The 134,479-nt window shown below is 39.2% G+C and overlaps 1 protein-coding gene across 3 annotated transcripts; it reads left to right on the forward strand.

The window, feature by feature from the left end:
- Nucleotides 1-25,023: 25,023 nt before the first annotated feature.
- SEC22A (SEC22 homolog A, vesicle trafficking protein) lies at nt 25,024-106,797 on the forward strand. 3 transcript variants are annotated; one of them, XM_070788711.1, is made up of 9 exons: nt 25,024-25,121; nt 27,119-27,213; nt 39,663-39,747; nt 42,786-42,986; nt 55,677-55,840; nt 56,984-57,178; nt 82,539-82,654; nt 96,399-96,464; nt 106,174-106,797. In XM_070788711.1, exons 4-9 carry the CDS (start codon nt 42,805-42,807, stop codon nt 106,372-106,374), a joined length of 924 nt encoding a protein of 307 aa, XP_070644812.1. In that variant the 5' UTR covers nt 25,024-25,121; nt 27,119-27,213; nt 39,663-39,747; nt 42,786-42,804; the 3' UTR covers nt 106,375-106,797. The 3 variants fall into 3 exon arrangements, with proteins under 3 accessions (XP_070644812.1, XP_019812222.1, XP_019812229.1); XM_019956663.2 differs by lacking the exon at nt 39,663-39,747; XM_019956670.2 differs by lacking the exons at nt 27,119-27,213; nt 39,663-39,747 and having other exon boundaries at nt 25,060-25,121.
- The last annotated feature ends 27,682 nt before the right edge of the window (nt 106,798-134,479 follow it).

Genomic DNA, 134,479 nt, shown 5'->3' on the forward strand with positions numbered 1-134,479 from the left:
TTACAGCATCTGGTGCCCCCTCCCTTAGGCCTGCTTGGACTTCTTGCTCACTCTGTTTCTGGTACAGCTCTCTCTTCTGTCTCTTGCAGCCATAAGGACAAGTATCCTTATGAAGGCAGGCATTGTGTTGGTGGTTGAGCATATGGAAGGTGACACTCTCTCTGGTTCCCCTTGGCTGCCACAGTTCCTCTGACTGCCATCTCTAACTCTGGCACCCAGGCTCTTGATGCAGCCTCTGGAAGAACAGTTGACAGCCCTTTTGCACAAGACCCCTGAATCACAGCCAATCAGCAGCATCTTGGCACTGCACTGACCTCTTTCTACTCATCGTCTCTCTCCCTCTGAGTGCACCCTTACTCCACTGGGACACCTCTGGCCCTTGAAGCCTTCTTGATGGCTGCAGGATGTGGCATTTATCACTTTGTTCTGGGAAGAAGGAAATCCTGTGATCGTGAGAATGCCTTTTTTCAGAGTCTGCCAGGACCAGAATGCCACATCCTGCAGCCATCAAGAAGGCTTCAAGGGCCAGAGCTGTCCCAGCAACAGTAAGTAATAAGTCACCAGCAATAACACATATTGATATTACATATCAGTGTATGGTAGACTGAGAAAGACACAACATGACTTCTGGGATATTCTTGCCCCAAAAGCATTAGCTCAATCTGATCAAGAAAACACAAGTCAAACTCTAATTGAGGGGCATATTACAAAACAGCTTACCAGTACTTTTCAAGAATATCAAAGTCATAAAAATCAAGAAAAGATAGAGAAAATGTCACAGATGGAGGAGACTAAGTAGATATGGTTACTAAATGCAGTATATCACAACAAAATGTGGAAAATTCTTAAAGAGATGGGAATACCAGACCACCTGACCTGCCTCTTGAGAAATCTGTATGCAGGTCAGGAAGTAACAGTTAGAACTGGACATGGAACAACAGACTGGTTCCAAATAGGGAAAGGAGTACGTCAAGGCTGTATATTGTCACCCTGCTTATTTAACTTATATGTAGAGTACATCATGAGAAACACTGGGCTGCATGAAGCACAAGCTGGAATCAAAGTTGCCGGGAGAAATATCAATAACCTCAGATATGCAGATGAAAGTGATGAAAGTGAAAGAGGAGAGTGAAAAAGTTGGCTTAAAGCTCAACATTCAGAAAACGAAGATCATGGCAGCCAATCCCAACCTTCATGGGAAATAGATGGGGAAACAATGGAAACAGTGTCAGACTTTATTTTTGGGGGCTCCAAAATCACTGCAGATGGTGACTGCAGCCATGAAATTAAAAGACGCTTACTCCTTGGAAGAAAAGTTATGACCAACTTAGATAGCATATTGAAAAGCAGAGACATTACTTTGCCAACAAAGGTCTGTCTAGTCAAGGCTATGGTTTTTCCAGTGGACATGTAAGGATGTGAGAGTTGGACTGTGAAGAAAGCTGAGTGCTGAAGAATTGATGCTTTTGAACTGTGGTGTTGGAGAAGACTCTTGAGAGTCCCTTGGACTACAAGGAGATCTAACCAGTCCATCCTAAAGGAAATCAGTCCTGAATATTCACTGGAAGGACTGATGCTAAAGCTGAAACTCCAATACTTTGGCCATCTGAAGTGAAGAACTGATTCATTTGAAAAGACCCTGATGCTGGGAAAGACTGAAGACAGGAGGAGAAAGGGATGACAGAGGATGAGATGGTTGGATGGCATCACCAACTCATGAGTTTGAGTAAATTCTGGGAGTTGGTGATGGACAGGGAGGCCTGGCATGCTGCAGTCCATGGGGTTGCAAAGAGTTGAACATGACTGAATGACTGAACTGAACTGAACTGAAATGCAATATAGGCTACTAGATTGAATTCCAAGACAGAAAGATATTCCTGGGAAAACTAATAAAATTCTCCATAAGTCTATACCTTTTTAGGTATTGCACTAATGTTAAATTCTAGATTTTGATAATTATACTGTAGTGATGTAAATTGTTAGCAGTAGGGGAAGCTGAGTGAAGATTATGTAGGAACTGTGTCAATTTTTACAACTTTTCTGCAATCCATGATTATTTCAAAGTAAAAGTTAAAAGAAATCTAGGCCTCATGTCTTTAGAGGGGTCAATTTTTGATCACTGACACAATTTTAAAAATTTGTTATTAGTCTACTTAGGATTTATAATCTTTCTCTAGACATTTTTTTTGGGAAAAAATTTCCCTTTCAAGTGTATTTTCAGGATTATTGGCATGATACTCATTCATATTATTTCTCAATGTGTTTTGAAATCTACATTGGATTTATACTTAGGTCACCCTTTTCCAAGTGACTCAAATGGTAAAGAGTACACCTGCAATGCAGGAGACCTGGGTTTGATACCTGGGTCGGGAAGATCCCTTGGAAGAGGAAATGGTAACCCACTCCAGCATTCTTGTCTGGAGAATCCCATGGACAGAGAAGCCTGGTGAGCTACAGTCCTTGAGGTCACAAAGCATCAGACACACTGAGTGACTAAGCACGCACGCACGCATCCTTTTCATTAATTCATTTATGATATAATATTCATTTATGATGTAATATTCATTGATGATTTTTCTTGTTCTGTTTACTTCTTTGATTAAGACTGCAAGAGGTTTATCTTTTTATTAGCCTTTCAAAGAATCTCTTTTGGTTTTATGGGTCATTTTATTGTATGTTTTCTATTTTTAGTAATTTCTGATTTTGTTTTAATTTTTTTTCCTTCCCTTTTCTTGTGTTCATTCTATTACCCTTTTTCTATCTTCTTAAACACTTTGGTTATTTATTTATCACCTCTCTTTTTTCCCAATGTAAACCATCATATAGTACAGTATTTCTTCTAGTTCTGTTTGACTATATCACTCAAGTTTTTGTAAGCTTGCCTTTTATTTTGAAATATATGAAATTATTATTTTATTATTATTAATACTAATTTTACATTATTAAAACATGGGCATTCTTGTAGTCTAAATAATATCGCTGTCAAAAATCATATCACTGTTGTGAGATTCACAATATAATTTTAATAAATATTTTCCATATACTCTTCAGTCTTCCCTCCAAAACCGTTACTGGTTGACTGAAAATAATGTTTCAAAATAGAATATATATAACTGACTGATCTAAGATTTCAGATCAGTTCACCTTCCCCATATCTTTCCAACAGTTTTGTATACTTATGAGAGCTGAAGCACACCTTTAGGTTGATTTGTAATTCAGCTCATCATCTTCAGACAAATTACGGCCAATAAAAGTTTTCAAATTAGCATCTCCTCTCTGGCACTTGCAGGTATCAATGACATTTGTGTGTGGATAGAGGTTATGGAGATTTGCGATGGTGCTGAAGAATATGGGTCCAGAATCAGTACTTATTATTGCTGGTGTTAAAGTATGACAAGTAATATCCTGGAGAATTTATATATTCCCACTATTCGAAACACTGAGCTAAGCTGGAATCTGAAGACAAGGTCAGGAAAGTCACTCTTTAACATGGGACCTAATGAGGTTTAATATACAAGGCAAGGGCATTTTTGTAACATATCCTGTTTTGTGGTTTGGAGTGCTCTTTTCTGTAAGCCCAAAAATGGTAGAAGAAATGGCCGAACTCATACAGACTAAAAAGTGAATCTAAGCAGTAGATTCATCATTGCCATGGTAGTTATGTTGTGTGGACACATGTAACCAATAGGAGAATTAGATCGATATCTATATCTGTAGTTTAACTATGCTATGCTATGCTAAGTCACTTCAGTCGTGTCCAACTCTGTGCGACCCCACCAGGCTCCGCCATCCCTAGGATTCTCCAGGCAAGAACACTGGAGTGGGTTGCCATTTCCTTCTCCAATGCATGAAAGTGAAAAGTGAAAGTGAAGTCACTCAGTCGTGTCCAACTCTTAGCAATCCCATGGACTGCAGCCCACCAGGCTCCTCCATTCATGGGATTTTCCAGGCAAGAGTACTGGAGTGGGGTGCCATTGCCTTCTCCATAGTTTAACTATAGCTATGTATATACAGTTATATCTGCAGGATGGGCTGCCAAGCTGGAGACCCAGGAAAGAGCCAATGCTGTGGCTCAAGTGTGAAGGTTATCTGCTGGAAGAATTCCTTTTTTGCTCAGAGATCAGTCTTTATTCTATTTAAGCCTTCCACTAACTGGATAAGGCTTACCCACATCATGGAGGACAACCTGCTTTTCTTAAAGTCCACAGATTTAAATGCAAATCTCATGCAAAAACACCATCACAAAATAATGTTTGCTCAACCATCAAACACTGGTCCAGCTAAGCTGACACGTAACATTAGCCATCATCCTGCCTGAAGAGTCCAGGGCCGTCACGAGCGGCTAATAGTATTTTGGTCCCTGGAAGATAAGGTGCTCAAAAGGAAAAGTGTCCTGATTTTGATTCCCAGCTGAATTTCTTTTTAGCTTTTTGATCTTTGGGCAGTTTAGTTAACCTCCTGGAGCTTCAGATTCTTTCTATAACTAAATAATAGGATTGTGAGAATTAAATGATGTAATACTATGTAACAACTAACAGTCCCTTTGTAGGTGCTCAAAGATTGTTCATTTCTCTGTTTCCTGAGGAAGGAGCATTCTCCATCTGCTTCCTTAGCCTGAGCCAATGTGAGATGACCAACACCTTGGGCTCTGATACCCTGATCGCAAAGCCACATTCTGATTACTAAGTCCATTTTCCAAATATGTGGACAGAAGAATTCTTGTTGGAAAGGATTGTTCCATTGTTCATGAATACAATGGCACTCTTATTCAAAAATCAGTACCTGAGTCAGAAGTTGCTAGTAAGAAAGAAATCTACTTTAAGAAGCTCATAAAAAGTGGATTTGATATCAAAACTGAGAGGAATGTAATAGAGACTTAACTGCAAGATATAACCTATCCTCAATGGGAATCATAATATGAGTTACCTGCCCCATCTCTCTCTGAGGAGATAGAGCCATGTTCATTTCTTTTGGGCTTCCTTTGCTGTATTCTAAACATCTGCTCTCCTGTAAATTGGGGAAGTGACTTAGCAGCAGTAGCATGGCACTTATAGACTCTCTGACCCACCTGCTAAATAACCTTTCAGATAGTAACATGCATGTGGCATCTGACCAGCCCACTCTTTATGTTTCTTAGGTAAAATTCAGAGAGTCTGATTGATCGTTGGCCAGCTCCTTTTGTCACATGGTCCAATCATCTGTGGCCAAGTCTCTAGTACAGTTGCCTGGCTGGTCAGTCAATGCACCTCAAAGAGCTGTGCCTGCTTTCTGCTTCTGCATCCCCAGCTTAGCTTGCCTTTACCTCCCAGCTGTCCTCCAGACTTGCATAGGCTGTTTTCTCCCCAAGTGAGAGATGCCAACGCTCCTATAGGCCTTTCTGCCCCAGGCTGCCATCTGTCTGGCTACTGGAAAAGCTTATCCACTTCATTATATGGCTCTCAATAGACCACTAGAATCCCTGGCATTGACTGGACATCTCTTGTCCTGCTTTTATATCCCTGTCTCCAGTCTCAGTGACTTCCCGGGTCTTTGCCCCCTTCACAGACCTGCAGATTTTGTCTGTATGCACATTCCCCTCATGTGATCTTAGATTTCCTCCCTCGGTATGCATGAGGCCCAGCAGTTTACTTCATGCCAGGATGAGCCAACACATACATAACATTGGCTTTCTGAACTTGCAAAGTTGAGAGGCACACGCTGACATGGCTGGATCCCTAAGACATGTGGAGTGTCCTAAGATGAAAAGCCTAATGCAGTTGGTCTGTCTTCCTGGCCTCAGAGCTACCCGCTGCAAGTGGCAGCAAAGGATCACAGTGAAAAGAGCCAGTGTGGGAATTAGCAAGCTTGGATTTGAATCCTGGCTCTTACATCTGTGGGACCTTACATACTGTGGGACCTCGGCCAAGTTTCTGAGACTTAGTTCTATAAGATAATAATTATTATAATATTTAAGGCATAGAGTTGCTAGAAAAACCAGATGAGATAGGTGCAAAGTAATTAGCCCCAAATAAAGGAATGGGAATAGTTATTTTTAATCATATTTATCAGTGTTAATAAAACATTTCCTAGTCCCCAGGAAATGGTTAAAGAGGAGGGATTGTTACAGCCCACAGGCAACTCCTTATTCCTGAAATAGGCTTTTCTCTCCACTCCATCTCTCCTACAAGGTCACTGCCATATGGGGGTGGTGAAGAAATGATGGATGTATTTATAGCAGTTAGGGAAACCGTATTTTGGATTTCAAGAACTTCCTGTACCTAAACCCCTCTCCTGTAATAAAGGTTTAAAGTCCTTTCCTTGCAGCTTACCTTAATTTTTTTCTTAAACCTCAGCAGCAATGTCACATTGAGGTCTCTCTTTGAACAAGCACCACTGTACTAAACCATATTTCTTACTGAATTTTGGGTGGAGTGAAAATTATTTCTAAGTCATTTATTCCTTAAGCCAAGAAGTATGCAGTAATTAAAGCACTATATATAAACAGGAACAAGAAGTAGTTTATAGCTTATGCGTGATTGTTTCATTCTTTCATGAACTTACATATTTATGTATTTGAATAAAACCTATGAATACTAACTGGCTCTTTATTCCAACAAACGAGACTGATGGGGAGTGAATTGAAGAAGGAAAATGTGGAGCACATAATTGAAGAATAAGATGGAATGATGGACTTGAGATGCACGTCTGAATCATTTTGTAACTCTAAATACAACACTTCATGCTCTGATTCTCCACCTGGAAAATTATGATAATATAACTATCTGGAAAGTATGGCATAAGAGTCTATTTTTTAAAAAGAGAGAACATCAAAAATATTTTGGGGCTTTTGGATCCAAACAGGCAAACATTCAAAACAAGGGTCTGGGAAATTAGAATCCTTGTTTAGCCTGAAATATTTTATCCTTGGTGAACAGAGTTTGTAATATTTGAAGATGCTGCTTTAAATCTAGGGTATCAACAGAGTAATAGTACTCACACATTGTTTAGCCAAAGAAACAGATGAATGGGCAACTCTCCGAAGACAAAACGCATTTGAGCAAGAAACACATAAAACAATTAACATCTTCACTAATAATTGTGTAAGAATTGAAAGCTAAACAATAATGTAACTTTTTTTCACTTTTCAAAATTGGAAAGAAGTTGAACACTCTGCTGATACAAGTGCAGCTTTGTGGAGGATTGGGAAAATGCACACAATATTGGCGAGAGTATAACTGAGTACAGGAATTTTGAGAGCAATCTGATAGTAATTTTCAATCCGTGTGCCCTTTGGCCAGGAAATTCTACTTCAAGGAATCTGTCCTACCTAAATATTCATATATGACAGTCTTTACAACATCAATGGTTGTAATGGCCTGAAAAGGGAAGATAAACATCCATTAGTAGAAAGTGATTCAATCACTTACAGTAATCCATATTACCATATGCCACTGTGAAAAAGAATGACATAAATCCACAGATACTGACTGGGGTAGGAAGAGGGACTGTACATGAAATACTGTCATAAAAAACAAGTTGTAGAGCACTTCTTTGGTGGCTCCAAGGTAAAGAATCTACCTGCCAATGCAAGAGACACTGGTTTGACCCCTGATCTGGGAAGATCCCACATGCCACAGGGCAGCTGTGCCTGAGCGCCACAACTGCTGAGCCCATATCAGTGAGTGGTAATCCCACTCTCTAGAAATAAATGGTACACATATTTTTCTGTATTATATTGCAGTCTTTTAAAAATAAATCCTTAAAAAATTAGAATTATAGATGTGGTATCATACACTGATTTCTATTTATGTACTGATTTTAAAAAATTGTTTTTAAATTTATTTAAGTGCTCCGCGCCTTAGGTGCAGAACACATGATCTTCTATCTTTATTGTAGCATATGGGATCTAGTTCCTTGACCAAGGGTCCAGCCTGGGCCCCCTGCATTGAGACACGAAGTCTTAGCCACTGGACCACCAAGGAAATCCCTTATGTACTGATTTTTAACTTAATGTTTTATTATGAGCGCTTATCTATTTATTTGGCATAACTTTAATAGTTATAGAATATGCCACATTATGGATATACCAATAGTTATTTCATAATGAACATTTGATAGTTTCTATTTTTTGCTATTGTAAAGAATACGTATACATGCATATAAAATATGTTTCATTATATCTCTTGATTGCTTCTTCAGGATAAATTTCTAAAAGGAGGAGGAGTGCAATCTTGGCTCGACACATATTGCCAAGTTGGTTCCTGGAAATACTGAATTCATTTGCACTTTTACCAGAAGGAGATCAAAATGAATGAGCTTCGCAGGTAGCTCAGTGGTAAAGAATCTGTCTTCCAATGCAGGAGAGGCATGGGACGTGGGTTCGACCCCTCAGTTGGGAAGATCCCCTAGAGGAGGGTGGCAACCCACTCCAGTACTCTTGCTGGGAAAATCCCATGGACAGAGGAGCCTGGTGGCCTACAGTCCATGAGGTCACAAAGAGTCAAACTCGACTGAGCACTTGTGATAAAACTTCAACCATCCCATTGTGGCCAGTGGCTTAAATTCTCCTTTAAATAGAAAATAAAAAGAAACCAAAATAATAAGAAGGAATTGATTTAACAGGCAAAAATTTTTTCCTTTTAAAAATTTGTATTTACTTGATTGTTATTATAGTTGGAAAAATTAAAAAAAATTTTACTTCAGTTTGTAGTTTAAAAAAGAACATTTCCCTCCATAAAATTATAATTTTTTAATATTATATCAATATTGTTTAATAGTTAAATTGCACCATTTGTCTTAAAAATGTCTTTTCTGGTTTGTTTAAAACAAAATCCAACCCAAGACCAGACGTTGAACCTGAATATTACATCTCTTAAGATTCCTTTTTACTACAGTTCCTTTATTTCTCTTGCTTTTTCCCTCTTGTTTCCTTCCTTTCTCGCTCTCTCTTTTCATGTACTGACTTTTGAAGAGATTTGGTCAGTTGTCTGGAGGATGTTTTATTTTTCCATATTTGTCTTATTTCCCTGCAGTGCTGTTCACTTTGATCCTCTATTCCCTGTATTTTCTGTAAATGAGGAGCTGGATTTAAAGGCATGAGATTTGAGCTAAACATTTTTGGAAAGAATACATCACAAGTGTTGTGTATTTCTTATTGCATCATATTAGCAGTCTGACCAATAACATCTTGTGGTCAGTCATTAGGATTGTTAAGGTTGACCCCTGATAACAGTAGCAGCAACCTTCTCCTTCCATTTCCCTTTTGCAACTGCACAGTAATCTGTGTGGTGCCCTTGAGCACCGGAGGAATACTATTCTATTAAATAGAGTTTTCTCTCATCAATGGGGACCACTTGTTTATTCTGAAATGCAACCACTAGAAAGGTAAGATATTTCATTTTTTTCCTTTAATTATCCCTTAAATATTTGTTTGCCACTTACAATAGTTCTTTGGTGAATCATCTTTTCATTGCCTATTTGCAATGAAAATGTTCCTAATTCTCTTGGCATATACTTTCCTCAGTTTATTGTCTGGTTCTTAATTTTACTTGCTTTCAGGTACACATTTTATATTTTTATTTAATTTGGTCTCTTAATCTTTTTTCTTTGTGGTTTCCTCACGGTTTTCATGCTTAGAAATCCTTTTCTATCCCAAAGCCAGATCCACCTTTATCTTCATATAGCTGCTTTAATAGTTGATTTTTTTAAAGCTATAAAATATGCTTATTTTTTAAAGCATCATTTAAAAAAAATTTAGGATGCATTTGTTTTACTATTCCTCTGCTTAAAATCATTCAGTGCCTGCAGGATAAAAGTCAAACCTGGCAACTTGGCATATCAGCTCTTTGGAATCTGGCCTTTCCTTTGGCTTTATTTCCCATCTATATTCTAGCAACAGAAGGCCACTTGCAGTTCCCTGAATTGTTAATGCTCTTCCATGTGTCTGTGCCTTTACAAATATGGAGTCCCTTCTCCATGACCTCCCACAGCTTGTCTGATTAATTTCTCTTCTTCCTCTTTATCACCTCTTTCTGTGTTTCACTGCAGCTTACTTAGTCACCCCTTTGTGATCCTCCAGAGCCTCTTGGTCATATTTTTATTGACATTTATCTTGTTGAATTACCATTGTCTTTATACATATTTCTCTCCCCATCCTGACTGTGAGAGCCTTAAAGGGGAGGACTGTATCGTATTTACCATCGTGACTGCCAGCACACAGAGGGCACACAATTTGTTGAATGTGTGAAAGGCTAACGAAAATACAGTTTTGGACAATAAACCAGATAACAGTTTGCAAAAGTGATGGAAACCACCTTTGCAGAGTGGTGGAAAAGTCATTTCAGAATTTCCAAGATATAATATGCTTCCCCTCCTCCGTTTCTAAGAAATAGGGCTATCAAAGACTTCGCTAACCTAAAAGAAAAATAACTTCATATAACTATGACATGTATGTGTGTTAAGGATGGCTTTTGATGTGCAGTGTTAGTGACAAAGAAATGATGTCATAGTGGCAAAGCTTCTGACACAACTGCAATGCTGGGCAATCCTTGTCGTCTGGCTTCCCTAGCCCCTCTGTCCTGCAGCTCTTTATTCTTGGTTCTGCAGTGCTGCCACTCAAGACTCAGACACACTACCCCCAAATGCAAATCTGCACTTCCTTCCCCACCAGGTCTACCTGGAGCCTTGAGGTATAAGGGGCTCCCTTACGTGGCTGGCTGCGTAGAGGGTCAGCACTGTTTATCTGTCCCTCGTTAACAGTTTTTAAAAAACCCAGGCCTTCCATAGAACTGGCTCATAAAGCAACAGAGCAGTCTCAAACTAGGGCATGTAGAATGTTTAAAAAATATGGGATGATGACAGTACTAGAGATGATCTTGATTTCTATACTATGAAAAAGTAATGGAATCCAACAGTGCTATCCAATAGAAATAGAATGCAAGCCATGTAATTTTAAATATTTAGTAGCCATCTTTAAGAAAAAGAAATGTAAAATTAACTATGATAACATATTTTAACCCACATATTAGCATACTATGATTTCAGTGCATATAAATTTTAAAGTTCTACATTGCTTCAATGTTAAAATAAAAACTTAAATTTAACTGAAGTTAAGTAAAATAAAAAAGGTTAAAATTGGTACATTTAGTATTGATACAATGCTATTGATATTATCTATTTAGTATTGATACAGTACTATTGATACTATCTAATCCATTCTCCATATTCAAATATTATTGGTTGTTCAAATAATGTTCTTCATGGCTATTTCTTACAACAGTCCAGAATCTAATTTAGAATTATATATTACATTTAGTTGTTATGATTCTTTAGTTTCTTTAAAACTGGAAAATAATCTCAGCCTTTCCAGACATTGAGATCTTTGAAGTACATGGGCCAGTTGCTACGAAGAATGTTCTTAAATTTGGGTTTGATGTTTCCATATGATTATTTTCATGTGTTGCATTTTTGGTAAGCATCCCACAGAAAATCTGTGTGTTTGCTGTAGACACAGGGACTCCCTGCCAGAATCTGCCTCAAGGGAGGACTTGTTGAATTTATGGACTAAATGTTTGTCTCCCTTTGTTGAAGACCTACCCCACATGTAATGGTATTAGGAGATGATGTGTTTAGGTTTAGTTAAAGTCATGAGGGTGGTGCTCACATGGTGGGATTATTATCCTTTTAAGAAAAGAAATAGACACCAGAGCTCACTCTCTTACTCTACGAGGATATAGTAAGACAAGAGGACTCGTCATGTACCTGCAGGGAGAATGGTCAGAAGATAGGCTCTAGCCAATAGATGCTCTATCGTCAGCCTCAGTTTCAGAGAGAAATCTTGTGTGATGTCATGTCCATCTCGAGAAGTCCACGTATGGTGACTTGTGAGGCAAGGATATCAAAGCCTGGCCATCTGATCTGACACAGGACACTATAATAGGTGGTACTTGTTCCAGAACTCCTGCTAGACTCACTGAGCGCTCCTTTGTTAGATCTGCATCACAGTTCAACTTATTCCTCTGCCGATACTGTTTCTTTCTCTTCCCTTTGAGGGAGGAAACAGACAGAGCAGCCTCCATCTTGAAAGCAGGACTCCATCTTGGGCCAGACTGTGGACTTTGAGCTATATGCCCATATCCATGGAAATGACATACCAACTGGAAAACCAGGGCCCCCGGATGGAAGAGCCCCAGGGGTCGTACCTATACTCTCCATTGCCTAAAAGAATACCCTAATTATCTGTGTAAACAAATAGAATCATAAATTCTTTCATGGGGTACAACCACAGGCCTATTGATAATTGTCCACTGTTAACTACCTAGGCTTAAGGCCTATGAATCATGGGTTAACTTTGATTGTATCTTTCTCTTCCTTTGTTCAGACTAGTTTTAGGGAATTTGGGAAGGTGGGTTTGGGCACGTATACTTAGGGTATATAAGGTTTTCAGAAAAACTGGTTGGTGTCCTTGGCTAAGAGGAGACTCTGCCTTGGACCTGCTGGTGTAATAAACTGCACTCCACTATCTGCATTGTGCTTCTGAGTGAGTCTGTTTCCCGGAACGCATGGCTATAATACCTTCACAGGTGTTGGTCCTTAATAAACATTTCATACCCAAACTCTACTTAGTGCCTACTTTCAAAGAACCCAACCCATGATGATAACAGAAATGGGATAATGAAAAAAAGGCAATAATAAAGAGTATTTGAAATGGAATCATTTACCACCTGTCTGGGGATATTAATAGATGGAAAATTTGACAGTACCACTTGTTAAAGTCTTTAGCAGTGCTAAGTTGAGAGGCATATAGGTGGAAGGGAATATATACAAGCAGGTACAATGTATGAGACATTCAAGATATATGGAGAAAGAAAAGCTATGAGGGTAGTGCATTGGATGGCTCTTGCTGACTGCCATTGAGGTTCTACATAGAAATATAATATACAGCTAAAGTTGAATAACAGGCAATTGAAAACCAGGTGTGAAAGTTAGAGGACCACTTTGATTACATATATAAAAAGAGACAAATCTCATCTCTAGCAAGACTACAGAGAAAGCCCAGGAGAAAGCCAAGGATTTAAGAAGTTAAAAGCCAATAAAGGCAGGACTGCTTTGCCAAGGTCAGATTCCTGGTCAGGAAACGCAGGTTGGGAAACAGGACACAGGGAAAGGGGTCATACATGTAGAGGATCCCAAAGTTTTTGCAGCTCTATCCCACTCCTGTCTCTTCTGAACCTTCTGAGCCTGTGTAAGTGGCTGTGCACCACCCTCCACATTATGAGTTGGTACCTGACCCTCAAAGGCAATATGTGCTCCTGGGCCTAACCTATCAGTCACCAGGCCTATGATGAGGCTTCAGTGAAGGTATAGCCCAGCTGAGGACATGGTGAGCCTAGGAAGGAAGGAAAGGAGCTATACACCAAGGGAGCTGCAAGATCCAGCCAACATTTATCAGAAGGAGTGGGGTAGTCCATGTGTGACTGGGTTCTAAGGCTGCTTAGTCTAAGGGGTCAGAGTATAAAATTGGATAGAGAAGAGTTAGACTCGGGAGTACCTTCCTGAGATTCAGGATTTAACACACAGCAAGAACCCAGAATGCCAGGAGGTGAGCATTTAGCCCTTGGATGGCTCCTTCAAGTGTGGTTCACACAGTGCAGTTGAAACACCAGAATGGCAGGAGAGGATGGGATGGAAAGTGGAAGTGAGCATGCTGGAATGGTTACACTAGGTGTGACTGTAAGAATTGCCAGATGGTATGTTCTTGGAAAGGCCCAGAGGAATGAGCTGTGGGGCACTGTTCAGAGGTTCAGCAGGTCTCTCTCTGTCAGCCAGGGTTGATGGCAGCAGAAGTTATAATAGAATTTGGTTCCCTGATATTACAAGACCCTGAGCAAACAGAGACAAAGTGTTGATGTTTAATAGACAAATGCCAGGGTGAGACTATGATGACTATCAGTTCAGTTCAGTCGCTCAGTCGTGTCCGACTCTTTGCGACCCCATGAATTGCAGCACACCAGGCCTCCCTGTCCATTACCAACTCCTGGAGTTCACTTAAACTCACATCCATTGAGTCGGTGATGCCATCCAGCCATCTCATCCTCTGCCGTCCCCTTCTCCTCCTGCCCCCAATCCCTCCCAGCATCAGAGTCTTTTCCAATGAGTCAACTCTTCACATGAGGTGGCCAAAGTACTGGAGTTTCAGCTTTAGCATCATTCCTTCCAAAGTACACCCAGGACTGATCTCCTTTAGAATGGACTGGTTGGATCTCCTTGCAGTCCAAGGGACTCTCAAGAGTCTTCTCCAACACCACAGTTCAAAAGCATCAATTCTTTGGCGCTCAGCTTTCTTCACAGTCCAACTCTCACATCCATACATGACCACTGGAAAAACCATAGCCTTGACTAGACAGACCTTTGTTGGCAAATTAATGTCTCTTCTTTTCAATATGCTATCTAGGTTGGTCATAACTTTCCTTCCAAGGAGTAAGCGTCTTTTAATTACATGGCTGCAATCACCATCTGCAGTGATTTTGGAGCCCCCCAAAATAAAGTCTGACACTGTTTCCACTGTTTCCCCATCTATTTCCCATGAAGTGATGGGACCAGATGCCATGATCTTCGTTTTCTGAATGTTGAGCTTTAAGCCAACTTTTTCACTCTCCTCTTTCATTTTCATCAAGAGGCTTTTTAGTTCCTCTTCACTTTCTGCCATAAGGGTGGTGTCATCTGCATAGCTGAAGTTATTGATATGATGACTATAATCGTCTGCAAAGTTAGAGTGGCAGTATGCTGGCCTGATGGCAAAGAATTATAAAAAATGGTTAATAGAATGTGGCCTTCACTGGGGCAAAATAGATGGGCAGCAACTAAATACTACTCAGCTTTCACTAGTAGAAAACTGAGAGGCTGAGTGTACTCATCCCATAAAAAACTCATGATTCCTGATCATGAATATCATGATTCCTTGTATCCCTAGTAGGGAAAATACACAAGTCTGGTTACCAAGGGGTAGAAGCAGATTGGCATCTCTTATTATGACTCTTAATGACTCATCAAGGGACTTCATATTTCTTATCTCCATAACCCTGGGCTCTGAGAGGTTTGAGTTCTTGGTCTCCACATATTTAGCAGGTGATACAAGAGTCCTAGGGGATTATGAACTATGGCTGCTCCCTGAGCACTTTGAACTCCTGTGTCCAGGGACCAGGCAAGAAGAGGGTCACTGTCTTGTAAGGGATCACAGAGCATCAGGAGGAGGTTGGGCTGCTTTTTACACAACTGAGGCAGGGACGAATGTGTGTGGAATTAAGGCTTCCCACTTGGGAGCCTCAGAGTACTCCATTGCCCAACTGTGACTGTAAAACCACAGCTGGAGCAGGGCATGATGACCAGGGGATGAAAATCTGGGTTATGCTACTGGTAAGGCACTGAGGCCAGCAGAGTTGGAATGGAAGATGAGGACAATTAGAATGCAAAGCGGAGGGGGATGATGTGATATATCAGTTGTAGCTTGTCTCCCTCCCTTCCTTCCTCTAAGTTTGCCCTCTGAAAGAGATCCACCATGTTCCTGGAGAAGTGGGTTGGTTGACAACAAGGTGTTGACTGTGATAGACACAGAGCTAAGATGCCTAGACCTCCCCTCTCCCCACCCGACCAAAGAAGAAAACGCTGCCCATCTTTGGTGAGTGAAGACCCTTCAGTGTCCACATCAGCTACAAGAGTACGGCCTTGTCTGGGGTCACACCCTTCCCAGGGCAGCCTGCCTCTGGTCCCTGAACGAGGTGGGACTATAAAAGTGGTCATTTTGGCCCACATAGGGCACTCTGATAAGCAACACTCACTCCAGAGCTACCCATTGGATTGAGAGAGGCTTTCTTAGGTCTGAATTGTAGTGTAAACTCTTAATCCCGTCTCCACTCTGTTTTCCTTCGTAGGTGTTAATTGCTAATACACATCTTACACTTCAGACTCTGGCTCCAAAGAACCCACTTTCTGACAGTGTCCTTTTCAGTGCATTACATTAGGAAGCAAGCATATAAAGTCACTTGGTGATTTGGTGGCATCTGCCAGGTTTCTCCATTATAAAATACCTGGTTTTCCCTTTGTTTAGTAGGCAATTTGGGGATGTGTTTTAAGATATATAAATATCTTGTTCCTCATTATACTTCTGTCTACTTAGATTGGGATAGGCTTCCATTAATAATTTTCTAAGTCTCTCATTCTTTCTGTATTTGTTACTTGGCATTCTACTGTAAGGAAAAGCTTTCCCTCCTCATTTGTCTATCATATCAGATCAGATCAGATCAGTCACTCAGTCGTGTCCGACTCTTTGTGACCCCATGAATCGCAGCACGCCAGGCCTCCCTGTCCATCACCAACTCCTGGAGTTCACTCAGACTCACGTCCATCGAGTCAGTGATGCCATCCAGCCATCTCATCCTCTGTCGTCCCCTTCTCCTCTTGCCCCCAATCCCTCCCAGCATCAGAGTCTTTTCCAATGAGTCAACTCTTTGCATGAGGTGGCCAAAGTACTGGAGTTTCAGCTTTAGCATCATTCCCTCCAAAGAAATCCCAGGGCTGATCTCCTTCAGAATGGACTGGTTGGATCTCCTTGCAGTCCAAGGGACTCTCAAGAGTCTTCTCCAACACCACAGTTCAAAAGCATCAATTCTACAGCGCTCAGCCTTCTTCACAGTCCAACTCTCACATCCATACATGACCACAGGAAAAACCATAGCCTTGACTAGACGAACCTTTGTTGGCAAAGTAATGTCTCTGCTTTTGAATATGCTATCTAGGTTGGTCATAACTTTCCTTCCAAGGAGTAAGCGTCTTTTAATTTCATGGCTGCAGTCACCACCTGCAGTGATTTTGGAGCCCAGAAACATAAAGTCTGACACTGTTTCCCCATCTATTTCCCATGAAGTGATGGGACCGGATGCCATGATCTTCGTTTTCTGAATGTTGAGCTTTAAGCCAACTTTTTCACTCTCCACTTTCACCTTCATCAAGAGGCTTTTTAGTTCCTCTTCACTTTCTGCCATAAGTGTGGTGTCATCTGCATATCTGAGGTTATTGATATTTCTCCCAGCAATCTTGATTCCAGCTTGTGTTTCTTCCAGTCCAGCATTTCTCATGATGTACTCTGCATGTAAGTTAAATAAACAAGGTGACAATATACAGCCTTGACGAACTCCTTTTCCTATTTGGAACCAGTCTGTTGTTCCATGTCCAGTTCTAACTGTTGCTTCCTGACCTGCATACAAATTTCTCAAGAGGCAGATCAGGTGGTCTGGTATTTCCATCTCTTTCAGAATTTTCCACAGTTTGTTGTGATCCACACAGTCAAAGGCTTTGGCATTGTCAATAAAGCAGAAATAGATGTTTTTCTGGAACTCTCTTGCTTTTTCCATGATCCAGCGGATGTTAGTAATTTAATCTCTGGTTCCTCTGCCTTTTCTAAAACCAGTTATGGTTTAAATTTATATCAGTATGGACTCACGGATATCCCTGGTAGTTCAGCTGGTAAAGAATCTGCCTGCAATGCAGGAGACCCTGGTTTGACTCCTGGGTCAGGAAGATCCCTTGGAGGAGGGATAGGCTACCCACTCCAGTATTCTTGAGCTTCCCTGGTGGCTCAGTTGGTAAAGGCTCCATCTGCAGTGTTGGAGACCTGGTTCAATCCCTGGGTTGGGAAGATCCCCTGGAGGAGGGCATGGCAACCCACTACAGTATTCTTGTCTGGAGAATTCCTATGGACAGAGGAGCCTGGCGGGCTACAGTGTATGGGGTCGCTAAGAGTCAGACATGACTAAGCACATAGATTCACAGATTATTTGCTTCACTGATATTTATTCTACTCAAGGGGAATTATATAAAAATGAGAGCTATTGTTTAGCTTGAGACTATGATATTGTCCTAGATCGGATCAAAGGAAATCCTTCAAGCTGGCTCCTATATCTTGGATATGTCTCTGTCGTTCTTTGACACTTCTTTGTTTTCTGGCACAATATGATCCAGGCGCCTATTATTCTTTCTGTGCTGTAGGCCTGCGATCAACCTTTTCCCCAAAGACTTCTGATCTCTTTTAGTGGAAATGGCATTTTGTTCTCTTATTTTTAGGTAATTCCATTATTTTAAAATAACATTAGATAACTCCTTATTTTTAACTCCCTTTCTTGACTTGAGTAACCTGCTTTCCATCCTTCTCAGTGTATTGATTTCTTTGTTCAAGCCTAGAAAAGACAAAAATAATTTCAGATTGCTAGTTAGACTTCAATATTTATATGCCACTTTTTTCTTTTTAGGTAAATTTACATGCAATGAGATGCAAAAATCTTAAGTGTATCATTTAGTGAGTTCTGAATAATTCATATGCCTGTGAAAACCAAATCCCTATCAAGATAACAGAACCTTATCACCACCCTAAAATGTCCCTCCTATTGCTTTCTAGTCAACCCAACCACTAGAGGCAAGCATTTTTCTGATTTTCTTTTCACTATATATTATTTTTATTTGTTTAGATCCTCATTTAAATGGAAAGATACAGAATATACTTTTTAGTATTTGGTTTCTTTTGCTCCACTAATATTTTAAAACTTATTTTTATGCCCCAGAGTATGGTGTAGCTTAATGAATAGTACATGTGCACTCAAAAAAATGTATATCCTGCTGTTATTTGCCATTATTTCACCTTCATACTTTGAAAGAATTTTTGCTGGATATAAAGTTCTAGATGAACAGAGATTTTTCTTTCAGATTTTATTCCATTATATTCTGGCTTACACTACAGTCATCAAGACAGGGTGGTAGTGGCACAAAAACAGAAATATAGACCAATGTAACAAGTTAGAAAGACTAGCGATTAAACCCAAGCACCTATGGACATCTTACCTTTGATGAAGGAGGCAAGAATATATGAGGAAAAGTAGTCTGTTCAGTAAGCTGTGCTTGGAAAATTGGACAGTTATGTGTAAAAGAATGAAATTAGTACACATCCTAACACCATACACAAAGATAAACTCAAAATGGATTAAAGACCTAAATGTAAGACCAGAAATTCTAAAACTCTTAAAGGGAAATATAGGCAGAACATACTTAGACATAAATCACAGCAAGAGCCTCTATAACCCACCTCCTAGAATAATGGAAATAAAAACAAAGGGAATCTAATTAAACTTAAAGGTTTTTTCACAGCAAAGGAAACCATAAACAAGATGAAAAGACCACCCTCAAAATGGAAGAAAATAATTACAAATGAAACAACTGGTAAAGGATTAATCTCCAAAATTTATAAGCAGCTCAGGCAACTCAATATCAGAGAAACAAACAACCCAGTTAAAAAATGGGCAGAAGACCTGAACAGACATTTCTCCAAGAAGACATACAGATGGTTAATAAACATTACAAAGTGCTCAACATCACTTATTATGAATAGAGAAATGCAACTCAAAACTACAATGAGATACCACCTCACACCAGTCAGTATGTCCATCATCAAAAAATCTACAAACAATAAATTCTGGAGAGGATGTAGAAAAAAGGGAACCCTCTTGCACTGTTGGCGGGAGTGTAAATACAGCCACTATGGAGAACAGTACGGAGATTTCTTTAAAAGCTAAGAATAAACCTACCATATGACCCAGAAATCCTACTACTGGGCATAGACCCTGAGAAAACCACAATTCTAAAATACACATGCACCCCGGTGTTCATTGCAGCACTATTTACAATAGCCAGGACATGGAAGCAACCTAGATGTCCATCAACAGATGAATGGGTAAAGAAGATAGACACATACACATACACACATATATAATATATATACAATGGGATATTACTCAGCCATAAAAAGGAACAAATCTGAGTCAGTTCTAGTGAGGTGGATGAACCTAGAGCCTGTTATACAGAATGAAGGAAGTCAGAAAGAGAAAAACAAATATTGTATATTAACACATATGTATGGAATCTAGAAAAATGGTACTGATGAACCTATTTGTAGGGCGGCAATAGAGATGCAGACGACAGAGGACAGACGTGTGGACACAGTTGAGCAAGGAGAGAATGGGGTGAATTGAGAGCGTAGCACTGAAACATATACATCACCATATGTAAAAGAGATAGACAGTAGGAATTTGATGTATAACACAGGGAGCTCAATCTGGGGCTCTGTGGCAACCTACAGGGGTGGGATGACGGGGTAGGTGGGAGGGAGGTTCAAGAGGAAGGGGACATATGTATACCTGTGGCTGGTCCATGTTGATGTATGGCAGATATCAACACAACATTGTAAAGCAATTACCCTCCAATTAAAAATAAGTAAATTTTAAAAAATTGTGGCTTACAGTCTCTCTGATTCTTAGTAGTAATTCTTATCTTTTCCTCTGTATACAAGGTGGCTTTTTCTCTGGTTGTTTCTAATATTTTCTTTTAATTATTTATTTTCAGCAGTTTTGTGTAATGTGCATTGATAAGGATTCTCTGTGTTTATCCTCTTTAGGGTTGGTTTGATTTCTTGATACTGTGGATTTCTATTTTTCATTAAATTTAGAAAAGTTTTGGCTGTTATTTCTTCAAATATTTTAAAATCACCTCTCTTCTCTTTCTGGGTCTCTGATAATACATGTGCTAGGTAACTTGGTATTGTCCTGTAGGTCACTAAGTCTCTTTTCATTTTCTTTTCAACTTTTATTCTCTTTGTGCTCTGGTATAGATAATTCTTTTTGTACTATTTTCTCATTCACAGATCTTTTTTTCTGTATAACTAAGCTGTTTTTAAGGCCATCCAGTAAAGTTTTCATTTTGGATACTGTATTTTTCTGCCCTAAAAGTTCTATTTGGTTATTTTTATAGTTTTCATTTCTTGTGTTTTCCTTTAAATTCCTGGCTACATTTTTAACAGCTGTTTTAAGTCCTCTGATAAATTCATTATCATTGTTATTTCTGGGTCCATTGACTAATTTTTCTCCTGTTCATGACTCCCATTTTCTTGCTTCTTCATATAATTCAGTTCAGTTCAGTCATGTCCGACTGTTTGCGCCCCATGGACTGCAGCATGTCAGGCTTCCCTATGCATCACCAACTCTCGGAGTTTACCCAAACTGATGTCCATTGAGTGGATAATGCCATCCAACCATCTCATCCTCTGTCATCCCCTTCTCCTTATGCCTTCAATCTTTCCCAGCATCAGGGCCTTTTCAAATGAGTCAGTTCTTTGCATCAGGTGGCCAAAGTATCGGAGTTTCAGCTTCAACATCAGTCCTTCCAATGAACACCCAGGACTGATCTCCCTTAGGATGGACTGGTTGGATCTCCTTGCAGTCCAAGGGACTCTCAAGAGTCTTCTCCAACACCACAGTTCAAAAGCATCAATTCTTCGGTGCTCAGATTTTTTTATAGTCCAACTCTCACATCCATATATGACTACTGGAAAAACCATAACTTTGACGAGACGGACCTTTATTGGCAAAGTAATATCTCTGCTTTTTAATATGCTGTCTAGGTTGGTCATAGCTTTTCTTCCAAGGAGCAAGCATTTTTTAATTTCATGGCTGCAGTCACCATCTGCAGTGATTTTGGAGCCCAATAAAATAAAGTCAGCCACTGTTTCCCCATCTATTTGCCATGAAGTGATGGGACTGGATGCCATGATCTTAGTTTTCTGAATGTTGAGCTTTAAGCCAACTTTTTCACTCTCCTCTTTTACTTTCATCAAGAGGCTTTTTAGTTCTTCTTCACTTTCTGTCCTAAGGGTGATGTCATCTGCTTATCTTCTTCTGGCAATCTTGATTCCAGCTTCATTCAGCCTGGCGTTTCTCATAATGTACTCTGCATATAAGTTAAATAAGCAGGGTGACAATACACAGTCATGATGCACTCCTTTTCCTATTTGGAACCAGTCTGTTGTTCCATGTCTAGTTCTAACTATTGCTTCCTGAACTGCATACAGATTTCTAAAGAGGCAGGTCAGGTGGTCTGGTATTCCCATCTCTTGAAGAATTTTCCACAGTTTGTTGTGATCCACACAGTCAAAGGCTTTGGCATAGTCAATAAAGCAGAAATAGATGTTTTTCTGGAGCTCTCTTGCTTTTTCTATGATCCAGTGGATGTTGGCAATTTGATCTCTGGTTTCTCGGCCTTTTCTAAAACCAACTTGAACATCTAGAAGTTCACGGTTCATGTATTGCTGAAGCCTGGCTGGGAGAATTTTGAGCATTACTTTGCTAGCATGTGAGATGAGTGCAATTGTGCGGTAGTTTGAGCATTCTTTGGCATTGCCTTTCTTTGGGATTGGAATGAAAACTGACTTTTGGATACTGGACATTAGGGGTGCTACATTGTTTAGTGCCTGGATTTTGTTGTCCTTAAAGATTATTAAGTTTCATTCAATGAAGCACTTAATTTACTTGCATGTAAGTTTTCTGTTTTGTTTCAGTGAGTCTAGAATAGCCTTTACTTTTGGGCTAATTTAGCCTTATCTCTAAACTGTGACCTTTCTGAGGTTTTCTTACCAAATGCCCTATTTGTTTAATGAGGTTTTTCCATTCCAGTTAGTCAGAATGTCAATGTTTCCAAACCTTATTTAAGATCTAGTAGTTGTTCAGCTTGTAGTTCCCACAGTAGTTGTTATTTAACCAGCCTCCTGGAGTCTCATTAAAGCTATGCCAAAGATTCAAGGAGACTCACGTATATTTCTGAAACTCTTAATCTGGTTCTCTGGACTGCAAATTTCAGTTGCCTCCATCTCTCATAATTCAAATTTCACTCTCCTCAGTTAGAGAGAGTACTGTATTCTGCTTAGCTTTCTTCAATCCTATGCTTTGGAAAATACCACCAGAAAGAAAATCTGGGGATGTCTTTGGGCTCATCTTATTTGCTTTCCTTCTTTCTAAGATCACAGTTCTACTGTGCCTACTGCCCAATGTCTGAAGAGACACTTGTCTTATAGATTTGGTTCAGTTTTCTATTGTTTGTGGTAGGAAAGTTAGTTTAGTTTGGTACCAGTCACTTATTTATGGCTGGATCACCGTAACACTTTAAAAATATAAAATTTCTACTGAATACTAAGATGCGTACTAAAAATTGTATATCTTAAGTGTTCAATTTGATGAATTTTCTTTTCTTTTTTTTTGCCTGCTCCATGTAGCATGCAGGATCTTAGTTCCTTGATCAGGGATTGAACCTGTGCCCCCTGCAGTAGAAGCAGGGAGAGTTCCCACTGGATTGCCATGGAATTCCCAACCTCATGAATTTTCATTAATCAAACACACTAGTGTAATTAACATCCAGATCAAACATTACTAGAACCCCAGAAGCCCCCTAGGGGCACTTTCCAAAACTTAATGCCACCTAAGGGTAACCAACAATCTAACTTCTATTACCAAATATATTATTTTTGTCTCTGTTTGAATGTTATATAAGTAGAATCAAGTAGTATACAGTTTCTGTGTCTGGCTTATATCAGTCAGTTTTACAGTTGTGAGAATCATCCATGTTTTGTATGTAGTTGTTGATTGTTCATTCTCTTTCCTGTATACTGTTCTACTATGCGAATATTCTAAAGTTGATTTATCCTATGAGAATTCTTATATATGTGGTATATTCTTATATATGTTTATGGTAAACATATGAATACATTTCTGTTGCATATATATCTAGGAATGGAATTGCTTGGTCAACCCACTCCAACAACCAGCAAATTTATATAATTAGTCCAGACATTGCTTCTGGACTTCAGACTTACATCTCCAAATCTGTTTGACATCTCCATATACAAGCATGTCCAACTAAATATGTCCAAGATCATTTGCTCCTCCTTCTAGGTTCCCTGAGTCTGTAAATGGGTTCTTAATTCATCTAGTAAGTCATCCTTAATGCTCCACTTTTCTTTATCATCCTAGGCAAACCAATTCTTTATTACATCCTTTGGATTCCACCTCTAATTTATAAATAAGTATTTCAAAATTATCCAAATCTTTCTGTCTCTAGTGTCATTACCCTAGTTCAAGCCACCGTCATCTCTGGCCTTAATTAATGTAACTGCCTCCAAACTGGACTTCCAGTAAGCCCTTCTCTCCTCTTTCAAACTATTCCCCACAAACAACCTAAGTGAGAGTTTATTAATAAATACATAAATCTGACCCTACTTAACACTCTGTTAGCTGCCCATTGACCTTAAGATACATTCCAAAATACAGTCTAAAATTTATAATGTGGCCAGGAAGAGCCTGCATAGTCTGGCCTCTGATTCATTTCAACTCGTTTGCTCCTACACCTCAACCCCACTGACTTCCTTTCAGTGACATGTTCCTAGAACACATCAAATTCTTTCATGCCCCAACAATCTCAAACATAATATTCCCTATGCCTGCAACATTCTTAAAGCCTCTTTCATGTGCCTGGAGCTTCAAAGGCACTTCTTCAGAGAATTCTTCCCCCATAGTCCTGATTAATCTATCGTTGCACTCACTAATTTTCCTTCATAGAACTGATCACAATTTATAATTACGTAATGTTTATGCTTTAACATCTCTTGCTCCTATCACACATTATATCCACCGAAAGTTATATTCACTCCTATAACCCAATGCCTAACACTGTGCTTGGCACATAGTATGCAGTCAGTAAGTATTTGTTTAATAATGCATGACCGATGCAAAAGCTGGGATGGACTGCAGGAACAGCATCTGGCATTTCTTTGTCAAGGTTGGATGCCTTCCCGGGCGTGGTAATAATGGGACAGGTCCTTTTCTTGTTCACTCAGAGGGGGACTTTCATGTTCCTTCGATAAGTGTTTCCTGCAGGGCCGCTAAGAAACAAACTACGTGCAGGTACAGGCGGCAGACGGGAGATCAGCCTAATTTGCCAGGGACAGTATAATCAGTCAATCCAGGACTTGCCACTCTATTGGCGTAGAAGCGTGAAAAGCTGTCAATCTCCCCTGGAGCGGGGCCGGGGGTCGGGGGGAGGGGGGTAAGTGGGTCCTTCCCCCAGAACCTGATTGGCCTGAGCAAGGAACGGGGGCGGGGCTTGATCCCGCTGGGTGCCAGCCACGTTGCACGCGGGGCTGCCCCGCGGAGAGGCCACTCCCCGGCCCCACAGTGCACTGCGAAGCGCGTCACTCGGAGCGGCGGGTCTCGGCTCGACAGGTACGATCTGGCCCCTCCCAGTCCTCCTTCCTCCCTTCTTGGGGTCGCCCGAACTCTGATCTGCCGCTCCCCTCTCCCTCCTGGTCTCCTGCCACGGTCCTGACTCTCGCCGTTGGGACTACAGACCTACCTACCCCGGGCGGGAACTAAGTTCGTGGCGTGGGAGCGGGAGTCGTCGGAGTCGTGGAGATTTGGAGGGGTGGGATTGCTGGGACTTCGTTCCCTTCAACTTAAGGGATCACTGGGGCCGCGCGAACGGCAGTTGCCCTTCGGCTGACCTGCCGGGATATCGGGCAGCTCGGGCAGGGGGCCGAGGAGGGAGGGACAGTCGCTCTGAGCTGCCAGCGGTTAAGCGGCATTCCCTGGCGCCCAGGTGTCAGAAACACGGTGGCCCTCCTAGGCTGTTTAGATGGCCCAGAGAGCTTGACATGGCACTTCCTATTTTCTTTTAGGCAGGGTTATTTAGCTTTTTTGTGAGGTAATTCAACCTCAATGCTAATTCAACCATTGAACCCAGAGATTTGCCCGCGTTGGCTCACAGAAACCTAAGGTCCTATTAATGGCACTTAGGAAACGATGTGGCATAAGGGAGACCTAAGCAATTGGCTCGACAGGTAGATGAGGGTTCCGGAATAGGAGGCTGAGCCCCAGCTGCCTTTAATCTCTCTGACAGTGAAAACAGCAGCTTTGGCCCGCCCCCCACCCCGCCCCACCCCTTTTAGTTTTCCTGGATCATCTACCTGGGGCAGTGGGAAAGCTTGAGAATCAGTTCCTTCTAAGCTTTGCTTCAGCCAAGGCAAAGCCTAGGGGTGAAGTGTCAGCCACCAGGAGGGAGATGATGGGATCCCAGCTAACAGGTGGAAAAGCCACTTCTTAAAACTCTCTGAGTCCCTGTGCAGGTTACTGCATTTGTTCAGGTGCTAAGATAATGGTTTCCCTGGTGGCTCAGATGGTAACGAATCTGCCTGCAACGTGGGAGACTTCGGTTTGGTCCCTGGGTCAGGAAGATCCCCTGGAGAAGGGAATGGCAACCCACTCCAGTATTCTTGCCTGGAGAATTCCATAGGCAGAGGAGCCTGGCAGGCTGCAGTCCATGGAGTTACAAAGTCAGACAGGACTGAGCGACCAAGCACACAACACAACCCTAACTTAAGGGGCATCTAGGCATTTCCTGTATTGAGAACCATAATTAGTTTACTGCTTGTGTGTGTGTGTGTGTGTGTGTGTGTATAAAGTGATTATAAAGTGTTAGTCGTGTCTAGCTCTTTGTGATCCCACAGATTGTAGCCCACCAGGCTCTTCTCTCCATAGGATTCTCCAGGCAAGAATACTGGAGTGGGTTGCCAATTCCTCCTTCAGGGGATCTTCCCCACCCAAGGATCAAACTTGGGTCTCCTGTATTGCAGACAGATTATTTACCATCTGAGCCACTAGGAAAGCCCGTGTGTACGTAATTGACTCTTAAAAATCTTTAGTTTATTTTATACTGGGTGTATTAATGGAGCCTGCAGTTCAGTTCAGCCGCTTAGTTGTGTCCAGCTCTTTGCGACTCCATGGACTGCAGCACACCAGGCTTCCCTGTCCATCACCAACTCCCAGAGCTTGATCAAACTCATGTCCATTGAGTCAGTGATGCCATCCAACCATCTCATCCTCTGTTGTCCCTTTCTCCTCCTGCCTACAATCTTTCCCAGCATCAGGCTCTTTTCCAATGAGTCGAGGTCTTAACAAACAGGTACTTTTGACCTTCCTGTCCATGTAGTCGAGTTGCTGCTGCTGCTAAGTCGCTTCAGTTGTGTCCAACCCTGTGCGACCCCATAGACTGCAACCCATCAGGCTCCCCCGTCCCCGGGATTCTCCAGGCAAGAACACTGGAGTGGGTTGCCATTTCCTTCTCCAATGTAGTTGAGTAAGAAGCTTAAATATGTTGAGAGGCAACATTTCAGAGTGTGGTTAGAATTATGCTTGAGTTTAATTCTGTCACTTGCTTGTTTCAGGATTGAATAGATTACTTTTCTGGGCTTGAATTTCCTCAGAGATAAAATGGAACGGATAATAACTACCTCACAGGTTATTGGAAGGCTTAAATGAGGTAATGTGTATAAAGTGGTAAATAGAGGACAGTCAATAATAATAACAAGCACTTAATATTACACTTTCAGTCTGCAAGGTCCTTGACATGTTCTTATGTGGTAGATACTATTAGTATCTTTAAACAGTCCTATGAGATGGGTGCTGTTGGTAGTCAAAATTGATAGATGAGGATATTGAGCATAAAAAGACAAAGTTTGCCCAAGTTTACACAATTACTAAATGGTAGAGCCAGTTTTTGAATCCAGGCAATTTGGTTCCATAGTACACCCTGTTAACTATAATACTATAGTATATAGTATATAAGCGGTTTTAAAAAATTGTTATTTCAGAATGAGTAGCTAATTCCAGTATCACTGGCTTCTTGCCCCTTGTTGATTATAGGAGGAGCACAGTGATGTAGAGATATACAAGAGACTTAGGTTTAAATACTGCCATGCATTAGCAGTGTGACGCTGAGGAAGGTTTCCTCATCTGTAAAATGGAGGTTATACCTCCCTCACTCTTTGTTAACTGTGAGGTGTTACACAAATTACTGATGCAGTTGAGTATGTATTGAAGGCCTTCTTCCTAGATGTGTGTATGATCTATGCATACTATGTGTGTATGATCTATGCATACTATGCAGTACAAGTACCTATAATAAAAATACCAAAGGCTGTTGATAAGGTGGGGGGCACAGGTAAAGTTGCAGAATAAACTCTGGTTGTTTTTGGTACCCTTTCCACCTCTTTTCAGGCTCTATCTCCCAAGTGCCTTCCTGCTAACCTATGGCTGCATGAAGTCCTTCTCATTTCACTCAATCTTCCCCCAACTCAGTGCATCACAATTAGTATAGCTTTCTCCAAAGCTACAGCCCAGTTCCCAGATCTCAGCTAGTACTTTTTAAAAAATTTATTTATTTTAATTGGAGGCTAATTACTTTACAATATTGTAGTGGTTTTTTTCCAGACATCAACATGAATCAGCCACAGGCGCACATGTATTCCCCATCCTGAACCCCCTTCCCACCTCCCTCCCCATCCCATCCCCCAGGGTCATCCCAGTGCACCAGCCCTGAGCACCCTGTCTCATGCATTGAACCTGGACCGGTGATCCGCTTCACATATGATAATATACACATTTCAGCACTACCCTCTCAAATCATCCCACCCTTGCCTTCTCCCACAGAGTCCAAAAGACTGCTCTTTACATCTTTGTCTCTTTTGCTGTCTCGCATATAGGGTCATCGTTACCACCTTTCTAAATTCCATATATATACAGTAGTATACTGTATTGGTGTTTTTCTATCTGGCTTACTTCACTCTGTATGATAGGCTCCAGTTTCATCCATCTCATTAGAATGGATTCAAATGTATTCTTTTTAATGGCTGAGTAATATTCCATTGTGTATATGTACCACAGCTTTCTTATCTATTTGTCTGACGATGGACATCTAGATTGCTTCCATGTCCTGGCTATTGTAAACAGTGCTGTGATGAACAGTAGGGTACACGTGTCTCTTTCAATTCTGGTTTCCTTGGTGTGTATGCCCAGCAGTGGGATTGCTGGGTCGTATGGCAGTTCTATTTCCAGTTTTTTAAGGAATCTCCACACTGTTCTCCATAGTGACTGTACTAGTTTGCATTCCCACCAACAGTGTAAGAGGGTTCCCTTTTCTCCACACCCTCTCCAGCATTTATTGCTTGTAGACTTTTGGATCGCAGCCATTCTGACTGGCATGAGATGATACCTCATAGTGGATTTGATTTGCATTTCTCTGATAATGAGTGATATTGAGCATCTTTTCATGTATTTGTTAGCCATCTGTATGTCTTCTTTGGAGAAATGTCTGTTTAGTTCTTTGGCCCATTTTTTGATTGGGTCGTTTATTTTTCTGGAATTGAGCTGCAGGAACTGCTTGTATATTTTTGAGATTAATTCTTTGTCAGTTGTTTCATTTGCTATTATTTTCTCCCATTCTTAAGGCTGTCTTTTCACCTTGTTAATAGTTTCCTTCATTGTGCAAAAGCTTTTAAGTTTAATTAGGTCACATTTGTCTATTTTTGCTTTTATTTCCATTACTCTGGGAGGTGGGTCATAAAGGATCTGCTGTGATTTATGTCAGAGAGTGTTTTGCCCACGTCTTCCTCTTCAGTTCAGTTCAGTTCAGTCACTCAGTCGTGTCTGACTCTGCAACGCTATGTACCGCAGCACGCCATGCCTCGCTATCCATCACCAACTCCCGGAGTCTACCCAAAGCCATGTCCATTGAACCGATGATGCCATCCAACCATCTCATCCTCTGTCATCCCCTTCTCCTTCTGCCCTCAATCTTTCCCAGAATCAGGTTCTTTTCAAATGAGTCAGCTCTTCACATCAGGTGGCCAAGGTATTGGAATTTCAGCTTCAACATCAGTCCTTCCAATGAACACCCAGGACTGATCTCCTTTAGGATGGACTGGTTGGATCTCCTTGCAGTCCAAGGGACTCTCAAGAGTCTTCTCCAACACCACAGTTCAAAAGCATCAGTTCTTCGGTGCTCAGCTTTCTTTATAGTCCAACTCTCACATCCATACATGACTACTGGAGAAACCATAGCCTTGACTAGACGGACCTTTGTTGGCAAAGTAATATCTCTGCTTTTTAATATGCTGTCTAGGTTGGTCACAACTTTCCTTCCAAGGAGCAAGCGTCTTTTAATTTCATGGCTGCATTCACCATCTGCAGTGATTTTGGAGCCCCCCAAAATAAAGTCAGCCACTGTTTCCACTATTTCCCCAGCTATTTGCCATGAAGTGATGGGACTGGCTGCCATGGTCTTAGTTTTCTGAATGTTGAGCTTTAAACCAACTTTTTCACTCTTCTCAAGAGGGTCTTTAGTTCTTCTTCACTTTCTGCCATAAGGGTGGTGTTATCTGCATATCTGAGATTATTGATATTTCTCCTGGCAATCTGGATTCCAGCTTGTGCTCAGCACCACTTGTTAAAGAGATTGTCTTTTCTCCATTGTATATTCTTGTATGTTTTCATCTAGAAGTTTTATAGTTTCTGGTCTTACATTTAGCTCTTTAATCCATTTTGAGTTTATTTTTGTGTTTGGCGTTAGAAAGTGTTCTAGTTTCATTCTTTTACAAGTGGTTGACCAGTTTTCCCAGCACTACTTGTTAAAGAGATTGTCTTTTCTCCAGTGTATATTCTTGCCTCCTTTGTCAAAGATGAGGTGTCCATAGGTGCATGGATTTATCTCTGGGCTTTCTATTTTGTTCCATTTATCTATATTTCTGTCTTTGTGCCAGTACCATACTGTCTTGATGACTGTGGCTTTGTAGTAGAGCCTGAAGTCTACTTCCGCTGGAGGTTGATTCCTCCAGTTCCATTCTTCTTTCTCAAGATTGCTTTGGCTATTTGAGGGTTTTTGTATTTCCATACAAATTGTGAAATTATTTGTTCTAGCTCTGTGAAAAATACCGTTGGTAGCTTGATAGGTATTGCATTGCATCTATAGATTCCTTTGGGTAGTATACTCATTTTCACTATATTGATTCTTCTGATCCATGAACATGGTATATTTCTCCATCTATTTGTGTCACCTTTGATTTCTTTCATCAGTGTTTATAGTTTTCTATGCATAGGTCTTTTGTTTCTTTAGGTAGATTTATTCCTAAGTATTTTATTCTTTTCGTTACAATGGTGAATGGAATTGTTTCCTTAATTCCTCTTTCTGTTTTCTCATTGTTAGTGTATAGGAATGCAAGGGATTTCTCTGTGTTAATTTTATATCCTGAAACTTTACTGTAGTCATTGATTAGCTCTAGTAATTTTCTGATGGAGTCTTTAGGGTTTTCTATGTAGAGGATCATGTCATCTGCAAACAGTGAGAGTTTTACTTCTTCTTTTCCAATCTGGATTCCTTTTATTTCTTTTTCTTCTCTGATTGTTGTGGCTAAAACTTCCAAAACTGTGGTGAGAGTGGGCACCCTTGTCTTGTTCCTGACTTTAGGGGAAATGCTTTCAATTTTTCACCATTGAGGATAATGTTTGCTGTGGGTTTATCATATATGGCTTTTATTATCTTGAGCTATGTTCCTTCTATTCCTGCTTTCTAGAGAGTTTTTATCATAAATGGATGTTGAATTTTGTCAAAGGCTTTCTCTGCATCTATTGAGATAATCATATGGTTTTTATCTTTCAATTTGTTAATGTGGTGTATTACATTGATTGATTTGTGGATTTTAAAGAATCCTTGCATCCCTGGGATAAACCCCACTTGGTCATGATGTATGATCTTTTTAATATGTTGTTAAATTCTGTTTGCTAGAATTTTGTTAAGGATTTTTGCATCTATGTTCATCAGTGATATTGGCCTGTAGTTTCCTTTTTTTGTGGCATTCTTTGTCTGGTTTTGGTATTAGGGTGATGGTGGCCTCATAGAATGAGTTTGGAAGTTTACCTTCCTCTGCAATTTTCTGGAAGAGTTTGAGTAGGGTAGGTGTTAGCACTTCTTTAAATTTTTGTTAGAATTCAGCTGTGAAGCTGTCTGGTCCTGGGCTTTTGTTTGCTTGAAGATTTATGATTACACTTTTGATTTCCGTGCTTGAGATGGACCTGTTTAAAATTTTCTATTTCTTCCTGGTTCAGTTTTGGAAAGTTATACTTTTCTAAGAATTTTTCCATTTCTTCCAAGTTGTCCATTTTATTAGTATATAGTTGCTGATAATAGTCTCTTATGATCCTTTGTATTTCTGTGTTGTCTGTTGTGATTTCTCTATTTTCATTTCTAATTTTATTGATTTGATTCTTCTCCCTTTTTTTCTTGATGAATCTGGCTAATGGTTTGTCTATTTCATTTATCCTCTCAAATAACCAGCTTTTAGCTTTGTTGATTTTTGCTATGGTCGCCTTTGTTTCTTTTTCATTTATTTCTGCCCTAATTTTTATGATTTCTTTCCTTTTACTAACTCAGATCAGATCGGATCAGATCAGTCGCTCAGTCGTGTCCGACTCTTTGCAACCCCATGAATCGCAGCACACCAGGCCTCGCTGTCCATCACCAACTCCCGGAGTTCACTCAGACTCACGTCCATCAAGTCAGTGATGCCATCCAGCCATCTCATCCTCTGCCGTCCCCTTCTCCTCTTGCCCCCAATCCCTCCCAGCATCAGAGTCTTTTCCAATGAGTCAACTCTTCGCATGAGGTGGCCAAAGTACTGGAGTTTCAGCTTTAGCATCATTCCTTCCAAAGAAATCCCAGGGCTGATCTCCTTCAGAATGGACTGGTTGGATCTCCTTGCAGTCCAAGGGACTCTCAAGAGTCTTCTCCAACACCACAGTTCACAAGCATCAATTCTACAGCGCTCAGCCTTCTTCACAGTCCAACTCTCACATCCATACATGACCACAGGAAAAACCATAGCCTTGACTAGATGAACCTTTGTTGGCAAAGTAATGTCTCTGCTTTTCAATATGCTATCTAGGTTGGTCATAACTTTCCTCCCAAGGAGTAAGTGTCTTTTAATTTCATGGCTGCAGTCACCATCTGCAGTGATTTTGGAGCCCAGAAAACTAAAGTCTGACACTGTTTCCACTGTTTCCCCATCTATTTCCCATGAAGTGATGGGACCGGATGCCATGATCTTCGTTTCCTGAATGTTGAGCTTTAAGCCAACTTTTTCACTCTCCACTTTCACCTTCATCAAGAGGCTTTTTAGTTCCTCTTCACTTTCTGCCATAAGGGTGGTGTCATCTGCATATCTGAGGTTATTGATATTTCTCCCGGCAATCTTGATTCTAGCTTGTGTTTCTTCCAGTCCAGCGTTTCTCAGGATGTGCTCTGCATATAGGTTAAATAAACAGGGTGACAATATACAGTCTTGACGTACTCCTTTTCCTATTTGGAACTAATCTGTTGTTCCATGTCCAGTTCTAACTGTTGCTTCCTGACCTGCATACAGATTTCTCAAGAGGCAGATTTCCTCCTTTTCTAGTTGCTTTAGGTGTTCAGCTCAGCTCAGTCATGTCTGACTCTTTGCGACCCCATGAATCGCAGCACACCAGGCCTCCCTGTCCATCACCAACTCCTGGAGTTCACTCAAATTCATGTCCATCAAGTCAGTGATACCATCCAACCATCTCATCCTCTGTCATCCCCTTCTCCTCCTGCCCTCAATCTTTCCCAGCATCAGGGCCTTTTCAAATGAGTCAGCTGTTCGCATCAGATGGCCAAAGTATTGGAGTTTCAGCTTGAACATCAGTCCTTCCAATGAACACCCAAGACTGATCTCCTTTAGGATGGACTGGTTGGATCTCCTTGCAGTCCAAGGGACTCTCAAGAGTCTTCTCCAACACCACAGTTGAAAAACATAAGTTCTTTGGTGCTCAGCTTTCTTTATAGTCCAGCTCTCACATCCATATATGACTACCAGATAGAGTTAGGTTATTTTTTTGACTTTTCTCTTATTTCTTGTGGTAGGCTTGTATTGCTGTGAACCTTCCCCTTGGCACTGCTTTTACTGAGTTCCATAGGTTTTGGGTTGTTGTGTTTTCATTTTCATCGTTTCTATGCATATTTTGGTTTATTCTGTGATTTGTTGTTTTTTCAGAAGCGTGTTGTTTAGCCTCCATATGTTGTATTTTTAATAGTTTTTTTCCTGTAGTTGACATCTAATCTTACTGCATTGTGATCAGAAAAGATGCTTGGAATGATTTCCATTTTTTTTTTAATTTACCAAGGCTAGATTTATGGCCCAGGATGTGGTCTGTCCTGGAGAAGGTTTCATGTGCACTTGAGAAAAAGGTGAAATTCATTGATTTGGGGTGAAATGTCCTATAGATATCAATTAGGTCTAACTGGCCTATTATATCATTTAAAGTTTGTGTTTCCTTGCTAATTTTCTGTTTAGTTGATCTATCCGTAGGTGTGAGTGGGGTATTAAAGTCTCCCACTATTATTGTGTTGTTGTTAATTTCCCCTTTCATACCTGTTAGCATTTTCCTTACATAGTGCAGTGCTCCTATGTTGGGTGCATATATATTTATAATTGTTATATCTTCTTCTTGGATTGACCCTTTGATCATTATGTAGTGTCCTTTGTCTCTTTTCACAGCCTTTATTTCAAAGTCTATTTTATCTGAGTATTGCTACTCCTACTTTGAGTATTGCTACTCCTACTTTCTTTTGGTCTTGATTTGTGTGAAATATCTTTTTCCAGTCCTTCACTTTCAGTCTGTATGTGTCCCTTGTTTTGAGGTGGGTCTCTTGTATACAGCATATATAGGGGTCTTGTTTTTGTATCCATTCAGCCAGTCTTTGTCTTTTGGTTGGGGGATTCAACCCATTTACATTTAAGGTGATTCTTGATAAGTATGATCCCATTGCTATTTACTTTGTTGTTTGGGGTTTGAGTTTATAAACTTTTTCTGTGTTTCCTGTCTAGATAAGATCCTTTAGCATTTGTTGAAGAGCTTGTTTGGTGGTGCTGAATTCTCTCAGCTTTTGGTTGTCTGTAAAACTTCTGATTTTTCCTTCATATTTGAATGAGGTCCTTGCTGGGTACAGTAATCTGGGTTGTAGGTTATTTTCTTTCATCACTTTAAGTATGTCCTGCCATTCCCTTCTGGCCTGAAGAGTTTCTATTGAAAGATCAGCTGTTATCCTTATGGGAATCCCTTTGTGTGTTATTTGTTGTTTTTCCCTTGCCACTTTTAATATTTGTTCTTTGTGTTTGATTTTCATTAATTTGATTAATATGTGTCTTGGGGTGTTTCACCTTAGGTTTATCCTGTTTGGGACTCTCTGGGTTTCTTGGACTTGGGTGGCTATTTCCTTCCCCATTTTAGGGAAGTTTTCAACTATTATCTCCTCAACTACTTTCTCATGGCCTTTCTTTTTGTCTTCTTCTTCTGGGATTCCTATAATTCAAATGTTGGGGCATTTGACATTGTCCCAGAGGTCTCTGAAGTTGTCCTCATTTTTTAAAATTCTTTTTTCCTCTCTGCTTCATTTATTTCTACCATTCTATCTTCCACCTCACTTATCCTATCTTCTGCCTCAGTTATTCTACTGTTGGTTCTCTCCAGAGTGTTTTTGATCTCAGTTATTGCATTATTCATTATTGATTGACTCTTTTTTATTTCTTCTAGGTAACATTTCTTGCATCATCTGAATCCTTGTCTCCAGGCTATTTATCTGTAACTCCATTTTGTTTTCACGATTTGGATCATTTTTACTATCATTATTCTGAATTCTTTTTCAGGTAGACTCCCTATTTCCTCCTCTTTTGTTTGGTTTGGTGGGCATTTATCATGTTCCTTTACCTGCTGAATATTTCTCTGCCTTTTCGTCTTGTTTAGATTGCTGTGTTTGGGGTGGCCTTTCTGTATGCTGGAAGTTTGTGGTTCCTCCCTGTGGGTGGGGTTGGACGAGTGGCTTGTCAAGGTTTCCTGATTAGGAAAGCTTGGGTCGGTGTTCTGGTGGGTGGAGCCGGATTTCTTCTCTCTGGAGTGCAGTAAAGTGTCCAGTATTGAGTTTTGAGGTGTCTATGGGTTTGGTGTGACTTTGGGCAGCCTGTATATTAATGCTCAAGGCTATGTTCCTGCATTGCTGTAGAATTAGCATGGTATGTCTTGCTCTGAAGCTTGTTGGCTCTTGGGTGGAGCTTGGTTTCAGTGTAGGCATGGAGGCTTTTGGATGAGCTCTTGTCGATTAATGTTCCCTGGAGTCAGGAGTTTTCTGGTGTTCTCAAGTTTTGCATTCAAGCCTTCTGCCTCTGGTTTTTCAGTCTTATTCTTACAGTAGCCTCAAGACTTCTCCATCCATACCACCCTGATGGTAAAACATCTAGGTTAATGGAGAAAAGATTCTCCACAGTGAGGGACACCCAGAGAGGTTCGCAGAATTACATGGAGAAGAGAAGAGGGAGGAGGGAGCTAGAGGTGACCAGGAGGAGAAGAGGGGAAATCAAAAGGGGAGAGAGCAAGCTAGCCAGTAATCAGTTCCCTATGTGCTCTCCACAGCCTGGAACACCCAGAGAGGTTCACAGAGTTACATAGAGAAGAGAAGAGGGAGGAAGGAGATAGAGGTGACCAGGAGAAGAGGGGGAGTCAAAAGGAGAGAGACAGATCTTCAGCTAGTACTTTTAATAAAACAGTATGTACCAAATTAGTGTTTCCCAAACTTTGGTAAGTTAAGATAGGTAAGATAATTCGAATGATAAGCAGATAAACATAAAAGAAATTCTGTAAAAATTTTCCCACATATGTTTGATGAGACAAAAGTTCTTTATATATTTTAATTTAAATTAGGAGGAAAACCTAACACCTCAAAACTGATTTCATAGATGCTATTGCTAAGCATAGGGCAAAAAGTAAATCAATTGAAAGACCTGTATTAGGTAAAAAATAGTACAGGTGGGATGCAGATATGGTAATATGACTTCTGAAAATGGTACTTGGATGACAGAAGTTTGGGAAATAACAGACTAAAAGTATGAGTGATTAATCTATTATGAAATTTTTTTTTTTCCTTAAAAGTGGCATTTTGAAAGCATCTTGCTGGAAAGTAGATATAAAATGTACTTACGTGTTGGGTTTTGTTTATTACTTTTGAGAGATTGCCTTCCTGGAACCTTGGACCCACAGTCATTACCCTACAACATTCTAAAGAAGAGAGGCCAGTGTCTTGTTGTCTTGGGTCTAAAAGGCTGCTTGCTAACCACTGCTGTAGGAGTTTGGTATTGTGGAAATTTTTCCTCTAGCAGTTGCTATTGGGCAAAGAATATATAAGCCAGCACTCAGATTTCCTATCAGTTTTCTGATGCGGTGTAAAGGCATATGATACTTGTTTTTTTCCTGTTAAAGGTGAGGAAGAATGGACCAGTGTCCTAAAAATGTATCTATAACCCCAATTAAAATACTGCTCTTGAATCTTCCCATGCAAGTGTCTTAACCTCTCCCTTTTCTCAGTTCCCACTAGCTTTTCCATGTTTTCTCCAGTCACTACTTTGCTAGACTTTAAGGGTATCCTAACCCAAGCTTGGCCTTAATGTCAACAGATTCCTTTTTCTACTGCTATAGTCCAGATTAAGATTGGAGTGTGTGTATGTTTAAGGAACTGTATTAAGAATTCAAGGTAAAAAGAAAAAAGGTGGGGTGTATTTATTGAGGTAATAAAGGAAAGATTGCTAATCCAAAGAGTTGGACGTGACTGAACTGAACTGAAGGTGACTAAAGTCGCTACAAATTAGTCAAGCCTCGTATTGTTCACTGACAGTCATCCCAATTTCTTTTGTTAGTTTGCTGGTTTGAATGCTAGGTTAAATGACTCTGAAGTTCAGTTCAGTTCAGTTCAGTTGCTCAGTCGTGTCTGACTCTTTGCGACCCCATGAATCGCAGCACTCCAGGCCTCCCTGTCCATCACCATCTCCCAGAGTTCACTCAAACTCAACGTCCATCGAGTCAGTGATGCCATCCAGCCATCTCATCCTCTGTTGTCCCCTTTTCCTCCTGCCCTCAATCCCTCCCAGCATCAGACTCTTTTCCAATGAGTCAGCTCTTCACATGAGGTGGCCAACGTACGGGAGTTTCAGCTTTAGCATCATTCCTTCCAAAGAACACCCAGGGCTGATCTCCTTTAGAATGGACTGGTTGGATCTCCTTGCAGTCCAAGGGACTCTCAAGAGTCTTCTCCAACACCACAGTTCAAAAGCATCAATTCTTTGGCGCTCAGCTTTCTTCACAGTCCAACTCTCACATCCTTACATATCCACTGGAAAAACCATAGCCTTGACTAGACAGACCTTTGTTGGCAAAGTAATGTCTCTGCTTTTCAATATGCTATCTAGGTTGGTCATAACTTTTCTTCCAAGGAGTAAGCGTCTTTTAATTTCATGGCTGCAGTCACCATCTGCAGTGATTTTGGAGCCCAGAAAACTAAAGTCTGACACTGTTTCCTCTGTTTCCCCATCTATTTCCCATGAAGTGATGGGACCGGATGCCATGATCTTCGTTTTCTGAATGTTGAGCTTTAAGCCAACTTTTTCACTCTCCTCTTTCACTTTCATCAAGAGGCTTTTTAGTTCCTCTTCACTTTCTGCCATAAGGGTGGTGTCATCTGCATATCTGAGGTTATTGATATTTCTCCTGGCAATTTTGATTCCAGCTTGTGCTTCTTCCAGCCCAGCGTTTCTCATGATGTACTCTGCATAGAAGTTAAATAAGCAGGCTGACAATATTGACAAATACGTCAAGCGGTCTTGATGTACTCCTTTTCCTATTTGGAACCAGTCTGTTGTTTCATGTCCAGTTCTAACTGTTGCTTCCTGATCTGCATATAGTTTTCTCAAGAGGCAGCTCAGGTTGTCTGGTATTGCCATCTCTTGAAGAATTTAAGGAAGAGGTTTAATTTTTTCTCCTCAGAGAAATCTTATCAGTAGATCTATTGAAGTAGTTCTCTGAAAACCTTTCAAGAATTTAGAAAGGGAATGTCACTGCTGTTGTGCTTTTGGTTACAAGCCTAAAACTGTATATTAGGAATATCTGAAAGGCAAGTTTATGTAACTGTAGTTTTCCAGTTAGTAAGGCAGTTGGCAGTATAGCTTTTGTTATGTTTGCTCTTTCCATCTGAATTTCTTTAATTCTGGACTGCTGCTTTTCCATGGTAGGAACTATCTATTCCTAATGTCTAACATAGCCCCTGGCATAAATAATAAATGTTTGTTAAATGAATGGAACTTAACTAGGTTGGTATTCTTTTAGGAAGTATGAATCATACATTTTTGTCTTTTAAGTCATAAAAAAGAAAAGAGTAGCTTTGAAGATTATGTGAAAGTTGGCACTGTATGCTGCTGCTGCTAAGTCGCTTCAGTCATGTCCGACTCTGTGCGACCCCAGAGACGGCAGCCCACCAGGCTCCCCCATCCCTGGGATTCTCCAGGCAAGAACACTGGAGTGGGTTGCCATTTCCTTCTCCAGTGCATGAAAGTGAAAAGTGAAAGTGAAGTCGCTCAGTCGTGTCCGACTCTCAGCGACCCCATGGACTGCAGCCCATCAGGCTCCTCTGTCCATGGGATTTTCCAGGCAAGAGTACTGGGGTGGGGTGCTATTGCCTTCTCCTGGCACTGTATAGTAAAGCTTATTCCTAATATTTCTGTTGAGAATCTAGAAAGAGCAAACATAAAGAATGCAGTTTCTTTTAAACAGTACTAAGAATATGGATGTTTGGAAACTGTAAGTCACAATCCTGCCCTCATGTTAACTCCTAGAGTGGTCCTTGCGTTTCAGTATACTTCTGGAAAGATGAAATTTTCTGTTTAAATCATAAATTGTAAGGGTATAAAGTAAGCCATTTTCCTAATTTCTTACACTTAGGCTAAATGTTACAATTGTGGTTTAATAAATGTAACAACTTTAAAAAGAGATTGATAGTATAGACATTATCCCTTGATCCCAGCTTTCTTTTGCTACTGCCTTCAGGAGGAAAAAGGAGCTGGTTGAATAGGAAGACAAAAAATGATTTGGATATGTCATGTTGGAACTTTTGTTTGAAGATTCCATTATGGTAAAGACTAATTTAATTCCTGCTGGGTTTTTTTTTTTTTTTCCTTTCAAATAAATGGAAAAGAAAAATATTAAAGGATAATGACATATTAATACCTAGCTTTTCCTCTCATTCCCTCATGAATAGAGGTAAAGGGGGAAGTAAACTTAATGTATTAACTTTATTATTTGGGTTAAGTTTTGTTATCAATTATCATCATGATTGGGCACTCAGATTTCGACTTGACATAGCGACAAAAATTAGGGACCCCTGGTTTCCAAACTTGGTACCAATTGATTTTCTTTGTCATTGTTTGATATATTACTAACTCAGTTTTTCATTTTTGGAGCGAGATAATATTGAACTAAGTTGATTAGGTAAGGATTAATTTAGTCTCTGAGATATATTATCTTGAAAAAAGCCTATGACATTGTTACCAAATTTTTCAATTTTACTGCTGCTAGTGAAGGAGACATATTTAGTGGCATTATGCTCTATGACCTGGCAAGAAGGAGTTATCACTTAATTTTAGACTGCTAACAGACTGGTTCCAAATAGGAAAAGGAGTACGTCAAGGCTGTATATTGTCAGCCTGCTTATTTAACTTCTATGCAGAGTACACATGAGAAACGCTGGGCTGGAAGCACAAGCTGGAAACAAAATTGCCAGGAGAAATATCAATAACCTCAGATATGCAGATGACACCACCCTTATGACAGAAAGTGAAGAGGAACTAAAAAGCCTCTTGATGAAAGTGAAAGAGGAGAGTGAAAAAGTTGGCTTAAAGCTCAACATTCAGAAAACGAAGATCATGGCATCTGGTCCCATCACTTCATGGGAAATAGATGGGGAAACAGTGGAAACAGTGTCAGACTTTAGTTTTCTGGGCTCCAAAATCACTACAGATGGTGACTGCAGCCATGAAATTAAAAGACGCTTACTCCTTGGAAGGAAAGTTATGACCAACCTAGATAGCATATTGAAAAGCAGAGACATTACTTTGCCAACAAAGGTCTGTCTAGTCAAGGCTATGGTTTTTCCAGTGGATATGTAAGGATGTGAGAGTTGGACTGTGAAGAAAGCTGAGCGCCAAAGAATTGATGCTTTTGAACTGTGGTGTTGGAGAAGACTCTTGAGAGTCCCTTGGACTGCAAGGAGATCCAACCAGTCCATTCTAAAGGAGATCAGCCCTGGGTGTTCTTTGGAAGGAATGATGCTAAAGCTGAAACTCCCGTACTTTGGCCACCTCATGTGAAGAGTTGACTCATTGGAAAAGAGTCTGATGCTGGGAGGGATTGGGGACAGGAGGAGAAGGGGACGACAGAGGATGAGATGGTTGAATGGCATCACCGACTCGATGAACGTGAGTTTGAGTGAACTCTGGGAGTTGGTGATGGACAGGGAGGCCTATGTGCTGCAGATCATGGGGTCGCAAAGAGTCAGACACAACTGAGCGACTGAACTGAACATGTTGTAATTCAATTTTTTTCAAAGTATGGTCCTTAGATAAGCATAGTAATTACTTGGGAAATTTGCTTAAAATAGAAAATGCTCAAGCTCCACTCCTTAGTCAGTGGATTAGAATTTTTTGAGGGGAGGACCCAGAAATCTGCATTTCTAATAAAAATTCAAGTGGTTTTGATACAGGCTAAAATTTGAGAACCACTGTGTATGTGTGTATTTTATCAAAGTTTGACTGTTTACCTGATTTCTTTCAGACTTGTATAAACCTATGGTCTTTTATTTATTTTTGTAAAGCATGATTAGAATATAATAAAACAGGTCATTATGATTTAGTCAGTTCAGTCACTCAGTTGTGTCCGACTCTTTGTGACCCCATGGACTGCAGCACACCAGGCCTCCCTGTCCATCGCCAACTCCCGGAGTTTACTCAGACTCATGTCCATTGAGTTGGTGATGCCATCCAACCATCTCATCCTCTGTCGTCCCCTTCTCCCGCCTTCCATCTTTCCCAGCATCAGGGTCTTTTCAAATGAGTCAGTTCTTCGAATCAGATTGCGAAAATATTGGAGTTTCAGCTTCAGCATCAGTCCTTCCAATGAACACCCAGGACTGATCTCCTTTAGGATGGACTGGTTGGATCTCCTTGCAGTCCAAGGGACTCTCAAGAGTCTTCTCCAACACCACAGTTCAAAAGCATCAATTCTTCAGTGCTCAGCTTTCTTTATAGTCCACTCTCACATCCATACATCACTCTCACATCCATACATTGTGATTTGCTTTCTGGTAAAAAGATTGAGAACAGCATTGATTAGTATTCCTTTAGCTTTAAGACTTATTTTTATAAAACATTTATCTGATTATAAAAATAATATATTCCCATTGTGGAATATTGCAGAGAGTTAGGAAATTATAAAGTAACTGTTACCCATAATACTGTTTCTTGGAAATGAGCATTCTGATTTTGTCATGTTTCCTTCCAGTATCTGTTTGCCATTTATCCCTCCCTTCTTCCTTTTCTTTGTCTTTATGGAAAACAACATATATAGTTTTGATCCTGCTTTTTTAATACCTAACATATAAACATTTTACCATATCATTAAACTGTTCTTAACAAACATAACTTTTAGTTGCATTATATTCCATTATGGGGTGTACCAGTAATTTGTTTAACCATCCCCCTGTTGTTGAATGTCTAGGTTATTTTCAGTTCTTTCTATGAGAAAAATGTCTTTCTGTTAAAATTGTTTTCTAAATCTGATTATTTTCTTTAGGATAAGGAGATATATATATATATATATATATATATATATGTATATTTATTGTGGTCAAAGGGCATGTCTTTCTAAACTCTTGTTGAGCATCACCAAATTGTTTTCACAATGCTGTTTATTCCAATATTTATTTCCATGTATACTTACAGAAATTCCAGAAGGAAGCAAGTGGTTTTTTTTTAACAACTAATTTGTGAAAGAAAGTATGATATGTCATTGCTTTAATTAGTATGTCTTTGATTATTAGTGAGTTGCATATTTTTGCACTGTTTATCAGCCTTGGGCTTAATTTCTTACCTAACCCAAATTGTTAATTTGTTTCAGATCTTCTCTGCTGGTGGAAATGTCTATGATTTTATCTGCCTCAGTCATTCGTGTCAGAGATGGACTGCCACTTTCTGCTTCTACTGACTATGAACAAGGCACAGGCATGCAGGAGTGCAGAAAGTATTTTAAAATGCTCTCAAGAAAACTGGCTCAGCTTCCTGATAGATGTACACTGAAAACTGGACGTTATAACATTAAGTAAGACTTCAGCTTGCTCCCTTAGAATCATTTGCTTAGTGGTTGTCATTTTAATGAAATTTTAGTTGTTGAAATAGAAATTAGTGTTTGATTAGTTTAGGAAAGCTTTTCAAGTCAAAAATGATGTGATTCTGAACTTATACTAAATAATATTTATTATGTCATTACCGTTTTTGTAGTTTCTCTGTGTTTATGTCTGGCTTTAGTAAATTTTATATTTTTACAGATTGCAGATATTCTGTCTTGTAAACTGATCATTAGGTATTTATTGGTGTTCTTACATGTCCAGGAAAACTTTCATGGGAAATATAAAAAAATCATACCCAATAGCAGCCCTCAAAGAACTTACAAGATTTATATCCTAGTGATAGGAGATAGTGCTCATCATTATTATTTATTGATGTAGTGCCCAATAAATAATGAGCAGAGGGATAGTGACTTTTTGGTGGTCAAGGGCCTCTCTGAGAGGGTGACATTTGAACAGAGATCTAGAAGACATGAAAGACGACAGTCTTATGAATGCTTGGGATGAAGATCAAAGTGTGGTAGGTGCATTAACCTGGCCTGGAGTAGTGAATGGTGATTTAGGGATAGTTATGGGAAATGTGAGATAATTAGTATGGGGCCATATCCTAGATTTCCCTGAAAGTTCAGGTCTAGGGATGTCACTTTGATGATGTAATAAGTTTAGGAAACTTATTGCAAGTTTGAGGAAAATGGCTTTATAAAAAACAATGCTGAGACAGTGAAATATAGGGTGAAATGGAAAGTCTGAGCAGAGGAGAGAAGTCAGCTTGTAATTAGGGCCTGAACTAGTAACATAAAAGTGCAAATGAAAAAGAAAATGCCAACCAGAAAGATACTTCAGAAGAAGAAATGGTTAAGCCTGATAAGATAGAATATCAGAGAGGAAGAGAAGAAAGGGACGAAGTTGACTTGGAATAGGACAAAATGAGATCTTTGAAAAGGGTTGCTTATGTGGTGAGGAAGAAGAGGGAGACAGTGAAGCTCTATTTTGATCATTTTACTTGAGGTTATAACAAGGCATTCAGTTGAAGTGGTAGAGAGATTTTGTTGTTATTTACATAGAAACTGAAACTGTGAGGGTAGACATGCCCACTGAGTTTCAGAGAGGCCCAGAAGAGAACCTTAAAGAAGGTCCATATTTGCTTGGGTTACCTGGGATAATGAGCATTGTCTTTACTTGGTCTTTCTTAGAGTTTTAGCTAGAAAATGTGGTGGTCATGGTGGTTAAAATATATCTAAAATGATATCTTAGTCTACTTCTATATTTTGAAGAAAAAGCCTGAAACCTTACAATATTTCATAGGCTCTTTTAGTGCCCTGGGTTTATCATCCTGAGTTCCAGTTGTTGTATACTGCCAAGACAGATTGGTTTGAATATGTATTAATTCTGGCAGATATCCTGGACTCTAAAGAAACCAAATGCTTGTTTGCAAATGTTTTTTGTTCCTCTACCTTGTTGGCTTAAAAGGAGAGTAGAATGTGGTGAAATTTTAGCATTCTTCCAGTGCTCAATGCTGTTTAATTGTTGTGAATTCTAGATTTTGTATTATTTATTTGCACCCATGTTATTCCACAAAGGATGTGAGGCAATTAAAAAAAATTCAAGAGTACAGGTAAAAGAATCATATGAAAGAAAAAATAAAGATAGAGTAATAAAGTGAAGTAACATATCCTTCTAGAGATGCAAGCTACATAGTCCATTAATTTTTTTAGAAAAAGGCTACAAACATTGTTCTGAACTTCTTTGAGGCCAAAACAAAGGGGGATAATGGGTCATTTATGGGATTCACAGGTTCCATTGCGTAAAAACATTGCTTCTCATGTTATTGAAACCTGATGTACATAAAGAGAGACAGAATTTGGGTAGTATTCTTCCAGCAGCCATACTATGAGCTTTTTATGATTTTTCTTATAATATTGCTTAGTGTAAGCAAATAGCTTGATGCAAAAAGCAATTTATTAGCGAGTTTAGGAGTCAGGTGAATCAGCAGAGGTCTAATCAGCCTGATCTAAGAATATAATTTAGAAATGTCTAAAGGAATAAATATGTTACATGGCCCCCAGAACCACATATAGAAAAACCTCTTTGTGTATTTTTATAGCCAAGTTTTAAGAAAGGTTTTAATAACAGAGAATTTTTAGTTCTAGTTCCTAACAGCCTGGATTTCATATATTTTCTTTCACTGATTAGAAGTCTTGTTAGTTGGTTTCTAGTTCATTGAGGTTTTTATACAGTATGACAACAAATTTAGCCTGAAATACATAAAATTGGAAATTGCTGTGTTACCCGACATATTTAAAATTCTCACATGACACCTCTTTTTCTAACCACCATGAGTTTGCCAGGTAAAACCCAAAGATCTATAGTAGTAGTTGCAGCACAACGTGAAACTGGCAACACTCTGCACTTTCTTAGCCGTATTTCTAAATACTTCTCTTTCTTTCAAAGCTCCGCCTATAGCCTGTGTCTTTTGAGTCACCTGCCTCATTACTACCGTTTGATTTCTCTAGTAACCTCACTCCCTTCACAGATTGCCTGTAGAACTTGTTGACTGACCTTTTCAGCATTTTTTTTATTAACATTTTTTATAATTTCTATATCCACTCTCTAAAACTAGGTTGTAACTCACTGAGATAATTGACCTGCCCTGGCTTGTATTATTTTTGATTCCTCACCTTTAAGCATTGTGGTTTTTAGATTTGTACAGAAATTGAAGTGCTCTTTGCAGAATACCCCTGAGAAGCCAAACTAAGTGTCAAATAATGTGCTAAATCAGATGGTACCTCACCTTAGATTCTAGTTGAATAGGTAGAGGAAGTTCAAAGTTTTAAGAAAAAAAGTAGGTGAGTAACATTTAAAATAGAGAAAATTATTTTAATTTTCTCCCCCTATGTACTGGATAAAAGATAAATTTCAACAGATTGTAGTACCTGAATAATGCAGTTCAGCTAATGGTGCACGTTCTGTGGAGCCTGGCTTGTGGTGACACAGTGCCATGCACATATCATAGTAGCTGCTACATAAGGGGTGGTTGTGCAGTATGGCAGCAGTCAGAGTGCAGTGGAGTTAAGTCTTCATTTTCTTTTAATTCTTCAACTTGACTGATCAGGGTGGGGTGGGGAGTGTATAACCCAGTTTTGTGATTTCTTTTCCCATTGCATAGTGATAGTATAATTCTCTGTATAAAATTTTAAGGAATTCATCTGTTTTATTAATTGAAGGATACCTTCCTTAAATTATAGTGTTTAATAGATAAACATATTACTACTTAGGGAACAACAGTGACTCACACAATAATTATTAACCATATGGAAATTAAGTTGTATTTTATGAAATCTCGAAACTTTGAAATTGGCTTTAGGTGTTTAAAAAATATAGTTGTACATTTTGAAATCTCTTTAAACATTGAGACACTGATCTCATGAAAAGACAAACCTTTGGAAAGTCAGTCATACTCTGAGGTGAGTTTAGTGCAAGAAGTGAAATTCCTTAGTTCTTTCATAACAAATTCATTTGAAGTCTGATATTGGCTGTGAACTTCATAGGTTCTCTCCTTACCTGTGGAGTCACTTTCTTCATATTTGTCCCCAAACTGCTGCTACCAACCAGGAATGCTGTCTTAGACTTGTCTACCTTTTTGTTTTTATTTCCGGGATTCCTTTCATACTTTGGTTGTACTTTCTGATTATAGGAGTAACAACTTCATCAATGAACCAGTTAGTAAGTACCTGCAGTTGCCAGGCGCGTTAGTTACAGTAGCTCCCCTACACGTGAATGAGTTGCATTCTGAGAGCATGTTTGTAAGTCCAGTAAAGTTAGCCTAGGTACCCAGCTGACACAATCAGCTATATACCACTGCTTTTATGCTTGCTTCTGGACATCCTCAGCTTGAAGTAAAGATACTATAATACTGTATTCTAAACTACACAAAAGCCGACCCACTTGTAGAGGATGCATGCACGTGACATTGTGTGCCAGACGTGTGAACTAACTTACGTGATTAGACATGCAAACACGTTTGCATCTTTGAAAGTTTGCAACTTGAAGGTTTGTATGTAGGGCACTTACTGTGCTTTTCATTAAATTTTGCAGCTACTCTGTGAATGGCTATTAAATAGAACTTTTCCCCATTGTCAAGGGCAAAAACACAACTCACACTTGCTTAAGCAAAAAAGGGTATTCTGAAGGATAGGCCAGATTCCTAGTTGGGTGGAGCCAGGGACTTAGATGTTACCAGGAATTCTTCTCTCATTTCTTCAGTCTTTTCTTTTACAGATAGATGTTCTGCACATATTGGAAAACACTGTATGGTAGCTTCAGGCTTACTTCATTACAGCTGGGCAACCCTGCCCCCTCCATATTTCAAGAAAAGGACCTCAATTGGCCTTGTTGTGTCATGGCCCATTTCTGGACTAACTTTGTGCTTGGAGGTACTCTTAGTTGTCCTGACCTGGTACATACCCATCTAGTTGGTGGGGAGCTTTATCAAAGCCATATGGAATAGGTAGTGGGGCTGGAGGTAGTTCCCCAAAGGAAAGAGGTGAAGGGATGCTGGGCAGATAGCTGTTATAGTACTACCACTCCTATTGTACAGATGAGGGGACTGAGACTTAGGGGTGTAAAGAAACTTATTCAAAGACACAGAGCTAATAAATCGTATATCTGACGTACAGTCTGTAGGGTGGTTCAGAGGGTAAAGCATCTGCCTGCAATGCGGGAGACCCAGGTTTGATCCCTGGGTCAGGAAGATCCCCTGGAGAAGGAAATGGCAACCCACTCCAGTACTCTTGCCTGGAAAATCCCATGGACGGAGAAGCCTGGTAGGCTACAGTCCATGGAGTCACAAAGAGTTGGACACTACTGAGCGACTTCACTTTCTTTCTTTTTCTTTTTTTTATTCACGTTAATCTCTGGTAAAAGAGGGAGTTACCTCTCTTTACCCTTAGCCTCTTTGCTGACAAAGCACCTTCCTAATTCTTTTCATTTTATGAAATTAACTAGGGAAGAGTGTTAAGTGAAACTATCCCTCCTCCCTTTTTTTGGTTGAAAAACAATGAGGAATAGAGTATATATGAAGTCTAAAATTGATGAGAAAACACTGGAGACGAGGTGTTTGGTGGGGGCGGGGGATGTACCAGGGTAATGCAACCCACCAGTAGTTACCAGGCCACTTGGGGGAAGAAGATAACCTGTGTTTTGTCTCATTACTAGCATCGTATTACTTTTCTATTGTTTATTATGGTAAGATCCACAGCTTTTCAGCTCCATGTATGTTAAATAGGCTCTTATGAACTGATCTAGAAATCTAGTTATTCTTACAATGCAGTTTTTGTAGGTGTAGTAAACCTCTGAAATACAGCTAACAGGCAGATAAGAGGCTGTCAATGGTTGGTTATCTAAAAGAAGTTAGGATCTTTATTCCCTGGAATGTGAAGGTGTAAAGGAATAGGGTTAATGGGAACAGGTAAATCAGGAGATAGATTAACTTTGCAGAAAAAGAAAATGAAGGCTGTCAAAGGCAAAGTTTGTATCCAGGGTTCTGATGGTGTAATCATCTTCAGTCACTTAAAATCATCTGATTCTCCTTTTCTTTTTGTTTAGTTGCTAAGTCGTGTCCAACTCTTCTGTGACCCCATAGACTTGCAAGATGACCCCCTGGATCAGCAAGATCCAAGAAGGGAATAGCAACCCACTCCAGTATTTTTGCATGGGGAATTCCATGGATAGAGGAGCTTAGCAATTTACAGTCCATAGGATCACAAAGAGTCAGACACGACTGAGTGTCTAATGCTTTCACTTACTTTCTCCAGGGGATCTTCCTGACCCAGAGATTGAACCTGTCTCCTGCATTGTCAGGTGGATTCTTTACCACTGAGCCACCAGGAAAGCCCACTTCTTCTTTAGCTTACTGTTATAAGTTGCTATCACCTGACATATTACATATTAATACATATTTTCTTATATAATGAGGTTTAAGTTAGTAATGAAAATGGGTCTTTTATTTATGGGATAATGTATTTATGATTTAGCTCTTCACCATTGGAGGATAATTAAAGGTTGGCTACGTAAGAGAGGAATAAATGAGAAAATATGAAATTCCTGATAGAATGTGGAGCATGGCAGACGCTCATTGTTACTTAGTTCTCTTTCTGGTTCTTGTCATCGTACTGTCACTGTACGGTCCCTCTGGTGGTAAAGTCTTATTTTCACTTTGTTTCTTACCATATATATTTGGTGATAACAAATTCATAAGGTATACTCAATTTCATAACATCAAACCATTTTTTATGTTTAAAACTTTAAAATCATTATTTTAGGAAATGGAATGCAGTTTGAAGTTTTTTTTCTTAGGAGTAGATTAGAGATTTCATGTCCAACTGGAGAACTTTTCTTCACCCAGGAAAGCTGTTTACTTGGTGAACATGGCTACAAAGGATGAGCAGATTTTCTATGTGCAATGGTACAATTGCAGAATGAAAATTATCAGTTCAGTTCAGTTCTGTCGCTCAGTCCTGTATGACTCTTTGCGACCCCATGGCCGCAGCACGCCAGGCTTTCCTGTTCCTCACCAGCTCCTGGAGCTTTCTCAAACTCGTGTCCATCAAGTTGGTGATGCCATCCAACCATCTCATCCTCTGTCTTCCCCTTCTCCTCCTACCTTCAATCTTTCCCAGTGTTAGGGTCTTTTCCAGTGAGTCAGTTCTTCGTATCAGATAGCCAAATTATTGGAGTTTCAGCCTCAGCATCAGTCCTTCCAATGAATATTCAGGACTGATTTCCTTTAGGATGGACTGGTTGGATCTCCTTGCAGTCCAAGGGACTCTTGAGAGTCTTCTCCAACACCATAGTTCAAAAGCATCAATTCTTTGGCACTCAGCTTTCTTTATGGTCCAACTCTCACATCCATACGTGACTACTCAAAAAGCCATAGCTTTGACTAAACAAACCTTTGTTGGCAAAGTAATGTCTCTTCTTTTTAGTATGCTGTCTAGGTTGGTCATAGCTTTTCTTCCAAGGAGCAAGCGTCTTTTAATTTCATGGCTGCAGTCACCATCTGCAGTGATTTTGGAGCCCCTCAAAATAAAGTCTGTCACTGTTTCCACTGTTTCCCCATCTATTGACCATGAAGTAATTGGACCAGATGCTATGATCTTAGTTTTTTAAATGTTGAGTTTTAAGCCAACTTTTTCACTCTCCTCTTTCACTTTGATCAAGAGGCTCTTTAGTTCTTCTTTGCTTTCTGCCATTAGGGTAGTGTCATCTGCGTATTGAGGTTATTGATATTTCTCCTGGCAATCTTGATTCTAGCTTGTGCTTCATCCAGCCTGGTATTTCGCATGATATACTCTGCATGTAAGTTAAATAAGCAGGATGACAAAATACAGCCTTGATGTACTCCTTTCCCGATTTGGAACCAGTCTGTTGTTCCATGTCCTGTTCTAACTGTTGCTTCCTGATCTGCATACAGATTTCTCAAGAGGCAGGTCAGGTGGTCTGGTATTCCCATCTCTTTAAGAATTTTCCACAGTTTCTTGTGATCCACAGAGTCAAAGGCTTTAGTGTAGTCAATAAAGCAGAAGTAGATATTTTTCTGGAATTCTGTTGCTTTTTCTATGATCCAACAGATGTTGGCAGTTTGATCCTTTGCCTTTTCTAAATCCATGTTGAACATCTGGAAGTTCATGGTTCACGTACTGTTGAAGCCTGGCTTGGAGAATTTTGACCATTACTTTGCTAGCGTGTGAGATGAGTGCAATTGTGCAGTAGTTTGAACATTCTTTGGCATTGCCTTTCTTTAGGGTTGGAATGAAAACTGACCTTCTCCAGTCCTGTGGCTGAAAACTATATGTAATACAAATATTATTGCTATTTCAATTACTTTTTCATTTAGCATGCTAAAAAGTTCAGTTTTGTTTCTTTAATCTTGTTTTGTATATCATTTTAAGTATATTCCCAGTACCTAACTACAGGTTCCTGGTGGGCAGGCATTTGGTCTTTGACATTAAAGCTTGTAGAGTAGAATGCTGGATATGCACTGGGTGCTTTATTATTTGCTGTGAGAAAGATCATAGTCTTCACTTATCATTTTAGTTTGGTACAACAAGCCAGCAAGTCCTAATAATGTTGATGTTTAATTGGTGATGTCTAAAAAAATTTTTTTGGCATTTAATAAATAAAATTAGGTACTAGGAAAAGTTTAATGTCTAAAACCACTTATTCATTTTGTTGGACTTTAGGAATCACTTGAGGTGTGGCCTGCTTGGATACATGTTAAAATTAGCTTTTAAACAAAATGACTGAAAGTGGTAAAGGCTCCTTATCTGTAGTTGGAACTTCAGCCAGCCTTACTTGTCCCAGACACTCTTGACCTTGGATTCCCTAAAGAAGTTTCTAGTATATGTGCCATGGAGAGGAACCAAAGATGTAATGAGGTTAGATAAATTCCTGGGTCAGAAGGAAGGCAATAGCTATAGAGATCAAATCCCATGGATCCCAAAGTCCAGAAGTGGAAGGAAATAAAAAAGGAAAAGGAAATTAAAGTGAAGTAGGAAAAAAACAGTGGCAATTTAAGAATTGTGCTCAAGGTGGAGAAAAGAGGACTTTTTGTTGTTGTTGTGAGGATTAGTAATGACTGTGATATGAGGAAAGCCGACAAGCTTGTTAGCCCTTTATAACCATCTGGGGGTACTCAGGGCACAGGTGAGTAGTTCTACATGATCTCTGAGCACAGCTGTCTTTTAAATAGGGGGATGTTGAAGACTTAGTGATTTGAACTCAGGCCTTCTGGGAACAATGACCTGGGAGAGTATGTGAAGTTCTACTCCCTTCTGTCATTAGTCAGGTGTTTATTTAGCTTCTTGGTGTAGATGCCACTGAGCTGTGCAATTATCTGTGCATAGTATCTAAACCAACTAGGTATAAATGAATAAATGAATGATGCCATCTATGCACTTATTTATTTACAAATTTATTGAGCACTTATTGTGTACTGGACATAATATTCTAGATATTAAGAATACAGTGGTGAACTGTAAAGAATCATCTCTGCTCTCATGGAGCATAAATATTAGTGAGAGAGACATGAGAACAAACATACAAATAGGTAAGTATAAACTGGGTTAATTACGTGAAGATAGATAACATGTGCTTTATTTACATAAAGTAAGAATTAAATTAGATAAAATATGTAAAATACTTAGCAAAGGGCCTGGTTCATTCCAAGTGATCAGTAAACCGTACCTGCTATTACCATTACTATTATTAAACCGTACTATTACTGTTACTACTACTTCTCTTCTTCCTCCTCATCAAGGCAGAAGAACAACAGCCAGATTGTCTGTAACAAGTGAGCCAAATGAGCTTGATGGACAGGCTAAAGCCTGCACAGACTTGCTTGCCTCTAGTGGCTTTAGACTATTTCATTGCAAGTTGTCCTCAGTGCCATGGTAGGAGTCTCAGTTTGTCCCAGTGATATGAAAAAGTAGAACCTTTGATAACAGAGTTGTATCTAATTTTGGAAAACCAGCTTTGCATTTCAAAAAAATATAGCATTGTAAGGGTAAATTCACTATGAAAAGTCAATAGCATTTTTGGAGAATATCTAGCATTTATAATAAAATAAAGACTTTGTAATAAAGACTTGAAAACATTAATATACCATCTTAAAAACAGGACTTTTTTTATTTCACAAATAATTTGCCAGGTAAATTGAGTGCAAGCAAGAGAAACCATTTGGGATAAACACATGTAGGTGTCTATGGTTCACTCTGTTATTAATATGGAAGTATAGTAAAACCCTGTTATAGCACAAAAGCTGGAGTGTAAAAGCTTCCATCATATTATTGAAGGATAGTGAAGTAACGCCTCAGCAGCTACTTGAAAGTTCCAAGTGTTTAGAAGCTAATCACCAATTTTGTTCTATCGCAATTCAAGTTATTGTGAGATATATTTGAATGCTAACAACATGTTGAAGAATTTTGATAGTGACAGTGAAGATTTTTTTGGACAGGGAAAAGTATTTGGGAAAATCATACTTTGATTTTTCAATTTACTTGACAATTTTGTAGAAAAGTACAGTACATTATGGTTAAACTTTTTTGACTGTGACCCGTAAGAAGAGATACATTTTACTTTGTGACTGTCACTTAGCATACAAATAGGATAAACCAAAGTTTTATGAAACAATTGCATTCCAGCATTTTCTGTAATATTCTATTTCAGTTTTTAAGAAAATGCTGTGTGTAATTCATTAATTTTATGGTCTACTGGGGAGGGGTGCCAACTTGCAGCTTGAAAAACATTGCGTCAAATGGCTTTATGTTAAGTGGAACTTCAGAAAGGAATTTCAGGTTATTCCAGAAGCACAAGATCAGCACAGTTTCCCTAGTAGTATATCTCACACTGTTAATAATAGATGATGAATAGGTGCCAACCCCACATCATTTGGCTGCCTTGGGTGGTCTTTTAAAAAAGATAGATGTATATTTGTTTTCATATGCATAACTCTCACTGGAAGGATGCATATGAAATTAACAGTAACATGAGTTGCTTGAGGGACAGAGAACTGAGTATCTGAGAGCAGCGGTGGGGATAAAATACTTCAAGTATATATTTCCTTTCATTTTTCATTCTTTTAAAATTTGAGTCATGTGAATATTTTAAAAGTTAAATTTAAAATGATATTAATAAATAAATTCTGCTTCTATAATAGTAGAGAAAAAGGGAGAGAGAAGGACTCTGATGTGGATCAGGGTTCGGTAGTAAAAATTGCTGTGACAGATTAGCAGTGTCTGGCATGGGAGTGGCGAGGTTACAGCCTGTACGCTGTTTGCTTCCCTTGATCTAGACCAGAACTGTGTTGACAATACCATGCAAGAACGTTTAATGACTCATTAAAAACCATCAATTTCTGTCCCATCCTATGCATGTTATAGGGCAATGTATACTTTGTTTCAGAAATTTTTTTTCCAATAGAAGATGGTTAATTTAAACATTTTTGTTTTAAATTTTAACTTATTTAGAAATAATTTCAAACTTTCAGAAAAGTTGTACAAGTATGAAAATTACAAATAATACTTGAACCCAGAGTCACATTTTGTTAACATTTTACCCCATTTACTTTATTGTTTCATCTATCTGATTTATTTTTGTCCAAACCATTTGAGAGAAACAAAAATACCATACCCTTTTATTCCTAACTACTTCAGAGTGTATTTTCTAAGGTTAGAGATATTCCTAGACTTAATTGTAGTACAGTTATCAGATCTAGTATATTTAATACGGATACCATAGTTTTACCTAAACTACTGTACTGCCTGTTTTCTGTTTTTGTCAGTTGACCAAGGAGTGTCCTCTGTAGAACTTTTCCCCTTCTGTAACACAGGATCCAGACTAGGGTTCAGTTCAGTTCAGTTCAGTCGCTCAGTCGTGTCCGACTTCGCGACCCCATGAATAGCAGCACGCCAGGCCTCCCAGACTAGGGTTAGGTATTGCATTTAGTTGTGTCTCTTTAACCTCCTGTGATCAGAAACGTTTCCAAAGCCTTTCTTTCTTTCTTTTTTTTTTTTTTTTTTTTACAACATTGAGTTTTCTGAAGAATATAGCTCCCCACCCCACACCCTTTTAAAGGAAATAGAATGTTGATTATTCTGGTGTTCCTTCATGATTAGATTCAGATTATGCATTCTCAGCCAGAACTGATATGTCTGACTGAGGATCACATCTGGAGGCATGGCAAGGCCATATTAGAGTATTTGGTTAAGGTGTTGTCTAGTTTCTACTGTTTTATAAATACAATAGAATTCCCCTGCAGCCAATAAGCAATCCATGAGAAGACATTTTAAAGCCATGCACAATTTCCTGCTCCTTACCAAAGTACCTACCTAGATTTAGCATCCACTGTTTATAAATGGATTCAGTCTTTACTGTGTAGGCTGCAAAGTGCTAAGTTTTCCAGTTCTACCACTATCTCCACATGTACTAGGTGGTATTCAGCATTCTGCTGTGAACGAGAGTCTTCCTTTCTTCCTTTTTATTTGTTGTTATGAACTCATAAATTCTCTTTTTCCCCCACTGATACATAATTCATTTTGTGAAGTAGAGGATTTGATTTTGGAGTCAGTGGATAACTTTAGGAGGTCAGTTATCACCTTGAAACTGTCTGCCAAATTCTGTGTTGTTTCTGCAAAGAGTGTCCATAACTTTCATCAGAACCTCTAAAAAGTTCTTGATTCAAATAGTGTTAAATTCCTCTAGGTTGAACGATTGAAATGTTAAACTATCTGTGACCCTTATTTATCTGCAGTCTTTCCTGCTTTCTACCCCAAGTGATAAGTAACTGAAGTGTTTGAATCACAGTATATGTCCCTCTCCACTTTTTAAAAATGAATCTTAATTTGAGTATAGTTGATTTACAATGTTGTGTTAGTTTCTGCTATACAGCAAAGTGAATACATTCACTTTTTTGTCTATTGTTTTTAAACCGCAACTGAAACTAGCATTATATTTCAATTCCTTTAATTTTTTGCTAAAATATTTAATAAGTGTTAGTAACATCAATGCCTCTGTAGCAGCAGAGTATGGTATATAGAGCCAGTCTTGTGAAGTAACGAATTACCTTGATTTAATTTGAAATTTTAAATCCGATGTTTTTTACACTGTAGTTTTATTAGCTCTATGGGAGTGAGCTACATGATGTTGTGCACTGAAAATTACCCAAATGTTCTGGCCTTCTCTTTCCTGGATGAGCTTCAGAAGGAGTTCATTACTACTTATAACATGATGAAGACAAATACTGCTGTCAGACCGTACTGTTTCATTGAATTTGGTAAGGGCCTGATTTTTTTTTTCCCTTTTCATTATCCTGTCTCTATTCAGTCATAAATGATTTTTCATCTAATACTAAGGGACAGAGAGAAAACTCAGAAAATTCTACTAACTTGCTTTTGACAGAATAGTTTGACAGTCTATAAATTATGGCAACTTCTTCACTTGAATGCCAATTAGTAAAGGTTCTGTTTGAACCCTGTAGAGGATCATGATTATTGGTTCAAAGAATTAATCCCAGAAGATAATTTCTCAGTGAGAAATTTATAAGCTAGAGATTCAGAGCTTTGTGTTTATGTGATAGTATTTTTAGACTGCTTAATGTAGAACAGAAGTTGGCAAACATTTATTGTAAAGGACCAGATAGTACAAATTTAGGCTTTAAGGATTATTTTCTCAGTCTCAGCCCTTGCTATTATAGCTTGAAAACAGCCATAGGCAATGCATAAATGAATGAGTATACTTGTATTCCATTAACATTTTATTCACAAATAGAATCAACAGGCTAGATTTGGCCTGTGGACATTAGTTTGCTTGACTCCTGATGCAGAAGGGGCAAAAAGGGTAAATTCAAGATGCAAATAGTGGAAATAAAATTGGGAGAAATTTAGGAAATGTTTTTTATTGATTTCATTAAATGTGTTCTTTAAAGCATATGTTCTAATGGTATAAGCAATAAATAAGAAAACAGATTTATATGAACATGCAATTTACAGTGTATGTTTTAATGTAATTACAACTGGTAATACTTACAGGCAATACTTTATGAGATCTGAATCCCTGTACAAATTAAGGCTTTGGTTTAAATTTAAAGGGAGCTGTTTTCTTTTTTTTTTTTTTCAGAGGTTCAGAGTAATTCCTTGAAGTGGATATAATTGTAGAAGTATTCTCACAACCATGTGATATTAAATCCTTAGTTTATTTATAATTACTAGTTTCTAGAGTATAATTTCTAGTGAGAAAAACTGATGATGCCAGGATATATTAACCATTAAACACAAATAATATTAGGGCATTCCATGACAGGTTGGACATTTAGGATAACAAACTGTTTATCACCAAATTTACTGTCTGTAAACATCACACTTTCAAATGATTTAATTAACAAATGACTGCAAGGAAATTTATTTTTTATTTTACATAGATAACTTCATTCAGAGGACCAAGCAGCGATATAATAATCCCAGGTCTCTTTCAACAAAGATAAATCTGTCTGACATGCAGATGGAAATCAAGCTGAGGCCCCCTTATCAAATTTCCATGGGTGAGCTGGGGTCAGCCAATGGAGTCACATCTGCATTTTCTGTTGACTATAAAGGTGCTGGTAAGATTTCTTCTGGTGAGTTCTGGATCTCAATTACTTCATTAAAAAAGTATTTTCTAAGAACTGAGGGACTCTTAAAAAATGAATTAATTTATTCTAAAATTTTAAAGCAAGTACATGAGAGAATGTAGAAGCTCAAAGTAATTAATCATTTCCCCCAATGTTTTATATAGTTATCTCTCAGATATATGTCTGATCAGAAAAATACTTTTAAACAGCAATCTCAAAGGAACTGTTTGCTAGAGAAACATTTAAGAAGGTTTCTTTGTACACATTTTTCTTGAAAAGAAAATGTTTATTTGCAATGTATACCTATAGGCATGTAAAGTGCTTTGCATTGTGTAAAAATGACTACATTTGAGGTCAAGGTTCTTGACTGTCATGGGAAATATGATCATCTACTCAGACGTCCCTCTCAAACAAGGAGTGTCATTCTCAACAGTTACGACATGTTGAAAATTTCTGCTTAAAAGTAAAACCCTTGTTATTTTATAAGGTAGTATATGCCACTGTTGAATTGCTTATTTTAAAAATTCTTTCTTGTATTTTTGAGCTAAAATCTGTTCCCTATAATGCCTACATTTGTCTAAGTTCTGTGACCTCTCCCTCCCTGGCTTCGGCTGTACCACAACTTTGAAATCAGCAGCTTTGTGTCCTTTTTATCCTGTTAGTCTGATTGACTTCATGTAAAATATCCCCAATTTCCTCACCCTTTTTGTCTATTGTATTTTGAAACCCTCCTCATCCTGGAAGCTTCCTCTTTATATGCTTATGTTTGTTAGTATTCTTCAGATGTGGCATTCAAGGTTGAACACAACGTTTCATGTTTGGTTTGATTAATACAAATTATGGGAGAGAGAGGAAGCAGATTTCACTAAAATAATCCAGCTAGTCAGAAAACAAGTAAACAAACAAATAATAGTAACAAACCCTGGGGGAGAAGAGGTGGCTCAGTACCCAGAGTTGTTAAAATATAGTTTCTAAAATGCCTAGTTTCCAATGAAAACAATTACAAGACATTCAAAAGAAAAGGAAAGTATAATTCATACACTGGAAACGGGGTATGGTAGGGAAGGCAGGCAATAGAAACTGCCTGTGAGAATGATCTGATGTCAGATTTAACAGACAAAGACTTCAAAGTAGCCATTATAATTTTCTTCAAAGAACTAAAGGAGGCCATGATTAAAGAATATGATGGTGATGTCACATCAAATAGACAGTATTAATAAAAGAAAGAAATTTTAAAGTAAAGGAACCAAGTGGAAATTCTGGAATTGACAAATACAGCTGAAATAAAAAACTTGCTAGTTGGGCTCAACAGTAGATTTGAACAGGCAGAAAAAAGATCAATAGAGATTATGTAGTCCAAAGAACAGAGAGAAAAATGAAGAAAAATGAACAGAACTTCAGAAAAATATGGGGCCCTATTAAGCACACTAACATATGCATGATGGGAGAACCAGAAGGAAAGGAGAGAGAGGGGAGCAGAAGAAGCATTGAAGAAATAAAAGCTGAAAAGTTTCCACTTAGTCAAATATGTTAATCTGCTCCTCCAGGAAGTTCAAGGAGTTCCAAATAGGATACATGCAAGAGAGTCACAAATAGATGAATCATTAAAAATGCTGAAAGACAAGGAAAAAATTTTAAAACAGCAAGAGAAAAACAATTTGTCATTTGCAGGGTTAACCACAACAAAATTAACAACTGCCTTCTCAACAGAAACAGTGGGGACAAGAAGGTGATGGGATAATATGCTCAAAAAACTCAAAGGGAAACAAAAACTCAACCAAGAATCCTATATATAGCAAGGCTGTCTTTCAAAAATGAAGGTGAAATAAAGATATTTGCAGATAAGCAGAAGATGAGAGAATTTGTTACTGGTGGACTCACCTTAAAGAAATACTGATGCAAGTTCTTCATATTTGAAAGCAAGACCCAGACAATAATTTGAATCCATACTGAAAGAAAAAAAAGCAAAGAGCAATCATAAAGGTAGTTAGACAATAAAATGTATTTTCTTCTTTTCTAAGTCAGTTAAAAGCAATATTATAAAGCTATATATGTATATATATATGATCTCAATAGATGGCGGAAAAAGCTTTTGACAAAGTTCAACAAACATTTGTGATGAAAGCTCTCCAGAAAGTAGGCTTAGAGGCAACCTGCCTCAACATAATAAAAACCATATATGACAAACCTCTTGTGTTGTTGGAAGAGGGTGTTTGCTATGACAAGTGCATTCTCTTGACAAAACTACATTAGCCTTTGCCCTGCTTCATTCTGTACTCCAAGATCAAATTTGCCTGATACTCCAGGTGTTTCTTGACTTCCTACTTTTGCATTCCAGGCCCCTATAATGAAAAGGACATCTTTTTTGGGTGTTAGTTCTAGAAGGTCTTATAGGTCTTCATAGAACCATTCAACTTCAGCTTCTTCAGCATTACTGGTTGGGGCATAGACTTGGATTACCGTGATATTGAATGGTTTGCCTTGGAAATGAACAGAGATCATCCTGTTGTTTTTGAGATTGCATCCAAGTACTGCATTTCGGGATCTTTTGTTGACTATGATGGCTACTCTATTTCTTCTAAGGGATTCTTGCCTACAGTAATAGATAAAATGGTTATCTGAGTTAAATTCACCCATTCCAGTCCATTTTAGTTCACTGATTCCTAAAATGTCGACATTCACTCTTGCCATCTCCTGTTTGACCACTTCCAATTTGCCTTGATTCATGGAACTAACATTCCAGGATCCTACGCAATATTGCTCTTTACAGTATCAGTCTTTGCTTCTATCACCAGTCACATCCACAACTGGGTGTTGGTTTTGCTTTGGCTCCATCTCTTCATTTATTCATGCAAAGATGGGCACAATAAAGGACAGATGGTATGGAGCTAACACAAGCAGAAGATAGTAAGAAGAGGTGGCAAGAATACACCAAAGAACTGTACAAAAAAGATCTTCACAACCCAGATAATCACAGTGGTTTGATCACTCACCTAGAGCCAGACATCCTGGAATGCAAAGTCAAGTGGGCCTTAGGAAGTATCACTACGAACAAAGCTAGTGGAGGTGATGGAATTCCAGTTGAACTATTTCAAATCCTAAAAGATGATGCTGTTAAAATGCTGCACTCGATATGTCAGCAAATTTGGAAAACTCAGCAGTGGCCACAGGACTGGAAAACGTCAGTTTTCATTCCAATCCCAAAGAAAGGCAATGCCAAAGAATGCTCACACTACCACACAATTGCATTCATCTCACACGCTAGTAAAGTAATGCTCAAAATTCTCCAAGCCAGGCTTCAGTAGTACCTGAACTGTGACCTTCTAGATGTTCAAGCTGGTTTTATTTTATTTATTTATTTTTTAAAATTTTATTTTATTTTTAAACTTTACAATATTGTATTAGTTTTGCCAAATATCGAAATGAATCCGCCACAGGTATACCTGTGTTCCCCATCCTGAACCCTCCTCACTCCTCCCTCCCCATACCCTCCCTCTGGGTCATCCCAGTGCACCAGCCCCAAGCATTCAGTATCGTGCATCGAACCTGGACTGGAGGCAGGGGAACCAGAGATCAAATTGCCAACATATGTTGGATCATTGAAAAAGCAAGAGAGTTCCAGAAAAACATCTATTTCTGCTTTATTGATGATGCCAAAGCCTTTGACTGTGTGGATCACAACAAACTGTGGAAAATTCTTAAAGAGATAGGAATACCAGACCACCTGACCTGCCTCCTGAGAGATCTGTATGCAGGTCAGGAAGCAACAGTTAGAACTGGACATGGAACAACAGACTGGTTTCAAATAGGGAAAGGAATATGTCAAGGCTGTATATTGTCCCCCTGCTTGTTTAACTTATATGCAGAGTACATCATGAGAAACACTGGGCTGGAGGAAGCACAAGCTGGCGTCAAGATTGCCAGGAGAAATATCAATAACCTCAGGTATGCAGATGACACCACCCTTATGGCAGAAAGCAAAGAGGAACTAAAAAGCCTCTTGATGAAAGTGAAAGAGGAGAGTGAAAAAGTTGGCTTAAAACTCAACATTCAGAAAACGAAGATCATGGCATCTGGTCCCATCACTTCATGGGAAATAGATGGGGAAACTGTGAAAACAGCAACAGACTATTTTTTGGGGCTCCAAAATCATTGCAGATGGTGATTGCAGCCATGAAATTAAAAGACACTTACTCCTTGGAAGGAAAGTTATGACCAACCTAGATAGCATATTAAAAAGCAGAGACATTACTTTGCCAATAAAGGTCCATCTAGTCAAGGCTATGGTTTTTCCAGTAGTCATGTATGGATGTGAGAGTTGGACTGTAAAGACAGCTGAGCACTGAAGAATTGATGCTTTTGAACTGTGGTGTTGGAGAAGACTCTTGAGAGTCCCTTGGACTGCAAGGAGATCCAACCAGTCCATCAAGGAGATCCAACCAGTCCATCCTTAAGGAAATCAGTCCTGAATATTCATTGGAAGGATTGGTGCTGAAGCTGAAACTCCAATACTTTGGTCACCTGATGCAAAGAACTGACTCACTTGAAAAGACTCAAGATAAACAAAAATAGATGGAAAGATATACAGTGTTCTTGGATTGGAAGAATCACTATTGGCAAAATGACTATACTACCCAAAAGCAATCTATAGATTTAATGCAATCGCTATTCAAGGGCATTTTTCAAAGAATTAAAAGAAAAAATTTTACAATTTGTATGGAAACAAAAAAGACTCTGAATAGCAAAAGCAATCTTGAGAAAGAAGAATGGGCTGGAGGAATCAGGCTCCCTGACTTCCTAATATACTACAAATTTGCAGTAATCAAAACAATATGGTACTGGCACAAGAACAGAAATATAGATCAGTGTAACAGGATAGAAAGGCCAGAGGTAAACCCATGCACCTGTGGCCACCTGTGGCCAATCCAAGAACACAGTATATCTTTCCATCTATTTTTGTTATCTTGCACTTCTTTCATCAGTACCTTATAGTTTTCTGAGTACAGGTCTTTTACTTTCTTAGATCAGTTTATTCCTAGGTATTTTATTCTTTTTGATGCAATGGTAAATGGGATTATTTCCTTAATCTCTATTTCTGATCTTTCATTATTAGTGTATAGGAAAGCAAGATATTTCTGTTTATGAAAAAGGAGGCAAGAATATACAATGGAAAAAAGACAGTCTCTTCAATAAATGGTGCTGGTAAAACTGAACAACTGCATGTAAAAGAATGAAATTAGAACATTCCCTAATACCGTACACACACACAAAACTCAAAATGGATTAAAGACCTAAATGCTGGATACCATAAAACTCTTAGAGGAAAATTAGACAGAATATTCTCTGACATAAATCACAGCAAGATATTTTTTGATCTGCTGCCTAGAGTGATGGGAAAAAAGACAAAAATAAACAAATGGGACCTAATTAAATTTAAAAGCTTTACACGGCAAAGGAAACCATAAAACAAAAAGACAACCATCACATGGGAGAAAATATTTGCCAACGAAGCAACAGCAGGGATTAATCTCCAAAATATACAAACACCTCATGCAGATCAATATAGAAAGAAAATGAACAACCCAATCAAAAGAAGTGTGGAAGACCTAAATAGACATTTCTTCAAAGAAGACATACAGATGGCCAACAGACACATAAAAGGATGCTCAACATTATTATTAGAGAAATGCAAATCAAAACTACAATGAGGTATCACCTCACACCAGTCAGCATGGCCATCATCAAAAATTCTACAAACAATAAATGCTGAAAAGGGAACCTTCCTACACTGTTGATAGGAGTGTAAATTGGTACAGCCACTATGGAGAATAGTATGGAGGTTTCTTAAAAGACTAAAAGTAGAGCTATCATATGACTCAGCAATCCCATTCCTGGGCGTATATTTGGAGAAAACCATATTTCTAAAGGATGCATGTACTCCATTGTTCATTGCAGCACAGCGGGCAATGCAAATGTCCATTGACAGAGGAACGGATAAAGAATAGCTTCTTTATTCTTGCTCCTGTACGTATACACAGTAGAATATTGCTTGGTCATAAAAAGGAATGAAACAATGCCATTTGCAGAGATGTGGATGGACCTAGAGATTATCATAACAGGTGAAGTATTTCAGAAAAAGATATTGTATAATATTGCAGCTTTCCTGGTGGTTCAGATGGTAAAGAATCTGCCTGCAATGCAGGAGACCTGGATTCGATCCCTAGGTTGGGAAGATCTCCTGAGAAGGAAATGGCAACCCACTCCAGTATTCTTGTCTGGAAAATTCCATGGACAGAGGAGCAGTAACCAGCACTTTATATGTGGATTTAGAAAAATGGTAGAGATGAACCTGTTTGCAAAACAGAAATAAAGACACTGACATAGAGAACAAATGTATGGCCACCAAAGGATGGGAGAGAGAGAGAGTGGGAAGAATTGGGTGATTGGGACTGACGTGTATGTACACTACTATGTATAAAATCTGGAGTAGGAAATGGCAACCCACTCTAGTATTCTTGCCGGGATAATCCCGTGGACAGAAGAGCCTGGCAGGCTACATACAGTCCATGGGTTTGCAAGGGTTGGACACGACTTAGCCACTAAACCACCACTATATATAAAATAGATAGTTAATGAGCACAGGGAATTCTCCTCAGTGCTCTGTGGTGACTTAAATGGGAAGGAAATCTATAAAAGAGTGGATATATGTATATGTATGGCTGATTAACTTTGCTGTACAGTAAGAAACCAACACAACATTGTAAGGCAGCTAGTTGTTGCTCGGTTGCTAAGCTGGGTCAAACTCTGCGAACCCATGGACTGCAGCACCCCAGCCTCCCTGTCCCTCACTATCTCCTAGAGTTTGCCCAGGTTCATATCCTTCAAATCAGTGATGCTGCCCAGTCATCTTATTGTCTGCCACCCTGTTCTCCTTTTGCCTTCAATCTTTCCAAGCATCAGGGTCTTTTCCAATGAGTTGGCTGTTCGCATCGGATGGCCAAAGTATTGGAGCTTCAGCTTCAGTGTCAGTCTTTCCAATGATTATTCAGGGTTAATTTCCTTTAGGATTGATTGGTTTGATCTCCTTGCTGACCAAGGGGCTTTCAAGAGTCTTCTCCAGCACCTCAATTTGAAAATCAACTGTACTCTAATAAAAATTAATAAAAAATAAAACAATGTATATATTTTGCTACCTATGACATATAGAAATGTAATATATTTTCTGTTTTTATAGTACAAAGAAGGTAGATGGTAGCAAAGCTCCACTGGGTTAAAGAAATGACCCCAGATGATAATTTGATACCCCAGGTAGTAATTTGATTCCACAGGAGTAAATGAAGAAAGCCAGAAATGATAAGAATTCATATTAACAAAAACCTGCAAAAATATAATTGCAGTCCTTTTTCCTCTTAATGTCTTTAAAAGACATACACATAGAGCAATGCCACAAAAACAGGAGAAAGGGAATAAAGCCATTAAGACTAATGTTTTCTGTAGCTCATTTGAATTAGGTTAGTATAAATCTGAAGCTGTTTCTGATAAATTAAGATGTATATGGTAAATTCTAGAGCAGACACTAAGCAAATAACTCAAATAGTGAAATATTGAAGAAAACACTGCAGTATTCACTTATTGTAAGTATAGCAGTAAATAAGGAATAGAGCAAAAAGTATGAGGGATATCAAAATGAGTAAAAATGGCAAGTGTAAATCTTCTGTCTCAATAATTACATCATATGTGAATGCATTTTTTTTAATGTGAATGGATGAAACATTCCATTCAAAAGTTAGAGATTTTAAAATTGGATTAAAAAAACAAAATTCAAAGATACAGGTAGATTGAAAGTAAAAGGAAGAAAAAATATATATATTGCAAACGACAACCAAAAGAGAGCTGGAAATGGCTATTTTGATAAAAATGGAATTTAAATAGAAACCGCTACTAGAAACAAAGGACATTATATAATGATAAAAGAATCAATATACTTTATTGATTCTTATAACAATATAAGGTATAACAGTTATAAATACATATGCATTTCTCAACAGAGAAAATCCTAAAGAATTCACCAAAAAACTGTTAAACTAATGCATCAAGCAAGGTTGTAGGGTACAAGACCAAAATAGAAAAGTCATTTGTGTTCTAAATAATAGCAATGGACAGTCTGAAACGGACATTAAGAAGATCCTAGCAACTATTGGCCAAAACAAGACAGACACGTACGTATTTTACTGTTTGCAGTTAGAAAGAAAATCCCATATGCTGAAAAGTACCAAACATAGGAAGAAATTAAACAAGACCTAAATTCATGGAAAATAAAGTAGTCCTTTGTTCATGGATTCAAAGACAGTATCGTTTTCATTTCATACTCCTAAATTGATACACAGCTTCAGTGAAGTCTCTATGAAAATTCCAGCTTTTGTGTGTATGTGCAGAAATTGACAAACTGATCCTAAAATTCGTATGGAAATGCAAGGAACTAAGAATAGTCAAAATAATCTTGAAAAAGAATAAAGTTGGGGGACTCACACTTCCCAGCTTACTACCAGGCTAGATAGTCAGGACTGTAGTTCTGGTGTAAAGTACAGATCAACAGACTAGAATTGAGAGTACAGAAAGAAATCCTTATAGTCAATTCATTTTTAAGACAAATGCCAAGACAATGGTGTAAGAATAGTCTTTTCAACAAATAATTCTGGGACAAGTGGATACCAACTTTCAAAAGAATGAAGTTAGACTTCTACCTTATAAAATGTGTTGAAACTGACTCAGAATGAATCAAAGATCTAAATTTAACAGCTAAAACTGTGAGATTCTTAGGAGAAAACTTACAGTTCTACAAAGAAAATCTGCAGCTGGCTAATTAGCACGTAAAAAAGTGCTGAACATCCTTCAGTCGCTCAGTCATGTCTAACTCTTTGTGACCGCATGGACTGCAGCACTCCAGGTTTCCTTGTCCATCACCAGTTCCCGGAGCTTGCTCAAACTCATGTCTATTGAGTTGGTGATGCCATCCGACCCATCTCCTCTGTGGTCCCCTTCTCCTTCTGCTTTCCCAGCATCAGGATCTTTTCCAGTGAGTCAGTTCTTCATATCAGGTGGCCAAAGTATTGGAACTTCAGCATCAGTCCTCCAATGAATATTTAGGACTGATTTCCTTTAAGATTCACTGGTTTGATCTTGCAGTCTAAGGGACTCTCAAGAGTCTTCTCCAACACCACAGTTCAAAAGCATCAATTCTTCAGCACTCAACTTTCTTTATGGTCCAACTCTCATATCCATACATGACTACTGGAAGAAACATAGCTTTGGATGAACCTTTGTCAACAAAGTAATGTCTCTGCTTTTTAATATGCTGTCTAGACTAGAGAAGGAAATGGCAGCCCACTCCAGTATTCTTGCCTGGAGAATCCCAAGGACAGGGGAGCCTGGTGGGCTGCCATCTATGGGGTCGCACAGAGTCGGACATGACTGAAGCAACTTAGCAGCAGCAGCAGGTTAGTCATAGCTTTTCTTCCAAGGAGCAAGCATCTTTTGATTTCATGGCTGCAGTCACCATCTACAGTGATTTTGGAGCCCAAGAAAATAAATTGTTTGTTAAAGAAAATTCCATTGTTTCCTCATCTATTTGCCATGAATTGATGGGGCCCGATGCCATGATCTTAGTTTTTTGAATGTTGAGTTTCAAGCCAGCTTTTTCACTCTCCTCTTTCACTGTTACATTGTTAGTCATTAGAAAAAAGCAAAGCAAGGTGTTAAGATACCACTTCATACCCACTGGGATGACTATAACAACATAGACAATAAGAAGTGTTGGCAAGGATGTGGAGAATTTGGAACATTCTTATGTTGTTAATAGGATTGTAAAATGGTGCAGCTGCTTTGGAAAATAGTTTGAAAGTTCTCAGAAGAGTAAACAGAGTTATCATATGACCCAGCAATTCTAGTTCTTGGTACAACCGCAGAAATTGAAAGTGTATGTCTAAACAAAAATGTGTACATGAATATGCATACCAGTTAAAAAGTAGAAATAACCCAAATGTCCATCAATTAATGAATGAATAAAGTATGGCATATTCACGCAATAGAATATTCAGTTCAGTTCAGTCTCTCAGTCATGTCTGACTCTTTGTGACCCCATGAACCGTAGCATGCCAGGCCTCCCGGTCCATCACCAACTCCCTGAGTTTACCCAAACTCATGTCCATTAAGTTGGTGATGCCATCTAACCCTCTCATCCTCTGTTGTCCCCTTTTCCTCCTGCCTTCAATCTTTCCCAGCATCAGGGCCTTTTCAAATGAGTCAGATCTTCACATCAGGTGGCCAAAATATTGGAGTTTCAGTCTCAACATCAGTCATTCCAATGAACACCCTGGACTGACTTCCTTTAGGATTGACTGGTTGGATCTCCTTGCAGTCCAAGGGATTTTTAAGTCTTCTCCAACACCACTGTTCAAAAGCATCAATTCTTCGGCGTTCAGCTTTCTTTATAGTCCAACTCTCACATCCATATATGACTACTGGAAAAACCATAGCCTTGACTAGATGGACCTTTGTTGACAAAGTAATGGTTCTGCTTTTTAATATGCTGTCTAGGTTGCTCATAACTTTGCTTCCAAGGAATAAGCGTCTTTTAATTTCATGGCTGCAATCACCATCTGCAGTGATTTTGGAGCCCCCCAAAAATAAAGTCAGCCACTGTTTCCACTATTTCCCCATCTATTTCCCATGAAGTGGTGGGACTGGATGCCATGATCTTCGTTTTCTGAATGTTGAGCTTTAAGCCAACTTTTTCACTCTCCTCTTTCACTTTCATCAAGAGGCTCTTTAGTTCTTCACTTTCTGCCATAAAGGTGGTGTCATCTGCATATCTGAGGTTATTGATCTTTCTCCCAGCAATCTTGATTCCAGCTTGTGTTTCTTCCAGCCCAGTGTTTCTCATGATGTACTCTGCATATAAGTTAAATAAGCAGGGTGACAATATACAGCCTTGACGTACTCCTTTTCCTATTTAGAACCAGTCTGTTGTTCCATGTCCAGTTCTAACTGTTGCTTCCTGACCTGCATACAGATTTCTCAAGAGGCAGATCAGGTGGTCTGGTATTCCCATCTCTTTAAGAATTTTCCACAGTTTGTTATGATCCACACAAAAGCTTTGGCATAATCAATAAAGCAAAAATAGTTGTTTTTCTGGAACTCTCTTGCTTTTTTGATGATCCAGCGAATATTGGCAATTTGATCTCTGGTTCCTCTGCCTTTTCTAAAACCAGCTTGAAGATCTAGAGGTTCACTGTTCACATATTGCTGAAGCCTGGGTTGAAGAATTTTGAACATTACTTGACTAGCGTGTGAGATGAATGCAATCGTGTAGTAGTTTGAGCATTCTTTGGCGTTGCCTTTCTTTGGGATTGGAATGAAAACTGACCTTTTCCAGTCCTGGGGCCACTGCTGAGTTTTCCAAATTTGCTGACATATCGAGTGCAGCATTTTCACAGCATCATCTTTTAGGATTTGAAATAGTTCAACTGGAATTCCGTCATCTCCACTAGCTTTGTTCGTAATGATACTTCCTAAGGCCCACTTGACTTTGCATTCGAGGATATCTGGCTCTAGGTGAGTGATCACACCATCATGTTTATCTGGGTCATGAAGATCTTTTTTGTATAGTTTTTCTGTGTATTCTTGCCACCTCTTCTTAATATCTTCTGCTTCTGTTAGGTCCATAGCATTTCTGTCCTTTATCGAGCCCATCTTTGCATGAAATGTTCCCTTGGTATCTCTAATTTTCTTGAAGAGATCTCTAGTCTTTCCTATTCTATTGTTTTCCTCTATTTCTTTGCATTGATCGCTGAGGAAGGCTTTCTTATCTCTCCTTGCTATTCTTTGGAACTCTGCATTCAAGTGGGTATATCTTTCCTTTTCTCCCTTGCTTTTCGCTTTTCTTCTTTTCACAGCTATTTGTAAGGCCTCCTCAGACAGCCATTTTGCTTTTTTGCATTTCTTTTTCTTGGGGATGGTCTTGATCCCTGTCTCCTGTACAATGTCATGAACCTCCGTCCATAGTTCATCAGTCAATCTATCAGATCTAGTCCCTTAAATCTATTTCTCACTTCCACTGTATAATCATAAGGGATTTGATTTAGGTCATATCTAAATGTTCTGGTGGTTTTCCCCCACTTTCTTCAATTTCAGTCTGAATTTGGCAATAAGGAGTTCATGATCTGAGCCACAGTCAGCTCCTGGTCTTATTTTTGCTGACTGTATAGAGCTTCTGCAATATTACTAAGTAATAGAAAAAGAATGAAGTATTGATGTTACATGGTACCATATGAACTTTAAAACATACTAATTGAGAGAAGCCAGGTACAAAAGGTCACATATTTATAATTCATTTATTCAATATGTCCAGAGTAGGCAGATCTACAGAGATAGAAAAGTATATTTGCCGTTGATAGGAGCTGGAGGGAAATAGGCATAATAACTACTAATTGTTATGAGGTTTCTTTTTAAGGTAATAAAAATGTTGTGGAATTAGTTGATAATGATGATACAAGTCTATGAATATATTAAAATTTCTGAATTGTACACTTTAAAATGATGAATTTTATTATATTTGGATTATATTCAATTATTAAAATCAGTAATAAATGAAGGGGTTATTACTTTAAAGACTTCCAGTAATGATGGAATAGGTAATTGAGACCAATCGTGTGAGTTGCTCAGTCATGTCTGACTCTTTATGACCCCATGAACTATGGCCTGCCAGGCTCCTCTGTCCATGGAATTCTCCAGGCAAGAATAATGGAGTGGGTTGCCATTTCCTTCTCCAGGGCATCTTCCTGACCCAGGGATTGAACCTGGGTCTCCTGCATTGCTGGTGGATTCTTTACTATCTGAGCCCCCAGGGAAGACATTCAGACCAGTAGTCCCATGAAATACATGTGGACAAGCTAAATGGAATGTATATATTATATAGAATAATAGGTCTAATATAGAATTTATTTTAAAACATAATGTTCCTGATGTCTTTGGAGACCCAACAAGATTACTAAGAATTACTAGGTTACAGGGGAAAATGGAGGCTCAGGAAAATGAACCCAATGTTTGGAACTACTTTTTCGGTGGGGAGGCTTTTTCCAGTTCTGGAGGGAACTACTGATAACCTCTCAAGACTTGGGAGACAGGGATTAGAGAGCAGAACCCACCAAGGTGGTGAACCTCATGAGCAACTCTTCAGCTTTGGGTTAGGATTTTGCATGTCTGCACTCTGAGAAAAGGATAGACAGGAAGGAGTATGAAGTAGGTAGGCTTTATGTATGAAGTAGATAGGCTTTATCAGGACTGCAGCTTAGTTTTGAACCATATTGGTCTCTAAAACTGAATTGAGCTGATTACACTGTGCTTTGCTCCAAAGATCCTGGCAGAAACAAACAAATTTCCTAAGAAAAAGTCTCACAAGCTTTTAATGTCTACAATACGATTTTGAAAATAGATTGGCAAGCAATCAAAAATAACCAGACTCCTTGAGGAGACTAGACTATGTGAATGCAAACCATTAGACACACACACACACTCTCTCTCTCTCTCTCTGTCCCTCTCACAGAAACCGTGGAGGCCAGAAGGCAACTTAATAATATCTTTTAAAAAAGAGGATAACTGCAAATGTAGAATTCTGTGGTTAACAAAGATATCCTGAAAGAATAAAATAGCTTTGTTCCTGATTTTGATCTTACCAGGAAAAGCTCAGTCTAAACAGTTAAATACTTATAATACGATATTAACGTAGGGTTTATATTTTATGCCTTTTTACCAGGTTGAGAAAATTCCCTTATATTCCCAGTTTTTATCAGGAACTGAAGTTGTATTCTGTCAAGTGCTTTGTCTGCATTTATTGAGATGATTGTAGCTTTTCAAATGTTAAATCAATCTGGTGGTTCTGTGATAAACCCCACTGAGGTTTATCCTGTATTATCCTGTTTATATACTCAGATCCAATTTGCTAAAATTTTATTAAGATATTGTACTTGTATTCATCAGGGAATTGGTTTGTAGTTTTCCTCTTTTGTGATTTTTTTTTTGGGGGGGAGGGGTTGTCTGGTTTTGCTAACACAAAAAAACTGGCCTCAGAGAATAAATGGAAAGGTATTCTCTCGTCTTCAAAATTTGAGAAATGTTTCTGTAGAAGTTATTTCTTTAAGCATTTAGTAGGTGAAGCCTTTCGAGCTTCTGGTTTTTGTGATAAGATTTTTATCTACAGATCAGTTTCTTTAGTGAATGTAGTTATTCGAGTTATCTTCTTGAGTGAGTTTTAGTAGTTTGTTCCTTTTAAGAATTCTGTCCATTTCACCTAAGTTATTGAATTTTGGGGCATAAAGTTTGACATCAGTCTTCTTAGAGTTTATAATTTTTCTTTTTTTTAAAAAAGAATATATTTTGTATTGGGGTATAGCTGATAACAATGTTGTGATTGTTTCATGGTGAACAGCAAAGGGACTTAACCACACATATACATGTATCCATTCTCCCCCATAGAGTTTATAATTTTTATCAATTTCCTTAAAAAACTAGCTTTTGCTTACTTTGACTTTTTATTGTTTTGTTTTCTGTTTCATGATTTATGTTTTGGTGTTTATTACTTCCTATCTTTTGCTTCCTTAGAGTTTAGTTCGGAGAAGGCAATGGCACCCCACTCCAGTACTCTTGCCTGGAAAATCCCATGGATGGAGGAGCCTGGTGGGTTACAGTCCATGGGGTCGCTGAGAGTCGGACACAACTGAGCGACTTCACTTTCACTTTTCACTCTTATGCATTGGAGAAGGAAATGGCAGCCCACTCCAGTGTTCTTGCCTTGAGAATCCCAGGGACAGGGCAGCCTGGTGGGCTGCCGTCTATGGGGTCGCACAGAGTCAGACACGACTGAAGCGACTCAGCAGCAGCAGCAGAGTTTAGTTGAGTTTTCTTTTTGTAGGTTATTAAGGTAGAAGTTGGGTGACTGCAGCCATGAAATTAAAAGCTTACTCCTTGGAAGGAAAGTTATGACCAACCTAGATAGCATATTCAAGAGCAGAGACATTACTTTGCCAACAAAGGTTCATCTAGTCAAGGCTATGGTTTTTCCTGTGGTCATGTATGGATGTGAGAGTTGGACTGTGAAGAAGGCTGAGTGCTGAAGAATTGATGCTTTTGAACTGTGGTGTTGGAGAAGACTCTTGAGAGTCCCGTGGACTGCAAGGAGATCCAACCAGTCCATTCTGAAGGAGATCAGCCCTGGGATTTCTTTGGAAGGAATGATGCTAAAGCTGAAGCTTCAGTACTTTGGCCACCTCATGTGAAGAGTTGACTCATTGGAAAAGACTCTGGTGCTGGGAGGGATTGGGGGCAAGAGGAGAAGGGGACGACAGAGGATGAGATGGCTGGATGACATCACTGACTCGATGGACGTGAGTCTGAGTGAACTCCAGGAGTTGGTGATGGACAGGGAGGCCTGGCGTGTTGTGATTCATGGGGTCGCAAAGAGTCAGACACGACTGAGCGACTGATCTGATCGGATCTGATCTGAAGGTAGAAGTTGAGGTAGTTTACTTCGGAACTTTCTTTTTTAAAACAGACAGTTAGTACTGTGTATTTCCCACTAAATATTGCTTTAGCTATATTTTGTGAATTTAAATTATAATCTGTTGCATTTTTGCTTTCATTCTGTTCAGAATGCTTTTTAATTTCCCTTTTGATTTCTTTCATGATCCATGGATTTGTTAGAAATATGTTACATGTTTCAAAATATAGAGATTTTTCAGATGCCTTTCTGTTACTGATTTCAAATTTAATTTCATTGTAGCCAGATAGCAAATTTTGTATAATTTTAATCCTTTTACATTTATTGAACTTGTTTTATTTTCTCCAAGTATAGTATATCTTAGTAATTTTTCTGTGTTCATTTGAAAAGAATATGTATTCTACTGTTACTGGCTAGATGATAATATATCAATATTGGTGATCAATATCATTTAGATCAAGCTAGTTGATGGTGTTCAAGTCTTTTATACCTTTCTGGTTTTCTGTCTATTTCTGTTAATTATTGAGAAAGGGGTGTTCAAATCTCTCACTGTATTTTCAAATTTATGTTTTTTTCCTTTTAGGTCTATTGTTTTTATCTTGTGTATTTTAAATCTTGTTAAATATTTAGGATTGTTCTCTTGGTGTTATGTACTCCTTTGTCCTTTGAAATTACTTTCTTTATATCCAGCAATATTCTTGGCTCTGCAGTCTACTTTATTAATAGAGCAATGATAATCTTCTTTTTTAAAATTAGTGTATATTTTACCATCTTTTTTCTTTTAACATTTGTTTTTAACATATTTTTAAATAGGTAAATGTATTTTTAAAAATACTTATTTGAATATTTAAATAAATTAGTTAATTTAAATAAATACATTTATATATTTTAAAATATATACATTTACTTATATATTTTTAAATGAAATATAGTTGATTTGCAATGTTGTGTTAATTTCTATTTACAGCAAAGTGATTGAGTTATACATATCTATCTATATTACACATTCTCTTTCATGGTCTTTTCCATTATGGTTTATCACAGGATGTTGACTGTAGTTCCATGTGCTATACAGTAGGACATTGTTTTCCATTTTATATACAATAGTTTGCATCTGCTAATCCCAAGCTCCCAGTCCATCTCCCCTCCCTGCTTGCGCCTTGGCCACTACAAGTCTGTTCTCTGTGTCTGTGGGTTTGTTTCTGTTTTATAGATATGTTTATGTCATATTTTAGACTCCACATATAAATGATATTGCATGGTATTTGTCTTTCTCTTTCTGACTTACCTAGTATGATAATCTCAAAGTCCATGCTGTTGTATGCCATTGTATATATGTGCCACATCTTTATCCATTCATCTGTCAATGGACATTTATGTTGCTTCCATGTCTAGTAAATAGTGCTGCAATGAGCATTTTTGAATTATAGTTTTGTCCGGATATATGCCCCAAAGTGGGATTGCTGGACCATATGCCAACTCTAGTTTTCTGAGGAACTTCTATACTGTTCTCCATAGTGACTGTACCAACTTACATTCCCACCAAGGTGTAGAAGGGTCCCCTTTTCTTCATACCCTTTGCAGCACTTGATATTTATAGACTTTTTAATGATGGCTGTTCTGACCAGTGTGAGGTGGTACCCCATTATAGTTTTGACTTGCTTTTCTCTAATAATTAATGATGTTGAGCATTTTTCACATGCCTGTTGACCATCTGTGTGTCTTCTTTGGAGAACATCTTCTGCTCATTTTTTAATTGGGTTTTTTCCTTGTTCTTATTATTAAGTTGTGTGAACTATTTGTGTATTTTTGGAGTTTAAGCCTTTGTCGGTTAAAACATTTGCAGATATTTTCTCCCTCTGTAGGCTGTTTGTTTTGTTTATTGTTTCCTTTGCTGTACAAAAGCTTGTAAGTTTGATTAGATTCCATTTGTTTATTTTTGCTTTTATTTATATTGCCTTGGGAGACTGTTGTATTTTTATATTTAAAGAGTGTTTTTTTTTTTTTTTTAGGTATGTAGTTGGGTCTTTTGGGAAAAAAATCCAATTTGACAATATCTGCCTGTTTACCTATGTATTCAGATCATTGATGTTTAGTGTGTTTATTGGTATGTTTGGGTTTAAACCTGTCATCTTGGCTATTTGTTTTTGTTCTTTCGGATTTTGATCACGTCTCTTTTTCTGCCTCTTTTTGTATTGATTACTTTTGATCTATTTTCTATTCTTTGTTGCCTTATTATACCTCCTTATTTCATTTGTCAGTTTTTGTGGTTCTTTTGGGTTTTATAGTCTTTCTTTTCAATGGATAAGCTGACAAGGTAACTTCTGCTTGAGAAAGACAGTCATTGAAAATATAATTTCTCATGCCTTAACTGTCCTATTTGACAAAAAAAGAGAAGAGAGATTACTAATATATATCTGATATTTTGTGGTATGAACACTAGGTCCTGTGGTAGCTAATAAGCAAGCCTAAAACTAGTTCTGAAAATGAAAACAATTTTTGCCTAAGGGCTGTGTCATTGCTTCAGAATACCTGGAGCCTCTTTTATGATTTTTCTTTCCAGGTTTACTACAGGTTCAAAACATCATCCCTCTTATCCACAGATTTTACATAATTAATTAGTTAATTTTTGGCTGCACTGCATCTTCACTGCTGCACATGAGCTTTCTCTAGTTGTGGAGAGTGGGGGCTACTCTGTAGTCGTGGTGCATGGGCTTCTCATTGCTTTGGCTTCTTGAAATTGTTGCAGAGCACAGGCTCTAGGCACACACACTTCAGTAGCTCAGCACAGGGGTTCAGCATTTATGACATGGGGGCTCTAGGGCATGTGGACTTGAGTAGTTGTGACACAGGGGCTCTTGTTGTGGCTCAAGAGCCCAAGAGCACGTGGGCTTCCATAGTTGTGGCATGTGGACTTAGTTACTCCACAGCAAATGGAATCTTCCTGGACCAGAGGTCGAACCCGTGTCCCCTGTATTAGCAGGGAGGATTCTTATCCTCTGTACCACTAGGGAAGTCCCACAGATATTTTTAACAACATTGGATCCCTGGGTCATAAGTGCTGAGTAGAAAAATGTCCTGTATTGAAGTCTGGATCCTTCTGTTGCTTTGGGCCCTCCTCAACCATTGTCATTTAGTAAACATGTTGAAGCATCATACACAAATCTAGAAAGGCGTATTAAGCAATATATGTTTTCTTAGTGGTATGGGTGGAAAGCTGCAATTTGATCTTTACTTTCAATATTCTCTAGACCTTTAACCACCAGAAACTTGATTGAGGTGGTAGACTTTTATAATCTTGAGATTATTTTTTACCCTCTGGCATATATGTCATCTCAAGGTATCTAACCCAAAGCATATACTGTCTGTTCTTCAGGTCCTGTCAGCATGAGATCCTCAATGAAGTAGACTAATATAATATTCTATGAGGTGTTAAGATGTTAAGTGCTTGTAAGCCAAGATTTAGCAAACTTTTTCTGTAAAAGGCCAGGTAGTAAATATTTTATATTTTACAGGCCATGTGGTCTCTCTTATACCTACCCAACTTAACTACTCAACTCTGCTGGTATAGTATGAAAACAGCTATATGCAGTATGTAAAAGAATAGCTGACACTGTCTTGCAGTAAAACTTTATTTATAAAAATAGGTGCTAGGCCGGATTTGGTCCTTGGGTCATGGTTTGCTAACCCCTGCTATGGACAAATCAGTGGCACACAGTTGATAAAACCTAGTGGCAATATGATAAATTTACTGATATCTGTATTAAGTAAAAGCAAAATGCTTCTGGTCTTCTGTTTTAGGATAGATAAAAAAAAGTATACAAAAGTTAGTACCTGTGTGCCAGGGAGTTAATTGGTTTGTTCCACATGGAGACCGCATCTGGAAAAGCATGTGCTGTTGGAACCTACAGTAATCTGTTGTCATCCTCTATGATGCACCTAGTTTGGAGACAAATTGGAAAGTTAAAAAGGAGTATGATAGGAATCATCACCAATGCATCTTTTTAAGCAAGCCTCGGGTGGTCACACCAATCTCTGCCGTTAGCCTAGGGATTAATTTTTTTATGATATTTGGATTGAGGGAGCTCCAAGACTTCCATTGGTCTTTCCTTCTCCAGTAGTTTTAATTCCATAGGTCTGGCACTTGCTAAGAATATATGTTCATTAAAATATACACTCAGGATCCAGGAGAATTACCTTAATTTGGGGTAGGGGTTCAACTTGACCTACTAGGAGGAGGACTTTATTAGAAACTCCTTGTATTACTTGACTTCCATAAGTCTCTACTCTGATGTGTAGATTGCAATGGTATCTTGGATCACCAAATAGGAGATACTTGGAAAATAGGGAGAAATCTGGAATTTGTTATTTTAAGAAAGGGAGAGAAAAATCATAAGAAAGAGAAAATTTTAAAGTAATTGGCAGTTGGAGATTATCATAATATTAACTTTAAATTTGTTTTTAATTCAGATCAGGCCTGCATAATATTTTCTGTATAGTCTCCCAGTTTAAATATACTTTCTTGTTTTGCAGTTGTCTTTCCTAAATGAATTTATTTTAGAATCTGATTAATAGTTATTTGATAAACATTATTTTGCAGGCCTTGTCTCTCTTGCTTTTGGTATCTTTTTTCTACAGATGTTCTGCTGGGGTCAATATGTTAAATACTATGTCCTACTTTTACTTTTTTTAAACACTTTATTATAGAAAAATTTAAACATATATCAAGTAAATAGAATATTATAATTAACACTTTTGTATCCATCATCCAACTGTTATAACTATATCAATATTTTGACATTCTTGTTTCATCTATACCTCCCCTCACTACCCACTTATCCACTTGATAATTTCTACAGTTCTTTCTCTTTTTCTTTTTAAATTAAGTTTTTATACGATTTATAAAGGTTATTTTCCATTTACAGTTACTATAAAATATTGGCTATATTCCCCATGTTGTATAACACATTGCTGAGCCTATCTTATACCCAATAGTTTGCCACAGTTTTCTTTTTTAAGGGAAATTTGCACATACTAAAATGCACAGATATTTGTTGTATGGTTCAACAAATGGATACAGTTGTATAAACCACACTCTGTTTCAAAATATAGACTTTACTCTTATTCACATATGGCACGGCACGGCCAGCAGATTAGGAGCTAAGAGTCTTTGCTGTGATTTCCCCAGGAAGGAACGGGAAAGGCCCAGAAAGTACATTTAAGATTGGCTAGTTTGAATACTTGTATGATACCTGCCCCTGAGGTGCTTCAGGCAGGGGAATAGTGGCCTTCGGTATGAGAACCCTGTAGTTAGGAATGTGAGCTCCGGATATGGGGTTTGCTTATGGAAGACGTGCTTGCAGATGAGTTTTTTGCCGTCTCTACGAATTAAATAGTCCCGGGAGAGGCAGTCCTTTGATGTCTGCAAGGCCCCAAGATGTCAAAGCATCAAAAATACAGAGTAAAAAACCATGATAATACATACACCTATCACAGTGTGGACCATTTCCATCTTCCTAGAAAGTTTTCTTTATGACCTTTCTCACTCAATCTCTGTCCCACTCCAGACAACCACTATTGAGATTTTTTTCGCTTTAAATTAGTTTTATTTGTTCTAGAGCTTTATATAAACAAGACTATATAGTGTAATTCTTGTGTTCAGCCTCTTTTGCTTAATCCAATGTCATATGTGTATGTTGCATCTCTGTAGTTTGTTCCCATCGCTGAGTAGTAGTCACTGTGTGGGCATACCACACTTTGTTTATCCAGGGTGGGTAAACATTGGACATTAGCTTGTTTCCAGTTTTTGGTTATTGTAGATAAACCTGTTATAAACATTCATCTTTTGTTGCTATGTGTTTTCATTTCTCTCAAGTAAGTGTTAGGAGTCAAGTTGATAGGTCACGGGTTAGGTGCATGTTTAACTCTTTATGAAACTGCCAGTTTTTGGAAGTAGTTGTGCCATTTTACATTCCCACAAGCAATGTATGAGAGTTTTGATTGCCCTCTATCCTCACCAACATTTAATGTTGTTATTCTTTTAAATTTTATATCCTTCAAAACAAATATATGAAACCCTAAATTTAATACACGTTTCTCAGTTTCTTTAATACCTCTGTTTTTAGCATAAATACTTGGTTAATCAGCATTTTGTCAATCTATGTAATTTTCTAGACAATTTATTAGTTGCCTACAAATGTGACTGTATTTGGCTGTTGTCCCACAATGCATGTAGATTTCCCAATCTCTTTCTGATACACACACACACACACACACACACCCTCATAATCTAACAAATATTTATTGCTTTTTTCCCTCCAAAGTATTATGCTTAAATATTGTAGGGCATTTTATAAAGACAATAAGCACATGTCTGGTTTCAAGATGGGAAAAGCAAGTAAAAATCAATAAATAAAATACAAGGTAGAATGTGATACATGCTCTAAGATAAAAAGGAAGTAACACTTTTAGACCTTGGAAACTTGAAGGACATGCACATTTTTGACAAGTGGTAATGATAAGAAAGGGTCTTGTAGTGAAAAAAATAGTGTGTTTTTGTACCTTACAATTAGTCTCAGTCATAATTTAGTAATAAGGTATGCTTATTTAGATAGAACTGACTTGAAATTTCTCTGCATTTTAAAACCTGTGTCTTCAGGTGTTTTGGACATCATTGAATGACTGCAACTTCTGAACTTTGTCTTTGACTCAGCATAGACACTAGTATTATGAGGAGGTTTGAGGTTAGAATGGGACCATCTTTTTGAATACTCACTATGACTGTTCTGGTACTCTGTTTCACCAATTATTTTTCTTTTCTCTTGATTCTTCTATTTCTTCTTCTCTGAATTTGTTGTTCCACCTATAAATTTTTTAAAGTCTCTTTCTTCCACCCCATTACTGGGGAAAAATAATTATTTTTCAATCCTGTTGTATCTGTCAGGCTGTCGTTCTGTTTTCCTCTCCTGTAACTGCGGAAGTGTTCACTTACTGCTTCTGTCTCTTACCTTTACTAGTTATTTAACTTCTTGCAGTCTGAATTTTGCCTTCACCATTGAATACTTTCTGAAGAGTCAGAACCATCTTAGTCAGTAAATCGAATCTTTTTTCTTTTTCAGTTCACATTGTCTTTGGCCTGTTTACAGACATTGTAATCCATGTCTTCTTGATGGTCTCCCTTTCCTGAGCTTCTGTTGCTCCCTCTTCTTCTGTTTGTTTTACATCTGTCTTCCCTGCCTCCTCTTCCTTTCTGTGAAGGCAGTGTTTACCAAGGGTTTGCTGTTGGCTCACTTCCTTCAGTATAATCTCATCCAAGCCCTTCCCATCAGATGCAGACCTCATCTGTTTTTCCAACTCACCTTTCTTGCATTCTTCAGTTGCTTATTAAACATATCTCATATCTCACCATCACTTCAAGTTTGATATGTTTAAAATGTCTCCATTCTCAATCAAACCTGGGTTTCTTCCACTGAGTCTGCTAATAGCCCTTTTGTTCCAAGGGATTTGCTCTTACTTCTTTAGGAATTTTTTTAAACTTTCCTTTAATCATTGGTACATTAAAATTTTAATTTTGATGTGAAAATGCAGTTATTGGGCTCAAGGAGACTAAAAAAAAAGCATCATAGCAGAAGACAATAATAGCTAAACAAATAAAAAGTGACCTGGTAGTGTTATTTTGAATTAAACAAAACTATTATTTTCTATATTACCTCTCATTTCTTTGTTTCTTACTGTTCTAAACGTGCTTTATACCTAATAGTACGTATCATGGTGCCAAATTAAAATGTGAAGTAAGCATTTGTGGATAATAATTCATCTAAAATCTGTTTTATAAAATAAAAAATATGTAATATAATTCATTGAAATGTGATTAAATATCTCGTTCAATTCATTAAAATGAGAAAGTGTCCTTACAAAGTGTCAGCCTCACATTCTGTGCAGGTGGAGTTTTTCTTAGTAAGCATTCCCACAGGTCTTAGGAAGGGGATGGGGTGGGAGTGGGGGAATCTCCACTTGAGAATATTCTTTCTTGTGATTTGGCACCTTTCCAGCCTGTCCTTTAGCATAATTTGTGCCTTGTCCTTGTTAAAGGAGGCTTGTCATTTGCTTTAATGCCTTTAAAAATGTTTCTAGTTATTTGAAATAATTTTTAAGTCATATACTATCATTATAAAGAGAGTGTTCCAAGGGCCTAAGAGGCAAGTCTTAGAAACTTGGTAAATATTATTATTTATTTCTTAAATAGGTATTGATCAACACATTAAAATGGTAATATTTTTTCATTCAAGCACGGCCATTCCTTACTTGACCACAAAAGGCTATGGTTCTTAATTACAGTATAGATTACTGTTTGGTTTTTTGGTAAGATAAACTTGTATACTTTCGGAGAAGGCAATGGCAACCACTCCAGTACTCTTGCCTGGAAAATCCCATGGGCATTAGAAGTGTTATTTCTGTAACCTGTTTAGTTATCAAGTAGCTTTGTGCTTGAGGTCCTTGCTAAGGATTTTTTTTCAACTTGGAGGTCAGTTCCCCCTTACTACCCAGAGGGAGTGGAGAAGGATGGAGGAGGGATGCAGAGTAGGACTAATTGTTAGACCATTGGATAGATTCTTAAGTTGTGCGATTTTTTTCTCTAGTGATAGAAAATCTGGTACCAATACTTTACAAAGACATTTAGTTTTTGCTTTCATATTAATCTCAAGGAAATTAACTGGGAGAACAAGCAGTTAGCTTTGGCACAGAAGAAATTTAAGAAAATATATCCTATATTTGGATTCCTACTGAATTTGAGGAATAACTTTTTTTCGTGACATGTGGGTTTTTGTGTTTTTATGAATTATTTAGGGATGTTTTTCTGCTGTAATGGTTGAATATAAGTTGCAAAGATTTAAGCCTTTATATTAATGTTCTACCTCATTAACTTCATTGTTAGGGCTTTTACACTTCAGTGATTTAAAATAAAATGATCTAAATATAGTTCTGTTGTCCTCTTTTTCCCTCTCTCTCCCTTTTGAGGTCTAGATGATTATGTATTTAGTTTTGTGTTTTCATTTAGACTCTATAGTTAATTTTGTTAACTGCAGAATGATGAAGGGAAGCTATTGTATATCTAAATGTGTTATACCGTAAAGTCCCGATGGATAGGGCATGTGTCTGTAAAATAAACTGGTCACTTCATCAACTGTTGTTTTATCTTCAAGTGGTCTTCAGAGACCAGGAGCCTCATAACTGTAAGAGTCCATTCTATTACAGAGTTCAAATCAGTGGTTATAGATGAGCTTTCGCATATACCCTGTGGTATTTATAGCCCTGGGACCCAAATAAGGAAGAGCTTTGCTTAAAAGCAAGCTATGTTTGTCCTTTAAAATGTTTCCTAAGCATTTTCAGAAAAAATAGGAATTATGCAGTGAATTTCTGAGCAAAGTCACCTTCGCAAATATTTGCAGCTAAAAAAATATACATATTTGCAGCTACTTGTAAATGGTAGACATATTTAGGCAATAAGATTTTTTTCCTATATGGTTTACTGGCGAATGTGAGAACTCCTTAGCGCTATGTACCTCAAATGCAAATTAGGTGTCTTTGTTAAAAATGTAGAAAAAAAGTTAACTTGAGTTCAAGGGAATGAAGCTGTCATGTCAGACATTTTGCATTTTAAAAAATATGTAATTTGTAAGGCATAATAATTTTTTGAAGATTCACCAATATTTGATCCATATAAATTAAGCAGTGAATTTCATTTTATATAAGTATAGGTATTGATGTGAGATATTGATGTTCATTTCTGATCATTTTTTTTTTATTTTTCAGCTCACCAGAGACTGGAACCAGCAACTCTTTCAGGGATTGTGGCATTTATCCTTAGTCTTTTATGTGCTGCTCTGAATTTAATTCGAGGCTTTCATGCCATAGAAAGTCTCCTGCAGGTACTGTGCTATTTTTGCAATTTCAGATGACTGTGCCTTTTGATTCCACTTGTTACACAATTGATTTAGATTTGGTTATTAGTACAACTTAATGTGCTCAGATTTTGTATCCTTTATACTACTCTAGTTTCCTCTCCCCTTAAAAACACTACTTTCTAGTTGGCTTCTTCGACTTAACTAACAAATATTTATTTATTATCTGCTCTGCAGGAGGCACTGCTTAGAGGTATTCTGGAGAAACCAAGATATGTGTGACAAGGGCCTTGCAGTCTCAGGCCCTGGAATTGAATTGGGAGGCAGAGAAGTCCACAAATAAATGACAAGTACAGAGAGTTTGAAGGAGGAGTCAGGATACGAGCAGGAAGCTCTGAGGGGGGCAGTGAGCAGGACCTGGAAGCACCTGAGTAGACAGAGATAAGCAGAAGAAAGAGGAGAGCACTCATAGGCAGGTTTTCATCCTGCTTTTGGATTTCCTACCTAGTTATCTCCTTTTTTTCTTTTTTATTGATGGCTACCTCTGAAATCGCTAATTTTTTCAGATATTGCCAACTATTTTGTTTTCCAGAGGAGTTTCTTCCGGAGACTATAGCTATCAGAACATACTTTTTCTCTTACTTTTTGTAAACTTTTGAAACTTCCTTTCTTGAAGTTACACACATCTCCCCTTTTCCTTTCCCTGTTTTTACTCACATTCTCTGAAGAGTTTTTGACACTTACACATTGTAAATTAGTTCTTTTTTTTTTTGGCCAGTATTATGCTAAAAATATCATTTGTAAGAACCCAGTCAAGGCACTTTATATTCTGTTTTAAAGTTGCTGTTAGTTTGGGGAATACGCAAGAGAGTGGCATCTTGAGTACCCTCTGAAAGTCCTCAGCCATATGAAGCCAAGAGCAGAGGACATCACAGCTTTCAGGCAGCAGAGCTATCCCTCCAGGGGGATTGGGGGTCTTCTTATGACTTCCCAGCTCCTCTCCTGAACATCCGGGCCTGTAGGTAAAGCCCCTGTTCCCTTTCAGGCACAGGGCAGCTGGCTGCTGTCTCTGGGCATTCCTGCCCTGGTTGCTGAGCTGTTTAGCTTTATTCTAGTAAGGCATCAATTTCAAACCACTTAAACAACCTGCCAGAAAGAAACAAAGGCAATTTGGAGACTGCTGACTGGAAAAAGCTAATAAATAAGATCTTCTCTTGCCTTTAAAAAAAAAAAAAAAACTTGATATAGTGGAAAGAACAGTCACATAGAAGTGTGAGAGCTGATTTTTGTTTGTGGAAGAGTGAGAGAGAGAGTTGACTCCAGCTGAGCTGATTAGCTCTGTGACCTTGAATTGTTCACCTTACTTTCTGGTTCCTCAGTTTCATTTCTTATAAAATGAAGGAGACTTCCCTGGTAGTCCAGTGGTTAATAAGACTCCTTACTGGGGATTGAACCCCTGTCCTCTCCAATGCAGGGGACATGGGTTCAATCCCCAGTAAGGGAATTAAGGTTTCCACATGGTGTGCAGCACAACCAAAAAAAAAAAAAAATGGCAAAATACATCCAAATAAATCCATCATCTTAAAAAAAAAAAAGTGAATGGTGAATGGATAAACAGATTTCAGCAAACTATACAGTGGAATATTATTCAGTAATAAAAAGAAGTGAGCTATCAAGCTACAAAAAGACATGGCTAAACCTTAAGTTCATATTGCTTAATGAAAGAAGCCAGTTTGAAAAAAAAAACTATATACTAAGTGATTTTAACTATACGACATTTTGAAAAAGGCAAAACTCTAAAGACAATAAGTGAAAAGATTTGGAGGGATGGAGGAAGGGAGCATGAGGATTTTCGGGCAGTGAAACTGCTTTTATTATAATGGTGGTTGTGTCCTTATAGTGCACATATAGTGTTAGTTGCTCAGTCGTGTCTGACCCATTTGCGACTCCAAGGACTGTAGCCCACCAGGCTGCTCTGTCCATGGAATTCTCCAGGCAAGAATACTGGAGTGGGTAGCCATTCTTTTCTCCAGGGAATCTTCCCAACCCCGGGATCGAACCTGGGTCTCCTGCATTGCAAGCAGATTCTTTACTGTCTGAGCCGCCAGGGAAGCCCAATGTCATTATACATTTGTCAAAACCAGTAGAATGTACAACACAAAGAGTGGGCCCTAATGTAAACCATGGACTTCAGTTAATAATAGTATGTCACTATTGGTTCATCAGTTGCAATGTTAGTGCATGATGTTAATGATAGAGGAAAGTGAGTAGGGGAAAGAGTGGATATATGGGAACTCGCTGTACCATCTGCTTAAATTTTCTGTAAACCTGAAACTGCTCTAAAGATAGCAGTCTGTTCATCCGTACACACACCTCCCCACTACCACCAAATTAAAGCAAAGACTGGAGGCACATTCTCTGACTTTGATATTTCATTAGGTGTGGCTCTACTTAGTTAAAGTACAGCTTGTTACACTTGGCCAGCTCTTAAGAAATGGTGGATGGGGCTTTCTTTTCTAACAGAGTGGCAGAGTGTTCCCCTTCACACGGGCCAGGTAGGGACACCAGAGCCCTAGCCAGAATGGAGCCTGGGTTCAGGAGTCTGATTTGTATTTCATAGTCAGATATACAAATTTTTGCTGTCTGAGAACTATGGCCATTTTGAGAAAGCCACTGAGAGACAGAGCAGGTTCTCTGAAATTGTACCCACCAGTCTCTCTCAGCTTGGCCCCCAGCTCCCCTCATCAAGATGTCCTGGGAAATAACTGTAATTTGCATTAATTTGCACAAGGAAAGTCTGGAAAGATAAGAAACCAATAAATGTAGTGGGAACTGGATAGATAGGAAGCAGAGTAGGATTGGGAATCTTCACAATATGTATCTTCTTAATTTTTACTTTTTGAACCATATAAATATATGACATTTAGATTTTAAATGCTAAAAATTAATATTTATTAGCACCTATTATGTAATCTGGAAAACACTTTTCTTAATCCAAATTAATAGGTAGATTTTCAAGAAACAGAAATTTCAGGCAGAGTAAAGGTATATGTTTTCATGGAGGGTAAGAGGAAGCTGAGCATTTTCCCTACATTTTTGAAGCTTCTTATTGTCTCTTAGAGTCTACAGTTTCCCTAGGAGCTTCAGGGTTTTTTATTTTAAACAGTTCCTTAAAACTGTGGTGGTGGGGTATGAAAGCAGCATGGGGTGAATTATGAATGGGAAGTTACAGTGGTCTTTTATAGTTTGGGATGCTTATATCTTTGAAGATGTGTCTTTCTGATGGTTGATATGGAATTCTTTTTCACTGTCGTCCTAGACTAAATTCACCCCAACAACATTGCTTTCTCACTTGACCCGGGGAACTGTAAATTGTTCCATGTAGGGTTTTTAGCTGTCTGGAGGCTAGGGACACCTGGTTATGTTACTCTCTCAGCATTGTTTTAAGTCTTTGTTCTGCCATAACCCAAATACACTCATCAACAGTTGAGGTTCCTAAAACAGTGCTGCTTTAAGAGAGGAGTGAGGGAACAAAAGAGTACAAAGTTGGGGGAATGTAATCTACAGGTACTTTGTCACTCGTTGGTAGTTTTAAGGTATTTTCCAGCAAATTTTGATCCTCTCACCTAAATGAGAATTACTGCTTTTGGAAATTCACTGGACCAAAAGTAGAGATTCCCATTGTTCCAATTATTGGGGTTTTTACATCTGTATAGAGAGAATGTTCTGGTAAGTGACTGGAACTTGGAGATATGTTTCCTTGTCTTGTAATGAAAATAATGAAGGAGTGCTATGTAGTGTTGGATTCCTGAAAGATGGAATGGACAATAGGCTAACAAATGGAGAAAAACGTGATTGCAGAGAGCACTGTGATAAACTTAGAGCTCTTAGCAGGATGAGTTTAGGCTTGCAAACTAGATTAACTTCAACAGTACATCCTTTATAGCTTGAATTAACCTGAAAGAAAATATATACAAAATTAGGGACCTGAGTTCTCTCTCTTTTACTCTTCCCTCAGCATCTCTTTTATCATTGTTTGTGACTTGTGTTGGTTAAAATGTTCTTTTTATTCTCATTAAAGCCACTGAACTTAAGACATACTTCTTAGCCTTTTCTCCTTCATCACTGTACTTTGTGTTCAGAATAATCTCTACAGTTGCTGTAGATTATTTTTGATCAATAAAGTAGATCTTTTTGAGGTGGTCCACTGTGTAGACTTGAGTGCAAAATCCCGAACATGGGTCTTAAACCTTTATCTGTTCTGAACTTACCTGTATCTAATCACACCCCACTGGTACAGACTTAGTCATATGGCCGCACCTATCTGTAAGAGAAGCTGGACATGAAGCTCAGCAGCCATGCCCCCAGTTAAAATGCAAGGGTGCTAAAGAAAAAAAAGACATAGCTATCACAGAACTGGAAATAGTTTTCATTCCAGTCCCTAAGAAAGGCAATGCCAGAGAATGCTCAAACTACAGCACAATTGCACTCATCTCACACGCTAGTTGGAGAAGGAAATGGCAACCCACTCTAGTACTCTTGCCTGGGAAATCCCATGGACAGAGGAGCCTGGTAGGCTGCAGTCCATGGGGTCGCTGAGGGTTGGACACAACTGAGTGACTTCACTTTCACTTTTTACTTTCATGCATTGGAGAAGGAAATGGCAACCCACTCCAGTGTTCTTGCCTGGAGAATCCCAAGGACGAGGGAGCCTGGTGGGCTGCCGTCTATGGGGTCGCACAGAGTTGGACACGACTGAAGCGACTTAGCAGCAGCAGATCATAGTAGTAACAGAGGAAGTGCCAAGACAGTACCTAGATTAAGTGGCCTCAGCATTTCTTTAATACTTGATTTAAAAGCAAAGGTTTTATTTGGGGGCCATATTTTTAGATCTAGCTGAAAATGTATAGTGTGTGTCCTGAGTGTGAACAATATATTGATATTAATTTCAAATTTGATTTTTTAAGGCTGTGAATTCTAAATACTCTCCTTAAGTATTAAAACTGATTGCCACATTTATCTTCTAGTATGTAACTTGGTGCCTGAGGCAATTTAAATTTGAGAACCCACAGGAATTAACATTCCTGTGTAGTTAATGTCTTTGAAGGTTCAGCACAAGTTTGTTTCTTCTGGATTAATAACTGATTCTTAGGGTGATAACAAGCGATTTATTACAATGCCCAGTACTGAAGTTTTTCTTTGGTATCTAAGTTCAGACTGGGGAGGTTTAGGATGAGTACAGCTCTTTTTCAAGTTGGTAAATTTGATTTGGTGTTCACAGTAACGTGTAAATTAGATTATTTTCGCTCATTTCCATACTTTGTTCTGGGTTTAGACATGTTATTGTGAATTGACACCTCACGAATGCATAAGCTTTTATCACATTGGGCTTACTTTTCCTGTGTGCTTTTAAGGATCAGCCTTGGAACGATGATCTTAATTAGGCTGATGCCAACCAGAAGTAATTCACATGTGGTGCACTAGAAAAAAAAACGAGTATTCTGATACAGAATTGGAAATGCTGACCTAGAAGTCAGAATACCTGGGTCACATTTGCCAATAGCAAACTTTGTGACCTTGGATGGGTTATTTTACCTTCTTGGATCTCATTTTTCTATTTTGCTAGAGGAAAGTTTTAGACTACATAGGCTCAAGGATCACTTCATTACTACGGCTCTGATTCTAAAATTGTTTGTTCAGTTCAGTTCAGTCGCTCAGTCGTGTGCGACTCTTTGCGACCTCAAATTGTTTGTAATGGATACTATAACTAAAAGTCAACTTGCTTTTATTCCTGGAGTTCTTTATTTCCCATAGATTTGTTACTACCTTTTAAACAAATTATGTACCTATTAAAGCTCAATGAAAGTTTTTATTTCTTTAGTAGTATTATATCTATGTTAAGACGCAGTGATTGCTTTCTTAAAAAAAATAAATGCATTTTTCATGTGCTCTGTGCATAAAGAGTTGGAAGGAAAAGTATAAAGAAAAAAAGAAAAATCTCCCAATTTTCTCTTATTTTATTCATATCTACCATATATATACACACATATCATACCATTATGTAACTTTGTGTCCTTTTTTTCACTGAAGTTTAAAAAGTGAATGTTTCTCAATTATTACAGACCTTTAAATAGTATCATTCTAATACATTTTGTGGCTATCATAGGAAGCTTCTGCTTACCTTGACATCCTCATTTTAAAAAATTCTTTCCTTTTATTAGTTATTTCTCAAGCAGTATATTGATATCCTAGCATCCTCTGAAGGTGAATATGATTTTAAAACATTTGAACTCTTTACTTCAGCCCTTTCTTCCCTGCCCCACCCTTAATCCCATCTCCTGTCCACCCTGCCCCCACTGACTCCCACTTTTGTCTCTCTCTAAACCTCTGCCCCATGTTTCCCCAGCCTGTAGCTATTCATCTGTTTTTCATATGCTTCCTCTCTACTGGCTCTGTTCTCTCAGCTCATAAGTATGTTATAGCCTGCTGATCTTAAAAAAAACAAACAAAACACCCCTAAAAAACTTCTAGATGTATGTTCCCTCCTAATATTTTGAAAGCATAGACTACACTGTGCCCCTATTCCCTTACCTCTGTTCTCTTGGTTGACCATGATCCCTTTCTGCCCTTATAATTCTTTCAGTGACCATTAAGTTCACCTGTGTCCTTCGGGTAACCAGATACTGCAGCCGCTCTAGAGGTCTTGTTTTACGTGTCCTGTCTTATCACACATGTTGTTCAGTGCTTGCTTTTGAAAATAATTCATTGTTTAAATTCAAAAATAATGTTTATTTTAGAAAACTTAGAACCAAATAAAATAGATCACTGTTAATAGTTTCATGGTTTACTTTATTCTTGACATAATCTCATCCCTTCATTTCCATGAAACAATTTTTCCTATTGTATCTTTTTTCCTTTCTCTTCTTGTTGTTCAGTTTATTTGGTAAATTTTGTCCTCCACCTGTCCTTTAAATTGTAGGGTTTGTGTCATGTGCTTGGCTTTATATTCTTTTAAGTCTACATCTTCTTGGATATTTTCATAATGACTTTTAAAAAAGTTAATGTGTGTATATCTACAGACATCAATAGTCATGCATACACAAGTAAAATATGTACATGGTAAATTTCAAGCCTGTAATTTTCATAATAGGCAATTCTCTTCCCATTTCTCCTCCCCAGAGTCAACCACTGGTGTATCCTTCTAGAGAGACTATGTGCATATGTTAGTGAAATGAAGTGAAAGTTGCCCAGTTGTGTCTGACTCTTTGCAACCCCATGGACTATACAGTCCGTGGAGTTCTCTAGGCCAGAATACTGGAGTGGGTAGCCGTTCCCTTCTCCAGGGGATCTTCCCAACCCAGGAATTGAACCCAGGTCTCCTGCATTGCAGGTGGATTCTTTACCAGTGAGCCACCAGGGGAGCCCATATATGTTAATACGTATGTATTTATAGATTTACTTATATATTCTTTTAAAATTATTCCTTTGTAAATGTCAGTGTATTATTCATATTGATTTGAATCTTTTTCCATCTAACTATGTAAATCATTTCATGGCAGTATATAGAGATTCTTGTTAGTGACTGAAAAGCATTTTTTTTTTTCATTTGTATCCCTGTTTCCCCCACCACACACCATTTTATTTTGAAAGAATTCAGACTTACAGAAAGGTTTTAAAAAGCAATACAATTAACAGCTACCAAACCATTCAATGCCACAGTAATCCAAGTCTGTGCCCCAACCAGTAATGCTGACGAAGCTGGAGTTGAACGGTTCTATGAAGACCTACAACTAACACCCAGAAAAGATGTCCTTTTCATTATAGGGGACTGGAATGCAAAAGTAGGAAGTCAAGAAACACCTGGAGTAACAGGCAAATTTGGCCTTGGAATACAGAATGAAGCAGGGCAAAGGCTAACAGAGTTTTGACAAGAGAATGCACTTGTCATAGCAAACACCCTCTTCCAACAGCGAAAGAGAAGACTACCATGGACATCAGCAGATGGTCAATATAGAAATCATATTGATTATATTCTTTTCAGTCAAAGATGTAGAATCTATACAGTCAGCAAAAACAAGACCGGGAACTGACTGTGGCTCAGATCATGAACTTCTTATTTCCAAATTCAGACTTAAATTGAAGAAAGTAAGGAAAACCACTAGGCCATTCAGGTATGACCTAAATCAAATGCCTTACAATTATATAGTGGAAGTGACAAATAGATTCAAGGGTTTAGATCTGATAGACAGTGCCTGAAGAACTATGGATGGAGGTTCATGACATTGTACAAGAGGCAGTGATCAAGACCATCTCCAAGAAAAAGAAATGCAAAAAGGCAAAATGGTTGCATGAGGAGGCCTTACAAATAGCTGAGAAAAGAAGAGAAGCTAAAGGCAAAGGAGAAAACGAAAGATATACCCATTCGAATGTGGAGTTCCAATGAATAGCAAGGAGAGATAAGTGATCAATGCAAAGAAATAGAGGAAAACAATAGAATGGGAAAAACTAGAGATTTCTTCAAGAAAATTAGAGATACCAGGGAAAATTTTCATGCAAAGGGCACAATAAAGGAAAGAAATGTTACGGACCTAACACAGGCAAAAGATATTAAGAAGAGGTGGCAAGAATACACAGAAGAATTATACAAAAAAGATCTTCATGACCCAGATAACCACGATGGTGTGATCACTCACCTATAGCCAGACTTCCTGGAATGCAAAGTCAAGTGAGCCTTAGGAAGCATCACTACGAACAAAGCTAGTGGAGGTGTTGGAATTCCAGCTGAGCTATTTCAAATCCTAAAAGATGATGCTGTGAAAGTGCTGCACTCAATATGCCAGCAAATTTGGAAAACTCAGCAGTGGCCCCAGGACTGGAAAAGGTCAGTTTTCATTCCAATCCCAAAGAAAGGCAATGCCAAAGAATGTTCAAGCTACCCCACAATTGCCCTCATCTCACACACTAGCAAAGTAATGCTCAAAATCCTCCAAGCCAGGCTTCAGTAGTACATGAACCATGAACTTCCAGATGTTCAAGCTGGTTTTAGAAAAGGCAGAGGAACCAGAGATTTAATTGCCAACATATGTTGGATCACTGAAAAAGCCAGAGAGTTCCAGAAAAACATCTATTTCTGCTTTATTGACTTTGCCAAAGCCTTTGACTGTGTGGAATCCAACAAACTGTGGAAAATTCTTAAAGGGATGGAAATATCAGACCACCTGACCTGCCTCCTGAGAAATCTGTATGCAAGTCAAGAAGCAACAGTTAGAACTGGACATGGAACAACAGATTGGTTCCAAATCAGGAAAGGAGTATGTCAAGGCTGCATATTGTCACCCTGCTTATTTAACTTATATGTAGAGTACATCATGAGAAATGCCAGGCTGGATGAAGCATAAGCTGGAATCAAGATTACTGTGAAAAATATCAATAACTTCAGATATGCAGATGACACCACCCTTATGGCAGAAAGCAAAGAAGAACTAAAGAGCCTCTTGATGAAAGTGAAAGAGGAGAGTGAAAATGTTGGCTTAAAGCTCAACATTCATAAAACTAAGATCATGGCATCTGGTCCCATCACTTCATGGCAAATAGATGAGGAAACAGTTGAAACAGTGAGAGACTTTATTTTGGGGGGCTCCAAAAATTTGGGGGGGCTCACTGCAGATGGTGACTGCAGTCATGAAATTAAAAGACACTTGCTCCTTGGAAGGAAAGCTATGAAATTAAAAGACACTTACTCCTTGGAAGAAAAGCTATGATCAACCTAGACAGCATATTAAAAAGCAAAGACATTACTTTGCCAACAAAGATCTATCTAGTCAAAGCTACGGTTTTTCCAGTAGTCATGTATGGATGTGAGAGTTGGACTATATAGAAAGCTGAGCACTAAAGAATTGATGCTTTTAAACTGTGGTGTTGAAGACTCTTGAGCCTTCCTTGGACAGCAAGCAGATCCAACCAGTCCATCCTAAAGGAAATCAGTCCTGAATATTCATTGGAAGGACTGGTGCTAAAGCTGAAGCTCCAACACTTTGGCTCCAGTACTTTACCTGATGTGAAGTACTGACTCGTTGGAAAAGTCCCTGATGCTGTGAAAGATTGAAAGCGGGAGAAGAAGGAGACGACAGAGGATTAGATAGTTGGATGGAATCACCGACTTGATGGACATGAATTTGAGTAAGCTCCGGAAGTTGTTGATGGACAGGGAAGCCTGGCATGCTGCAGTCCATGGGGTTACAAAGATTCAGACACGACTGAGTGACTGAACTGAACTGTTACATACCTGCCATTCTTTCTTCCTTTCTCTCTTTATTTTCTTTTTTTCTGAATCATTGGAAAGTAAAATTGTCAGTATTATGACAGATGTATTCCAAAATTATTCAATATGTCTGTCTTTAGGACTAGAACATTCTCCTGCGTAATCACAATACCTTTATTAAACCAAAGAAACTGAAGACCAATGCTGCTGCTGCTGCTAAGTCACTTCAGTCGTGTCCGACTCTGTGCAACCCCATAGATGGCAGCCCACTAGGCTCCTCTGTCCCTGGGATTCTCCAGGCAAGAATACTGGAGTGGGTTGCCATTTCCTTCTCCAATGCGTGAAAGTGAAAAGTGAAAGTGAAGTCGCTCAGTTGTGTCTGACTCTTCGCAACCCCATGGACTGCAGCCCACTAGGCTCCTCTGTCCCTGGGATTCTCCAGGCAAGAATACTGGAGTGGGTTGCCATTTCCTTCTCCAATGCGTGAAAGTGAAGTCGCTCAGTCGTGTCTGACTCTTCGCAACCCCATGGACTGCAGCCTACCAGGCTCCTCCGCCCATGGGATTTTCCAGGCCACAGTACTGGAGTGGGGTGCCATTGCCTTCTCCAGAAGACCAATGCAGTATTAGCTAATAATAAAATCTATTTTTAGATTTCACAATTCATATTTGACCCCAAATATCCTTTATATTTATATTTTTTCCTCTCTACAGTCTATCAGCCAGTCAAGAAATATATTTTGCATTTCGTTGTCATACTCCTTTATTTCATTTAACTACTATTTAAATATTTGACTACTGAACTAGATCTCTAGGTTAAACTCTTCCCTGAAGCTGACTTAAATGGCTACTAAACTTATTTTTTGAATATCTCATGAGCAACTCCAAAATACCTGAGTCCAGAATGAACTCATATTTTCTTCCCTCAAGCCCATTTTTCCTCCTATATTCCCAACTTAGTGTTTGTGCATGCTTAGTCTCTCAGTCGTGTCCGACTTTTTGTGACTCCATGGACTGTAGCCCGCCAGGCTCCTCTGTCCATGGGGATTCTCCAGGCAAGAATACTGGAGTGGGTTGCTACGCCCTGCTCCAGGGGATCTTCCCAACCCAGGAATCGAACCCAGGTCTCCCACATTGCAGCACCTGAACCACCAGGAAAGGCCAACTTAGTGTATGGTATCATTCAAATGTTGCCTAAATAGGAGACCTTGGAGTCATCCTATCCTCTTAAAACTGTACAAGCTACTCCGTTTGCCTGGAATTCTTGTCCTACCTTGCCTACTGGTTTATCCTTCAAGATGCAAATTAAGCTTTACTTTCTGTGACAAACCTTCCCTGATCCTTTTTTTCTCCAGAATTAAATGTGTCTCCAGTAGGCTCCCTTAGTACCCTATACATACACCTATCCCATCAGTTACCACTTTGGATGTAAATTGTTACTTTCTATATCTGCCTTCCTGATTAGAGTTGAGCTTCCTCATTTTGTGTTAACTTGTTTTCTGTCCTTGGTTGCATAACACAGTACTTGGGCCATCAGTGTTTAATGAATGACTATTTTTTGAAAGAAGAATATGTTTATAAATATTCTCTTTACTAAGTGGAAATAAAGATTTTCCAAAGCACAACTCAATTTGGCATTCATTTGTTGAATTCCCACTTTGTGCACAGTTTCTTGCAAGTAGTAAGATTCATTTTCTTCCTTGAAGGACGGTTAGGATCTCAGTGAGAAAACAAGGCTAGCACATTAGAGATTTAAACAATATTGAAAGGTAATCCTAATTATCTGATAAATGATACATATAGTAACCTTTGAGAAGGAGAAATTAGTGAATGTTTTTGAATACTTACTGTGTCCGTTACTGTTCTTTGTGTTTCCAAATATTATTGATATTTCATTGACTCTGTACAACTTTTATTTTCAAAAAAGGGAATTGGAGTTAAATATTAATAATAGTCCATGGTCATACAGCTAGCTAATAAATAAAGATTTGAACCCAGTTCTGATCTACTCCAGAAACATGCTGTTAAGTGTTCCAAAGGCAATTAAGAGAGTTATAAAGTGATAGTGTAAATTTAGGGAAAATATAATATTCGATTTTAAGACAATAATGAAATTATTGTATAGCCCCACGGTTAAAGGTTATGTAATCATTACAAATTAAATGGTTGAGAAATATTTAGTATCTTAAGAACATGTTTTATGATATAGTGTGAAGTACTAAAAAATACATAAAAGTATGATTCCATTTTTTCAAAGTACATATATTTTTGTACAGAAAGGATTAGAAGGAAGTACATAAATGGTTAGCAGTAATTCTCCCAAAATTGTGATATTATGTACTATGTGAGTTTCTTCTTTGTAACATTTTGTTTCAGGTTCTCTACAATGAACATGAACTTTTATAATCAAAAAAGATCATTGAAAGGACAGAAGAAAAAACAATCAAGCAGAACTTATTTAAAAGTCTTAGAATTATTAAAGTAGAAGGGCTTTTTCTTGACCTTCCTTGTCTCTGGTATAGAACTGGTCTAACCATCCCAGACAGATTAATGGTTTCTATTTTAAGATCCTCTCACTAGGATAAGCCATTTTCTCTCTGCCTTACAGGCACTTCTGTTGCCCAATAGCAAATGGAAAAGGAATTGTTCGCTTTATGTTATTTCAAGAACTCATGGTCCTGAGAGACACTCCCATGTCTTCTGAAAATTTTTATTGTATAGAGAGATTTTTTTTTCTAAAATAAGGGCCAAATTTAATGTTTCTACCTAGAAGAAAAGAAATTTGATGCTCCTGCGTGGGCTTTATGTTCTACTCCATCAAAAGACATGAGAAATACAGATATTTAAAAGGAACCAAAGAGGAGTAGAAAAAAATGGGTTTTTACGTGTCTCTATTAGTTTTCTTTTAAAAGAAATACTCTTATGCATAATCTATCTCTGTTTTTCCTGAGTGATTTTAACATAATACATGTCACTGAATTTCCTCATTGGGATTTAGCACACTCTAGTGGACAGTAGCTTTTCAATTTTAGTTGTCTTTTTTAAAAAATTTTAATCATGTCAAATGACTTCATTGGACAGTTTGGTGATGTGCTAGTTCTAGATGTAAACTATCAGTATTTATTTGAGTCAAATAGTAATCCCAATAAGCAGGCCTAGCTTTATAGGCTGCTGGGGTATTGTATATTTTCATATGGTTTCTTTAGTGGAAAGTAGAGACACGTTTAACGTTACGCGGAAACTTGTTTCCATTGGCTTTCATCTTCTCTTGGGTAAGATATAATTGATGGGGAAGCCCAGACCTAGAAGAACACTGGTAGTCTTCCCCTACCTCACACTCTCAGGTTCTTATGATGTGTTTTATGTTTCTCTTTTAGGACTCTTGAGTATTTTTATATTCCACTTTTGAAAATTTTGACCATTTGTGCATAAAGGTCATATCCTATCCCAATGGATTGTTTTTGGAAATGGGCTTCCACAGAAAGAATAACTTTTTATTTTATTTTTGCAGAGTGATGGTGAGGACTTAAATTACATTGTTGCATTTTTTCTTGGAACAGCAGCCTGCCTTTACCAGGTAGGTTCTCTCTCATTTTTAAGAAATACCTTCCTGTTATTGCTCATTTCAGGTATCATTTCTAATTAACTTCTTGTGCGCTTTAAATAAGATAATGTCTGAGTTCTTTGCCTCGTTTTTCAGTTTGAGCCTCTGTTAGCTTTGTGACCCTTTTGAATGAACATAGATCCCAGTGAATTCAGTGTTAGCCCTCTTCCTGTGCTGGGGCTTCATTGGCAGCAGGTCATCAGCCTGTGGCAGTAAAGGCTACTTCTAGATATTCTGGTGACTTATTATTCTACTTGCAGCCTCTGCTTCTACTCCAGGTTGAGGATTTTGTATTTTTGAGGTCTGTGAAGAGGGAACAGCAAAAGCAGGATTTTAGGATATTTAATTTAGCAATGATGAATAGGGCAGATTGTCAGAGCAGAGAGACTACAAGTAATGATATTAGTTTTGAGGCAGAAGGTAATGAAAGCCTAAACTATGGTAATGGCAGTGAAAGTGAAAGTGGCTCAGTTGTTTCCAGCTCTTTGCAACCACATGGACTACACAGTCCATGGAATTCTCCAGGCCAGAATACTGGAGTGGGTAGCCTACCCCTTCTCTAGGTAATGGCAGTAGGGATAGGAAAAGAAAGGACGCTGAGAAGGAAGACTCCCTGAGATTCGAAGACCAGGTAGATCTGAGACTTCAGGAGAGAGGAGGTTTTGTACCTGAATCATAGGGAGATACATACTCTCATTTACAAGACCAGAGGAGGCACAGATATGTTAGAGAAGGGAGATTTAACCATGCTGATTACCCAGATTCAAGTGTTTTTGTTGAAACATGTTAGAGCAAGCAAGGCCTTTTGACTTAACACTTATAGGTGTCACATTTCTCTGTCTTGCATAGAAAAATGTTAGATGCAGTCCTGCAAATAAAAGGGTACCTAAAACTCAGAAGAAATCTTTAGGGAAATATATTAAATATATGCATTTGACTTTTATGTGAAGACATTAGAAATTTTAGTTTCAGTGGCCCCATTTTTTAAATTCCCCTAGTTTTTCTTAATCATTTATATTAGCTTTAGAAATTGTTTTTCTGTCAAATTTGACAGATTGAGTTATAATGAATGACATTTCATGCAGGAGATATGAAAGCTTGTCTTCATTGATGTCACACGTATTTTAATTTTATGAAATATTCTTGTGCAGATTTCGTCCTTTAATCTCTACAGGCTATCACAGAGGGTATATCATCCTCACTTTTTTGAAAAAGAGAAATCTGAAGCAGTTTCAATACTATCCTGAGATCACATAGCCAGCAAGTGGTAGATTCAGAACTGAACTGGGTCTTCAGATTTTAAATGTCATATTCATTCCACTATATCATGCTATCTCTAAGCAAAATTCCTATATTTGCATAACTTTTATAATGCTGTAAGTGTATAACTTAATAACATATGCACTATTTCATATTCTAAAACAATGTGAGGTAAATATTAACTTTAAAATAGTCTCATGAATGATTATCCTTATAAAATATACTTTTAGCTGTTTTACCTTAATGAAATAATTTTAAATGCTAATAATAATGCAAAAATGTGTTGAGCTCTTCCTTTGTGGTAAGCCCTTTACATTCCTTACGCCATTTGATCCTCAAAGAAAGCCCCACACTAATCCTATTATTATCACCATTTTTCACAGCAGCCTAGACCGTTCTTACAGTCAGTCAGTGACTTGAAGCTAAGTGATCTTAGAACCAGTGCTCTTGCCAAGGATAGGCATACCTCTGTAACTTTCTCAGAACAGATGAAAGTATTGATAGTTTTAAGAGTAGCCTCATGATGGAGCAATGTCACCCAGGTCTTCTTTTAACTTGAGAAGTAAACAGATAAATACTTTAAAAAAGAAAATTAAAAAAACAATGTCCTTCATATTGACAGGCTTGAAACTGAATGCTTTCCAAATATGATTAGCATATTTCTATAATTTCCCCATAGGAAGAATTAAGTAGCTTTTACCATGTGATATGCTGTATCTCCAATTTCAGGATATTTTTTAATCTCCTTTAGATCAGACCTCAAAGACTGCTACTGCATGGTTTGTTGCCTTTTCCTCCAGGCTCTGGATACTTACAGAATCACAGGGTTCAGTCAGATAGAGATCATCTTGATATGGAACATTTACAATAGGAAATCTGGGAATTCCCTGGCAGTTCAGTGGTTAGAACTCCATGCTTCCACAGCAGAGGGCATGGACTCAATTCCTGATCTGGGCACTAACATCCTGCAAGCTGCATTGCATGACCAAAAACATAAAGTAGGAAATCAGAAGAAACTAGAGATTGTGCTTTTCCTTCTGTGTTTTATTTTGGAAACCTTTAGACTTATAGAAAAGTTGAGAAACTGGTACACCTAGAATCACCAGTTGTTAACATTTCACAACATTTGCTTTAATCTCATTCTTTTTTTGTATGTTTTTGTATATGGGGTATATGCTCATTGTTTACAATGTAAGTTGCAGATAAAATGAATATGTGAAGTTGTTTTTCTTATTAGACTCTTTATTTTGAGATAATTAGACTCACCTGGAGTCATAAAGCGTGCTTACGTAACATTTATCCATTTCCCCGCAATGTAACCACCTTGGAAAGCTGTAATACAACATCACAGTGCATATTGATGCTGTCAAGTATATAACAGTCCTTACCATAAAGACTCCTCATGTTGCCCTTTATAGTTCCCTCCTGCCCCAGCCCCAACCCCTCTTTAATCTCTGGCAACCACTCCTGTGTTCTCCATTAATATAATTTTCTCATTTTGAATGTGTTATATGAATGGACCCACATAGTATATATAACCTTTTGTGGTTGGCATTTTTTATTCAGCATAATATTCTGAAGGCTTATCCGTGCATGTGTCAGTGGTTTGTTCCTTTTTATTGCTGAATTGTATTCCATGGTATGGCTGTACCACAGTTTGTTTGATCTTTCACTCATTTAAAGGACATCTGAATTGTTTCTAGTTTTTGGCTATTATAAATAAAGGTGCTATAAACTTTCATGGTTGGGATTTTGTGTGAAAAAATTCTTCATTTCTCTGAGCTCAGTGCCCAGGAGGACAATTACTGGGCCGTGGTAGTTGCATGCTTATTAAGAAACAAACAGTTTTCCAGAGTAGTGTACCATTTTACATTTGGCATTGTGTGAATGACCTAGTTTCTCTGCATCCTTGTCAGCGTTTGGTGTTGTCTGTATTTTTTTTTTTAAGCCATTCTGATAAATGTGTAGTGATAATCTCATTGTGGTTTTAATTTTCATTTTCCTAGGGGCTAATGATGTTGAAAATAGTTTCATGTTTGCCACCTGTGTATCATCTTGGGTGAAATGTCTGTTCATGTCTTTCGCCTATTTTCTAATGGGATTGTTTGTCTTTTACTGTTGAGTTTGAGAGTTCTTTATATATTTTAGATATTAGTCCTTTGTCAGATATGTAGCAAATATCTTCTCCCAGTCTTTGCTTATCTTTTCATCCTCTTAAGAGTCTTTTGTAGTTCAAGTATTTTAAATTTTTATGAAGTTTAATTTATCAGTTTTTCCTTTTTTTCCCTCTACTGAATTGCTTTTGCATTGAAAAAATCTGTTGGGCATGTTTATGTGGATCTGTTTCTGGAGCCTCTGTTCTGTTCTGTTGATCTATGTGTCTGTTCCTCTGCCAGTACCATACAGTTTTGATTACTTATGCTATTAGTAAGTCTTTAAAAAAAAAAAAAGATTATTTTTATTTTTTGGCTGTGGTGGGTCTTTGTTGCTGCACATGGGCTTTCTCTAGTTACCGTGAGCAGGGGCTGCTCTTCACTGGTGTGTGGGCTTCTCACTGTGATGGCTTCTGTTGTTGCAGAGCACAGGCTCTAGTTGTACAGACTTCAGTAGCTGTAGCACGTGGGCTCAGTAGTCGTGGCACACAGGCTTAGTTGCTCCAGAGCATGTGGGATCTTCCTGGGCCAGGGATTGAACCAGTGTCCCCTGCATTGCAAGGTGGATTCTTAACCACTGGACCACCAGGAAAACCCTAATAAGTCCTACAATTTTCTTAATAGTTATAGAGCTATCCACATAATTGTTTACAATGGATGGTTTGCATTTTATGAGGAAATTGTCCATTTCACTTAAGTTATCAAATTTGTGTGTTGGATGGTTGTGGTATTCCCTTACTATCCTTTTGATGTCTATAGGATATGTAGTGATATTTCTTATTTCAGTCCTCATATTGATCATTTGTATCTTCTCTTTTCTTGATCATTCTTATTAATTTCATTGATCTTCTCACAGAGCCTGTTCCTTGTTTTATTGTTTTTTTTCCTATTTTCTATTTTATTGATTTCTGCACTACCTCCGTGGTTTCTTTCCTCATGTTTGCTCTGGGTTTATTTGACTCTTCTTTTCCAGGGTTCTTGAGGTGAGAGCTTAGATGATTTGATTTGAGAATTTTCTCTTTTTTAATGTGTACATTTAATATTACAGATTTCCCTCTTAGTACTTCTTTAGTTCTATTCCATACTTTGAGATGTTGTATTTTCATTTAATTCAGTGTATTTAAAATTTTTTTCCTTGCAGTTTCCTCTTTGGCCTGTGGATTATTTAGAATTGTGTTGCTTAGTTTCCAAGTGTTTGGATATTTTCATTTTCTTTCCATTATTGTAGTTTGATTCCATTGTAGTTTGATAACATAGTCTGTGTGATTTCAGTTATTTTACATTTGTTGAGGTTTGTTCTGTGGCCCAGAATATGTTTTGTCTTGGTATATATTTCATGGGCACTTGAATAGAATGTGTATTCTGTTGTTGTTAAGTGAGTGTTCTGTAAATGTTGATTAGCTTCTGTTGGTTGATAGTGTTGCTCAGTGTTTATATGTCTTTGCTGATTTTTCTGGCTAGTTCTATCAATTGTTGGGCTTCCCAGGTGGCACCAGTGGTAAAGAATCCACCTGCCAATGCAGGAGACATAAGAGATGCGGATTTGATCCCTGGTTCAAGAAGATCCCTGGAGGAGGAAATGGCAACCCATTCCAGTATCTTTGCCTAGAGAATCCCATGGACAGAGGAGCCTGGTGGGCTATATGGGATCCATGGGGTCCATGGGGTCACAAAGAGCTGGACATGCCTGAAGCGACTTAGCATACATGCATACTCAGAGGAGTATTGAAATTTTCAACTATAGTTGTGTATTTGTGTATTTATTATTTGAGTTCTATCAGTTTTTGCATCTCTGTTGTTTGGTTCATACACATTTAGGATTGCTCCATCTTCTTAATTGATTGATCTGTTTATCATTATATCCCTCTCTGTCCCTGGTTATTTTTGCTTTCTTTGAAATATTTTTACTTATTCATTTTTATTTTTTGGTCACACTTTCTGTTTCTTAGTTTCTCGACCAGGGATGCAACTTGTGCACCCTGCAGTAGAAACGTGGAGTCTGGACCACCCGGAAAGTCCCAAAATATTTTTATATTTATCTAATAGTAGGATAGCCACTCATGCTTGCCTTTGGTTAGTGTTTGCATGCTACATCTTTTTCAATCCTTTTACTTTAAACTTGCCTGTATCATTTGAAGTGAGTTTCTAGTAGATAACATAGAGTTTGTTATGTTTTTTTAATACATCCTGCCAATCTCTATCTTTTAATTGCTATATTTAAGCCATTTATATCCAGTGTAGCTATTAACATGTTAAGGTTTTTGTCTGCCTTCTTATATTTTGTTTTCAGCTTTTTCATTTTTATGTTTTATTGTTTGTGTCTTCCTGTGGATTACTTGAACTTTTTTTTAGAACTCCATTTTGTTTTATCTATAATGTTTTTGAATGTATTTCTTTGGATGACTTTTTAAATATTGCTCTAAGGTACTACATTTTACTTACTCAGTTTACTGGTGTCATCATTTTACTAGTTCAGGTGAAGCATAGAAATTGTAACTCTTTATATTTCTTTGTCCTCCTCTATTTATAATTGTCTTAAATATTTCCTCTACATATATTTAGAAACATATCAGACCCTGTTACAATTTTTACTTCAATCATCAAACATAATTTAGAAAATTCTTAAAAAGGCAAAGCTAGTCATTAACATGTATTTTTGCTGTACTCCTTTTCTATCCAGTGTTCCAAGGTTCCTTTTTTTTTGGTTTCCTTTCTGTCTAGAGAACTTCCTTTAGCCATTCCTTTAGAGTATATTTGTAGGTGATGAATTCTCTTCGTCTTCTGTCATCTGCTGCCGCTGCTGCTAAGTTGCTTCAGTTGTGTCCGACTCTGTGCGACCCCATAGACGGCAGCCCACCAGGCTCCGCCGTCCCTGGGATTCTCCAGGCAAGAACACTGGAGTGGGTTCTGTCATCTGAGAATGTCTTTATTTTTCCTTCATTCCTAAAGGATATTTTTGTTGGATATAGGATTCTGGATTGACAGCTAATTTTCTTTCAACACTTGAAAAATGTTGTTCCACTCTTATCTGAACTTCATAGCTTCTGATGAGAAATCCATTGCCTTTTTAATGCCAAGTGGAGGTGAATTTCTGCAGTCCTTCTTAGTCTCTAGTGATACACCATGGGGTGGGGTTGAGGGACTCCTACCATCCAGTGGAAATCAAAGTTCTGGCTTCCCACTTGCCTTCTCTGAAGCCCTGGAGAATTAGAACATTAGCATTAGAGCCTTAGAGCATGATAGGCTCCCCACATAGGCTTTGATGGGGTGAATGTGGGTGGTCACAGTTTGTGTGTGTGTATGTTTGGCTTTTTTGGTTTGTTTTGGTTTGGTTCTGGTGCTATTTGGCTGTAGTAGAATAGTTGTTGTGTACAAGTTTCTGTAGTGGAAAATCGCGTCACTCTTGGTCTTTTGGCTAGAGAAAGCAAAATTTTATTGAGTTTTGTTTGTTTTGTTGGTGTGCGTCCAGTGGTTTTCTACTTGTCAGCTTCTTCAGCTCCAAGTGTGGGGTATATGAGGCAAAACAAACAAACAAACTTAGGTAATTTACCAATGTGTCATTCCTTGAGACTTAAGGTCCTTAGCGTGTCTTCCTTCTTCTCTTTATCATCCAGAGTCATCTGATACTTGTTTGATATATCATGTCCAGGGTTTTTAGTTGTATCTAGTGGAAAGAATAGAGGAAAGTGCATCGACTCCATCTTCCCAGAAGCAGAGGTTCCTGCAGTTTTTTTTTTTTTAAAGTAAGTTACAAACATCAAGATATTTCACCTCTGGAAACTTCAGCATGTGTCTTTTGAGACCAGAGACATCGTTCTGTTGTACATAGCCATGATACCTTTATCACACCCAAGAAATTTAACATTGATACAATATTACCTAACATAGGATTCATATTCAGATTATGTTGTCTCCAAAATGTTTTCTATAGCTCTTTTCCTCTGATTTCAAATTGTGCATTGTGCATTGTGTGTTTGGTTGTTGTGTATCTTTTAACCTACAATGCCATCTCCTGGCCTTTTTGTTGTTCTATTTTGTTTTGGTCTTTCATAACCCTGACATTTTTTAACAGTCCAGGAAAATACCTTATAGAATGCCCCATAATCTAGATGTGTCTCTTGTGATTAGATTCAGGTTAGTTATTTTGGTGACCATACTATGTAGTATAGTATTCTGTATACCTCTAATTTCATAAGTCAAGAAGCATGTAATAAATTTGATCATTGATTAAGTGATGCCTAACAGATATCTCCATTGCAAAATTATCTTTTTCCTCTTTGTAATTAATAAGTAATCTGTGGGGTACAGACCATTATCTTTAAAGCCTTTGAAAACCACAAATTAAATATTTATTTTAAAAAAATACGAGGTACTCTAGCTCTTCTTCATAGTAGAATTTCCAGTTAATAAATGTAGAGAATGATGGAAATTGAAAGCAACTGTTTGGCAAACACCTGTGGCAGGCAGGAATCATCAATAGATACTAAAATTAGTGGGCAAAATATGATGGGATAGAAATCTACATAATCTCAAAGTATCCTCCTACAGGATACTGATTACAAGGAGAAAAATAGTAACTAGTGGAGAAACCTGTTGGATACCACCTTACCAAAAGATGAGAGTTAATAAGTAATTTGACACATCACACATTACCTCTTTGGTATTCTTCTTTCCAAAATTGGATATCCTCTATTCAATTTTGAGACAATATCAGGTGAACCAAAATTAAGGGCCATTTTACAAAATAACTTATCAGTATTCTTTAAATTGTTAAGGTCATGGAAAACAAAGAAAGACTTGAGCTATTAAAGATTCAAGGAGACCTGACAACTAAATGAAATATGGAGTCCTGGGCTGGATTCTGGACCAGGAAAAGGGTCTTATGGGACAGCTAGCAAAACTCAAGTGAAGTCTTTAGGTTACTTAATAGTATTAAAACCAATGTTAATTTCTTGTTTTGATGATTATACTGTGGTTATATGACGATAACATTTGGTTGGGGTAAAAAGCTTTTGCAACTTTTCTGACATTTAAAATTATTTCAAAAGAAAATTTATATTTGTTTTTCAACTTTTTAAATTCAAAACACTCGAATAAAATAAATTTTTCCAATTAAATTTTGCTTGGATAGCAAACACAGTCCTGATTTGTGTAAGAACTAAACACATTAAGCAGAACATCACATTCTTTCTGTATTGTCACAAACACTCTAATGTTCTTCTGGTTCTGAAGTCTGGATATAATGTCACACAGAGACTTGCACCTCTTTCCTAAGACTTTGTGATCATATGTAATTCCTATATATCCCAGACTTGGAAAGCAGTTCATTGATTCAACAGATTTTTATTGTGCACTTATTGTATACATACCAGGCACTGTTTGGGGCAATGGAGAAAAGTGAGTGAATAAGGCAGTTAAAAACCTCTCCCTCATGAAACTTGGATTTCATTGGAAGACTACAGATGACAAATAAAATAAGCATATTTTTGAAGTATGTTAATAAATGTAATATAGAGAAAAATAAAGGCAGAAAGGTGAATGCCAGGGTTTAGGTGCAGGGGAGTACTTTATCTTCTAAATCACCACTCATTGCATCCTGTGTCCCATTTTTAAAAATCTTTTCTAGAACATAACTACTTGATTGTATATATATAAATACATATATATACTTATATATAAACTTTATAATCTGTCTTCTAGTAGAAGGTAAGCTCCATCTGAGTGAGGTCTTTGTTTACTTAAAACCAAAGAACAATGCTAAACAGATAAATAAATTTCCATTGAATAAATTCTCCCTCAAGTGTTCTCTCAGGTCCTAGTTTAGCCCCTTGCACTCAAGTAAATATTTGCTGATTTCATTAATATACAGATTCAGGTTATATGAGCCCATTTTGCTGAATAACTTGTATGAGTTTTTTTAACTTTTCTGGGATAAGAACCCTTAAGATCCTAAGACTGCTTCTTAGTTGCCTGTCATCTTGAGGAATTTGTTTAGCTTGTTTGCATGGAAGCTATCTCTTTTAAATATGATACAAAACGCTTTTCCTTTTGAAAAATGAAAAACATAAAAGGAGAAACCTATTTCCCTCTTAAGCTGGAGCTTTCATAGCTGAATGTCTTAAAGATATTACATTGTCTTATCTGTAGTTGAAAAATCCCCTTACTCCACTTTCATATTTCACCCTGTGGCTTGTTAAAGTTTTATAGTTGCAGCATCTATTTCTTCTTCCTATAACCCTAATCATCATTCATTTTTATATTTTCAACAGTGTTATTTACTTGTCTACTATACCAGCTGGCGGAATGTCAAATCTTTTTTGACTTTTGGTTTAATCTGTCTATGCAACATGTATCTCTATGAACTGCGCAATCTCTGGCAGCTTTTTTTTCACGTGACTGTGGGAGCATTTGTTACACTACAGATCTGGCTAAGGCAAGCCCAGGGCAAAGCTCCTGATTATGATGTCTGACACCATCCTTCAGACATACTGCCTTGCCTTACAGAGGAAAAGGAAGGACACTACCACTGTGCTGAAGAAACTGCTCACCACAAATGAGAAGCTCTGCTTTCTTTCTCTCCAGCTGCCCTTTTTAAGTCAGCGTGGCATGCCTGTGAGCATGCAATACCTGGTAGGCAAATTCCTCTCAGCAGAATGTTGGCCATGATTATCATTCAGAAGATGAGGACACCTCTCTACAGGGCAGTGGCAGTGGAAGAACAGTCAGATGCCATGGGAAGACTGGGCCAACAGCTCTGAATCACGGCTGGAGAATTCAATCCAAAAGCAGGTGTGGGACTTGCTCTGAGAACCAAGCAGGAACTCTACAACCCCAGTTTGCCTTTGTGAGGCATTAGTATAGACCAAATAAAAGATGCTGCAGTGAATTGGAAAGCTTATGTGTAAAACAAATGACTTACTAAATATTAGATCATTTGCACATTCATTGTACCATGAGTTTATGAAGTCCAGATTGGTGTGGAATGGTTTCTTTTTCCTTTTATATTTTTGCTTGAATGTTAACTCTGGAAATCACCTGATGTAGGAGAAGGCTGTGGTGAGCTCATCCCTGGAGCATCATAAGTATTGAAAACACAGTGAACATGTTTCTTTCCTAGACCACACTTACACCTTCTTTTGAAATCACTTTTTAAAAATATGTCATTTGGGCTATAGCCATTATTTGCCAAACTTCTATCACTTAAGTATTACATATGCTATTATTTACTTAATACTTATCTTTTAAATTTTAAAATATTTTAAAAAGAAACTAATCTCTACTCCAAGTGAAAAATCAGCATCAGTTTGCCATTAAAAAAAAAGAGAACTACAGAATAAATTAAAAATAAAACAGGATGTTGTTAGATTCTAACTGGATGCTGATGACTGCCAAGGCTCTGAATCCAAGAAGCCTACTCCTTCTTGTTGAGGTAAGAGACGTTACCTAGCCCCAAATGGGCTCTCTCTGTGGAATTATCAGAAATGTAAAAGAAAATTACAAAGGGAATGACATTCACACTGTGATTCAACATTATTTAATTCTGTGTTGTGTATTGCCTAAAGTCATATCACATGCCACCAAGTGATCTGGGTCCTGCCCTGTGGAAACACTGAGTTGTTCTAAAAGAATCAGAAGGTAGCTCTTCTCTCAGCACTTCTTATTATTCCTCTTACTATTTCATGGCTTCGAGGAGTTAAGCACCTACTGTCTAAGTGGTGCTTTTCGATAACTTTGTAAAGATTGTTTAAGCAGTTGTGAATTATTAGAGGAAGCACATTTTACTTCTTTTAGCAAAATCTACTACTCTTCTGGTTTTGAGGGCTTCCCGGTGGCTCAGATGATAAAGAATCTGCCTGCAGTGTAGGAGACCTCGTTTGATCTCTGGGTTGGGCAGATTCCCTGGAGAAGAGAGTGGACACCCACTCCAGTATTTCTTGCCTGGAGAATTCCATGGACGGAGGAGCCTGGTGGGGTATAGTCCGTGGGGTTGCACAGAGTCAGACAAGGACTGAGAGACTAACACTTTCACTTTCTGGTTTTGAAATCATCCTCATGAGTGGTTTTCTTGAGGAAAGATTCCAATTAAGGAATTCATAAGGTTTGAAATTTGATATCCAGAAAAACAGTGGACTCATTACATGTGATTCATGTTACTGGGTATATTAATTAAGCAGAAAAAATTGTCCAGAGGGGTAAAGTCACCAAACTGCATTGTTTCCAGAACCAGTTTATATAGGTATGCTTATAATGAGAAATCCTGCTTAACTACAACCTTTTTGCTACACTCTCCTTTTTAGGAGAATGAGGCAAAAGAAGACAGTGAAAACTTATAATTTGGGGGATTTATTTAATACAAGAAACTCCAGTTCCCTCCAATTTTCTGCCCCTAACAAAACTGCAAAGAAATTATGAATATTCTGAGAGATGTACCCATCTCTCAGATGTACCCATCCCAAGGTACCACATGATCCTAAATCATCAAAATGAAATTGATTTATGTTTGGTGTTTTGTAGTTACTGAGCCACAAAGTTAAGTTGATTCACTTTACTTTAGAAAGTAAAACTTGAGAAAGTTTTTTAGAAACTAACGGTTAAAGCAAGAAGAGTTTTCTTGTAAATTGTTGATTAACCAGGAGATTGGAGTATTCTGGTTCATTGAGATTTTGTTGTATATTGATACTTTATAGCTCTCTTACCAGTTTGGTTCTTTTTATTATTGAGTCATAATGTTTGGTATTAAGCAAGGACACTTGAAAACTCACCAGCTATCTTTAAAGGCTTCGTTTGTTTTTCATTTAGTTTTTTCACCAGCTATTTTGGATAAGGGGATGTTTATATTTTAATGTAAAAAATGAAAACAGGTATAAATAATGTTTTATGTATAGAAATGTTTTCTTTCGTTATTTGGTGCCTGCATCTTTGCGTGTTTATACAGCTTTCCTGCCTCTGTCATGTTGTTGCCAAAGAAAGTATGAATTTAGAAAGATAAATTTTTGCCATGAATGTAAAGAAGTTTTTAAGCTCTTGAGAAAGAATCACTTAGGCCTCTAATGTGTATGATGGTGATACATTGCATTTATATTGCAATTTTACTTCTAAGAGCACCTACCTAATCATAATGGGTCTTCTCCTGTTGAGGAGGTACTATTTTCCCAATAGGAAAGAGGACACTATGATAGCCAGGTGTTAGGGACTTACCTAGGGTCAAGAGCAAAGCACACACAGTTTCTAATCTCTTAGCCCAGGGTTGGGCTAATGAAGGTAGCTAAGATTATATTAATGAAGATAACTAAGATTATATTTAGGAAATATGTCTATTCTTGGTAAAATTGAAGTCCTGGGGACTTCTTAAAATAATGAGCTTTAGCCCGCTATTGTATCTAGGTGTATATTATCTTAAGGTAATTCTGAAACATTGCTTTTGATTAAGGTGTTTTATGAGGGCAAAGACACTCCCTTTTATATCCTAAAAGTATTTGCAATATTTGCTTGCTTTTTTCGGGTGTGTATTTGAAGTATCCCTGGCCTCTTTGCCAAAAGAATTTGGGAAGTATATCCAAAAAGGACATACACAATAATGGTAATAAAATATGAACATTAAGGGAAGAAAAGCAAAACCAATGAGACTGGAAGGAAGGGTGAACACATTGCTGTTACTGAGTATAAAATTTGATTCTTGAATTTCTTGAAAGTCAAGGCTAGAAAAAGGAAAACAAGTTTTGCCTTGATTTATATCCAAAGTCAGAATGTGTTTCTCAGAGAAGATGTCTTCCTGATGAATTCAGGTAAAAATGTTTGCACTTGGCGGTCTTGTGAAATGCTAAAAGAACAAAATCCTCAGTTGTTTTATACACATTTCCATATTACAATTGTGCCTTGGATCCTCAACTTTGTACCAGCTTTCAAAGGCTTTTATTTCAGGGCTTTTTTTTATGTGTTTAATAGAGGATTTTGTTTCAATAAGAATTCTGCTCCTAAGCTAAAAGCAAGTATCCGTGTTAAAGCTTGAAAATCCATTTAAGACAAATGCCTTGACACTTGGAAAACCTTTACCCAATTTTGTAATTTTATGACTTATATAAAGTGAATCTGCTACCTCTGGGTTAGCACATTTGTTTTGTATTAAATATTGTCTTTTTCACAGTGGAATCCAGTCTGGAGAAATGCATAGCTCCATTTCTTTTGGACTGTGTGTGGAATCTCATTAGAATTCTGATTTGTCAAGCCTCCACAGAGACCAGATTCGTCAGATGAACCTTTAACCCTCCTGTCACAAAAGTGCTTCCTCCTGAGGTTAGCGACCTACCAAAAAGGCATACACTTGGCCTTTATTACAAGATTTACTGAGTAACCCAAGAACCCATTCCAGGCTGTTGGATTTCCAAGAGACAAGCAAATTGTATGTGTGTGTTCACTATTCTTTTTGTTGTTTTAACAGACTTTTAATTCACTTTAAAATAGTTTTAATAGAGTATGTAGTAAAAGAACAAATTATTTCAAAATCAGCCACCACTCAGACCAAATTGAACACTTAGCTCTACTATATATTATAGGTCACTCTTCAGGGCTTCCCTGGTGGCTCAGATGGTAAAGCATCTGCCTGCGATACGAGAGACCCGGGTTTGATCCCTAGGTCGGGAAGATCTTCTGGAGAAGGAAATGGAACCCACTCCAGTACTGTTGCCTGGAAAATTCCATGGACAGAGGAGCCTGGTAGGCTACAGTCCCTGGGGTCACAAAGGGTCAAACACAACTGAGCAACTTCACTTTCTTTTCAGGGCTTCATTCTTTGTCTGTGGTCAAGCCTTTGTATTTTTCTGCTTTATATCTCTAAGGAAATGGAGTCTTTCTTTCTAAAAATATTGTGATAAAGTCAAATCTAATTTTGGGGTTAGATTGGCTTTAGGAATATCCTGGCCCAAAGTTAATAGAATAAACCTTTCCAACTCCCAGGGTTATAAATGAATTGTGCAGATACCATGTCAGCTGAGGATTTTAATCTTATGGTCATACTGACTAGGGTCTGATGATCTTCATCAATGTCCTGGGATTGCTGTTGAATGCTGGCATATTGTAGCCTTCTGTTTGAGCAGTGAGCTTTTCAAAGAGAAGGAGTATCTGTGGCTGCCACTCTTATAACATCTCTTCCTTGGGTGGCCAAGCTTTCTAGGTTTCTTTATTCAACAAGTGAAATCACAGTGCCATAGCATTGTGTGGTTGGAAGCCACATGGCTTGTATCTTCCTTGCCTCTTACAGTGAGTGGTATTGACATGAGTGCAAACGTTTTCTTCTGCATTGGTGGAGCTGGTGTGTCAAAAATAGTCTAAACACCGTGGAGGCTAAAGAATCTCAAGGAGAGAAAAGGCTTCATTTTCAAAGAGTTCCTGAAGTCAGTACTGTAAACTTATGAATTGTTCCTGGTGTTTCCTTGACAACAAATGGTGTTTTCAGCCCAACCCCACCCACAGTTCACATTCGCCCTTTTCTCCTACATCCCACAGTATGGCAGTATAAGCATCATGCACAAAAGCACGTTCAGGCTCCGTCTGACAGTGGGAAATAGGGCTCATCAGTTCTGTCTCCTGTCTGGTCCCAGCAGCCCCTTCCCAGCTCTGCCTTGGTTACCTGCCTCCTTGTGCTGGTGAATTTCTTTGAGGCTGGGTTTTCAAGGGGACCTTGCCTAAAGGTGAACAAAGAACATTTTGCCCTTGCCCTTTGAATTCTTCCAAAATTGGGAGATACCAAGGGAACATTTTATGCAAAGATGGGCACAATTAAGGACAGAAATGGCAAGGACCTAACAGAAGCAGAAGAGATTAAGAAGACATGACAAGAATACACAGAACTATACACAAAAGGTCTTAATGACCTAGACCTAACCACGATAGTGTGGTGACTTACCTAGAGCCAGACATCCTGGAGTGTGATGTCAAATGGGCCTTAGAAACCATTACTATGAACAAAGCTAGCGGAGGTGATGGAATTCCAGCTGAACTATTTAAAATGCTTAAAATGATGCTATTAAAGTGCTGCACTCAGTATGGCAGTGAATTTGGAAAACTCAGCAGTGGCCTTAGGACTGGAAAAGGCCAGTTTTCATTCCAATACCAAAGAAAAGCAATGCCAAAGAATATTCAAACTTCTGTACAGTTACGCTCATTTCACATGCTAACAAGGTAATTCTCAAAATCCTTCAAGCTAGACTTCAGTAGTATGTCATCCAAGAACTTCCAGGTGTACAAGCTAGATTTAGAAAAACCAGAGAAACCAGAGATCAAATTGCCAACATCTGTTGGATCATAGAAAAAGCAAGAGAATTCCGGAAGAACATCTGCTTCATTGACTATGTAAAGACTTTGTGCAGATCACAACAAACTGTGGAAAATTCTTAAAGAGATGGGAATACCAGACCACCTTACCTGCCTCCTGAGAAACCTGTATGCAGGTCAAGAAGCAACAGTTAGAACCAGGCATTAAACCACAGGCTCATTCAAAACTGGGAAATAAGTACATCAAGGCTGTATATTATCACCTTATTTATTTAACTTATATGCTGAGTACATCATGGGAAATGCTGGACTGGATGAATCACAGGCTGGAATCAAGATTTCTGGGAGAAATATCAGCAACCTCACATATGCAGATGATACTACTCCAATGGCAGAAAGTAAAGAGGAACTAAAGAACCTCTTGATGAAACTGAAAGAGGAGAGTGAAAAAGCTGGCTTAAAACCCAGCATTCAAAAAACAAAGATCATGGCATCTGGTTCCATCACTTCATGGCAAATAGGGAAACAGTGGAAACAGTGACAGACTTTATTTTCTGGGGCTCCAAAATCACTGTGGACAGTAACTGCAGCCATGAAATTAAAAGATGCTTGCTCTTTGGAAGAAAAGCTATGACAAACTTAGTGTATTAAAAGCAGAGATGTTACTTTGCCCACAAGATCTGTCTAGTCAAAGCTATGGTTTTTCCAGTTGTCGTGTATGGCTATGAGAGTTGGACCATAAAGAAAGCTGAGTGGCGAAGAATTGATACTTTTGAACAGTGGTGTTGGAGAAGACTCTTGAGAGTCCCTTGGACTGCAAGGAGATCAAACCAGTCAATCCTAAAAGAAATCAAGCCTGAATATTCACTGGAAGGACTATTGCTGAAACTGAAACTCCCAATACTTTGGTCACCTGATGCAAAGAGCCCACTCACTGGAAAAGACCCTGATGCTGGGAAAGATAGAAGGCAGGAGAAGGGGACAACAGGGGACGAGATGGTTGGATGGCATCATGACTCAATGGATATGAGTTTGAGCAAACTCTGGGAGATAGTGAAGGACAGAGAAGCCTGGCGTGCTGCAGTCCATGGGGTGGCAAAGAGTTGCCCACAACTTAGCAACTGAACAACAACAACAACACCTACAACTCATGTAAAAAGAATGCTCATTCGCACCTTTTGTGGGCCAGTGTAGGGCCTCCTACATAGTTTATCCTTATGGCAGCCTTAGGGGACAAGGGTGGCACTATTTCATATTCATTTGAGGAAACAAAGGCTCAGAGTCAAACCTAGGATTCAAGATTAAATGACTCAAAAATTGGTGCTCATTTTTCCATGCCACAGAACCTTTCAGAGAGCAAGTTCTTTATGTGTGTGTTACTGACAACACTGGGCTCTTACCATTACAGCAGCAGTGAGAACAAATGAAGCCAGCATGGAGGGGAAAATAGTACTGTGTATGTGCTAAACATCCTCACAGGTTGCCTTATGAAGGCTTTCTGTATTATAGATGAAGCACCTGAGGCCCAAATAAGTTAAATGACTTAAACAGTCACAGTCTAACCTTTGTGGTGGCACCAGGATTTCAATCCACATCAGTCTTAGAACTCACACTCTTAACCAACCACCCTATAATATTAAGCTAGGCAACATGGAAATATGTTGAAATATATAAGGAATATATATAAGTAATGCATATTACTTTGAAAAGAGGTGAAGTCATGGCTAATTCCTGCAGTATAGATGTCCTAGTAAAATTGTTTCCTAAAATTCCTACACGTATAATGGTCAGGACAGAAGGCTGCCATAGGTATGGTGAACCTCAGGTGTGCCTTAGACTTTAGGGCAAGGAGATATAAAGTTTATTCTTTCTCATAAAACTAACTCACAAATTAATGATTCTTGATATAGAATGTTAAAGCTTCATTGGTGTTACAAACCAATGTAAATGTGTTACAAACATTTCCTTTTTCTAGCTGAAGGCCAGCATAGGTTGATTCTTTGATATGAAATAATTTCATAGGAATTCTGCTTTAAGTCATTCCTATATCTGAAAACATTAAACAAAAGGTAGAAGGTAACTAATTGCTTAATCAAAAAGTAGTAATGATGAGTTTAGAGCCAGACCGTCTCCCCTGCCCCCCTCCACCCCACCGGCTCTCCCTGCCACTGGCATGGTGACCTCGGCAAGCCATGTAACCTTTCTGCCTCAGTTTCCTTAGGTATGAAGTAGAGGTAACTGTGCTTTGGGCAAAGTGTTGTGAGGATTGAATGAATCAATAAATGTAAATCACCCAGAGCCAGGCACAGCAAGTGCTAGGACATTTGCTGCCTTATTGTGGTCTCTTTGATAGGTGTTGCTGTTACTTTCAAGATAATAGGCATCTTTATATATATTTATTTATTTATTTTTAATTGAAGGATAATTGCTTTACAGAATTTTGTGTTTTCTGTCAAACCTCAACATGAATCAGCCATAGGTGTACATATGTCCCCTCCCTCTTGAACCTCCCTCCCATCTCCCTTCCCATCCCACCCCTGTAGGTTGATACAGAGCCCCTATTTGAGTTCCCTGAGACATACAGCAATGCAAATGCCCCCGAATATATCATTGCACATAACTTTTCAGAAATTGTAAATTAAGAAAGGATCCTAATTCAAAAACAAAAACGGACAAAGGATCCTGTTGAAATATTTGGTAGGCAGTTGACCTGCTCCTGGCACTCTCTTGTGTGCAGACTTCAGGGCAGTGTGCTGGGGATGCATCCAAAGTCAGAGCAGGGAACTGAAGGACTGACATTTGCCATATGCCTGCTGTACATCAGGTGTTTCACATACAGGATTCGTGTGAGCTTAACAAAATCCATCTGAGGTGAGTAAACAGGATTAAGTTGTCACTTAATCCAGCGTCACTCAACCTGGAAAAAGTAGACTACTCTCCGGGCCCCCTCAGTGTCCTAGGTACTGGAGCACTGCCATCAGATGGGAAAGTGCCTGTGGGAACCTCGCCTGCTACAATGCGGCACAGGTTTGCTTTGAACATCCTGTTTTGGTCTATTGGGTATTCCTGGATGACTGCCACCTAGTGCCCACCACTCTGCAGGGCCTCCACAGAGTGGAGCGTGTGTGCCCATGGTCTGTGCCTGGACGGGAGAAAGGGGTGAGCAGGCAGCCAGCAGCCTTCTAGCACAGAGTGGAAATATGTAGATGCTGAGGATGTGAGAGTTCAAGGCACTCTTCAAACATGCAAATGCAATATGGCTTTCAAGAGACTAATCTGAAGAGAAATGCGTTCTCCCTGCCACCCCAAAAATCCCATGTGAGCCAGGGAAATGCCTGTCTAGCTAACAGAGTCAAAGCAGAGCAGCACAGTTTGCACAATTGGAAAATAGTCTAAGAGAATAACCAGAGATGCTGACAAACTAGAGATTACGGGTGGGTCTACATTGGAAATTGGCTGAGGGGGAAAGAGTGCTGAGGCTTCTTTCTAATGGATTCCAGGGAGACTTCTTGAAATTCACACAGGCCTAATAGGCCAGCAAGATGAAAAGGGCCTTGGGGATGAATATGCACTCAACAAGGGAGGGGGCAGCTCAGCTCTGCTCATTAGAAACAGATGGTGAGGTTTGGGGCTGACAAGCCAGTGGGGACAGGATGCCTGCTTAGCCCTCAGCCCCAAACAATCCTTTTCTTTCTCTCTGTCTTCTCACCACCATCCTGCCTTTCTGGATCCCTGCTCTGTGAACCTAGGTTGACCTGCATCACCTCTCCCCACTCCGTGGACCAGGGCCCTTGATAGAAAAGGGCATCCATTGTGCATGGTTGCTGCTGCTGCTGCTGGGTTGGCAGGGGGAGGACTGAACAAAGGCTGCTTCCGATTTGATTTGAAGGTGATCCTCCCACAGATCCCCCTTGGCAATGTGCTTTCACCTCATTTGTCTTTCTGTCTTTGTCTAACATCTTAAAATCCTGTTTGGATTGTGTTTATGTTTGCACTATTCTTGTAGTCTGGCACTTGAAGGTAAGATGAACAGTTGCACAAATATTTAGTTAGGGAATGCCAGAGAAGAAAGAAACCCTGGAGGTCAGCCATTCCAGTGGCCTCACTTGGCTTTGTTCTTTTGTCTGTCTTGCAAAGCAGTGACTTTGCCAGTGAGAAGTGGAGATAGGCTAAAGGAAGACAGCAAAAAAGTTTCTCCTCCCAAGACAGAAAAAACCCAAAATTTCTGAAAAGGCTTTTCAGAAATTTTGGAAAGATAAAATCTACACAATACTACAGTAATTGGATCTCATTTCATCTATTGTCAACCTTGGAGAAGGGTGGACCCTCTGTTCCTGCCAGGATCATTGGTACTTAGCCAGGTGGGCACACTGAACAGAGGTGCCTCTGGGCTAATGTCACAGCTTTTGTCCCCAAGTATCCAAGCCACTTGGAGAAGGCAATGGCACCCCACTCCAGTACTCTTGCCTGGAAAATCCCATGGACAGAGGAGCCTGGTAGGCTGCAGTCCATGGGGTTGCGAAGAGTCAGACATGACTGAGCGACTTAACTTTCACTTTCCTGCATTGGAGAAGGAAATGGCAACCCACTCCAGTGCTCTTGCCTGGATAATCCCAGGGACGGGGGAGCCTGGTGGGCTGCCATCTATGGGGTCACACAGAGTCGGACACGACTGAAGCGACTTAGCAGCAGCAGCAGCATCCAAGCCACTGCAGGGGCTGCACTGATCATTTCTCCCATTGCCCACAAGGCATGGGGCAGCACAGTGAGAAAGTGTACATGAAAGCTCTTTATACACTGGGAAGTTCATCCAAATGAGGGGGCTTGGTATCCTCTGGTCATCTGTCCCCTTGCCTAACCACAGCTCTACAAGTAACACCAGCGCTTCCAACTTTTCCTCCTGATACCTGTGCTCCATGCTGCTTGCCACAACCAGTGTGGCCCAGCCACGTCACTCCTCCCTTCTGGACATGAAGACCTGTACAGTGTTCTCTTCAGTGTGGAGTTGTTTCAATCTTGGCAAATTCAAACACTGGGTTTTCCTAGCGTGCTTGTCGCTGCCAGTGCAGTTCTCCTGTTCAGTGACAGTGAGACCCTGCCCAGCACTGCTTTTGAACGTGTAGCTTGTGTCCAAGAATGCTTTCCTGCCCCATGACGATGCAAGCCCAGCATCTCTTTCTGGGTCTGGGAAGCTCATTTTCTATCACTTAGCAACTCGTGGCCAGATTGTGTATGGAAACATCCATGTTTTAATCGTGTAAAGACCACAGTTCAGGACATGATTTATCTGTGTGCCTCTCAGGTGATACACATTTTAGGAAAAGTTCTGTAAATGTACTTATAATTTTGAATGTCTTAACGTAACATGGCTACCTGGTGAACATTTAGCTTCAACTTCCTCAGTGCAACAAACTTCACTGTGCCTTACTGCAACATCACTACCACCGTTAAGTCATCCCCCTGTTGGATGTAATCAGGTCTTAGTTTTAGTGATCTTTGCTTCTTTGCTGTCAGTTCAGTTCAGTCATGTCCGACTCTTTTCAACCCTGTGGACTGCAGCACTCCAAGCCTCCCTGTCCATTGCCAATTCCTGGAGCTTACTGAAACTCATGTCCATTGAGTTGACGATGCCATCCAACCATCTCATCCTCTGTCGTCCCCTTCTCCTCCTGCCTCCAATCTTTCCCAGCATCAGGGTCTTTTTAAATGAGTCAGTTCTTCACATCAGGTGGCCAAAGTATTGGAGTTTCAGCTTCAGCATCAGTCCTTCCAATGAATATTCAGGACTGATTTCCTTTAGAATGGACTGGTTGGATCTCCTTGCAGTCCAAGGGACTCTCAAGAGTCTTCTCCAACACCACAGTTTGAAAGCATCAATTCTTCGGTGCTCAGCTTTCTTTATAGTCCAATTCTCACATCCATACATGACTACTGGAAAAACCATAGCCTTGACTAGATGGACCTTTGTTGGCAAAGTAATGTCTCTGCTTTTTAATATGCTGTCTAGGTTGCTCATAACTTTTCTTCCAAGGAGCAAGCGTCTTTTAATTTCACGGCTGCAGTCACCATCTGCAGTGATTTGGGAGCCCCCAAAAATAAAGCCTGTCATTGTTTCCCCATGTATTTGCCATGAAGTGATGGGACCAGATGCCATGATCTTCGTTTTCTGAATGTTGAGCTTTAAGCCAACTTTTTCACTCTCCTCTTTCACTTTCATCAAGAGGCTTTTTAGTTCTTTGCTTTCTGCAATAAGGGTGGTGTCATCTGCATATCTGAGGTTATTGATACTTCTCCCAGCAATCTTGATTCCAGCTTGTGCTTCATCCAGCGCAGCATTTCTCATGATGTACTTTGCATATAAGTTAAATAAACAGGGTGACAATGTACAGCTTTGACATACTCTTTTCCCAATTTGAAACCAGTCTGTTGTTCCAGGTCCAGTTCTAACTGTTGCTTCCTGACCTGCGTACACATTTCTCAGGAGGCAGGTGAGGTGGTCTGGTATTCCCATCTCTTTAAGAATTTTCCACAGTTTGTTGTGATCCTGTCAGTCAGCATTAAAATGGTGTTCAGAACTCACTCTACATAATAATGGTGCCCTTGCTAATGAACATTCTAGTATGGATGTGCTTCTGAAAAAAAGTATAAACCTTTGGGAGAAACAGACATGTTCTCTGGATTTGCTCAGTGGAGATGGAGACGGAAAGGTGTGAGTTGTGTCTTTTGTTGTCGTGGTGTGCCCTGGATGTGTGTGCATGCCTGGGTGCGTGTTTTCATGTGCCTGCCCAAGGCTTGCTCTCCACCACCCACAGCAGGGTGGGAGTGTTACCAAACCAGGTTCATTTTGCAAAGAGAGGGTTTATTCGTAAAGCAGTCAAGCAAGAAGACTAGAGAAAAAGTCTGAAATCTGCTTCCCCAAAAGCAAAGGCCTTGGGGTGTTTATGAGATAAAGAAGAAAGAAACAGGACAGACAGGCATGGGGAGTATGGGGAGAGGTGATTGGGAAAAGGTATGGTAATTGATGTTTTGTGCAGGCATAACTAGACTACCAGCCTTGGTGTGTTCTGAGGATGGAATTTTCAGCCCTCTAATATCAAAACGTCACTGAGAGGGTGCTCACATGTGCCCAGTTGAAAGATTGGTGGTCCTGCCTAGTCTTAACCAGCTCAGCTTGAACTGGACACAGCTGACTCCTGACTAAACTGAACTAGGCATAGCTGTGAAAATCTTGTTTTTTAGGCTGTGTACCCCTTGGAAGAAGGGGTACAAAGAAAACATGCAAGTTTTCAAATCACCTTATTAGTGAAAGCAAGGGAAATGCATTTAACCCATGGTTTCAATTCCTCTTAGATTTTGATCATTCCTCTGTCTTGGGGGGAAAGGGGCTGTTACTTAAAAAAACTTAGGTCTGCTAGCCCACAACACAGCATAGTCAAGCTACTGACACGTGGTTGTGGTAGACAGTATAGCATTTACTGCAGGGTGCCCAGTAAGAACAGGCAGCTTGTGTGCAAATGACCTAAACTCCCTAATGGCTTTCAGGGAAGGGTTTTTAAAGGCAATTTGGGGTGAAGGTTGCAGAGGGCATGACCTTCTTCTGCTTGGTTGGTGCTATGGTAACAGGGTAGCATTTCAGGCATTTTAATCATCAACCTTCTGGTTCCAACCAGTATGTGTTCTACTGCTTGTGGTCAGCAGGTAATCACTATCGTCCTCCTGGGTAGGAGTCTTAATTTCTTCAGAACAACTCAAAGATATGCATCAGTTAGTTCAGTCGCTCAGTCGTGTCCGACTCTTTGTGACCCCATGAACCGTAGCACGCCAGGTCTCCCTGTCCATCACCAACTCCCAGAGTTCACCCAAATGCATGTCCATCAAGTCAGTGATGCCATCCAACCATCTCAGCCTCTGTCATCCCCTTCTCCTTCTGCCCTCCATCTTTCCCAGCATCAGGGTCTTTTCCAATGAGTCAGATCTTCACATGAGGTGGCCAAAGTATTGGAGTTTCAGCTTCAACATCAGTCCTTGCAATGAACACCCAAGACTAATCTTTAGGATGAACTGATTGGGTTTCCTTGCAGTCCAAGGGACTCTCAAGAGTCTTCTCCAACACCACAGTTCAAAAGCATCAATTCTTGGTGCTCAGCTTTCTTTACAGTCCAATTCTCACATTCATACATGACCACTGGAAAAACCATAGCCTTGACTAGACGGGCCTTTGTTGGCAAAGTAATGTCTCTGCTTTTCAATATGCTATCTAGGTTGGTCATAACTTTCCTTCCACGGAGTAAACGTCTTTTAATTTCATGGCTGCAGTCACCATCTGCAGTGATTTTGGAGCCCAGAAAAATAAAGTCAGCCACTGTTTCCACTGTTTCCCCATCTATTTGCCATGAAGTGATGGGACTGGATGCCATGATCTTAGTTTTCTGAATGTTGAGCTTTAAGCCAACTTTTTCACTCTCCACTTTTACTTTCATCAAGAGGCTCTTTAGTTCTTCTTCACTTTCTGCCCTAAGGGTGGTGTCATCTGCATACCTGAAGTTATTGATATTTCTCCCAGAAATTTTGATTCCAGCTTGTGCTTCCTCCAGCCCAGCGTTTCTCATGATGTACTCTGCATATAAGTGAAATAAGCAGGGTGACAACATACAGCCTTGATGTACTCCTTTTCCTATTTGGAACCAGTCTGTTGTTCCATGTCCAGTTCTAACTGTTGTTTCCTGACCTGCATACAGGTTCCTCAAGAGGCAGGTCAGGTGGTCTGGTATGCACATCTCTTTCAGAATTTTCCAGTTTATTGTGATCCTCACAATCAAAGGCTTTGGCATAGTCAATAAAGGAGAAAGAGATGAGTTGTTATATAGATAGATAGATAGATAGCATATTGAAAAGCAGAGACATTACTTTGCCAACAAAGGTCCATCTAGTCAAGGCTATGGTTTTTCCAGTGGTCATGTATGGATGTGAGAGTTGGACTGTGAAGAAAGCTGAGTGCTGAAGAATTGATGCTTTTGAGTTGTGGTGTTGGAGACAACTCTTGAGAGTTCCTTGGACTGCAAGGAGATCAAACCAGCCCATCCTAAAGGAAATCAGTCTTCAATATTCACTGAAAGGAATGATGCTGAAGCTGAAACTCCAGTACTTTGGCCACCTCATGCGAAGAGTTGACTCAATGGAAAAGACTCTGATGCTGGGAGGGATTGGGGGCAGGAGGAGAAGAGGACAACAGAGGATGAGATGGCTGGATGGCATCACTGACTCCATGGTTGTGAGTCTGAGTGAACTCTGGGAGTTGGTGATGGACAGGGAGGCCTGGCGTGCTGCAATTCATGGGGTCGCAAAGAGTCGGACACGACTGAGAGACTGAACTGAACTGACTGCAGTGAACTGAATTGATCCCTTGAGGAGGACCTAGGTAGGACTGTTTTGTTTAAGCTATCGTTACTTAATTTGCTTCACTGCTTTTCCTTGGTTTCTGCTTTCTCTCACTTCCATACTTAGTAACTGCTGAGTCTGCTCTTTGGAAATCAGGGAAGGCCTAGAGACTAAAGTCTTTTATCTACAAACAGGAAATGAGGGACACAAAGGGGCTTTTGTACCCAGAATGGCCCTGTTGAGTAATGGGGTCTGGGGTGTCCTGAAGCTTCAGTTGGCCTGCTAGTAGACAGGGCCCAGATGGTCAAAGAGGAGGGTCGGTTCTGCTGTGATGGACTGGGTTTGCAGGCTGCAGGGTTGTAATTTTCCCCTGTCTGATGTCTGCTCCTTGGTGGGTGAGGCTGGTTTAGAGGCTAGCATAGGCTTCTTGTAGAGTATGGCTGGTTCCTGCCCAGTGGTGGATAGAGCTGGGTCTTGGCCCTCTGGTGAGCAGGGCTGTGTCTATGGACATGTCTAGAGTTGGCCGTGGGCTCAGGAAGCCTTAAGGCAGCCTCTCTACTGATGGGTGGGGCTGTGTCCATACCCAGTTAGTTGTTTGGCCTGAGGCATCACAACACTAGGGCTTCCCTGATAGCTCAGTTGGTAAAGAGTCCACCTGCAATGCAGGAGACCCCGGTTCAATTCCTGGGTCAGGAAGATCCGTTAGAGAAGGGAGAGGCTACCCACTCCAGTATTCTTGGGCTCCCATTGTGGCTCAGCTGGTAAAGAACCCACCTCCAATGTGGGAGACCTGGGTTTGATCCCTGGGTTGGGAAGATCCCCTGGAGAAGGGAAAGGCTACCCACTCCAGTATTCTGGCCTGAAGAATTCCATGGACTGTATAGTCCATGGGGTTGCAAAGAGTCGGACACGACTGAGCAACTTTCAGTATCACAGCACTGCTGCCTACAGATTGTTGTGTAAGATTCTCTTTTCTCCACATCCTTGCCAACATTTGTTATTTGTGTTCTTTTTGATGAGGGCTGTTCTGACAGATGTGAGGTGATATCTCATTGTAGCTTTGATTTTCATTTCCCTGATGATTAGTGATGGTGAGCATCTTTTTATGTGCTTTTGGAACATCTGGTATATGTCTTTGAAAGAATGTCTATTTAGGTTGTCTGCCCATTTTTTAATTGGTTTTTTGATGTTCAGTTGTATAATCTATTTATATCTTTTAGATGTTAACCTTTTATTGGTCATGCCATTTGGAAGTATTTTCTCCCATTCAGTAGGTTTTCTTTTCATTTTGTCAGTGGTTTCCTTTGCTGTGCAAAAGCTTTTGAGGTTCAATTAAATCCCATTTATTTTTGCTTTTTTGTCTTTGGCCTTATGAGACAAATTATAGCAGTTTGTGGAGGGTCTATGTTAGAGTGTTCTACCTGCGTTCTCTTTTAGGAATTTTATGGTTTCGGGTCTTACATTTAGGTATTAATCTATTGAGGTTTTTTATAGGGTTTGAGAAAATGTTTTAATTTCTCATACATGTAGCTATCCAGTTTTCCCAGTACCACTTTTGAAGATACACTTTCAGTGTATCTTCTTGCTTCCTTTGTTGTAGATTAATTGACCATAGGAGTGTGGGTTTATTTCTGGGCTATCTATTCTGTTCCATTTATCTGTGTCTGTTTTTCTGCTGCTGCTGCTGCTGCTGCTAAGTCGCTTCAGTCGTGTCCGACTCTGTGCGACCCCATAGACGGCAGCCCATCAGGCTCCACCGTCCCTGGGATTCTCCAGCCAAGAACACTGGAGCGGGTTGCCATTTCCTTCTCCAATGCATGAAAGTGAAAAGTGAAAGTGAAGTCACTCAGTCGTGTCCGACTCTTCTGGACCCCATGGACTGCAGCCTACCAGGCTCCCCCGTCCATGGGATTTTCCAGGCAAGAGTACTGGAGTGGGGTGCCATTGCCTTCTCCGGTTTTTCTGCTAGACCATACTATTTTGATTACTGTAGCTTCATTGTATAGTGTGAAGTCAAGAGTGTGATTCAAGCTATGTTCTTTAAAAAATGTTTTGGCTGTTTGGGGTCTTTTGAGTCTGGGCTCATTCAGACTATTCCTTAGATATGCATCTTAATTATGTAAGTCCAGCATCCAAAGCACAACATACATCCTATTTTTCTCCATACTGAATTTCCCTCAGTGCACACCATGGGAGCAATGGTCAGTGGCAATGGTGACTGGTAGCTTGATCCTTGAACTGGAATGTCAGGCAACATTCCCTTTTCACAACCTCAATAATCAATACCACATATCTGCCAAATGTCAAGGCCTTCACTGGTAATCAAACCAACGAGAGACAAAAAGACATACCCGGAAGGGGCACACAGAATGCCAGACGTTAGACTCCCAGGAGGTGGTCTAGTTAGGGATCTGTGTCTTACCTTTACTTATTGGACTTTCTCAGCATTCTCAGTTTGTCTCAGACACCTAGATATTAAACATGGAAGTGACATAGGCTAGGAAAAATAGGTATTGTTTCTATAATATCCTGACCAAGGTCTTTTTTTTTTTTTTTTTCAATCTGAGGACTGAATTTCAACTTAGTCAAAAAAACAGGGGACAGTAAATTCTGTTGACTTGCCTAAGTTGGTATGTTATATCCAAGGACTTTTTATTGTAAGTCACAGTGACATTAGGGATGGTTGAAAACTGATGCCAGGCACAACCAGGGGGTCAACATGTGAAATACAGAAAATAGTTTTGGATTACATATCAAGAGCTTGAGAGATTACCTGCTTTTGGCAAAGTCTGAGAAATCCTCAGCATTGTTCTTTCAAGCCTGGAAGGTTAGAGACAAAGAGAAATCATAATAAAAGAAAATAATCATTCCGCTAACCTAACAAACTATTTAAATAAACTGCCTTCTGAAAAGTTTTGCTTTACAAAGTTACCACTGCAGCAATGCTGTTCACCTCAATTTCTTTCCTGTAGCTTCCTTCTGAAAACCAACTTAGGAACTGTTAGAGGTCCACTTGCCCACTGGGAGAAGCCAGTGCCAGGGGCTGGGCAGCCATGTTTTGATGATCTCTGTCAAGGTTGTCTTCTATTGCATGGTTTCTGTTGATCTCTGCAAGATGAGCTTACCATGAATGTGATGAAGCCATGTCTTATTTCTCTTCCTCTTCACTGTGGAATGGGGCACAAGTAGCACTTGTAAGGTCCAGTCCAGCAAGTATGGAACTGGTCTTCTGGATGTTTATTCTTCCAAGATTTCAATAGGACACAGTCTCCAGGATAGACATGGTTGCCAAGAAGCATGTAATTTCCAGCAAAGGCCCTCCTACAAAGGCCCTTCTGTTGTCTCTGAATGGACATAGACACCAAACCTAGGATTTATTTCTTGCAGTAGGGCTTTAACCTCAGAAACTTTCAGAACAGCAGGAAAATACTTCTAAACAACCAGTTTAAGTGTCCAAGAAAACCAATAAGTACCTGAGTAGTGGTTCTTCAGCATAATAGTAAAAATCAACCTGCCAGTCTTTGAATCTAAACTCAGTACTGATAAAATGATCATACTAGACTACCCAAGGCAATTTATAGATTCAATGCAAGCCCTATCAAATTATCAGTGGCATTTTATGCAAAAAAATAAATAAATTTTGTATGGCAACACAAAAGGCCCGAAGTAGCCGAAACGATCTTGAGAAAGAAAATGGAACTGGAGGCATCAGACTCCCTGACTTCAGACTGTACTGCAAAGCTACAGTAATCAAAAAATAAAAATATGGCAGTTGCACACAAAAACATAAAAATCAATAGGACAGGATAGAAAGCCAAGAAATAAAGCTATGCACCTGTGGTTACCTAATCTATGGCAAAGGAGGCAAGACTATATAATGGAGAAAAGGCAGTCTCTTCAATAAGTGGTGCTGGGAAAACTGGACAGCTATGTGTTTAAAAAAAAAAATGAACCATACATAAAAAATAAACCTAATGTAAGGCCAGACACCATAAAACTTTTACTGGAAAACATAGGCACTCTGACATAAATCATGGCAATATCTTCTTCGACTCACCCCCGACAGCAATGAATACAAAAACAAACAGGACTGAAAAAAATGTAAAAGCTTCTGTACAGCAATGGAATCCATAAATAAAATGAAAAGAGACCCTTAGAATGGGAGAAAATATTTGCAAATGAAGCAACTCACAAGGGATTAATCTCCAAAATATATAAACAGCTCATGCAGCTCTATATAAAAAAAAGGACCTAATCAAAAAATGAGCAGAAAATCTAAAATCTAAATAAAGACACCATACAGATGGCCAAACAGTACATGAAAAGATGCTCAGCATTACTAATTATCAGAGAGATGCAAATCGAAACTACAATGAGAATATCACCTCACACTAGTCAGAATGACCATCATCAAAAAGTCTACAAACAATAGACGCTGGAGAGGATGTGGGAAAAAGGGAATCCTTCTACACTGTTGGTGGGAATATAAATCAGCACAACCACTGAGGATAACAGTATGGAGGTTCCTTAAAAAATTAAAAATAGAACTATCATATGATCCAGTAATCCCACTCCTGGGCATGTATCCAGAGAAAACCTTAATTTGAAAAGACACATGCTCCCGTGTTCATTGCAGCACTGCTTACTATAGCCAGGACATGGAAGCAACCTCAATGTCCATCGACAGGGGGATGGATAAAGAAGATGTGGTACATACTTACAATGGAATATTGCTCCGACATAAAAAAAGAACAAAATAATGCCATTTGCAGCAACCCGGATGGACCTAGAGATCATCATACTAAGTGAAGTAAGTCAGACAAATACCAAATGATATCATTCATATGTGGAATCTAATTTTTTTAAATGATACAAATGAACTTATTTAGACAGACTTCCAGACATCAAAAACAAACTTATGGTTACCACAGAGGGTATAAATCAGCAAAGAAATAAATCAGCAGTGGGAAACATAACCTGCTAGGCAAAACACTTATAGCAGTTAGAGTAGCTCCCAGTGATTGTATATATTCCACAATGTCTGGTTTCTTGTTTCAAGTTCCCTCTTGGTCTCATAAACCACTTCTGGAAAATAGGAATCGTCTCCTATAGAACATTCCATAGGGGCTCAATTAGAGCTTGCTTCTAGGGACTACTTCACTCAAAGCAGGGCAACTGGTAAGACCTTATTCCTGGGAATTATAGCTAAAATTTGTCAAGAGACTTGTCTTTTTAAAACTATAATTCATCTTTCCTTTTGCCAGTAGATTAGGAATTACATGCGTGGACTTTCCTGGTGGCACAGTGGATAGGAATCCACCTGGCCAACGCAGGGGACAGGAGTTTGATCCCTGGTCTGGGAAGATTCCACATGCCACACAACAACTAAGCCGTGCAGACAACTAGTGAACCAGTGTGCCCAGAGCCTGTGCTCTGCAATAAGAGAGGCCACTGCAATGAGAAGCCCGCACTCCCTGCAGCTACAGAATAGCCCCCGATCTCCGCAACTAGAGAAAGCCAGCAGGCAGCGATGAAGACCCTGCACAGCCAAAAAAAGAATAGGTAAAAAATAAATATAGCAGTGTGTACATGTCCAAAAAAAGTTACACGTTTCATGGCAACCCCAACGAAGCTTTCAAGCTCCAGATACTTGAGTTGCTATAAAGGCCCCTCCACTGTCACTCTGAATGGACATAGAGAACACAAACCTAGCAATTCTTTCTTTTAGTAGGGATTTTTCAACCTCAGAAGCTTTTTCAGACCAGCAGGGAAATGCTTCTCACCAGGCAGTAAAAGGGTCCACAAATACTAGTAAGTACCTAAGGTTTCCAGTTGCCCTTGGCCTCACAGTGAACGCAGCCTACCCATCTTCTCCCAGCCCAGCACTTCCGGTCTCAACTTCTTTGATTGGCAGCAGCCCAGTGTTAGCGTTATTTAGCACATACTGTGTATTTCTGTGTCACCTTTTGAATTGTCCTTTTCATGTTTGGTCCTATAGTAAATTTCTGAATCCACTGCAGGGTGGCATCTCTCCCATTGTGGGTGCGCTTGTGTAAATAATTTATTAGATCTTCCATAAGGTGTTCAGGGGCAAGCACCTTGCCTTGTCTGTTCTAAACCCACCCCTCCTTGGTGTACCTTTATAGTCAGCCTCCTGAGAATGGCTGGGAGGACTCCAGTCAAATCCCCTTTCCCTAGCCTCTTCTGAGTCTTCAGGAGACTACTTTGGGCAGCATTTTGTCAAGGGTAAGGGCCAAGTTGGGAACCCAGGGCTTTTAGTTCTAACTGCCAGCTTTGCCACTTGAACTGCTAGATTATTCCCTCGAGCAGTCATACAACCTGATTTCTAATGTGCTGCACAGTGGAGGATAGCCAGTTCTTTTGGCTCTGTGACAGCTTCTAAGTTTAAAGTTTCTTGGCATGTTTAGTTTCCTTCTTTTCTGCAGTTAACAGTCCTTACCCCAAATGGCCCCATGGACTCAGACCACCAATAAAGGATATTTGGCATCAGTAAAAATCGTTATTTTCTTATCCTTATTAGATGGAGGGCTCTCATCAGGGCTGTGAACTTCTACCTTTTGAGTAGGGGGTGCCTCGGAAGGCTTCAGTTTCCAGTGCCTTTCGGTGAGTCAACACCACGTACCCAGTCTTGCATTGGCCCCAGTCCCGAAAGCTGCTTCCATCTGTGAACATTCTGTCAACTTAAAAATTCACAACCTGAAAGTTGATAATTATGTTGAGGGCAATACTGAGGACATAGCCTGGGGCACAGTCTCTCGGATAGCTCTGGGGCTGTACTGAAGAGGTAAGGGAGGAGCCAGGACATACAGGAGATTTTGCAGGAAAACACGAAAACAAACCGGGTAGTCAAATATTGGAAGAGTCACTTAAAGCAAACAGACATCTCAAGTTTATGAATTGAGCACTTTTCTTTGTATGTGTGCTTAGTCGCTCAGTCGTGTCCAACTCTTTGTGACCCCATGGACTGTAGTCCTCAGGCTCCTCTGTCCATGGAATTTTCCAGGAATTCTGGGGTGGGTTGCCATGCCCTCCTTCAGGGGATCTTCCCAACCCAGGGATGGAACCCAGGTCTCCTGCATTGCAGGTGGATTCTTTACCATCTGAGCCACCAGAGAAGCCCTTTCTTTGTATGGGAAGATGCAAGAATCTGGGCTCATTGAAATCATCCCTTTGATATGCACCATAACAACCTGTCCTGTTTTCTCCATCCTGAATCCCCTCAGGGTGCACAGTCAGCGGCAGCTTTAGTGGCTGATGGCTGCAACGTTCTTTGTCTTATTTGTCTGTAGTAGAGACGGCTTTCAGAGTAACATTAGGAATGTTACTGCCTTTTTGCTCATTTCCATGGCTCCATAACAGTCCTAGTTTGACCACACAGGGTCAAGAAAACTCCTCGGCCGGATGTGGACAAGGAACTGATGATGGAAATTTGATGTCTACTCAAGAATGAGGAAGGGGACTTCCCTGGTGGTGCAATGGCTAAGACTCCATGCTCCCAATGCAGGAGGCCAGGGTTCAATCCCTAGGAAGGGAACTAGATCGTGTATGCCACAATTAAGACCTGGTGCAGCCAAATAAATAAATAAATAAATATACTTTTTAAAAAGAATGAGGAGTAAGATGGTCTTCTTCCCCTCCCCCCTCCTTTTTTCTATTATGAAACTGTAGCCCACTAAGTTCTCAGGGTGGCACGCCCTTTCCTGCCTGCTTATATCTCTCTCAAGCATCCTATGCGAATAAATCACTTCCTGCCTGACCCTTTGCCTCTTGCAGAATTCTTTCCTCACTGAGACAAAAGGACCTGAGCTTCATTTAGCCCTGAGATACGTTCTGAGGTTTCGGCAACCTATGCTCTGAGTCCCAGTACTAGTTGTGTGGTTTCATGAGGAAGTACCATCCAGCAGTACTGTTTAATTTTTGTTAAACTTTTGTATCTAGATCTTCCCATTTGAAAGCAGACAACTCTTGGGATTCAAAACTCAAGGGTATACCCAAAAAAGGTGTTCTTTGAATCCAAAATGGTAAACCAACAAAAATCTCCAGAGTGTATGGGTTAGGCACTGGATGATTATCTTCTACAGTTTGAATAATTGTTCTTTGGTTTGTGCACAAACCAGTTTGTGTCTGGTTTCTGACTGGTAAAATTAGAGTTCTAGAAGGTGACAGGCAGAGGTGTATTAAATCGTATTTAAAGGAAGGCTATTAGCAGGGGTTGACTTCCACACTTCCCCTGTTCCTTTAATGGGTAATGCTTTTAAGTTTGGATTTTTGCCCCAGAGCAAAGCCTAAACTGGAGAGGTATTGCTGTGTGTGTTCTCCCTGCCTCCCATCCATTCACATGTCTGAGCTCACCTTCTGCCATCTCTCTCCTTGGATAGTTGCTGGATGTTTTCTTCAGGGTCAAAGCCATAGAGCCTGCAATGTGCAAGTCTGCCCTGGTGGTATTTTAATGTCCATTCTTGCAGGTGCAAAGGTACCCTTGGCATTTAACTCAGTAAATCTCAACCCAGTAGGGGAATGAGGCCTTTAGGCGTGTATAGAAAGCTATGCTTCAGATGGGTCTCCCCCATCCCATCTGACTGTCCAGTAGCAGGAGAAAAGGCTTTTTCTCTGGACATCCTAGCCTCAGAAGAAAGTTTAGAAAGCCAACTATTTTTAACAAAGCAAGTGGCCTCAGCATCAATCAGAAAATCCAAAAGCTGGTTTCCCACAGTCATGGTCACCTGCGGTTGCATACGGGGATATTGATGGATGCAGGATTGAGAGGAGGTCCCGGGCCCTGTCACTCTTGTTCAGTGTCATTCTCAGCTCACACACCTGATGTGCCACCTGTTTACCTTCAGTTCAGTTCAGTTCAGTCGCTCAGTCGTGTCCGACTCTTTGCGACCCCATGAATCACAGCACGCCAGGCCTCCCTGTCCATCACCAACTCCCAGAGTTCACTCAGACTCACCTCCATCGAGTCGGTGATGCCATCCAGCCATCTCATCCTCTGTTTACCTTCAAGAATGTTATTTAGGATGTGACAGTCTTTTTCAGGGTCCCTCCTGCTGGCAGCATGCCCATTGCGGGGTCCCATGTCAAGTGCCCCATTCAAGTGGAAGTTCGGGGCTTGAGGCCTCCCACCTTGCGCTGAGTCCCTTGTGAGGCTCCTCCATTTGGTCTAGCTCTCCCCTGTGTTAAGGCCGCAGCCAGCTACGCAGCCTGTTTCACTCTCCGCTGTTCCCTTTTCTCCTGAACATACTTCCTGCCATTAAAAACTTTGAAGGCAATTTCAGCACATTGAGACATAGGCATTCCTAAAGCCCCTTCCACCTTTTTGCAGTTTCTTCTGTATACTGAGGTTGCTCTCACCAATAAAAGCCATTAACCTTTTTTAAAATTCTCTGGGGTCTTAGGATCTGTATCTGCACGTTGCCTGTAGGCTTTAAAGACTCTTTGTAGAAATTCTGAAGATTCTCACTCAGCTTCTGTTTTACCTCCCTGACTCTACTAAGGCTTCTTTGTTTTGACCCTGGGTCCTGCAAGAATGCAACCTTGATAATGTTCAGCATTCGAGCCCCAATTAGGATCCACTGTTGGTGTAGCTATGCTTGCAGCAGCACATACTGAATTACCAGGGGTTTCTGTATGAAGCCCATCTGCCTCCTCCCTAGCTTTATTCAGCACCATTCTATGTTCTGCTGAAGTGTGGGTGGTGTTTAATAAACTTTCAACATCTGCCCAGATTGGGTTGTGGGTTGCAGAAATTGAAAAGACACTTCATTTTCTGTGGGTTATCTCTATAAATTGGCCTTTTTTTTTGTGGCTGCGCTGTGTGGCATGCAGGATCGTTGTTCCCCGACTAAGAATGGAACCAGTGCCCCCTGCAGTGGAAGGGCAGAGTCTTAACCACTGGACTACCAGGAAGTTCTGGCATATTGTTCTTCTGATTAATTAAACCTGAAGTTGAAGAAAAAGTAGACCCAAATCAATGCCATCAACTGCCCAGTCTCAGCATTTACACACTCATGTGGATTTGCCTTAATGGTAGGATTGCCCTGAGTTTGGGTGGCTCTCTGGTGGATATGATCGGACTTCCCTAGTGGCTCAAATGGTAAAGAATCTGCCTGCAATGCAGGATACCTGTGTCCAATCCCTGGAGAAGGAAATGGCAACCCATTCCAGTATTCTTGCCTGGAGAATTCCATGAACAGAGGAGCCTGGCAGGCTACAGTCCATGGGGTCGCAAAGAGATGGACACGACTAAGCGACTTTCACTTTCTGGTGGATATGAGAGGGAAGACCATTCTTATTTCTTGATTCTCAGAGACAGGGGCAACCGTGGCCCAGAGGCTGTGGCTCAGGCACTGGCAGGGAAGGAGTAGCAGCCCCATCACATGGGGGTGGAGGAGGAACAAGCAGAGTGTTCTACTGAATTAATAGCAAGTCCTCTTTTTCCTTAAGATCAGGCAGAACAGCTTTCTTTGCCTTTCCTTCCTATTGAACTGTAGTCTTATTTTCTTTGCACAGGTTTACTCAGATACAATGACATAAAAAATTACATTAGATTTTCATCACACTTTTCTTCCTACTTAATAAATAAATCTAGCTGCAAAATTGTATTATGATTTAAAGATCCATTTTCAGGCCATTTTGTTCTTGAGCCTAAAGTCAAGCTGTGCTATCAAAAACTACCATCTTCTTCTCCATGGATTCATAACTGAAAGCTCCCTAGTTTTAGAGTATGCAGCCTAGAAATCTTGAAGAGGGAATTGGATTAACATTTTTGATTTTGAAAGTGCTTTACTTCCAGGTGGTCACAGCAGCAAAGTCTTTCTACCACTGCTTGCTGTGGTCACCAAGAAGCTCGGTCCCCAATAGCCAGTTCTTAATAAGTGACAACCTGACATAGACATGGACAAACAAGACCAAGCCAAAACCAAGACAAAACCAAAATAAAACGAGACAAAACCAGGAGTCCCTGAGCCTTTAACCCATTGTCTGCCACAATTCCACCGGGTGGGCCTTCAACCCGTGATCTATATGGACAATCTGACACAGGTATACTTCTTTAACAAGGCTTCTCACCCAAAGACAGCTTCCAAACCCCAAAGCCACCTCTTTGCTACAAAACAAAACTAAACGCTAGAGGTCAGCGGCCCCTCCCTGAGGAAGTCGCGGTGGGTGGGTAGCCCTAGGAACAAATGGCCCGGGAAGCTGCTTGAACTTGCTCACAGGCTCAATACGGGCAAGAGACCGACAAACTACGGGCAGGAACTCCCTCTGGACTTCTCTTCTTGCAGGCTTATCAAACTTGTTACCAGATCAGGTTCATCTTTCCTGAAGAACAGCAAGCCAAAATGCTGAGACGCCAAGGTCTGCAGCAAACTGAGGATTTATTTGCAAGGTAGCCAAGCAAGGAAACAGGAGAAGGCATCTCAAATCTACTCCCCAATGCAAGAGACGTGGGGTACTGATATAGGATAGCCAATAAAGAAACAGGGCGACTGGAGGACGAGGGAATGTGGGGAAAGGTGACTGGAAAAAGGTGCAAAAATCCTCATTCTGCACAAGCGTAACTAAGCTACAGACCTCCGCCTGTTCAAAAGGTCACTTGTGCCTGCCTAGTTGAGGCGTCTGTGGTTAAGAGTCTGGACTGGCTGGCCCATCTCAAACAGGACGTAGCTAACTCTTAAGTTTCTGGAAAACAATTCCGGCCAATATCTCATTGTTTAGGCTACATGCAGATTGGGGGACACCCAAGTCTTTTGTAGCAAGTTAAAATGATTAGTGAAGGCAGGTTACAGGTGAAATGGATTTAACTGATGATTTCCCATGGTTGCACTCCTAAAGGATCCTGAAAGATCTCTAAGTTAAAATTTAGCTCTGTGTTGCAGAGCACGGGCTCTAGAATGCTCAGGCTGCAGTATTTGCGTCTCCCAGGTTTTAGAGCACAGGCTTAATAGGTGTGGTGCCCAGGTTTAGTTGCTCCAAGATATGAGGAATCTTCCACGCTCTGCAACAAGAGAAGCAACCAAAGTGAGAAGCTGGTGCTCGGCAACTACAGAGTAGCCCCTGCCTGCCACCACGAGAGAAAAGCCTGTGCAGCAACGGAGACCCAGCACAGCCAAAAATAATTAATGAATTAATTATAAATAAACTTTAGCTCTATGCAATTACATTCTTTTCCACACATATTTGAATTCCTAATGATATCTATTCTCTTTGGAACAGGAGACCTACCTAGAACCAGGAATACCACATCTGTGTCCCTCTGTGGCCATTATTGCAATGAACCCCAGTGAAGTGTCTTTCAATAGTTCCTTCCTTCTCACTTGTATTCAATTTTATTTGACCAAGCTCCTCTGGTTTTATTTCCTGAAGCCAAATATAACCCTGCATTTAATGGATGCAGCAGCTGGGAATTGCTGAGAAGGGTCCCCCACCCTCCTACCACCTTTCCCTTTCTCTTGGGAAAGGAGGAGTCCTGGACACATGTGAAGTTACTTATCTGTGTGGGCTTACTAGACAAGCCTGCTTTAATCTTGGTTGTGAATTACCAGCTGTGTGGACTTAGGCAGATGACTCAACCTCTCTGTTCCTCGGTGAAATGTGGTGGCCAGGAGGATTAAATGAAGCCATGTTTGTAGGGTGCATTTCCTAGGCTCTGGCAGACAGATTGCCTGATAAATATTCCTAGTTATCCAAGTCAGGTCAGTTCACCTCCTGCCTACATCTCCCCCACTGCCACCTACTTGGGTCCTTTCGATGATCTGTGTTCCCTCTTGTATTTTCAAACTTTCATTCCCTTAACATGGAAACACATTTGGCTCACCTGTTTTAAAACATCCTCCCCTTGGTCCTGGATCTTTCTGGTTCCATCCTTCATTGCTTGTTCCCTTGGTCCCTCTCCCTATCTCTCCA

Source organism: Bos indicus, chromosome 1 (genome assembly GCF_029378745.1).
Source record: "Bos indicus isolate NIAB-ARS_2022 breed Sahiwal x Tharparkar chromosome 1, NIAB-ARS_B.indTharparkar_mat_pri_1.0, whole genome shotgun sequence".
NCBI lineage: Eukaryota > Metazoa > Chordata > Mammalia > Artiodactyla > Bovidae > Bos > Bos indicus.

Excerpts from the sequence above, each read along its gene's own strand:
- SEC22A (XM_019956663.2), top strand. Across the intron at positions 42,987-55,676 it reads ACTGGACGTTATAACATTAA|TTTTATTAGCTCTATGGGAG; the intron begins GTAAGACTTCAG and ends TTTACACTGTAG. Across the intron at positions 82,655-96,398 it reads CCATAGAAAGTCTCCTGCAG|AGTGATGGTGAGGACTTAAA; the intron begins GTACTGTGCTAT and ends TTATTTTTGCAG.